At 42.3% G+C, this 138020-nt stretch overlaps 2 protein-coding genes across 4 annotated transcripts; one reads left to right on the top strand and one right to left on the bottom strand.

The window, feature by feature from the left end:
* Positions 1-4853: 4853 nt before the first annotated feature.
* RPL6 (ribosomal protein L6) lies at positions 4854-11110 on the bottom strand. 2 transcript variants are annotated; one of them, XM_060028151.1, is made up of 7 exons: positions 11081-11106; positions 9900-10124; positions 9711-9809; positions 7726-7869; positions 7110-7158; positions 5902-6086; positions 4854-5043 (listed from the first exon to the last, which is right to left on the bottom strand). In XM_060028151.1, the coding sequence occupies exons 2-7, from the start codon at positions 10122-10124 to the stop codon at positions 4891-4893; spliced, it is 855 nt and encodes a 284-aa protein (XP_059884134.1). In that variant the 5' UTR covers positions 11081-11106; the 3' UTR covers positions 4854-4890. The 2 variants fall into 2 exon arrangements, with proteins under 2 accessions (XP_059884134.1, XP_069397412.1); XM_069541311.1 differs by lacking the exon at positions 7726-7869 and having other exon boundaries at positions 11081-11110.
* Positions 11111-23248: 12138 nt separating this feature from the next.
* On the top strand, positions 23249-101569 carry PTPN11 (protein tyrosine phosphatase non-receptor type 11). Of its 2 annotated transcripts, none has more exons than XM_060028150.1 (16): positions 23249-23450; positions 41266-41388; positions 47199-47390; positions 49186-49378; positions 52450-52566; positions 53216-53329; positions 70849-70945; positions 73605-73684; positions 73811-73969; positions 78172-78303; positions 82399-82553; positions 83465-83532; positions 84028-84179; positions 94398-94510; positions 96726-96828; positions 97537-101569. In XM_060028150.1, the coding sequence occupies exons 1-15, from the start codon at positions 23437-23439 to the stop codon at positions 96793-96795; spliced, it is 1779 nt and encodes a 592-aa protein (XP_059884133.1). In that variant the 5' UTR covers positions 23249-23436; the 3' UTR covers positions 96796-96828; positions 97537-101569. The 2 variants fall into 2 exon arrangements, with proteins under 2 accessions (XP_059884133.1, XP_059884131.1); XM_060028148.1 differs by having other exon boundaries at positions 47196-47390.
* Positions 101570-138020: the final 36451 nt, after the last annotated feature.

Genomic DNA, 138020 nt, shown 5'->3' with positions numbered 1-138020 from the left:
TGGCCAAAAAGCAAACAAACAAGCCACTTAGAGCTTCTAAAGGTGAGAATCAGGCCTTGGAATGGAGCAGGAACCCTCCCCAAACCCTTGTAACCAGAGCTTGGCAGGTGGTGTAGGCTAAATAATAGTCCCGAAGTATGTCCCTGTCTTAATCCCGCAAATTTGTGGATATTATCAATAATTTATATGGCAAAAGGTACTTGGCAGGTGTGATTAAGTTAAAGACCTGATAAAAATATATTTGGTCTTTGTCCTGGGTTACTGACACAGAGCTCCTAAAGCCCATGAAATTTTCCTGAGTGATGGGAGCGTCTTTTGTTATTCATAAGGAGCTCTTTTTTAAAATTTATTTAATTTTTTTTGGCTGCATTGGGTCTGTTGCCGCGCGCGGGCTTTCTCTAGTTGCGGCGAGCGGGGGCTTCTCTTCGTTGTGCTGCTTGGGCTTCTCATTGCGGTGGCTTCTCGTGGAGCATGGGTCTAGGCGCGTGGGCTTCAGCAGTTGTGGCACGTGGGCTCAGTAGTTGTGGCTCTCGGGCTCTAGAGCGCAGACTCAGTAGTTGTGACGCACGGGCTTAGTTGCGCCGCAGCATGTGGGATCTTCCCAGACCAGGGCTCGAACCCGTGTCCCCTGCACTGGCAGGTGGATTCTTAACCACTGCACCACCAGGGAAGCCCCAGGAGCTCTTTTTGATCACACCTGAGTTTATGTTAATGAGGTGACTTAGGGTTGGGACCCCTAGCCGGCCACCAGAAAGACCAAGGGATTAGAAGGTTGGAAATATCAGCCCTACCCAGACTTAAGGAAAAGTGGGGAAGGGGTGGTAGTGCTGGTGATTAAGCTCCATAAATACTTGTGAGCTTCTTGGTCGGTGAACACATCAAGAGGAGCTGAGAGGGTGGTGCACCCAGGGAGGGTATGGTGCTCCAGGCACCACCCTTACCTTGCCCTACTTCTCTCTCCCATTTGGCTGTTCCTGAGTTGTATCCTTTATAGCAAACTGGTGAATGAATATGAGGTTCCCAGCCTTGTCCGCAACAAGCAGTCCTGCCCCAAGCATTGCACAGATGCGCCAGAGCTGTAGGAAGCAGGTGGACTGGAAAGGAGGACATCTCAAAGGTAGAGATTTGGATTCCACCTCTGGAACCTTGCTTGCTAAGGGACTAGTGCAGTGGTTCTAAGTATGATCTGGGAATCCTTAGCATCCCTGAGATTCTTAAAATGAACCCATGAAGTGAAATCCATTTATCATGCTGCTACTAAGATATTGTCTTTTCACTTTCATTCTCTCACGAGCGTAGAATAGTTTCCAGAGGCTGCAGGACATAATATGTGATAATGCAACAGACTGAATGTAGCAGCACATATGAGAAGCCAGCTGTCTTCTATTAAGCCAGACATTAAGCAATTTGCAAAAATGTAAAACAATGCCATTCTTCTCATTTTTGTTTTGGAAAATGTTTTTCACAAAAATATTTCATTAACATGGAATGGTTTGTTGTCTTTAAAAACAAATCTTTTAATAATTATTTGGTCTTGATATGGTATCAATAGACATAACCCACATAAATAAAAAATTCTTTCATATCTTTAATAATTTAAGACTGTAAAGGGCTCCTGAGACCAAAAAAAGTTGAGAACCACTGCTTAATGTACAGAAAGATTTCTTGTGGCCATTTTTACAATCTACCATATACATATAATCTTTTTTATCAAAATGAGATACTATGTACTTTACATGACTTTTTTTTTTGTATATTTGTGATTTCTTCAAGATTCCTAGGAGTCTTGATACATATTATAAAGTTGCTGTCTTGAATATTCTGCCCATCTGTATTCCACAAACAGTTCATGAATGTTCATTTCAACAAATCTTCAACAACATGACGTGTTAAAATATATTTTGCTAATCTTAATAGGTAAAATCCGTATCTCATTTTAAATGTACATTTCTTTACTAGGGAAACTAGATCTTTTTCCGTAAATACTAGTAATATATATGTCTTCTTTTGTGAATTGCCTTTTTGTCTATCAAGATTTGTCTTTTTCTTACCAATCTGAATTTTTAACAATTTATATTTTGTGGGTATCAATCTTGTCGTTTTCTTTTTTTGGGGGGGGGGACTGCGCTACACAGCTTGTGGGATCTTAGTTTCTTGACCAGGGACCGAACCTGTTGGGCCCCTTGCAGTGGAAGCTCGGCGTCTTAACAGCTGGACTCCAGAGAAGTCCCTTCACAAGTTCTTATGCAGCTACTTCACTCTTTGTAACACTACATCATACTCCAACATATGGATGTAAACTACTGATCCCCTACTGATGGAACCTTTGGTGCTGCAATGAACATCCTTGCATATACCTAAGAACTGGTGTGAATCTGCACGAACAGAAACCTTATTTTTCAACACCCTGAAGGTAGCTCTAGCCCTAAGCTCACAGACACTGATAAATCACAAATACCTTTTCTTTATCGTAATACATCTGTCAAGTGGACCAGACGCTTGCATTGGCCTGAGCAATGTTTCATTGCTCCTGGGTAACCTACGTGACAAGTCAAATTATCATTACTATTTAGTAAGGGGCCAGTCACATGGTGGGAAAGGCAGTTCAACATACAGGGTGTGCAAAAGCTCTGAAGCAGGCAAAACAGCCCAATTTGAGGAACTAAAAGAAACTTAATATGTTGAGGGGCAGAGTAAAAATGAGTCGACTGGAGAAATGGGCCAATCAGGACTCGTGGCCATAATTTTGGAGCCAAACCTTAGAGTGATAAGGAGCCACTTAAAGGGCTTTAGTCAGAAGTGAAGTTGGAGTTTGTTTCAAAAAATGCATCAGAACTTATCACTATATACCTATCAGTACAAACTTACTGGAACCGTTAGAATTAACAAAGACAATCATGGGAATGTCATGTACAGCACGATCACTACTGTTAATAACACTATATTGTATATTTAAAAGTCATTAAGAATAGATCTTAAAAGTTCTAAAAGTTCTCATCACAAGAAAAAATTTTTATAACTATGTATGGTGATGGGTGTCAACTAGACTTATTGTGATCATTTTGCAATATACACAAATAACAAATTATGCTGTACACCTAAAATTAACTTGTCAATTATATCTCAATTGAAAAAAAAAAACCACCTGAAAATAGCCAGTGCTGAGAAGGAAGTGGAATAATTGGAACTGTTACACATTGCTGGTGGGTTACAAAATAGGTTTGAAACTTTCTTACAAAGTTAAACTACACAACCCAGCCAATCCTACTTGTAAGTATTCTAACCCAAGAGAAATGAAAACGTATGTCCACACAACACCCTGTATGTGAATGTTAATAGTGGCTTTATTCATAATCTCCAATAATTATAAACAACCCAAATATCTTTCAATGGGTATTATTTTAGAATAAACAGTGACACACTGATACAATAGAATGCTGACTGACAAAAGAACTACTGAACCATTAATGTGAACAAATGTCACAGATATTATGCCACAGAATATATTACATGATGTTCTGGAAAAGACAAAACTAGAAAAACAAAAATTTTATCAGTGGTTACTAGGAGTGGAAACTGACTTTTGGAAGGAACTTTGGTGGTGCTTCCCAAGCTGCAGAGGCCACTGCACTGCACACACAAAAAATCAATTCTACCAAATGTAAATTATCAATAAATAACTTAAAAAACCCACGTCTCATGACACATCATTTTAGGGAGCCTGTAGGGTAACGGGCTCTCTTGTACATGAGTATAAATTGGTACAACCTCCATAGAGGGCAGTTTGGCACCACCTACCAAAACTGCCTAAATCCTGACTCAGCAAAAAGCTACTTCCTACCTGATGCTTGCTCATCTGTATGCACACTGCAAGTTACTCACTACATCGCACTGTTACCCAGCACTTTCTGAAAGTTTGCTTTAACCGAAAGAACTTCATTTGTACCTGTCTTTGTTAACTGGAAAAAAATCAAGATTTTCACTTTTATGAAAAAAGGCAAAGGGGGAAAACAGCGGTTTTGTTTTGCAGAGAGCCACTAGAGACGGCAGCATGTCTGGGCAGTGGGAGTGGCACCGGCAAGCTCCTTCCCTGGAACTACACTCTGACATCTCAGCATCCAGAGCCGTCACTTTGAACTGTGAGCATCTGTGTTTTATCCCATTTTATGCCTCTGTTAGCAAGATGTGTCATAAGGTAATTTCTTCACTTTATGCCATTTTGGCTTACAAAAAGTTTCAGAAGCATACCCTACTTCTGGATAGCAGGGGAAACCAGTATAATTACAAATGACGGAAACCCAAATATCCATAGAATGCACTACTACACTATGCAGCAGTAAAGATGGACACTTCCTATGGAATAATCAAATTCATTTGTTACCTATATAACAGCATGTACTGCACATGGGGTTTTTGGTTAAAAACAGGGAAAGGTAAATAATTATACTAATTTGTTGTGTATGCTTTAAGAAACTAGATACACAAGAAACCAATAGTAATGACTATGGAGAGGGGCTGAATTGGGCAGAAATGGATGTTAAGTCATGGAAAGGGAGGAAAGTTTGTGGCCTGAGAGCCCACACTTGTTTCTTATCCATGTACCGTTAGTACTGACCTGTTGTTCAGTGATGGCTGTGGAAATGCCACGACTTTGTATTGGTAGGTGCCGGGTGAAAAAGCTGAGAAGACACTTAGGAAGCTAAGGATGTTGATCCAAAGAGGGGATTCCATTGCAGCTGATAGCACTCCCCTCCAATCCCACTCCTCTTAGTAGAGGCTAACACCCCATCAAGTTGGCTGAGCCATACCACACCTTCAGGCAGATTAAAAAAAGAAAAAAGACACAAAGGAAATGGACCCAATTATTTAATTAGGTTCTTTGTAAGAAGTTTAGAACACTACTTTGTGAGGATAAATTCCGTTTGTAAGAGCGAACACAGAGCGGAGGTAGCCCTGGAGCTGAGGAACAGCTTTGATTCTTCGCAGAATTTGTGAGTCCACAGCTTTCTGATCAACCTTCCGCTGCTCTGTAATCTCGTATTTCTAAAGAAAAAGAAAAATCATTAAAAAAAAATGGGCACAAGTACCAAACTCCACATTAACTAAGAAATCCTACATCACAAGTACTCAATCCCAGGAATATTTAGAAGGCAATTTTTAAAAATTATTTTTATTTTTGGTTGTGTTAGGTCTTCGTTGCTGCACACAGGCCTTCTCTAGTTGTGGCGAGCGGGGGCTACTCTTCGTTGTGGTGCGCGGGCTTCTCATTGTGGTAGCTTCTCTTGTTGCAGAACATGGGCTTAGCTGCTCCGCAGCATGTGGGATCTTCCTGGACCAGGGCTCGAATCCGTGTCCCTTGCATTGGCAGGTGGATTCTTAACCACTGCGCCACCAGGGAAGTCCCTAGAAGTCAACTTTGATAATTCTTTCCTTGGAGGGCTGTGAAATACAACCTATTTTTAATATAATAATAGCAACTCTTGGGCTTCCCTGGTGGCGCAGTGGTTAAGAATCCACCTGCCAATGCAGGGGACACGGATTTGAGCCCTGGTCAGGGAAGATCCCACATGCCGTGGAGCAACTAAGGCCATGTGCCACAACTACTGAGCCTGTGCTCCAGAGCCCATGCTCCGCAACAAGAGAAGCCACCACAATGAGAATCCCACGTACCACAACAAAGAGTAGCCCCCGCTCGGCACAACCAGAGAAAAGCCCATGCACAGCAACGACGACCCAATGCAGCCAAAAATAAAATAATTAGCAGAATCTGGAAAAATATTATTTCCCAGATAGTCTTCATTATTTACAGCTTTTCTTTTTCCAACAATTCTTAACCTTGTTTATTTTCACTCCCAAGTAGAAGAGCCAGAGTTATTAGAAGCAAAGACAGAAATAGCTTACCTCTCTCTCTGTGTCGAAGATCTCACCTTCCTGGTGCCTGGGCTTACGCAGTTTCTTCTTCTTGAAGTAAGCATCAGTGAGATGTTCTGGGATTTTCACACCACTGATATCAATTTTGGTGGAAGTGGCAATGACAAATTTCTGGTGTGTTCTCCGCAGAGGAACTCGATTGAGGGACAGAGGCCCTAAGGGGGGAAAATATAGTGAGGGGAAAGGGGATACAAAGATTCAAGAACTGACTGGATTTGAAGAAACCTGTTGATGTTCTAACTTTTCTCTGGATCCAAAGAAATTCCAAACTGCTTTCTACTGTCAGCATCAAGGCTTTTTTCAAGATCTCAGTTTGTCCAAGGCTCCCCCCATCCTCAAATTTTAAAGTTACCCAGATTAGGAGAGAGCATAGTCACTTATACAGATTGGTCAAAAATCACTGGTCCTTGAGGACAAATTTAAACTGAGCACTGTTTTTTGGAGTAAACAGTTCACTTTTCCCCTATCCAGGAACTCCATCCTGGTGCCAAGGGCAGACCAATTACAAGTCTTATGAAGGATGCATTCCTAGGAGTTAGTAGCCAACCATTCTGCATTTTAGGTGGCAGTTATACCTGGTGATACGTTGCCACACAAACTTTAAATACCTGCTTCCTCAGAACTCCCGTGTACATAAGGCAATGAAATAGGGGAAAGAATCTCATGACACTGAAACTTCTATTTAGGTGGGAGCAAAGTGTATACTTCAAGCATTTAACAACACATGCTTCAGGACTTCCCTGGTGGTCCAGTGGGTAAGACTCTGCGCTTCCAATGCAGGAGGTCTGGGTTCGTTCCCTGGTCGGGGAACTAGATCCCACAAGCATGCCACAACTAATGATCCCGCGTGCCACAATGAAGATCCCACATGCCACAGCTAAGACCAGGCACACCCAAAATAAATATTAAAAAAAATTTTTTTTTAAATAAAAATACAACCTTCAAAAGAGTAAATCCCAAGAGTTTTCATCACAAGGAAAAATGTTTTTTCTTTTATCTAAATGCGAAGATGGATATTGAACCTATTGTGGTAATTATTTCACAATATATGTAAATCAAACCATCATGTTGTACACCTTAAACTCGCAAGAGTGATGCATATAAATTATTTCTCAGTAAAACTGAAGGTGGGGAGACCTGCAAATTTCAGAGTATATTAAATCCAAGGATCTTCTTACCAGTCACAAGTAGCAAGCCACTGCTCAGCTGCTTCAGGAAAATGACCCTCTGTAGATTAAAAAGAAATGCTAGATGGTTCCACAAATTAGAAACTGACTTCTGAATTAATCAAATCACAGGTTCCTGAATTTGGTAAAAAAGGAAATTTCTACATATGCATATGTGCAGCAGTTCTGGAAGTAACTTACCAAACTAATAACAGGGGTGACTCTAGGATACGAGCAGTACTTTTGTGTGCTTGATTTTTAATGAGCAGCCACTACTTTTAACATTAAAAAAAAAACTAGTACCCTTTAACTCAGTAATTCTATCCCTGCAAATCCATCCTAAGAAGTTAACTCAAATACATAAACATTTTTGGGTACAGGGACATCTGAATCACCTGTAACAAGTAGTATTACCAACGACAGGAATTGGTAATAAGTTATTGTCTATTATTGACTAAACACGTTATGATAGTGACTGGGTTGTTGGTTTTGTTATGGATCACTCTCACCTCTCCCACAGAACCTCTTGCTACTAACTGCAGTTCACACAGGTAAACAAATCCTATCCAGAGAACAAACTTATTAGGATCAAGTACTCCAGGTACCTCAAGTGTCATGCTCTGCTCACCTTGCCTCTGTGGCGCCCAGTGAGGATAATCAGAATGGTTCCAGGAGTGATGCTAGCACGCAGTTTTCTCACATGCTTACTGAAGGGTTTTTTGCCGTGACTCAACAGCTTTCGAGGCACATCTTCAGTAGGATAATACCTAGGCTGGAGAGAGCCCATAGGTCCAACTTATTTAAATAATCTAATCAAGTCAGTAGAGCTGGTTGTGAGGTCAGTGAAACCTTCACTACAATCCTGTAGTTACTTGAACCACTTTATTCACACTACTGCATTTTCACTTCTAATATTTTAAAGGTAGAAAAGATCAACACTGCTTCAATAGCTTTACATGCAAAACATAGGGTGGAATCCATTTAACTGAAGGAGCTGTGTCCAAGCAAAGAGGGAAAGCATCAAGCAAGTTACCTTTGTAAATTTGGAATAAACCAAACTTTAGAGATTACATGGCAAGCTATCATTATATACTGCTGTGTAGCAGTGATTCTCAAGTTTTTCTGGGGTCCCTGACCCTCTGGGGTCCCTACTTCTCCAGAAACACACGCCTGACACAATTTTGTATGTTATGAAAAAAGGCATGGCTTGTTTTCCAACTCAAATTAAGTGTGTTCATATGCTTCACATTAACATGCATCACTTCCATCTTATCCATAAAGAATAAATTGTATAAAACCATAGACATTAGTTTAGATCAAGACTGCCAGTTCATTTATTGTAAAAATAAGACCCCACACAGGGCTTCCCTGGTGGCACAGTGGTTAAGAATCCGCCTGCCAATGCAGGAGACACGGGTTCGAGCCCTGGTCTGGGAAGATCCCACATGCCGCGGAGCAACTAAACCCGAGCGCCCCAACTATTGAGTCTGCGCTCTAGGGCCCGCAAGCCGCAACTACTGAGCCTACGAGCCACAACTACTGAAGCCCCCGCGCCTCGAGCCTGTGCTCCACAGAGAAGCCCCTGCACTGCAACGAGGAGTAGCCCCCTCTCTCTGCCACTAGAGAAAGCCCGCGCACAGCAACGAAGACCCAATGCAGCCAAAAATAAATAAATTAATAAATTAATTTTTTAAAAAGACCCCACACAAAGACTCTTTCGCTTATGACAAGTAACTCAAAATAATCTATTTCTAACTGTATCATTTTAGTGGACGGTCTTTCTTTTACCACAAACATTAATACCTAATAGAAAAATCAGCTCACAAAACCTGTGACAAGAAGAAATCAAAGCGCCATTTTCCCTCTGGTGCAGTAATATTCAACTGTGAAGAGTGTAATACATCTGCAATAGTCCCATAATGGAAATCACAGAGCAAACCTTTATTTTTCACAGAGAAAACGCTGGGTCTTGTGCATGGTAAAGAGGGGCCAAGAAACACCCACTCTAGTGGACAAATGTTCTACAGGTCTGGGCGCACCCTAGGCTCCACGTATGGTAAGTCTCACAACAACCCTGTGAGTCAAAACTTTATTCCCATTTTACAAGAAACAAAAGCACAGAAAAGTAACTCTACTTAAGAACAGTAAATAATAAAGCGAAGTTGCAAACCCAGAACTATCCTCCATTAATAATCCTCTGGTAAACATACACTTCTAAAACCTGAGCACACACACAAAAATCCTCACAGGAGGGCTTCCCTGGTGGCACAGGGGTTAACAATCGCCTGCTAATGCAGGGGACACGGGTTTGAGACCTGGCCGGGGAAGATCCCACATGCCACGGAGCAACTAAGCCCGTGCGCCACAACTACTGAGCCTGTGCTCTACAGCTCACGAGCCACAACTACTGAAGCCCGTGCTCCACACCAAGAGAAGCCACCGCAATAAGAAGCCCACGCACCGCAACGAAGAGCACCCCCGCTCACCGCAACTAGAGAAAGCCTGAGCGCAGCAACCAAGACTGAATGCAGCCAAAAAATAAATAAATAAATAACCCTCACAGGATTCAAGCTTCAACTAAACACCCAAATTACAATCTCCTCCAAATCTTACCATTTTGCGAAGTTTAACCACCCGGGTACCACCATTCTTGTCACCACCAACTGGTTTTGTGACAGTAGCAAGAACTTTCACCTTCTTTTTCTTTTCAACCTAGTAGGACACAAATGCGTCAAAAAGTCAGAGGCAGACAAACGTTTTAATGTTAAGACATAATGCTCAGGGCTTCCCCTCATCCCTTACCTTGGATTTAGCTGCTGAATACTTCCTCTTGTACAAGGCCTTTCTGGAATACATAGCCGATCGGGAATATCTGCCAATTCCTCTGACCAGGACAGGGTTTCGGCTGCAGTGGGGCTTCCCCTTCTTAACCTGCTTCACCTTTTTAACCTTGCCACCAGCATCAGTCTTCTTGGCTTCAGGTTTTTTCTCCTTAGTATCTGGCTTCTCAGGCTTTTCACCCGCCATCTACCAATACATATATTTTTTAAAAAGGCATTTCACCAATTATCTCATAGCTATACATCGACAGGCCTCCCAGACTGCAAGTCCTTGTCCTCCTTCTCCATCCTTTACACCCCTCCCACTATTCCCACTATAAGATACAGGCCTTCCTCCAAATCGCCACACATCTGCAACAATATCCATAAATGGTTAACTTTTAGGTTGTCTCCCCAATACCGTATAACCTTCTTGACGATTTGAATATATCTCACAACTATTATTTGTTCGCTACATATATTTAGAGGTCAAAAGTCCCTATTCCATTATTTGTTTTACGAATTAGAAATCCTAGACTTAGCTTTAACAATCTCCACAGCCAGAAAGCAGCGAGGCTGTAACCTGAAACCGTTTGCTTTCAGGCCTTTTGCTCTTATCAGACTGTCTCACTCAAGAAATTCCGTTTAGGAGGCGAAGACACACACACACAAATGGCCCAAACTCAGGCCAAACTGAAAAGAGCGAAGCCCAGCAGGCGACTTCCGGCCGCGGACGTCGGGAGTCGGGAAAAGTTGCACTTGTGCTCAGTCTCAAATCCACAACGTGGCGGAGACGAACTCGGCGTCGTCTTTTGGAACGCAGGTCCCGAATTCAGAGCGCGCGCCGCCGCCCTTGTCCCTGCTGCCCCACTGGCCCGCTACGAATCCCTGGAGGGGCCCTGTTTCCCCAGCCCGGGAGGGTGGCGAGCAACCGGAGCCCCGGAGCCTCTGCAGCATTCCACCTCACACTGTTCGTGCCCCACAGCACCCTCTTCGTGCCCCACCGTAAACCCAAGCGAGAGAAATGAAGGGTCTGGGAGGCCTCCCAAATGGCCCTGAGCGTGTCCGACCCCTGCAGTTGTCGACTTGATACCCTCCTGGTTAAGATGGCGAAGGATTGGGATCCTGAAATAGAGTCTTGCAGAGAGGGGACGCCATTCTTACCTTGCAAGATGGGAAAGAGAACTAAGACACCGGCTTCCGGTCTATAAGCAATCACGGGAGGTGTCGAGTCTCACTTCCTTCCGGGTCAGGGGCATCATGGGAAATGTAGTTTTTCCTCGTTCGTACTGTAAACAGAGCTAATTTTCTCAATAGGAGGCGAAAGTGGAGAAATTTTTTCCCGAAAATGCTTCATTTTATAGACCAATAGAATTCTCAAAGTACTTTTGGGAACCGGCATAAAGTTGAAACTTTTTATATTTGCTTACCTGTGCTATACAATAGGAAAAAAGCTAGAATTTAAAATGAATAAAATATATTCCTGTTCTGAAGAACACACATTCAAGGGAAAAGCAAACAGGTAAATTAATAATTGTAAGTTATTTCTTCTGGGAGATTTAGGAAAGTTTTGCACCAGAGTTTGTTTTTGTGTTGGATTTGGAAGAATAGATACAAATTTGGCAGATGAAAGTGTCAATTGGAACAATAAATGCAAGAGGCATGGAGGCATCAAAGAGCATGGTTGTTTATTCCCTCTACAAGCATTTCTGGCCACTTTGTACTCTATTTCTTCACTTCTAAAATGGAGATAACCATATCTACCTCACAGGGTTTGGGGGAAGATTAAATAAGTTAATGTACATAAAATCACTAAGAATGGGCTTCCCTGGTGGCGCAGTGGTTGAGAGTCCGCCTGCTGATGCAGGGGACACCGGTTCGTGCCCCGGTCCGGGAAGATCCCACATGCCGCGGAGCGGCTGGGCCCGTGAACCATGACCGCTGAGCCTGTGCGTCCGGAGCCTGTGCTCCGCAACGGGAGAGGCCACAACAGTGAGAGGCCCGCGTACCACAAAAAAAAAAAAAAAAAAAAAAATCACTAAGAATGGTATTTGATGCATGGTAACGGCTAAATAAATGTTAGTTCTTGTTGTCACCACCACCAGCATCACCATGTACGTCATGGTTGTGGATGATGTAATGGAGCAGGACCCTGTGGGATCTTACTATGTGCCAAGTATTCTGCTAAAAGTTATACACTAGGGATAAATAAGAGCAATGCTGTATGCTATGTGCCTAGAACTGTTCTATGAGCCTTGCTTTATTTTATTTAATCCTCCCAAAAATTCTATAGAGGTTACTATTATGAGGAAACTGGAACTCAAAGAGGTGCAGTAACTTGCCCACAGCATGGATCTGATCCATAGAGTGCACTCTTTTTTTTTTTTTTTTTTTTTTTTGCGGTGCGCGGGCCTCTCACTGCTGTGGCCTCTCTCGTTGCGGAGCACAGGCTCCGGACGCACAGGCTCAGCGGCCATGGCTCACGGGCCCAGCCGCTCCGCGACACGTGGGATCCTCCCGGACCGGGGCACGAACCCATGTCCCCTGCATCAGCAGGCAGACTCTCAACCACTGTGCCACCAGGGAAGCCCAGAGTGCACTCTTAATCAACAGTCTGTAAAGATTAAAGAGCTGACTAATGAACGTGAATAAGAGAGTTCTTTGCTCATATTAGAATTAAAAATAAGAATAGTTATTGTCTTTTGCAAAACAAACAGCACAGTATATCTTATAGTTTTTGTTTTTTAACTGCATCAAAGCCCTTAAGGTAACATGTACACAATGTGACATCTTTTGGCTTGAATTTTCCATTCTCTTCCATTTGTTGCTGGTGGCTAGAGCTTTTCACCTTGATGTATCCAAACCATCGTTTCCGTGTCCCCTGGAATCATGTAGCCTTTTTCTGGTTCTGGTTGACTGAGGATACATACATAGTGATCAGATGCTTCTGAAAGCCTCAGAGATTCCAGTGGGATCCTTCAGACTATAGTAAAGGCAGAATTGCCACGTTTGCTGAAACATGTGACTTCTAAACATGTCTGCCTCCCATACAGATTAAGGATGAGTGTGATCTTAATAGGCTGCATGTTATACCTGTAACCCAAAGTGGGTCCAGCTGCTCCCCGCTCAAAAGCCATTAAAGAGGCAAGGTTAGTGAAAAGGAAAGCTTGCTTTATTTTGGATGCCGACAACGGGGCAGGGGGAGGGGGAGGGGGGAACTATCCAAAGGGCCGACTTTGCCCCCACCCACCCCTGACAATCAAGGGCAAGAGTTTTTATAGGCTGAGGGAGGGGGCTACATATAGAAACAGCACAATCAGCTCTGACAGTCATCTTGAAATGGGTTTTCGGTGGTCTGAACAGTGTCATCTTGATTGTTTTGAGTACACTGAATCCTCAGTTCCAGGGCTGGTTTGTTCCCATTTTCTTGAGGCCAATTCTTGGAATCATGGCAGCTTATGTCATGGCTACAGTCTGGTCATCATGTAGTTAACTTCTTCCACCTGGTGGGGGTTTTAGTATCTATAAGACACTCACAGGATATGGCTCAGAATATCATCTGTAGTCTTTGAGAAGGAACTAAAGGTCCTTGACTTTGCTTACAGACTAAACTACTATTGTTTTCTCCTGTTTGACCGATTTTCTTTGCTTCTGCGTTTTCTCACTTCTCTGATTAAACTTATTCTTTGTCTAAAGGTTTTCCACAGACAAAAGGCAGGCTGAGGACAAGTGGGGCAAGGACCATAGGGTCCTGCTCCATTTCATACCCATTTAGGATTATTCACTGTCCATGCATGTAATATTTTCAAGGAAAAGCTTAGGCACAGCTCTTTTTTGAGACTGGGAATGTCGGCACCTTTATTTGTCCAGCTTCCTGAACAAAACACCTCTTAGAAACTGCGACTTCAGAAAACGTATCAGAGTGAATAAAGCGCAGAATTGTTTACTTGAGCCCCTCAAAAATTCTGACAATCTCAGAGACTTTCACATAGTCAGTGCCCCAAAATGTTTGTGAAATGACTTGCCATTGAAATCAAAATATAATGAACACCCTCTTGTGTTTTTTTGAGGTATTGCAAAATTTAGCATTCGTTACTTGGGAAAAATATCATCACTCTGTTATAAACGGTATGATTAAGCACCGGGTTTTGCCACTATAAAGTGCTCATAAATTTGTTCAGTGCTTTATTAATTACAAAGTAAACATTTTTGCAGACACTAAATCGTTTTAAGCCTCAACACGACTTTCCTATGAGGTAGGACTTTAAGATGAAAAAACTGAGGCTTGATTACAATAAATGTCTTAGCCGAGGTCACACATACATTTACATTGAATCGTATCTCTTTGTGCTACAGAAAGACAGAAAACCAGTAGGCAGTTGTGCTGCAGAAAGGGTATTATCCTTCTAGCCGGGGATCACTTGCTATCTGATCTTATGATAAATCTCTGCACGTGAGTTTTCTTTTTTATAAAATGGGGATGATATTGACAATATTAATAATAACTCCCTAAAGTTTTTGAAGAAACTACAATTATTTTTATTGAAAAATGTGAAAGTGAAATATTATATTTATTGCATTATTTTTCGAACATCTTTATTGGAGTATAATTGCTTTACAATGTTGTGTTAGTTTCTGCTGTATAACAAAGTGAATCAGTTATATGTATACATATATCCCCATATCCCTTCCCTCTTGCGTCTCCCTCCCACCCTCCCTATCCCACCTCTCTAGGTGGTCACAAAGCACTGAGCTGATCTCCCTGTGCTATGCTGCTGCTTCCCACTAGCTATCTATTTTACATTTGGTAGTGTATACATGTCAATGCTACTCTCACTTCGTCCCAGCTTACCCTTCCCCCTCCCCGTGTCTTCAAGTCCATTCTCTATGTCTGCATCTTTATTCCTGTCCTGCCCCTAGGTTCATCAGAACCATTATTATTTTTTTTTAGATTCCATATATATGTATGAGCATACAGTATTTGTTTTTCTCTTTCTGACTTACTTCACTCTGTATGACAGACTCTAGGTCCATCCACCTCACTACAAATAACTCAGTTTCATCTCTTTTTATGGCTGAGTAATATTCCATTATATATATATGCCACATCTTTATCCATTCATCTGTCGCTGGACACTTAGGTTGCTTCCATGTCCTGGCTACTGTAAATAGTGCTGCAATGAATATTGTGGTACATGACTCATTTTGAATTATGGTTTTCTCAGGGTATATGCCCAGTAGTGGGATTGCTGGGTCATATGGTAGTTCTATTCTTAGCTTTTTAAGGAACCTCGATACTGCTCTCCATAGTGGCTGTATCAGTTTACATTCCCACCAACAGTTCAAGAGGGTTCCCTTTTCTCCACATCCTCTCCAGCATTTATTGTTTGTAGGTTTTTTGATGATGGCCATTCTGACCGTGTGAGGTGATACCTCAGTGTAGTTTTTTTTTGTTTTGTTTTGTTTTGTTTTTTGCGGTACGCGGCCCTCTCACTGTTGTGGCCTCTCCTGTTGCGGAGCACAGGCTCCGGACACGCAGGCTCAGCGGCCATGGCTCACGGGCCCAGCCACTCTGCGGCATGTGGGATCTTCCCGGACCGGGGCACGAACCCGTGTCCCCTGCATCGGCAGGCGGACTCTCAACCACTGCGCCACCAGGGAAGCTCCATCAATTTTGTTTATCATCTCAAAGAACCAGCTTTTAGTTTTATTGATCTTTGCTACTGTTTCCTTCATTTCTTTTTCATTTATTTCTGATCTGAACTTTATGATTTCTTTCCTTCTGCTAGCTTTGGAGTTTTTTTGTTCTTCTTTCTCTAGTCACTTTAGGTGTAAGGTTAGATTGTTTATTTGAGATATTTCTTGTTTCTTGAGGTAGGATTGTATTGCTATAAACTTCCTTCTTAGAACTGCTTTTGCTGCATCCCATAGGTTTTGGGTTGTTGTGTTTTCCTTTTCATTTGTTTCTAGGTATTTTTTGATTTCCTCTTTGATTTCTTCAGTGATCTCTTGGTTATTTAGTAGCATATTGTTTAGTCTCCATGTGTTTGTATTTTTTACAGTTTTTTTTTCCCGTCAATTGATATCTAGTCTCATAGTGTTGTGGTTGGAAAAGATACTTGATACGATTTCAGTTTTCTTAAATTTACCAAGGCTTGATTTGTGACCCAAGATATGATCTATCCTGGAGAATGTTCCAAGAGCACTTGAGAAGATGATGTATTCTGTTGTTTTTGGATGGAATGTCCTATAAATATCAATTAAGTCCATCTTGTTTAATGTATCATTTAAAGCCTGTGTTTCCTTATTTATTTTCATTGTGGATGATCTGTCCATTGGTGAAAGTGGGGTGTTAAAGTCCCCTACTATTATTGTATTACTGTCAGTTTCCCCTTTTATGGCTGTTAGCATTTGCCTTATGTATTGAAGTACTCCTATGTTGGGTGCATAAATATTTACAACTTTTATATCTTCTTCTTGGATTGATCCCTTGATCATTCTGTAGTGTCCTTCTTTGTCTCTTGTAAAAGTCTTTATTTTAAAGTCTATTTTGTCTGATATGAGATTTGCTACTCCAGCTTTCTTTTGATTTCCATTTGCATGGAATATGTTTTTCCATCCGCTCACTTTCAGTCTGTATGTGTCCCTAGGTCTAAAGTGGGCGTCTTGTAGACAGCATATATATGGGTCTTGTTTTTGTATCCATTCAGCCAGTCTATGTCTTCTGACTGGAGCATTTAATCCATTTTCATTTAAGGTAATTATTGATATGTATGTTCCTATTACCATTTTCTTAATTGTTCTGGGTTTGTTTTTGTAGGTCTTTTCCTTCCCTTGTGCTTCCTGAGGAGAGAAGTTCTTTTAGCATTTGTTGTAAAACTGGTTTGGTGGTGCTGAATTCTCTTAACTTTTGTTTGTCTGTAAAGGCTTTAATTTCTCCCTCAAATCTGAATGAGATCCTTGCTGGGTAGAGTAATCTTGGTTGTAGGTTTTTCCCTTTCATCACTTTAAATATGTCCTGCCACTGCCTTCTGGCTTGCAGAGTTTCTGCTGAAAGATCAGCTGCTAACCTTATGTGGATTCTCTTGTATGTTATTTGTTGCTTTTTCCCTTGCTGCTTTTAATATTTTTTCTTGTATTTAATTTTTGATGGTTTGAATAATATGTGTCGTGGTGTGTTTCTCCTTGGATTTATCCTGTATGGGACTCTCTGTGCTTCGTGGAATTGATTGACTATTTCCTTTCCCATATTAGGGAAGTTTTCAAGTCTAATCTCTTCAAATATTTTCTCAGATCCTTTCTTTTTCTCTTCTTCTTCTTGGACCCCTATAATTCGAATGTTGGTGCATTTAATGTTGTCCCAGAGGTCTCTGAGACTGTCCTCAGTTCTTTTCATTCTTTTTTCTTTATTCTGCTCTGTGATAGTTATTTCCACTATTTTATCTTCCAGGTCACTTATCCGTTCTTCTGCCTTAGTTATTCTGCTATTGATTCCATCTAGAGAATTTTTAATTTCATTTAGCATGTTGTTCATCATTGTTTGTTTGCTATTTAGTTTTCTAGGTCCTTGTTGAATATTTTTTGTATTTTCTCCATTCTATTTCCAAAATTTTGGATCATCTTTACTATCTTTACTTTGAATTCTTTTTCAGGTAGACTGCCTATTTCCTTTTCATTTGTTTGGTCTGGTGGGTTTTTACCTTGCTCCTTCATCTAGTGCATATTTCTCTGTCTTCTCATTTTGTTTAGCTTACTGTGTTTGGGTTCTCCTTTTCTCAAGCTGTAGGTTTATAGTTCCCATTGCTTTTGGTGTCTGCTCCCAGTGGGTGAGGTTGGTGTAGGCTTGTGTAGGCTTCCTACACAAGGTGGAGGGGACTGGTGCCTGTGTTCTGGTGGGTGGGGCTGGATCTTGTCTTTCTGGTGGGCAGGGGCGCATCTGGTGGTGTGTTTTGCGGTGTCTGTGAACTTATGATTTTAGGCAGCCTCTCTGCTAATGGGTGGGGTTGTGTTAATGTGCTGCTAGTTGTTTGGCATGGGGCGTCCAGCACTGGAGCTTGCTGGCCATTGGGTGGAGTTGGGTCTTAACGTTGAGATAGAGATCTCTGGGAGAGCTTTCGCCATTTGGTATTACATGGGGCCAGGAGGTCTCTGGTTGTACAGTGTCCTGAACTTACCTCTCCCACCTCAGAGGCTCAGGCCTGACACCCAGCAGGAGCACCAAGGCCCTGTTAGCTGCACGGCTGTGAATGTGGCAGTCTCCATTCTGAAGTCAGATTATGAGGGTCTACAGTAGCTGTTCAGCTATAAGAGGATGACTTGGGAGCCCTTTGTCTACGAGGCTGTCTCCAGCAGCTGGTGGCTAAAAGAGTAGGTCTCCGCATGTGATGCCAGAATCTTAAATGTTTATACAGAGGTCTTCACTGGGTTCAGTCACGGATTTGGTACAGATGGCCTCAAGAACACCTTACTCTCTCAAGGCTGTGTGCTTGAAACAGCTCCTAAGCCTGAGGGTCTACAAGCTGCAGGAAGACGAGACCGCCCAGGGCGGCCTACAAGGCATGATTCTTGCCACGAACCCTCCTCCCTAAATGTTAATATTAAGATCAACATAATGGCTCACTCCCTCACTCAATTTTCTCATAAGGAAGTTCATGCAAACACCATCAAGAAAACCCAAAACAACAACAACAAAAACACCCTGCAAATAACTTGGATATCTACTAGCACAGGAATTGACTAAATAGTGAACATCCATACTATGGAATATTATGCAGATATGGAAAAGACTGGGTTACATCTCAGTGTTCTGTCCAGAATGGGTGCATCGGCCGAATGTGGTTATTAAGAACTGGAAATGTAGCCAGTTCACACTGAGATTTTACACATTGGCTGTAAGTGTAAAATACACACTGGGGCTTCCCTGGTGGCACAGTGGTTGAGAGTCCGCCTGCCGATGTGGCGGACGCGGGTTCGTGCCCCAGTCCGGGAGGATCCCATGTGCCGCGGAGTGGCTGGGCCCGTGGGCCTTGGCCGCTGGGCCTGCACGTCCGGGGCCTGTGCTCCGCAACAGGAGAGGCCACAACAGTGAGAGGCCCGCGTACAGAAAAAAAAAAAACCACACACACTGGACTTCAAAGGTTTAACAAGAAAAAAAGAAGGTAAAATAACTCAATTTTTTATATTTATTAGTTATATGTAGAACGATATTATTTTGATATATTGGGTTAATAAACATATTTTTCAAATTAATTTCACTTGTTTCTTTTTACTTTTTAAAAGTGTGAATACTGGACGTCCCTTGTGGCGCAGTGGTTAAGAATCCGCCTGCCAATGCAGGGGACACAGGTTCGAGTTCTGGTCCGGGAAGATCCCACGTGCCACGGAGCAACTAAGCCCGTGAGCCACAACTACTGAGCCTGCGCTCTAGAGCCCACAAGCCACAACTACTGAGCCCATGTGCCACAACTACTGAAGCCCGTGCGCCTAAAGCCCGTGCTCCACAACAAGAAAAGCCACCACAATGAGAAGCCCACACACCACAATAGTAGTCCCCGCTCGCCATAACTAGAGGAAAGCCCGTGCACAGCAACGAGGACCCCGTGCAGCCAAAAATAAATAAATAAATTTATTTTTAAAAAAGAGTGAATACTAGAATCTTTAGAATTACATGTATGACTCACATTATATTTGTATTGGAAAATCAGTGCTGGTCTAGAGGGATGTTCATTATATTTTAAGAGAAAAAAATAAATCACAGAGTTTTATTTTTATACATATATACACACATATGTACATATATACACATATGTATGTGTAATATATACATATTATGAACCCATAAATATATACACATATTATGACTGCATTAAAAATCTCTCTATATATGTTACGTGTTTGAGTGAGCGTGGGTGTGGGATATGTGTGTGGGTTCATGTAAGTATAGAGAAAAGTGTGCAAGGATACACACCAAACCATTAACCCTGGTGGGGGTTGGAGAAGGGAGGTTATATAGATTGTAGAGCAGGGAAAATTACTGTTTTTATTTGACCTGTTTCAAGGAGCTCGTGTTGTTTTTGTAGCTGAGAGAGAAATTAAAATAAAGTGTATCTAAATAAATATTTCTTAAGCTTGTTATATGCCAAGCCCTGTGCTAGGCTCTGGGCATATAAAGATGAAGACCTCCAGGGAATTCCCAGCGACAGGGTTTCTATTTTATTCTCAGGAAGTAGTCAAATGGTGTGCGCAGTGAATATTTCCTAGAGGAGCTAGTTGTGTTGGAGCTGAATCTTGCATGACACTTAGTTTTCCAGATGGAGACGAGTTTAAAGGGTATTCCAGACAGAAGGAATTAAACTTTGGAAGACAGGTATACAAGAAACAGCCAGAGGCCTTTGGAAACTGCCAGATTATGTGAGGAAGTAGAGGTAAAGGAAACTGAACAGGTAAGCATAGTTCACTTTTAGAAGGGCCTGATGTGTTAACAGAAGGATCTTCATTCAGTGCTAAAGGCTTTGAACTTCCTTCATAGAACAGGACATGACTAGATTTGTATTGTAGAAAGATCATTCTAGCTGCGGAGTGTACAGAACACTGGAGAAACTGGGGAAGCAATGGTTTCTGCATTCAAAAATCTTACAGTTTGGGAATTCCCTGGCAGTCCAGTGGTTAGGACTCAGCGCTTTCACTGCCGTGGCCTGGGTTCAGTCCCTGGTCAGGGAACTAAGATCCTGCAAGCCTCACAGCAAGGGGTGGAGGCTGGGGGAAGCTTACAGTTTACTTTGGAAAAGAGACAAATGATAACCAGCATTTATCACATGCTTACTTTGCCAGGTACTGTTCTAAGTACTTCACAAACATTAACTCTTTTATTCTTCACAACCTACCCTATGGTGGGTAGAATTTTGATCCCTCCATTTTACAGAGAAGTAAATTGAGACACAGAGGACTCAAGTGACTTACCCAAGGACATCCAGGCAGGCAGGCAGGCTGGCTGACCTTTGGAGATTAAGAACTTAATCCTCATATGATATTGTGTCTTAGGTTTATAATGGAGTGTGTTCAGTTCTAAGCTAGGATAGCTGTCTTGGGGACCATCTAAGATGGACTGGGAGAATCAGATTATTCTATTCCAGAGGAGATGACCTCTAGCCTGAGATCAGTGGCATGGACGAGAGTTCATGGGGATGGGGGTCAGAATCCTCCAGGGAAACGGAGTAGATTGTTTAAAGGCCCTGAGCTGGGAGAGAACATGGCTATTGAGAGGAACTGAAAGTTTTTCAGTATGGCTGGGTCATAGAGTGGTGGGGAGAGAAGGGACTAGTAAAGTGAGCTGGGACAAGACCAGGTGGTTGTTAAAAATTTTTTTTGACTGCATCCTAAAAGCAATGAAAAGCCATTGAAGGGCTTCCTTGGTGGTGCAGTGGTTAAGAATCCGCCTGCCAGTGCAGGGGACATGGGTTCGAGCCCTGGTCCGGGAAGATCCCACATGCTGCAGAGCAATTAAGCCTGTGTGCCACAACTCCTGAAGCCTGCACGCCTAGAGTCCATGCTCTGCAACAAGAGAAGCCACTGCAATGAGAAGCCTGCTCACCAAAACAAAGAGTAGCCCCCACTTGCTGCAGCTAGAGAAAGCCACGTGCAGCAACGAAGACCCAACGCAGCCAAAAATAAATAAATAAATAAATTTATATATAAAAAAAGAAAAGCTATTGAAGTGTTCAATTTAAGGAGCAACTTGTTTTGCATTTTAGATTACTGTGGCTATTATGTGGTGAATGGATTGGAGAAGGCAAGCCTGCAGGCCTAAGATCAGTCAGGATGTTGTTTGGCTCATCTGGGGGGCCAGGCTTCAGGGCAATGGAGAGAAACAGGCCGGACAACTGCTTGTTGAATACCTATTACCTAAATTAAACTGGCATATATTAAATACAATTTTTTAAAGGATTTTTGGGTAACATCAATGCTGAAGCAGTTAGCATACTGTATGAGAATTCTTTGTATAGGAATGAGATGTGGAGCACTGGGAGGAAAAAATGAGGATTTTGGAGCTCTATAGATGTGGGTTTGAATTCTGGTTCTGCCATTTACTAGATCTGTGGCCCTTAATGAGTCACAGGAGCATTCATCAGGTAAAAAAGCTCTACCTTCTCACTCTGGTCTGAGCTACCTCATCTCCATCATCTCCAATATTACAGTATTCTACTATTCTGAACTGGTCTCTGTTTCCATCCTTGCCCTCTTGATCCAATAACTCAAAGTACCCAAAGTAATACTTTTAAAGCATAGATTAAATTCATTTTCTGCTGAAAATCTTTCAGTGGCTCTCCATTTTACTGTTCATTTAAATAGCCTCTACAACCCCATACCATCTCTACCCCTTTCTCACCTCCTTTCTACTATTCTCTTTACATCTCCTATACCCCTCCCATCTCCTACTGTGCTCCAGCCAGAGACTTCTTCATTTTTCTTCAAATACAGGAGGCAGCCTCCTGCCTCAGGGCCTTTGCACCGGCCTCTCTCTGACCTTTAAATGTTCTTCCCCTAAATTATTCCCACTGACTGCTCCTTTACTCAAATGTCATCCTTAGTGAAGCCTTCCATAAGTAACCTATTTAAAATAATATAAAGGGCTATGGAAAAAAGAAGGGAAATGAGGACCGGAGTATTATCTTGTGTGTTTTATTTATCTTGATTACTGTAGCTCCTCCCATGAGAACACCAGGATTTTTGTCCTTTCAGTTCACTGTTGTAACCCCATAGTCAAAAATCAGTGCCTAGCAGATAGAAAACACTCAGATGTGTCCTTCTAATGATATTTAATACAGCTAATAATCACAAAGCACTTATTAAATAGGCCAGGCCTAGTTCTAAACATTTTACGTATTTAATCCTCCCCATAATCCTACGAAGAAAATACAATTACTATTTTCATTTTACAGAAATGAAGGAATGGAGGAAGCTGAGGCTCAGAGAAACCAAACAACTTTCCTAAGGTTACACAGCTAGTAAGTGGAGCGACTATTTGTGGAATGAAATGAATGAAATTCGACTTGGCGCAGGGATGGAGATTGACACGGTGGGAGCGGATGCGATCAATTCACGCGAGTGCGTGCAACTTGAGCGCGCAATGCACCGCCTGACGCCAAGATCTAAAAGAGGGTGAGAAGGTGCTTTGGAAACAGCGCGGAGAAAGCTCCAGTGAGCCACCGAACTGCCATCACCAGCCGCCGCTCAGTCCACGGCGGCATGGAAGCAGGAAGTAGCGGCGGGCGTCGCGTGGGGTGACGTCACAGCGGCGCCGGCAGCGAAGGGCGGGGGAGGAGGAGGAGCGAACCGGGCTTGGGGGGCGGCTGCACAGTCTCTGGGATCCCCAGGCCTGGAGGGGGGTCTGCGCGCGGCCGGCTGGCTCTGCCCCCCGTCCGGTCCGGAGCGGGCCTCCCTTGGGCCAGCCCGATGTGACCGGGCCCAGCGGAGCCTGAGCTAGGAGCGGGTCCGTCGCGGAGCCGGAGGGCGGGAGGAACATGACATCGCGGAGGTGAGGAGCCCCGAGGGCCCGGCGCGGGCCTCGGCCCGGCCCCCGCCGCTTTCGTTCAGCCCCGCCCGGGAGGAGGCGGCCCAGCTGGGCTTCGGACTCCCGCCCGGGGTCGCGGAGGCAGGCTCCGTCCCAACCCCCTAGCCCTCCCGGGCCCGGGGGTCCGGCCCCACCGCGCCCCCTCCCCTCGGGTCCCCATTCATTTCCTGCCTCCCCGAGTTCCGGCTCCCGCAGCCCTGGGGATGCCCGTCTGGACGGGGCAGGTAGAACCGCCCGGGGAACCGCGGACGCCAGCGGCCCGGCTCGGCGCCGCATTCCTGACCCATTGCCTCATGAGAATTGCCTCATGGTGATTCCGAAATAACCCCGCTCACTTGGGGAGGCTCCTCGGCCTGGGACGCGGGAGGGGAGAGTAGGGGCCAGTTGCGCGGGGCCAGGCCCCCGACGGTCGAGTCGCTCTGGGTCCCTCTGCCTCTTGCGCGCATTTGGGGGCTTTACTCAGGATCCCTGACCCCTTTATATGCCTCTTTGCATCTCCTTTCCCCCCCACCCCTCACGTGCCAGAAATGGAAAAACTGACTGTATCTGCAGCTATTAGAAGTATTTCCTTCCTCTGCGATCTTCGCTTTGGGAGATGGAAGGGAAGGGAGCTGTATGTCTAGTTATTTAATCCTTCACAACCTTAAAAGTCAGGTAACATTAATTACCCCCGTTTTACGGATGTGGAAACTGAGGCTCAGAAGAAACATGCTAGTAAATGATAGGATTTGAACCTAAGAGTCAGAAGGAAGGTTAGTGAATTAATGAGATCCTTTGAAAGCTCAGGGTAATCATACTACTAATAGCTAACATTTATTTAGCTCTTACTGTATGCCAAACAAGTTTAATCCTTGCTATAACTCTATGAGTTAGGTATTGTTATCCCCGTTCTAAAGATGAGTAAAGTGAGTTTCAGAAGTTAGGCAACCTGGGCTTCCCTGGTGACACAGTGGTTAAGAATCCACCTGCCAATGCAGGTGACACGGATTCGGGGTTCGAGCTCTGGTCGGGGAAGATCCCACATGACCTGGAGCAACTAAGCCCTTGCGCCACAACTACTGAGCTTGTGCTCTAGAGCCCGCGCTGTGCTCTAGAGCCCGCAAGCCACAACTACTGAGCCCATGAGCCACAACTACTGAAGCCCGCACGCCTAGAGCCCATGCTTTGCAACAAGAGAAGCCCACGTACCACAGCAAAGAGTAGTCCCCGGTCCCCGCAACTAGAGAAAGACCATGCGCAGCAACGAAGACCCAATGCAGCCAAAAATAAATAAATAAAATAAATAAATTAAAAAAAAAAGAAGTTAGGCAACTTGCCTAAGGCCACTCAATCAATAAATGATGGAGCCAGAACCCTCTTGTTAATTACCAGGTTACTGTTATTTTATAAGTATTGCCAATAATTTGTAAGCCTTAATTTTGTTGTTAAACAGTAGTGTGATCTACTGTTTTCAGATAATGATCCTGCTATTTTGTATTTCCACTCTTTATATACGATTCATATATAAGACCCATTGTTTAGACTTCATTGTCCTGTTATGGTCACCGTCTTAGACATTTGAGAAACTGTTTCAAGCTGTTGGAGTTATTTGAATGAGAGACTTTTCAAAATATTAGGAATGTCTTCTTAGAAATACCTGCACATTATTCATTCATGGAATGAAAAGAGAGAGAGAAGAAAACTGAAAACTTGGGAAGTGAGTGATTTGGACAGGTCTGTTGGCAAGTGCTTACAGATCTGGGTAATATATAATTGCATTTCAGCAGAACAGTGTATAGCCTCAAATGTTTTAATTCCTTAGGGAGCTTTTAAATAAAACAGTTGTCTATTTAATCTGTCAAATAGTCATTGAGCCTTTTGTTCCTTGTGTCTGCTCTTCCAGACAAGTAAGGATCTGCTTCTTTTAGGAGACAAAGACTGGGGGCTGGGAGTGGGGTAGGGGCTGGGTAGTAATAGACCCTACATTGTCCAGCTTGTTAGTTTAGAAGCCAGGAAGTGTGGGTATAGCCAAAGCAGCAAGTGGTAAAGATGACAGTTTGAAACGGAGTAATTCCTCCTCTCCTCCAGCCCTCCCTTACCTATTATGGAAAAGAAACGTGCGCCACCTAAAAAGCAGATTATGAATGTAACACACATAATTGGGGATTATTTATTATTATTTTTCAGATCGTAGGTCTATTTTATTATTTTAACCCAGCTTTATTGAGGTATAAATGACATGCAACAAATTGCATATATTTAAGTGTACAATTTGATAAGTTTTGACACGTGTATACACTCGTGAAACCATCACCACGATCAAGATAATGAACATATCCATCACCCCTTTTGATGGCTCCTCGTGCCCTTTATAATCCCTTCCTTGTTGCCAGGCAAACACTCTTCTGCTTTCTGTTACTATACATTAGTTTGCATTTCCTAGAATTTTATGTAAATGGACTTTTATGTGTGGCTTCTTATGCTCAGCAAAATTATGTTGAAATTCATCCATGTTGTAGTGTGTGTCATATAGTTCCTTACTTTTTATTGATTAGTAATATTCCATTTTATGGAGGTACCACCGTTTATTTATCTATCCACCTATTGATGGATGTTTGGGTTGTTTCAGAATTTGGCTTCACAAATAAAGCTGCTCTGAATGTTCATGTACAAGTGTTTGTATGGATGTATACTTTCATTCCTCTTTGGTAAATACCTATCAGTGGTATGATTGGATCACATAGCAGATGTATATTTAACTCTTTCAGCAATTGCCAAACTTTTTCAAAGTGGTTACCATTTACATTACCATTTACATTCCCACTGGCAGTGTATTAGAGTTCGGTTCCTCCACATACTGGTCAACACTTGGAATGGTCAGTTTTTAAATTTTAGCCATCTAAAGGGTGTGTCATTGTATCTCATTGTAGCTTTTTCCCCCATATCAGCACTTTTAAATTTTAATTTTACTTATTTAATATTTTAATGGAGGTATAATTGACATAGAACATTATATTAGTTTCAGGTGTACAGTATAATGATTTGATATTTATTCATTGTAGTTTTAATTTGTATCTTCCCTGGTGACTAATAATGTTGATCATCTTTTCATGTGCTTATTTGCCATCTGTATATCTTCTTTGGTGACACGTCTATTTGATTAAATATTTCCACCCCCCCCCCCCTTTTTTTTTTTTTTTTTGTTATACGTGGGCCTCCCACTGTTGTGGCCTCTCCCGTTGCGGAGCATAGGCTCCAGACGCGCAGGCCCAGCGGCCGTGGCTCACGGGCCCAGCCGCTCCGCGGCATGTGGGATCTTCCCGGACCGGGGCACGAACGCGTGTCCCCTGCATCGGCAGGTGGACTCTCAACCACTGTGCCACCAGGGAAGCCCTAAATATTTTCCCTTTTAAAATTTACTTGTGGAAAAAAAATGAAATTTACTTGTTTGTTTTCTTATTGAAATTTGAGAGTTTCTTATTCTGGATACAAGTCTTTGATCAGAATTGCAAATATTTTCTTTTAGTCTGTGGCTTGTCTTTTCATTTTTTAAAATGTCTTAAACGGAGGTTTTTAATTTTGCTGAAGTCCACTTTATCAATTAAAAAAAAAAAGGATCATGCTTGTGGTGTCATTCCTAAGAAATTTTTGCTTGACCCAAAATGTCTCAAATGTTTTCTCTTGTTTTCCACAAGTTTTATAGTTTTAGCTTTATGATCCACTTTGAGTTAACTTTTGTATGTGGTATGAGGTGTGGCTGTATCTTCTCTTTTTTGCATATGGGTATCCAGTTGTTCTAGCACCATTTGTTGAAAAGACTGTCCGTCTTTATTGAACTTGTACCTTTGTTGAAAATCAGTTGTCCATTTATATGTGGGCCTATTTCTAGACTCTCTTCTGTTCTATTGATCTATCTGACTTTCCTTATGCCAATACCACATGATCTTGTAGCTTTATAACAAGTCTTGAAATCAGATAGTGTTAGTCTGCGAACTGTGTTCTTTTTCAAATGATTTTTAACCTCAGAATTAATTCATTCAACAAGTAGTTATTGAACCAGGCAGGATGAAGCAGTAAAATAGGCAAAGATCGTTGTTCTTATGGCTGAAAGAGAAAGTGGACAAACACATGAATAAATGAGACTATTTCAGGTAGTAATAACTGCTGGGAGGGAAAAAAATAAACCAAATGTGGAGAATGTGGTTAGTTTTGATAATGGGTTTAGGAAAAATCTCTGAGGAGGTGATCATATGAGCTGACTCCTGAATGACTAATATTCTGAATTTTGTTTTGTTTAATTATCAAAGTAATTCTTTTTTCATGGGTTTAAGGTTTAGAGTTTGTATGCATTTAATAATTACAATGTCATATATTCAGTATGCTGATACATCTCAACATCACAGGTAAGGAAAGGAAGGTATGAGCAATTATATGATTCTCTCTCCCACCCAGGTAATATAGCAATGCTAGTGCTGAGTTTAGATTTTGAGATTGCTCGGCTGCCCTACTCTGCCTTGTTTAGCTGACAAAACTGGCTGTATTCTTCAGCATCTGGTGCATCTTTTGCATTTGCTTTTGTTCCTCTGGAAGGTAGTGTCTGAGGGCTTAAACTGAGAGGGCCAGGAAATTTAGCTCGTTCTCAGACTCTAGGCTTTTGATTTATCTGATGCAGGTCAGGTACATTTGTCCCAGGCTCTCCTTAGTGGCCCTGTTTGTTTCTATCCTGTAGGAGTAAATAAACTTGCCTTACTGAAAAATAACAGTTCTACGTCTTTCCAGTTGAAACTGGGTTGTCTTTATTAATGTCTTGCCCCGATGTAAGCTCGGGTTTTTGTCCAGAGCTGCTCAAATGCAGGGGCTACTGCTAAGATCACTTACCCTTCTTGAAAGTGTCAGTGTGGCGAATGTTAGAGAGTCACATAAGAGCTGGAAAAGCAGAGCCAACCCTTGTTTGTAATTGTTACTAGCGGGCCTTGGTGTACTTTGTTAGGCAGCTGTGGAACAATAGAAGATACTGTGCTTATTCCTCTTTCCCTTTGGGAAACACAGACAGCACTTGCTCTCCAATGCTTACCTTTTTAAGGAAGGGGAAGGCAAATACTGATGTTTGGCAGGTTCTGTGGCAGTTGTAGCCTGCAACCAACTGTTTGAGACCCTCCCCGAAATGGATTCAAACACCCTAAAATGCAGCCCAGTTCATTACTGAGTTTTGGAGGGTTGTGTGCATTTAGCAAGCTTGTATATGCTGTGGTCCTTGGCAGCACTGAAATATGAAAGATACGATTCATGTTCACAAGGAGCATTGAATTTAGAGAGGGAGACAGACTTGTAGGCCAGCATCAAATGAGTTTGATGAACATAGTACCAAACTGAAACTGAAATTTGTCAGTATAGAGTATACTGTTTAGAATACGTACCTACTTGTATACTGATATACACGTTCATGCACACTGTATATATGTCTGTCTATACGCACATACATATACACACACGCAATATGTTTATTTTAAAAATAGTAAGCTATAGATCCAAGTCTGTGTCATTCCATCGACCCACTCTAATGAAACACTGACCCATTCATTCAAGAACTTGGGATTTAACTTATTTATCGTGGGATTACTAAGTGCGGGGGGCACTGTGCTAGGCATTGGGTGTTCCAGGTTTTAAGGAAACAGCAAGTGCGGGAGTGCTGAGGTAGGGAGTTCTTGGACTGCTTGAAGGACAGAAGGGAGCACGTGGAGGAGCTGAGATAGGGGCTGTAGGTGGAGACTAGACCACACAGGGATTTTTAAGGTCCTCACTGTCACGTGGACCATGGAGAGGAGTTTGGGTTGTATTTTAAGAGCAATGCAAAACTGTAGAAGGATGTGATCAGGGGAGTGGCGTGAGCTGATCTATTTAAAAATATCCCTCTAGCTGCTGTGAAGGGAGGATTGTAGGAGGCTGGAGTGGACCCAGGGAGAGCAGACAAGAGAGAGAGAGGCTTTGAACAGGGTAGAAGCCATTTGTGGAAAGACTTTTGGAGGCAGTTTCCATTTATTGTCTTGTCATCAGAGCAGAGATGCTGACCAGTGAAACTATGAAAAGATAATGATTTATAAAGACATAGCAGCTATCCACTACCATTAGAAAGCTAGCTGCCTTAACTTTTTTTCTTGCCTCTGTTACCTAGAATGCTTGTCCCTATCGACTGCCCCTCCCTTGTGACTCATCCTTTTCCCATAGAAAATTAAAATTTAATTGGAAAAGAGGAATATTCTTGTAATCTGCAGAAAGTACCAAACTCTAAACTTTCTCCCCAAGGACAAAGATAATGATTTTTCTGGAACAGCGGGTAAGAAAGCTATACCCAGTATCACTTTATATTTAGGCAAGAAACTGAAATAAGACTTCAGATCCCTAGTTTAAATTCCCTTCTTAGCATAGCAGCCTTGAGAATAAGTTCCTGAAATTATTGGCCTGCTTGACTGTTTCCCCACATCACTGGGGGAAGGGGACATAGATAAAATATTCAGCATCATTGTATTTTCTTTTTGGTTCATCAGCATTTTTTTTTTTTTTAAACTCACTTGACATAAATAAGGTCCTGGCGTCAGTGAGCTAAGCCTTTGCAGAATCTGTATTCATTAATGAGGGATTTAGATTTCTGGTAGGATTTCTGGGCAAATAGTTTGGGTTTGTAAACTCTCTTGGAGGCAGGGATTCTGTCTTTCCTTTCTTCAGGCCCACTCAGCACAGGGCTGATTTGTTTTAGACATTGATTTGAGGCTCTTTTTCATGAGTGTTGGTGTTGTGTGTGTATGTGTTTTCAAGCTCTTTCTGTGAGATGGGTGGTACCGACCTGGACCATGTTATGACCTGAGAGTCTTAATAAATAATAGACAGTGCCAGAGGATGACCGATTAGAAGGGATTGTCAAGCTCTGGCAGGTTTGCAGGGGTTAGAATGTGCAAGAGGAGAACGTTCTTCCCCCGCTTCCCTGTGTGACGTTTTCGCTATGCCATTCCTCTCTCTTTTCTCCTCCCTGGTTTTTCTTCATTCCCCGAAGTTAATTCAGGCAGCAGTCATTCACCAAGTGCCCACTGTATAAATGAGGAAGACTGGAAATTTATCTGTTTTTTCTCATCCTGTATGGACGCACCTTGTTGACAGACCCAAATGTAGATATACTAATTTGCCCTTTTCCCCTCCTTTTAGATAATACAGATACATTTACATTACCTTTTGGGGAGACTAACCTCTGCTATTTGAATTCACACTAGGTGGGAGATGGAGGCAGGATTTAGAGATGTACAGCCTCAGTACCTAATATTACCAATGTAATAATCCTTGAGACCAGCTCTATAATATCATACTAGTCCTATTAACTCCACTATTCTTCCTTACCATCTCTCACTCAGATCTCAGGGGTTGAATGAACTCTAACTGCTCTGTGTTAGCGATAAGCATGTTGCAAATCACAAAACTGCCAGTAATTGCACTACAAATATTAAACATGTAATTGGGAAAGACTTTTTTGGTAAATACAAAGGCTTTTTGAAAAAAATAGCCAAGGAAGGAGAGTTTACAGTATATCAAAACTCAAGTGGGTGGGTTATGGAATAGAACTTTCAATTTCTAATTATATACTGTTTGAGATAATGTAGGGACAGCTCCTGAGCTGTGAAGTTCAGTTTTTGAAAAGGCAGTGTAACATAAATGATTCATATCTCAAAATGGTCTGTGTGAAACTAACATAATTATGCAAGAGAAGAATCTATCTGCATATCTTCCACCAATAATAATAATGATAACAACAGCGATAACACATGTTTATTAAGCCCATCCTCTGTCTAGCCTTTGTGCTAAATGCTGGTTACTAAGTTTCCCCTGTAAACATCACTCTCCTGTGTTCACTCTTTTGTGTGTGTGTGTGTGTCTGTATGTTCACTCTTAAAAACATGATAGGTATAATTAGAAGTTGGTTGGAAATGAAATAATAATGGTTTATTTAATAAAGGGCTAAAGAGACCACCTGCCTTATCTCCTCTGCCAATCTACCTGATGGGTGGTGGTTGTAGTTACCTAGCGTCACCTTCAGCAGTGGAAGTCACTTTTATAATGTCCCTCAGCATCAGCAGGATACTCTACATAAGTGTTATTTTTGTAAAATATACAAAGGTGAGAACACATGGTTGTGAATGAAGACCATCTACAGTCAGAGTTCTGCTTTAGAAATTTTTAGAAATAAATAGCAGAGTGTAATGGTTAAAAGTTTGACTTCTGGAGTCTACTTTGCATGCTGGCACATGGCAAACAGTAAATGTAGCTACAATTTTAACCAGTCATAATATATAATGGCCAGTAAATTATTTTTTCCCTTGCTATCAGAGCTAGTTGATAATTGAGGGGAAAAAAAGTGCATGTAATAATATAAGCATGGAGAAGTCTTTTCTATTTTATAATTTATAAAGTTTTATTAAATATAAAATATTATTAGTAGTAAATAATAATTCTGTCTTCTCTTTTTCTCCATACTCTTTCTTGATGTAACTTCTCATCTCTGTCTTATTTACTTTCTTCTCCCAGTCATCCCCCCTTTTTAGTACCCATTGCAGGGTCCTGTTAAAATCTGTGCCTTTATTGTGTTTTATTCTGACATAAAACTAAATTCCTAGTTCCACAGGTGAAACTCCTTGGAGTTTTTTTCTGTGCTAAGCACTTTATGTGTATTAATTTATTTCCATTTCACAACAGTGCTGTGGGTTAAGTTTTTCTAAACATAGCAAGAAACCCAGAAGCCATAAAGGAAAAAGCTGATAAATTTAACCATGCCAAGATGAATTTCTTTGGGGAAAAAAAATAACCACAAGCAAGTAAAAAGGGAAAAAAGCTAAGACAAATATTGTCACATGTATAATAAAGGATCATTTTCTGGTTCTATCAAGAAGAGCCCCTTTAAATCAGTAAGAAAAAAAATCCAATAGAAAATGAACAATGACAAGCTGACAACTCACAGAAAATGAAAAAAAAAGTGGTCTGAAAACATGAAAAAGTGCTAGTCTCACATAGAAATGCAAACTAGAATGGTACCATTTTCCATGACTCGGATAAAAAAGTTTGGTAATATACGTAGTAGTGGCAAAACTGGGAGAAAACGGGCTTTCATGCTTAATTCATGGGAGTCAAAACTGGTACCTTCTTTTGAGTGTGGTTTGGCAAATTTGTCAGAGTAAAAAAAAAAAACTCTTGTCAAAGCAGTTTTATTTCTACAATTTTAATTTACAGATATTTATTTACTTGTAAAAGTGTATAAAGATGATTATAAAGGGTGTGATATGCTGCATTATTTGTAATGACAAAAATCTATGAATAATATAAATGTCCTCTAATAGGGATTAAATTATAGACGGTACATTTTTATAATGGAATAGTGTATAGCCATTAAAAAGAATGCTCGGGGACTTCCCTGGTGGCAAAGTGGTTAAGAATCCGCCTGCCAATGCAGGGGACATGGGTTCGAGCCCTGGTCCGGGAAGATCCCACGTGCCACGGAGCAACTAAGCCCGTGTGCCACAACGACTGAGCCTGCGCTCTAGAGCCTGTGAGCCACAACTACTGAGCCCACGTGCTGCAACTACTGAAGCCCACATGCCTGGAGCCCGTGTTCCGCAACAAGAGAAGCCACCACAATGAGAAGCCCGCGCACCGCAACAAAGAGTAGCCCCCGCTGGACGCAACCAGTGAAAACCCGCGCGCAGCAACAAAGACCCAACGCAGCCAAAAATAAATAAATTAAAAAAAAAAAAAAAGAATACTTGCACGGAAAGATCTTTGCGTCGTAGTAAGTGAAAAAATTGGGGTGTAGATCAGGATTGCATTTGTGTATGTGTGTGTTCCACACAGGCTGGCATAGAGAGAGTAGTGTGTTTGCACACATGCACACGTAGGTAAGTATACGTATGTATATGCACGAGACATTTCTCAAAGATTAGGAAACTGCTAACTAGTGACTTCTGATGATGCAAGGGAAGCTTGGGCTTTTTCTCGGAATTTCATACCTATATGTGCTGTTTTAGTAAATGAATTTTAAAAGGTTTTAGAAAGTTTATGTTTGTGTTCTCAACAAGATTCTAAAGGACATTGAGTCTATAAAAAATTAGAGCTGCCTGAAGTAGTTGGCTGAGATAAGGAAAGATGAAATGGGAATGAAAAACAGGAAGATAAACAAATAAAAAGATCTTGCTAGAAGCAGTAAAGAGTGCCCTTGAGGCAGCCCTCCCAGTGGTGAGGTTGAGGACAAACCTGAGACATTCTTCTAGAATCTATTTTAAAAAAGAAAGAGGAGATAACAGTGGTGACAGTAAGGGAACAGATCCCCCATAGGTGGTGGCGGCCCAGGCTGGATGACCGGTATTTAAAAATGAAGCAACCTCTGAGCCCGCAGTATTTCATTTAATGAAGACCAATAATGGAGGAAGATGCTGGGAGAGAGCTGTAGAGGGGAGACAGAATGGTTTTTTCCTTCGTTCACTTCATTAACCTGATAATTGTAGGTTTAAGGACTTTTTTTTTAAAATACTGCAGTATAACCATCATTATAATTTTAAAATAATTAGAATCTTATTAAAATTAGGAGCAAGGTGTCTGCCTTCCGTATCAATGAAGTAGCTGTCTTTATCTGGTATAGGTATCGGTGTTATATTTGCTTCATGAAAGGAAGTGGTACGTTTTCCTTTCCTTTTGACTCTCTGGAATAATTTATAGAGCACTGGGATGGTCTGGTCTTTGAAAGTTTGATAGAATTCCATTTTGAAACCATCTGGGCCTGGTGCTTTTCTGTGGGGTAGTTTTAAAATTGCTTTCTCTATTTTTATATAGAAATTGGTTTGCCTAAGTTTTCTCTCTAATGGACTCAGTTTTGGCAGTCTTTATTTCCCTAGATAATTATTCACTTCATCTAGATTTTATAATTTATTTGCACAGCAGTCTGCAAAATAGTTTCTTTAAAAATTTTTTTTCTTCTGTTTCAATGCTTATTTCCCCCTTGTCATTTCTTGTTTTGTGTATTTGTGATTTTTTTTTGTACTCCTGAATAAGTTAACTAGTGGTTTGTCTATTTTGTTAATTTTAAAAAGCAGGATTTTTATTAATTAGATCTACTACTTTTTTGTTTTCTTTTTCTTTGATTTTTGCTTATTTATTTATTTATTAGCTGCATTGGGTCTTCGTTGCTATGTGCGGGCTTTCTCTAGTTCTGGCGAGCGGGGGCTGCTCTTCGTTGCGGTGTGCGAGCTTCTCATTGTGGTGGCTTGCGGAGCACGGGCCCTAGGCGTGCAGGCTTCAGTAGTTGTGGCTCGCGGGCTCTGGAGTGCAGGCTCAGTAGTTGTGGTGCATGGGCTTAGTTGCTCCCCGGCATGTGGGATCTTCCCGGACCAGGGCTCGAACCCATGTTCCCCGCATTGGCAGGCAGATTCTTAACCACCACACCACCAGGGAAGTCCCCTGCTTTTATCTTTATAAAATAGATTTCCTTCCTTGTGCTATCCTTTGTCCTTTTTCTAGGGTTTTTTTTTTTTTTTTGAACTGGGACTTTATTTTTATTCTCTTATATTTTTTATTAATGTTAGTTGTTTGTGTAGTGAATTTTCCACTGATAACTCCATTAGCTGTATCCCATAGATGCTGATATGTAGTGTTTTCATGGCCATTATTTCTTTTTTTTAATAGAATCCATGATAAACTTTATTTATTTATTTATTTATTTATTTATGCCTGCTTTGGGTCTTCATTGCTGTGTGCAGACTTTCTCTAGTTGTGGTGCACGGGCTTAGTTGCTCTGCGGCATGTGGGATCTTCCTGGACTAGGGATCAAACCCCTGTCCCCTGCATTGGCAGGTGGATTCTTAACCACTGTGCCACCAGGGAAGTCCCACCATTATTTCTTACAAATTGTGTAATTCAGCTTGTATTTCCCCTTTTACCTAATTGTTGTTTAATGGAAGGTTTTAAAATTTCCAGGTAGAAGGGCCTTTCTGTTTTTTGCTTTTGTTAGTGAAGTTCAGGTTTATTGCATTGTGATATTGTTCTGTGTAATACTTCTACTTTATAGGGGTTACTGTTTTCCTTGTGACTGTATATATCTGATCAATTTTTATGGAAATGCTCTAGGCGCTTGAGAAAAATGTGTAATTATTATCAGGGTGTGGAGTACAATATATGCACATAAGATCTACCCTATTGTTTATGTTATTTAGATTTTCTATCTCTTTACCAATTTTTTTAGTCTATTTTATCTTGTATTGAGTGTGGTGTATTAAAGTCTCCTATTATTGGTGTGTTTCCATCTGCATTTCCTTGCATCTCCTGTAGTTTTTGCTTCACAAAGATGATTGCTGTGTTTGGTACATAAATATTCATAGGTTTGTTGATTTCTTTTAATAGCAAACTCATCCACATTTATTGTTATGACTGATAGGTTTGGTATCAACTCTATCATAACATTTTTTAAAATAAATTTATTTATTTATTTATTTTTGGCTGCGCTGGGTCTTTGTTGCTGTGCATGGGCTTTTCTCTAGTTGTGGAGAGTGGAGGCTATTTTTTGTTGTGGTGTGCGGGCTTCTCATTGTGGTGGCTTCTCTTGTCGTGGAGCACGGGCTCTAGGCACGCGGGCTTCAGTAGTTGTGGCTTGCAGGCTTACTTGCTCCACGGCATGTGGAATCTTCCCGGACCAGGGCTTGAACCCATATCCCTTGCGCTGGCAGGCGGATTCTTAACCACTGCACCACCAGGGAAGTCCTCTATCTTAATGTTTTATACTTACAATTGACCCTTGAACAACACAAGTTTGAACTGCACGGGTCCACTTATGCACGGATTTTTTTCAATAAATATGTAGTACAGTATGATACAATCTGCCATTGGTTGAAACCATGCAGTTGGAAGCAGAAATGTGGATATAGAGGGCTGACTATAAAGTTATATATGAATTTTCAATTGCGCAAGGATCGGTGCCTCTAAAGCCCATGTTGTTCGTGGGTCAACTGTAGTGTTTCCTTGCATTGTTTCTCACAAGATGTGTGTGTGTATGTATGTGTGTGTGTGTGTGTGTGTATATATATATTATATATATATAATTTTTTTCTAAGATGTATATTTAAAAATTTTTTGTTTAAAACCGTTTTTTGAGGGGGTATTTAGGAAGGTTTGTATTTTTTTAAATCTAGTACTTACACCTTTTTGAATGTCCTTAGTCCTCTGTTTTGTTATTTGACTTTTATTATCAGGCTTATCAGATTTTTTTCATTATCCTTAAACACCCATCTATTGCCTATTGCCTATACAACAATGAGTTTTTTTCTGTTTTCCTTTTCCCATTTTCTAGTTGTAGTAGTTCTACTTTGTCACAGTATATAACTGTTGTACATTAGTTTTCTACTCTCATTCCCATCTTTGTTTTAGTCTTACATGACATTTATAGATTATTAAATGCTCACCATCGGTTATTTTGTCAATGTTGCTTGTTACAACAAGATAGATAGATAAAGTTTATCCTCTAGGAGATTCATCAGGAAAGACTGATAAGTACAGCATTCCCTTACTTGTTGTATGTTGAAACTTGTTTTGTCTGTAGCGCTGATAGTTGAAGGATAACTTAGCTGGATATAAAATTCTTAGTTTACCCTTTTCTTTCATTGAGTTTTTAAAAAATGCTTGTTCATTTATCAACTTGCTTTATATGTTGGCTTTGAAAAGTCAGATGCTAATCTAATTTGTTACAGTAAGTTATTTGTTTTTCGTGGAGGCTTTGAAGATTTTTTTTCCATTTGTCTTTAAAGTGTAATAGTTTCATTAGAACAAGTGCCAGAGCAATTATTCTGGGCTAATTTTCCCAAGTACCTGGTGGTCCCTTCCAATGTATAGATTCACATCTTATTTTATTTGTTTTCTCAATTTAGGTTTAAATATTAGTTCTGTTCCATTGCGTTTCCCCTCTCCCCTTACCGCAATTATATGTATGTTGTTTCTTCTTTGCTTGTCTTCCATATTAACCATTTTCTTTGTGATCTCTTTTATTTCTTTCTTCATCATATTTTATTCTCTTCATTGTTTTCCTCCCTTTCTTTAATGCCACTTATTAGATTTTCATTTGAACTTATTCTCCTTTGGGCGTCTAGTAATTTAGTTTTCATTTCTGAGATGATTTTCTTTTCCTTTTTCTTTGTGAGTTTGATCAACTCCCTCTTCATTTTTTCCTACTTTTTGTCCACTTCTGTTTTTTTTTTTTTTTTTTGTGGTACGCGGGCCTCTCACTGTTGTGGCTTCTCCCGTTGCGGAGCACAGGCTCCAGATGCGCAGGCCCAGCAGCCATGGCTCACGGGCCCAGCTGCTCCGCGGCATGTGGGATCTTCCCAGACCAGGGCACGAACCCATGTCCCCTGCATTGGCAGGCGGACTCTCAACCACTGTGCCACCAGGGAAGCCCTGTCCATTTCTGTTTTTAACTTTTAAATTTCTTATTCAGAGTGTTTTTTCATATCCCCAAGTCTTGAGTATATTTAATTCAGATTGGAGTGTTGTCTCATAGTTTTCTTCTGCATCATGGGTGTTTGTCTGGGGTAATTTTCAAAAGCTGACTGATGTGTGACTCTTCTTTTTTATAGTAACTTTATATAGACTTATACTTTTTTCCTATTTATTTTGTGGCTCTTAAATATTTTAAAGGTTCCTAATTCAATGGCATTTTCTTCTGTCAGTATAGAAAAGTCCAGGTTTTTTTTTTTTTTTTTAGTGGATTTGTGTATCTATTTGTGTTTGCGGTAGGGGAGAGGTTATTTGTCCTCTGGGTTTTTTGTTTGTTTGTTTGCAGGTAAATAAATTTCCTCCTTCTACTTCCTTTCCTTGTTGTCACCTAATTGCCAAATGGATCCTGTCTCTTTTTTGCCTTTTTCTTCCCCAGAGACCATGCATTTCTAACACTACACCTTAAATCATTCCCCTTTCCTATAAATAGGGCTCTGATCTACAAGAAAACTTTTTCAATATTTTCACACTTAGGGTGGACTTTCTCTTTCTGGAGGTGTTTTTACAGCAATTTTAGGCCTGCCACTAGCTCCCCTGTTCTCTCTGACATGCAGTTTTTCTCAGAATGCCCTTGGCTTGGCACAGAGGGTTGCAGTAAGAAGATGAGAGATCACTACTGAGATTTGGTATGTCTTCTTTTTTTACTTACAGGTAATTTGGAAGTTTGGGCATTCTCTGTCTTCTACTTTTGTTGAGGGCATGGTTAGGTTATTGTGTGGTTTTACTTGTTCTTTTTTAAAAATTCCATATTTAAAAAAAATTCCCGTTAGTTTTTTATTTATTTATTTATTTATTTATTTATTTATTTATTCTGGCCACACTGTGTGGCATGGGGATTGAACCCACGCCCCCTGCATTGGAAGCGTAGAGTCTTAACCACTGGACTGCCAGGGAAGTCCTCTGTATTGTTTTTGAAGGATATGTGGGAAGATGTGAATTTAGGCAGTCATCATTGTCCTTGGCTACCCTGAAGTCCAGGCACTGTTATAGACGCTTTATAAATATTAACTCATTTTATCCTCTCAACACCCTGTGACACAGTGCTGTTGCTATTCCCATTTTATAGATGAGTTAACAGTTTAAATAAGTAGCCTGGGATCACACAGAGCTGGGATCTGAACCAAAGTAGTCTGGTTCCAGAGTCCGTGCTCCTACCCATAAAACTTTGCCACCACATGCCAACGATTCTCAGCTTTTTTACTTCTGGGGTCTCCTCTTTTTTTTTTTTTTTAAACCATAAACCCAATATTCTAAAGAGAATTGTTTCGTAACCTGTATTCATCATATAATAATTAGTTTTCCCTTTTTGTTGTAGAAGAAAACATATATGCCACTCAGCTTCAGACTACCACACCAAGTAACATAATTGTTTTATAGCCAAAAGCAAGAGAGATTTGACATTTTAACTAGCTTATACAGGTAGACAAATTGAAGATTAACATAAGATTTTCACTATACTTTTTGAAAAGTTAAAAGTAACTGGAAGCCTTCTGTTATTGCTTTTTGATTCCCTAGGACTGTGGGGACTCAGGTGGGAACCATAGATTAAAGAAGCTGTGGACAAGATTTAAAAAAAAAAAAGGATAGTTTAGTAATCATACTGTATGCAAAAGTATTGGATGCTGGAATGATAGGTATCTTATAAATTGAGGTTGAGTTTTCCCTGGGTAAAATTCTGCCTCGACCTTCTGACAAGCTCTCAGAGGGAGTAAAGAGCAAACTAATATTTTTTTCCTTTTGATCTGAACCCTGTGATTTTTCTCTAGGATAATCAGAATGATGTTTAGATTTCCCCAAAAATGCTAGTAAACTGCTATAGGAAAAATTAAAAAGAAAATAAATTTCAGTTAATGTAAACAACAGGAATGTTGATAGACTATGTCTAGATTCTTGCCTTTTCTGATTATTTCTTGTCAGAACAATCTTATAGTTATTGTCATGATTGTCAGTAATATCTAACTATTAGTGCTTAATATGTACCAGACACTCAGATGATTAAGCATCTCATATTTAACATGTACCAGGGCTTCCTTCCCTGGTGGCGCAGTAGTTAAGAATCTGCCTGCCAATGCAGGAGACATGGGTTTGAGCCCTGGTGCAGGAAGATGCCACATGCCGCGGAGCTACTAACCCCGTGCGCCACAACTACTGAGCCTGCACACCTAGAGCCCGTGCTCCGCAGCAAGAGAAGCCACTGCAATGAGAAGTCCACGCACCACAACAAAGAGCAGCCCCCACTCGCCGCAGCTAGAGAAAGCCTGCGCGTACCAACGCAGCCAAAAATAAATAAAAAATTAAAAAAAAAAAAGATTTAACACGTACCAAATCTAACACTTGATTTTTCCTCTCCCCACCCTTTTTCCACATCTCGTACGTGGTACCGCCAACCTTCCACTTGCCCTGACATGATACCTAGGAGTTGTTCTTACTCCTTTCTTTCTTTCCCATCTCATATGTAATAGATTAGGAAATCCTGTTGGCTACCCTTAAAATACTCCCAGTTGGACCGTTTATCACTACTCCTTCCACCACTTTGGTCCTTGGTACCACCATCTCTTGCCTGGATTATCACAATAGCTTATTTAACTGATCTATGTGCTTCTACCCTTGCACGATAGCTTGAAGATGTTTTAAAAATATAAGTCAGATCACGTTGCTCCTCTGCCTAAAACCCTCTAGTCCTTTCCCATTTCACAAAAAATAAAAGCTGAAGTTTTTACAGTGTCCTCCGAGGCCCTGCATCATCAGGCTTTTCATTACCTCTCTGGCCTCATCTACTGCTCTGTCCCTTAAGTGTTTTGCTCCAAGCATACTGGCCTCTTGAGTGCTTGAGCATGTCAAATACGGTCTGCCCCCGTGCCCTTGATCTTGTTCCTCCCTCTGCCTGATATGTTCCTTTCCTATATGGCTGCATATTGCTGCCTCATTTCTTCCAGGTCTGATCAAATGTTACCTTATTGCTAAGGCCCTCCCCACCACCCTATATAAATAGCATCCACCTCAGCCCCAATCCCACTGACCATGCCCCCAGCCCCATCTACTGTGCTAGCAGGATCCCAGGCTCCTACCACGGGGAAGACAAGGAGGAGGCGGTGACCAAAGAGAGGAAGGGAAAGGGATTGGGTTGGTGTTTTTATTTGCTACTCTACTAATAAGCATTTTAGCTGTGACGGTGTGGGAAGTAGTGCCGACAGAGTCCTTTGTTTTTCATTGGTCTATTTCTCTCTCTCTCAAGATGGTTTCACCCAAATATCACTGGCGTGGAGGCAGAAAACCTACTGTTGACAAGAGGAGTTGATGGCAGTTTTTTGGCAAGGCCCAGTAAAAGTAACCCTGGAGACTTTACACTTTCTGTTAGGTAAGTTGCAAGAAAAAGAGAGAATCCTGAGAGTGTTTTCCAGGGGGGGAATGTTAGGACCACACTTGGACAACTTGTGACCCTCATTTAGAGCCTGAAGGTCTGCCTGCTGCCCCGTGGGTGAGGCCTTGCCAGTGCCCTGGCCCACAGATCAGGTGTGATTCAGGCCTGCTGTGGGGTTCGGGATGTGGCCTCCTGAGAGTGAGAGGCTCGGGGAGTCAGCAGAAGGGGCCTGAAGGTGGGCTTTTTCTCCCTTGAGAGGCCACTGAGGATGAGCTGGAGCACAGCATAGCAAGTTCTTAAAGCCTGGGTCGATCCTGCTTCAATCCAAAACAAGGCTCCATCCTTGTTCCCTGCATTTTTCCTTTCCCATCTGTTGATTACAGAATGGGACAAATACTCTCTAAGAGTTTCTTCAAACAGCCTCACAGACGTAGAAAACAAGCTTATGGTTACCAAAGGGGAAAGTGGGGTGGGGGAATAAATTAGGAGTTTGGGATGAACAGGTACACACTACTATATATAAAATAGATAAACAACAAAGGCCTACTGTATAGCACAGGGAACTATACTCAATATCCTGTAATAGCCTGTAAGGGAAAAGAATCTGAAAAAGTATATAACTAAATCACTTTGCTGGACACCTGAAACTAACACGACATTGTAAATCAATTATACTTTAATTTAAAAAGAAAAAAGAAAGAAAGAAAGAAGGAGAAGAGTTTCTCCAGATCACTTTTCTTTTTCAAGAAATAAAACATCACTGAGGAAGTTGTGGTCCCGTTTGTTCCCCTGCCCAGTCCCATTCCCCTCCCTCTTTCCTCAGAGGAAACCACCATCAAGAGGTTGGTATATCTCCTTCCTGAACGTGTTTTTATACTTGTACTGCATTTGTGCTATGTGTGAATGATATGAGGTTGGTTTGTGTGTTTTTAGAATTCATATCCATGGCTTTATAATGTACGTATTCTGAGACTACCTTTAAATTTTTTTTGAGTTCTGTACTGATACATATAGATCTAATTAGTAACTTTAATGGCTATATAATATTCGAAGGTGTGCATATACCACAGTTTATCCCACCCCCTATTGTTGGACACTGAGTTGTTTTTAGTTTGTTTAAAATTGTTTTGAACAGTATTGGCAACATCTATTACATGTTTCTTTGGACACATGTGGGAGAGTTTTTCTAGAAATTGACTTTCTCTTATATACTCAATCTCCTTACTCTAGCTCATTCCAGGAGCCAGAACTGAACTGCTCTATGAATTTTCTTTTATTATTATTATTTTTAAATAAAGAAGTAAGGAAAACATGTTCTGAGGATTTATTTAGGACTCCTTCGGGATTTGGGAAGTCCCTTTTTGGTATCGATTAGTTTCTCAAGGAGCTCACGTTGTTGGCTTTTACTTCCGTTTTGCAACAAGGAGAGGGCAGAAGCCTTCATGAATTTTCCCAGGCTTATCCTAGTACAGACTTCTAACCTACAGTTGAGTGACATTTGACCTGTAAGAGTTTGGATGGAGATTATATAATAATAACAACAATGATGTTGAGGAGGAGGATGATAGCAGACGTTATTGAGGGCTTGACATATTCCAGGCCAGCTTGCTAAGCACTCTCCACATATCATTTTATTTAATCTCTCCAACAACCTATGAATAAATGCCACTATTATCTTCATGTTAGGGGTGAGTAAGCTGAAGCACAGAGGTTAATTTACAAAGCTGGTTTCATAGCTAGTAAGTGGCAGAGCCAGGACTACAGAACTGGTGAGGTTTTTTTTTTTTCTTTTTCCTCAACTTTTTATCTTGAGAAATTTCAGCCCTATAGGAAAGTCAAAAGATGAGTACGGTGAATACCCACATTCCCTTTACCTGTTAACATTTTGCCATGTTTGCTCTTTTTCTCTGAGTGTGTGTGTGTATGTGTATACTCTCCCCTCCCCCAACCTTTTGAAAATAAGTTGCAGATGTCAGGATGCTTATTTTTACCTCTGAGTACTTCAGTGTGCATGACCTATGAACAAGGACATCCTGTATAACTACAATATCATGATTATATATAAGAAATTTTAAGTGATTCCATAATGTTATCTAACACACAGTCCATATTCAAATTTCTCTCGTCATTTCAATAGTGGATTTTGAAGTCATCCCTTTATTTCACATCAGGAAGCACAAAATATCTGTTTGCCCCATCTTCTGGAGTGTCATTGCTTTTAGGCCCTTTTAGTAGACAGAGCTGGGAAATAAATACTTATATATTTAAAACCAAATTTTAAATATATCAGTATCAATAAATATATAAATATATATCAGACGAGTCTGATAGCTCTAGTTCAGCCCAGTTTACCTTTTCCCATTCCGTATTTGTGTTTCCCTTCTGTAGAGAGAACCGTGTTTCACAGCAGCATCAATGTATGACCTCATTTGCCCAATCTTCTAATACAAAGATAGTTTCAGAATTACTATACCATTATCATTTCTAATTACAAACCCATTAAGTAAAGTTCATGATTTCTCTGCAGTGTTTCTGTTCACAGCATGTATCCCACTAAGGGTGTATAATCTGTACTGTGTTCAAAAGCTACGGGAATTAATTTTCTGCGTAGTTACAAACTTACTGCAAAGTTGGAGTCATTTCTTTCTTTCTGTATTCAGTTTTTTGGTTTTGTACTCATTTTTTTGATCCTTGTTGATTTTATTTTTTGAATATGTGAAACATTTACAAGATTTAAAAGTCAAACTGTATAAAAAGGTATATTCTGACAAACCTTATTCTTATCCCTACCCTGTGTACCTTATTTCCATCCCTGTAGGTAACCAGTTTTATTAATTTATGGTTTATCCTTCTGTGTTTCTTTTCACACATGAAGTGGAATACTAAGTCTATTTCTTTGTAGTTTACTTTTTTCACTTACAGAAATCTTTTAGTGATCTTTATCATTTTTTAAATTAACTGCATAGCATATAACTTTATACAATTTCCTAAAAATGGGAATTTAGTTATTTCCAATATATTACAATGATAAATAATACTGCATTTAATATGATAACATTTTGCATATGTTTTGTGCTTTTGGAAATGTATCTTCAGAGGTGAATTCCCGGGAGAGAGATGACTGGGGCAGAGAGTCAATATATATTAGTATAGTTTTTCCAAATTCCCCTCCACAGTGATTGTACCATTTTGCATTCTCACCAACAGTGTCTGAGGGTCCCTGTTTTTCCACAGCTTCCAGTTGAGTGTTGTCAAGCTTTTCACTTTCGTCATCCTGATAGGTGAGAAATGGTATCTCAGTGAATTTTAATTTCTCTTATGATTGAAGCTGAACATCTTTTAATAAGGTTAAAGGTCATCTGTATATCTTTTTGGTGAACTGTCTTAGAATCAGTGCTTTTAACAACTCTTAAACTGCCAAGTTTCACTTTATATATGTTTTCTTATGTATATGATGTATATTATAGACACTGAGATGCATGTGTGTGTGTGTGTGTGCATGCATAAATGACAAGTTTATTGTTCTAGTTTTCTACAGTGATCTAATCTTTTTGTTATGTGCCCATGCTAAAAATTTGATGATTAGGTTGCCTTAGTTAGTCAAGGAAGATCCCCTTTTTTTAATTTTGAGGAAAAAAAAATACAGAAAAATACAAAAAATTATGTCCAATTACCCATATTGTATTTATTGCCAGTCATTTTTTCCTTCAAAATAAAATATAAAAAAAAGCAAAATTTCCCTTTTTTCACCACCCTTCCTGCTGTTCTTCTCTTTGCCACAGAGACAGCTACTTTCTGAGTTTGGTGTATTTCTTTCTAGTTCATTAAAAAAAAAGTACAGGGCTTCCCTGGTGGTGCAGTGGTTGGGAGTCCGCCTGCCAATGAAGGGGACTTGGGTTCCAGCCCTCGCCCGGGAGGATCCCGCATGCTGCGGGGCAACTAGGCCCGTGAGCCACAACTACTGACCCATGTGCCGCAACTGCTGAAGCCTGCACGCCTGGAGCCCCTGCTCCGCGGCGGGAGAGGCCACCGCGGTGGGGGGCCCGTGCACTGCAGCAAAGAGTGGCCCCCACTCACCGCAACTGGAGAGGGCCCGCCCACAGCAATGAAGACCCAACACAGACAAAAATAAATAAATAAAATAAATAAATTTTTTTTAAAAGTACATATAATAAGTAATATAACATAAAAGTAATATAATAATAAAATATAATATATATGTATGTCTGTGGTCTGTGTCATGAATAATGTATAATATTACTTGTGTGCATTCTGAAATTTTCACACATGGTACATGCTGAGCATATCATTCTGCATTGTGCTTCTTTCATGCAATATCATGGTTTTTTTTGGCTGCGCTGTGTGGCTTGGGGTATCTTAGTTCCTCAACCAGGGATTGAACTTGGGCCCCTGCAGTGAAAGCGCTGAGTCCTAACCACTGGACTGCCAGGGAATTCCCAGTATCATGTTTTTGAGATCCATCTATGTTGCTTTATAGTCCATACCTGAAATATCTGTTTTTGTGATATGTTAAGTCAAGGTTAGAGACAGAAAGCTGAGGTGTTAAAATAGAATCAGGTGTAGCTGGAGGAGAGAGACCCAGAGTACTTTTTTTACCCACTGGAAAAGATTGTAACCAAAAGTTAGAAGTAGATATTGTTATTAACATTGTAGGACAATTTTTCTTACTTTCCTACGTTTCCATTTTCCTTTATCTTTAGTAGAATTGTGTTTATATTTAACAGAGGCTTCATCAATAACACTATAGGGTCAGACTAAAAAATAAAAAAAGGTCAGTGATTACCATTTTGGGGTTGCCAGACCCCTTGGGTCCACAAAGATGATTACGGGTGTCCTTGAGATGTACTTAATAGTACAGAAAACCAAATGGAAATCATCAAACTGCCTAGGCTAACTAAAATACCAAGTTTTAGAAACTTTTGGTCAGTGTTGTCAATTCATTGGGTTGACATACTAGCTATCTCACATGGGAAACTCTGTTAATTATATGTCTTTAAAATGATTTTTAAAGATACAATTACATATAGTATCTTAAGTGTATATTGAGATGAGTTTTGACAAATGTGTTTATCAATGCAACCAGAGCTCCAATCAAAATCTTAAGTATTTCTATCACCCTAGAAAGTTTCTTGGTGCCGGTTTCTATTCTCCCTCCCCCTAAGAGGCAACCACTCTTCTCTTTTCTATTCCCATTGACTAGCTTATTCTACAACGTCATATAAATGAAGTCATACAGTATATATTCTTTTGTGTCTGGCTTCTTTCTCTTAACGTAATGTTTTTGAGATTCACCTAAGTTGATTGTATATATCAGTGGTCCTCTCTCTTATTTAAATTGCTGTGTGATATTTCATTGTATGAGTATTTGTGTATCCATTTTGGCCATAAATATTTGACCTTCCAATTTTTTTCTACTACAAAAAGGCTGCAATGAATATTCTTGTACAAGTCTTTTGGTAGCCATGCAGTTTCATTCCTTTGGGGCAAAATACTAGGAGTATGTTTGCTGGATTATAAGGTAAATGTATGTTTAATTTTAGCGATATTTGTCTTGATTAATTGATGAGAAAAATGATTGTCACTTAATATACGCAGAGCCCTTTGTGTTGAAATGGTTGACTGGTTATTTCACTCACTGCATTTGTTTAGGAAAAGCGTAAACTTGCACATTCCTTGGGTTTGTTTCAATGTTTAGGTGAAATCTGATAACGAATATGAGATCCGTTTTTACTAGTAGCTCTTTATTTGTCTTTTACCCCCACTTTTCTAATGGACTATTTTAGAAGAAATGGAGCTGTCACCCACATCAAGATTCAGAACACTGGTGATTACTATGACTTGTATGGAGGGGAGAAGTTTGCCACTTTGGCTGAATTGGTCCAGTATTACATGGAACATCATGGGCAGTTAAAAGAGAAGAATGGAGATGTTATTGAGCTCAAATATCCTCTGAACTGTGCAGATCCTACCTCTGAAAGGTCAGTTACATTTTCGTAACTGCAGAGTCTGCATCTCTCCCACGCCATAGGTGTGAGGTGAATGCATTATGGGGGTTTGACTTCTGTTTCTCAAACTGTAATCTTAAAAGTGTTACTAAAGTAAGAGTAATAGGATCAGATTATTCTCAGAGTGGCCTTTTCTGAAGGCCACCTTTCTGAAGCAAAAGCTTCAGTCAGTGTTACTTACACTCGTTCTACAGAAGTCTCAGACTATTCCTGTATATACTTGATACATGCAATAATGTTAAGATTATTGACCTTGAGTGTTATCGAACTTTGAGCGTTAGGAGAGGAAAACAAATGATAATGGGAACACCAAAATAGCAGTTCCCTGTAGTAGCTTCTGACCAGCTATTCAGCAATGCCACCAACAGATGTCAGTTTAAGCTCAGAAGTGGGAAAGCAGAGGACTCGGTCAGATTTTTCATCAGTTCTTTTATGTTATATCCACAAATGTGTGAGAATGACCCTAATTAGAGGGAATCGTATTATTTCAGAGATCTTTCCCCAGTGTTGGAACTAAGCTGATGAAAGCTGGGGCTTGACTTAACTTGCATTAATTTTATTGGTTTTCTGCATTCCCAGTCTCTTCTCTCTGACTCAGTACCAAATCAGGGTCTCTTAATTAGGTTTGAATATTTTCTGTCTTCAAGTAGGTTTCTTCTACTTATACCTTCGTGTCACTGGTATTTTATGCTGATAATTTGTTTTCCAGCCAAATTATTAAGCAAAAGGCTGTCAGCCAATTCTGTGCGGTTTATTTAATTTTACTCTGTTCAGTTGAGGGTAGATGAAAAATACCTCGAAGTATATTCCTTTAGTGTTGAGCCATTAGCAGTATGTGCTGTGATCATGCTTGTTTCCTCACCAAGATCCTGAGGGAAAAAGCCACATTATTAATATGACTATGTTAAGATGTTTTCTGTAGTAACTTAGAGTAGCACTGTTTCACAGTCTGACCTCAGATGGCCTACATTAGGACTCTGGTGTGCTGGTTAAAAATGCAGCTTGCTGGGCCCCATTCAGACTTAGTGTATTGGTATCTCTCATTGTGAGGCATGGGAATTCACATTTTTAGCAAAATCCCTTGCCTCTACTCCAAGTCTTACGTGCATTAAAATTTGAAATGACGACCCAGTGGATAGTACAAGGATGTTGACAGCAAACTTGGAGGCTATTGAAGTATAGATTGGAAATCTGGAAAAGCTTGGAATGCCTGAACTAATTTATAATGAAGATCCTTTTTAATGTAGTGTTTGCATGCCAAAGCAAGGGCAAACATTCAAATGATTCTCTGTCGCTACCATAACTCTCTATTATAACTTCTTTAAATGACTGTAATTAAATAATTGGTCCTTTTAGGGTTTGGCAGTGGAGAAATGACAAACTGCCTTTTTAAAAGATGGGGGATTTAAAAGAAAATAGGAAAGATTGAGGATATTTGCCTCCAAATGATTGTGGGCTCATTTAAGGAGTTTAATGGTCATTCTTTTTTTTTTTTTTTTGGCCGCACCACGTAATCTGTGGGATTTTAGTTCCCTGACCAGGGACTGAACCCGGGCCATGCCAGTGAAAGCCCGGAATCCTAACCATTGTCATTTTTCCTGCCTGCTTGGGATGCAAATTCTGTCTTATGTGGAATGGATCAATCTCTTGGAGGAACGTGCCTGTTTTTAATTGTGTTGAGTAGAGGTGACTATGTACGGTAGTTTTGTGAAAGAATGTTGTGAACGCATGGCAGAACTCAATTGATTTTTCATTTAAAAAAATTTAGGTGGTTTCATGGACATCTGTCTGGGAAAGAAGCAGAGAAATTATTAACCGAGAAAGGAAAACACGGTAGCTTTCTTGTGCGGGAGAGCCAGAGCCACCCTGGAGATTTTGTTCTCTCTGTCCGAACTGGAGATGACAAAGGGGAGAGCAATGACGGCAAGTCTAAAGTGACCCATGTTATGATCCGCTGTCAGGTAAAACCCGGATTGAACTGTGGGTCTGGTGAAACGTCATCTTTGGGTGGTTTTTTGGCTGGGAGAAGACCGACACCATTACTTCCAAAGTCATTTAGTTAAGGGCTTCTACACTTTTAGTACCTTGTTAATTATAACTGTTTCATCATTTCCGAACTTTATTAAATTACTTATTTCCTCTCTATCTCTGGCAGATTAAGTCATGCCTCAGTACGTCACCTTCTGCCCTGCAGTATCTTTTTTTTTTTCCTTTGGCTGCATCACGCAGCTTATAGGATCTTAGTTCCCCGACCAGGGATTGAACCTGAACCCTTGGCAGTGAAAGCACCGAGTCCTAACCACTGGACTGCCAGGGAATTCCCAGCCCTGCAGTATCTCAGTCTGTGCTTGGTTACAGCTGGAGTCTGCCTCTGTCTTAATTTCTAAAGCTATGGCCTCAGCTTCTCCCTTGGGTCAGCACAGTCTAGCCTGTGACTACATGTACTTTCATATTATAGAATTCTGGTTAAGGCTGGGAGAACTGAACTCACCATTTCTTGTTTTTAATGTGATGGCTAGACCAGGGAGGTTGGTTCTCAGTCAACTACATCAAACTTTGTTTTGACATAGTTTCCTAAATAGCAACTGTCTATTCACTTATTGCTTCGGTTTTTCAATAAGATTAAAAAAAAAAAAACCAAAAAAACCCAGCTTTATTGAGATATAATTCACACACCATACAATTCACCCTTTTAAAGTGGACAATTTGGTGGTTTTTAGTATATTCACAAATTAGGCAGCCAACAACGTTAATTCCAGAACATTTTCATCACCCCAACAAGAAACCCTGGGTTCATTACCAGTCCCTCCCCATTTTTCCCCCTCCCCCCAGCTCTTGGCAACCGCTAACCTCTTTGTTTCAATGGATTTGCCTATTTTGTATATTTTATATAGATGGAATCATGTAATATGTGGCCTTTTGTGACTGACTTCTTTTACTTAGCATGTTTTTCAAGGTTTATCCATGTTATAGCATGTGTCAGTAAACTCTTTATTGGCAAACATTTTGTTGTATGGATATATACCACATTTTGTTTATCCATTAAAAAATTAATGGGCATTTTGGGCCATTAATTATTATGAATAATGCTGCTATGAATATTTATATACATTTATGTATTTATCATTTTGTGGTATTCTCTGTTTGATGAGCCATCATGTTCATATTTTCTTTTAATTTATACTTTCCTTTAGTTCTTTGAATATATTTATACTAGCTGGTTTAAAGTCGTTGTCTGGGCTTTCTCAAGGACAGTTTCTGTTGAATGCTTCCCACCCTCCCCCCCACCCCCAAGTATGGACCATATTTTCTTGTTTCTTTGCATGTCTCATAAGTTTTTGTTGGAAACTAGGCATTTTAAATAATATAATATAAATCCTTTGCCCTCCTTTCTCAGGCACTATTATTTGTTGTTGCTACTTTTTCTTGTTCCTGTAGTTGTTGTTGCTGTTTGTGTGTTCAGTGACTTTCCTGTCTTTGTCTTGCGTGGCCACTGAAGTCTTTGCTTGGGTAGCTTAGGGATCAGTTAATGATTGAACAGAGATTTCCTTAAATGCCTTGAAACATTAAATCTCCCAGCCTTTGCCAGGGAGGCTCTGTGTGTGTGTGTGTGTGTGTGTGTGTGTGTGTGTGTTGGGGCACGACTGCCTTCAGTGCTCTGGCACCTTAAAACTCTGCCTTAGTCTTCACTTCCTGCTTGCACAGAACCTCAGGATGAGCTAGACGTAAAGATTAGGGCCTTCCTGGATCTTTCCTGAACTTCACACAGCCATGCACGGGCACATGCACATGTCCTTCTAGATTCTCAAGGATATGTTGGAGGTTTTCAGAGCCCCGTGTGGACAATGTCTGGATTTTCCTTTTAAGTTTTTGATCAATCTCTTATTTGCCCTGACTGGTATTGCTGCCTTAGGCCACTGTGATATTAAACAATTGCTGCTGATTGTTTTTGGGAGATCCCCTGAAGGCCGGCTGAGTAAGCTGTAAGTCAATCAAATAAAGACAAGCTCTGAAAATAAGGCTTTCCCAGGGAGCTGCTAAACAGATCAGACAGTGATAATTGTCTAGGGATAGGTCTGGAAAGGGCTCCAAATCCATCTGTCTACTCCAGTTATGCTAAGCTGCTTTGTTTTCACAGCTACTGTGGTTATGAGACTATTGGTTTTCAAGGCTACCAAGAAGCTGGGGAGAGGTAGGTGGGAATAGGGCAAGTTAAAAGGCCACAATTTGTTGTTCTCATCAAGGTCCAATCTTTTTCTTGAATAAATGCTCCTTGAACTTTATTGGTTAATTTTCAGAGATCTGAAAAAGTTGATGACAATTTTTGCCAGGGTTCTTGTTACTTTTGTGAAAGAGCAGAGTTTCAGAGGTCCTTACTCTGTCATTCTGAAAGTGCTTCTTCCCCCCTCACTCGATTTATTTTTAAATAAAAGGTCATACCCAAATATCTTCATGTATCATTTCTAGGGTTTTGTATTTTCTAAGTTTAACCATTTTCCTGTTGTTTTCCTGAAACAGCCTATTCTGGTCTCCTTGTCAGAAAAAATTTCCTGGTCTCTGTTTATAATTTCCCTTTTAAATTTTCATTAGAAGATGAAAGTAAAGGCTTGTATATTGGACTTCAGTGCTGCCTCACCAGCCTTAGAGCTTGTTGTGTTTCAGAGAGAAGTAGTTATTTATCTTCTGTTCAGCAGCCTTGTGTGTAGTCACTTAGCCTAGAGTATAAGTAAATAGTAAATATGGTTTTTCTTTTTTTTTTTCTAACTATTTAGTTAACCTATGAGGGAGAAACTTTTTTGTGGCCTAGTTAATGTTGGATACTTATTTAGAGCTTCTCACACCTCACAATGAACTCTTTTACATTGGATCTGCTTCTCCATTTTCATCATCTTTGTTGCTTCCCTTTCTTTGTGCTCTTACAGCTCTTCAATCTTTCCATTATTGGGGGAGAGTTAGTCTCTGTACTTGAGTTGGGAAAAACAGTAATTTAACATAAAGGTCATGAACATAATTTTTTTTTTTGTCTTGAAAGGAACTGAAATATGATGTTGGTGGAGGAGAACGGTTTGACTCTTTGACAGATCTCGTGGAGCATTACAAGAAGAATCCTATGGTAGAAACATTGGGCACAGTACTACAACTCAAGCAGGTAAGCATTTTGGAAAGCTAAACTCCCCCTCCTTATAGAGTTTAAGAAGTCCGAACATAGAATATTCCAAACAGACAGAAGTAGAATAGTATCGTGAACCTCCATGTACCCATCACCCAGCTTCAATTATGATCAACTCATCAAATCTTGTTTCATTTATTACTCCACTCACTACCTTCTTCTTGTAGTATTTGGAAACAAATGTAGATAGTACATCATTTTCATGATTATCTCCGTATGTAATTCTAAAAGGCCTTATGGAGTTTTTAAAGCAAAGTTTTTATCAAATTTTCATTGTAGATGCACCTTTGGTTACCTTTAGGTGATCATACCTTTACATTTTGGAGTTATTGCTGTTTCAAAGCTCACACTTATTACTTAGTGGCAAATGATACCATCTCTAACATTGTGGTCTATTTATAAAGAAAAATAGGTTTGAATTTATATCAGCAAAGTGTGCGGAGATTGAAGAAACATATATTTCGTGAAAGAACAGAAAGGAAAGTGAAACTCTATTTGAAAACATTTACTGTGAACTTCCTGTCCTTGCCTCTATGAACACCAACATAGAAGTCTTTTTTTTTTTTTGCATTAACACTTTTTTCTGTAATACTTTCTTCATTTCACACCAACTGCTGAATTTGATTAGCCCCTCAACACAACTCGTATCAATGCTGCTGAAATAGAAAGTCGGGTTCGAGAACTAAGCAAATTAGCTGAGACCACAGATAAAGTCAAACAAGGCTTTTGGGAAGAATTTGAGGTAAGTTTTTAAAAAAAATTTTTTTTACATGATTTATTAAATCCTGTTCTTAATGGAAGAGAAGTTGGTTTTATGTTTGGGATTGGATCTGAAAGACTCGGATCTGCGTCTTTTCTTAATTTGGCCATTGATTGACATGGAACAAGTTGCTGAGGGGGCTTTTTCAAACAGAGCTGCATTATGTTCTGGGAGAAGGGAGTTGGCAGTTAATATTACATGGATGAGCCAATAGCTCCATTTGGGTCTTTTGGTTTGGACTGCTGGCAAAACCCCAGAAAAAGAAAAGAATCTAATTCTTTGGAAGATTTCCAGCATTGGCTGTGGTCTTTAGAAAGAATCTATAGCTTTACTGCAGGGAATAAGTGAAAGACAGTTATCTCGTGGTGGCTTTAATCTGGGAGTTGAAATTTATATCTTTGAGAGGTTAAGGGAACTGATTTCTTTCCTGAAACCAGCTTGGGTAGGAGAATGTCCCCAGTGGGAGTGGGCTGTGTTCCTCTTGCACTGAAGTTTGTCACCTGCCAACTCATTGTAATCTTATTCTCTCCGTTATCATCCCTGTGACAGAAAACTTCGTCAAAAACAATTTTTTTTGTGTGTGTGCCATATTTACCTTCATAGTTATTCTTAGCATGTAGCACACAGTGCCTGGTACACAGCAGAAACTCCATAAATGTTTGTTGAATGAGTATTTGCATTTAGCTAATATTTATGTTATTTTATTAATACTACTCTGTTTATGGGAATGATTATTCCATACTTTTTGTAGGACTTTAGAATTCATAAATATTTGTGGAATGAATGAACAAATGAATGGCCACACGAAGTCCTTTTAACCACAGTATGTCAGATCAACTTGGTGAGATATTATTTCCATTTTACAGATGAGGAGCCTCAGACTCAGGGAGGTTAAGTAAATTGTCCAACTTCTGTACCACGAATATTGATTAAATTGCAGCACTGAGGATGTGTACAGAATAGAACAGTCATGGTCATTGCTGAACATTGCTAACCAGGGACTTGACCTCACATTTATTCTTTTTTCCAGCATTGGGTTAGTCACCAAGGACACCATGGTGAACAAGATGGACAGGGTTTCGTCTTTAAGGAGCTTTGAGTTGAGAGAGGGATAAGTACAGAAATTTTAGAAATCTTACATCAAAATTTGAATGAAAAGCCTATTTTTAAAAACTTTTTATTATGCAAAATTTCAAATATATACAGAAGCAGAGTGAATTGTATAATTATAGCAATATATACCTATCACTCAGCATTAACAATTGATGATATCTGGCCAGTCTTTTTATTTTTTATAAATTAAATTTATTTATTTATTTATTTATTTTTGGCGGCATTGGGTCTTCGTTGCTGCACATGGGCTTTCTCTAGTTGTGGCGAGCAGGGGCTACTCTTTGTTGAGGTGTGCGGGCTTCTCGTTGCGGTGGCATCTCTTGTTGTGGAGCACGGGCTCTAGAGCACAGGTTCAAAAGTTGTGGTACATGGGCTTAGTTGCTCCGTAGCATGTGGGATCTTCCTGGACCAGCAATCACACCTGTGTCCCCTGCATTGGCAGGCAGATTCTTAACCACTGCACCATCAGGGAAGCGCCTGGCCAGTCTTTTTAAACTATACCCCACTTAACTCCCCCAGCCCTGGCTTATCTTGAAGCAAATCCCAGATGTTATTTCATCTGTAACTATTTCATTAAAAAAAATTATAACCAGAATATCATTATCACTCCTAAAACTATTAACAATAATTTCTTAATATTAACACATTATCAGTCACTGTTCACATTTTCTTGATAACACACACACACACACACACACACACACACACTTGCAGATTGTTTGAATTGGGAAGTGTTTTTTCCCCACTTGATTATGAAAAAAATTTTGAATATAAAATAGATTTGTATAAAGAACCCCCATGTACTATTACCAGTTTCACCAGTTACCCCTGATATCACATGAAATATCATAAATATTTCAGTATTCCTGGAATTCTTAAAAAATTAACCAAAACACTACTACCACATCTAAAAAAAGATAATAAAAATTCATCAAATAGCTAGTCATTGTTCCAATTAGGATAGCTATCTTTTTTTTTTTTTAATTTGTTTGTTGTTGGATCATTTTTCAAATAAGTTCCCCGTGGATCTCTTTTTTTAAACTCTGTTTTTTTTTGTCTTGTTTTGTTTTGTTTTGTTTTGCCGTGAGGTTTGTGGGATCTTAGTTCCCCAATCAGGGATCGAACCTGGGCCCTTGACAGTGAAAGTGCAGAGTCCTAACCACAAGACCACCAGGGAATTCCCACTGTTTTTAAAATCTTAAGCCTCTTTATATTCTTACTCTCCTTTCAGCCTCTCTATTCCATCCTTTCCCCTCCCTTCCTTTCTCTTCCACTCCCTTTTCTTCTCGCTCTGTATTAGTCCATTCAGCTGATATAACAAAATACCATAGACTGGGTGGCTATACACAACTGAAATATATTTCTCAGAGTTCTCTAAATTCTGGAGTTCTGGAGGCTGGATCTGAGATCATGGTGCCAGTATGGTCCGGTGAGGGTCCTCTTCCAGATTGGCAACTTCTCATTGTATTCCCTCCTGACAGAAGGGGTGAGGGAGCTCTGTGGACCTTGTGTATGAGGGCACTAATCCCATTCATGAGGGCTCCACCCTCCTGACCTAATCACTTCCCAAAGGCCTCACCTTCTAATACCATCACCTTGGGCATCAGGATTTCAACATAGGAATTTTGGGGAGACACAAACATTCAGACCATAGGACCCTGCTTTTTGTTACTGTTTTTGTTATTGGAGAAAGCAGGTCCTTTCCAGAGAGTTACTTACGATCTGGATTTTTCTGAGTGTGTCTCTGTGGTGGATTTTAACACCTTTCTCCCCTGTATTTCTTGTAAGTTGATCTATCTAGACACTTTGTTAGATCCGGTTTTTCTTTGGCAAGACTACATATGAGATGGTGTGTCAGGAGGTGCTTATGTCCTGTTGCGTCTCTTTATTTTCTAAGCAGCAACTGATAATTATTGCCTAGATCCATTCACTTATAAGGTGTGTAATAACTTTATCATTCGTCATTAATATCTGGAATATTTCTATAAAGATAAGCTTTTTGTCACCAAGGCAGGATATACACTTGATTCTTTCCTGTTTACTAAGTAGTTTTAAAAATAGCGTTCTCCAAAAAAAGTTTTTTTTATCAATATGTACTCATGGATTTTTTAAACATATTTAGTGTGCTTCTATCTATGGCATTTATTATCACTTCTTTTGCTCAAATTATTTTAGCTTTGACCAGTGGGAGCTTCTGCAAGCTGGCTTCTACTCCTTCCTATACAACTCTGGTAGTTTTTGCTAGATTCCTTACTTTCTGGTGTAATAAGTTGTTACAGTGCAATACATTTCCCATGTCAGAACTGGAATCAGTCATTTCTCCAAGGAGTGAGTTAGCTTTTATCTCATTTTCCTCCCTTTCTTCCTTCCTTCTCTTTCTTCCTTTCCTGGGAAGTGGTATTTAGAGACTACAGTCTGGGAGCCAGAAGTGTTTATTGTTGTCAGGTTGGTTATTTCCATCTCAATGGGTGGAGCTAGAAAAAATTGTTTTCTTGAAATAAATTATGAGTCCAAATGATACTTCCAATTCAAATTTAGGACTCAAGACTAGTAAGACTTCCGTTACCCCCAATAATATCATTACTGAAAACAGTTTAATTTTTTTTTTTTTTTTTTTTTCGGTATGCGGGCCTCTCACTGTTGTGGCCTCTCCCGTTGCGGAGCACAGGCTCCGGACGCGCAGGCTCAGCGGCCATGGCGCATGGGCCCAGCCGCTCCGTGGCGTGTGGGATCTTCCCGGACCTGGGCACGAACCCGTGTCCCCTGCATCGGCAGGTGGACTCTCAACCACTGCGCCACCAGGGAAGCCCAACAGTTTAATTTTTTTTCCGGCTTTTATTTTTAAATCCTTAGGGTAGATCCTTCAGAGATGTATAGTCAAATTACTGTGCTTTCAACTCATTTGTAATAGTTCTTCTCTATGTGGTTATATACTAACTGGATATACAGCTAGGTTATTTGTTTCATTTTATGTTTGGATTTCAGAAATTTCTTTCTATAAAATTTTATTTACAATTATATAAAATATTGCCTTTGATTCTAAAGTCAAATATAAAAAGTACATTCAAAGAAGTTTATCTTCTATCCCTGGCTTTTCCTCCTTATATTTATAGCCATTTAAAAAAAAGTTGAAGTTCATTATTACCTTTCAAAAAGTATAAGCAAATATATATCCGTAATTTCATAACCCATCCTTTCATGGATAAATAGTAGCATAATTTTACATACTTCTTTCCAACTTCTTTTTTTTATTACATTGGAGATCACTCCACAGTAGTATCTACAGATAGTCTTCATTCATTTTTACTGCACAGTACTCCACTGTGTGGATGTACCATAGTTTATTCAACCTATTGATGAGCATTTGGATAGTTTCCAAATATATTACAAAGAAGATACAATGCATAGCCTTGTGCATGCATATTTTTCTCTTTTTGCTGATTATTGTTAATATTAACATTTTTTTGATATTCTGTGTTAAAAAAAAAGTGCTGATTGTTACTCATCTTTAATTTTTTTTGTTTGTTTGTTTGTTTTTTTTTTGCCGGCCGTGTGGCTCGCGGGATCTCAGTTCCTGATCAGGGATTGAACCCAGGCCACAGCAGTGAAAGTGCCAAACCTAACCAACTACACCACCAGGGAACCCCCTACTCATCTTTAATTTTTATTATATATCCTACATGATTTTGGTTAGCATATTTAAAGTCTGAAAAGTATTTTTAATTAAAATTAAAAGATATCAAACCTTTTTGGTAAATATAAGAAGTGAGCTAGGGGCTTCCCTGGTGGTGCAGTGGTTAAGAATACGCCTGCCAATGCAGGGGACACGGGTTCGAGCCCTGGTCCGGGAAGATCCCACATGCCGCGGAGTAGCTGGGCCCATGTGCCACAATTACTGAGGCCCAGGCACCTAGAGCCCATGCTCCGCAACAAGAGAAGCCACCACCATGAGCAGCTCACGCACCGCAACAAAGAGTAGCCCCTGCTTGCTGCAGCTAGAGAAAGCCCGACGCAGCAACGAAGACCCAAAGCAGCCAAAAATAAATAAATTAATTAAATTTAAAAAAAAAGTGAGCTATTTTTAAAAAATTATTATTTATTTATTTATTTTTGGCTGCATTGGGTCTTTGTTGCTGAGCGCAGGCTTTCTCTAGTTGTGACGAGTGGGGGCTACTCTTCATTGCGGTGTGCGGGCTTCTCATTGCAGTGGCTTATCTTGTTGCAGAGCACAGGCTCTAGGTGCGCGGGCTTCAGTAGTTGTGGCTCGCGGGCTCTAGAGCACAGGCTCAGTAGTTGTGGCGCACGGGCTTAGTTGCTCTGCGGCATGTGGCATCTTCCTGGACCAGGGCTCGAACCTGTGTCCCCTGCAGTGGCAGGCAGATTCTTAACCACTGTGCCACCAGGGAAGTCCCAGTGAGCTATTTTGTAATCTAGTCCCATTTTTATGTTACACTTCATAATAGCTGAGGCCATCATTTGCACAGACCACTTTTCCTATAAAGTGACTATGAACTTTAAAAAAATTACAGCAGCAAATTTGGTATCTGGTGCAGTGGTGGATTGTTTAAGTTCACTTAGGCAATGCTTAGAGAAACAAAGTCAGACCTTCTTACAGCTTGTGGCAGTAGGGAGTTTTTTATGATCCCTTTGGCGGGGTCAGGATAGAACTTAGAAGGAAATCCTAGCCTGACTTTTCTGGCCATGGAAAAAGGTTGATTCTAAACGCTGACCTGATGGTTTCAGTCCGTGACATCTGAAATTCAGTTCATCTTTTATACATTATTAACAACAAAATGGGGGAAAACTGAGTTGGCTTTCGGGGGAAATGGAAAAAAACAAGATCACATCTGTACTCTACTAAGTCCTCTGTAGATGTCAGGCTGGGGTGATAAATTGTCAGGCACTAAGTCAGGGCATTAACGTTTCACTTAAACTGAAGCTAGATCCAAATAGCTGATGGCCTGCTTTCTAGATCTCTTATGTACCTGCTTCTTAAATCCAGTCAGTTTTCAAAAAATTGCCCTTTAAGGTTGTGGCCAGGGGAATAAGGCTGAGAACAGAATGAACCATTATAGAAGAACTTAGGTATGTGGAAGCAGAGACTCATTAAAATCTAAATCCTCTGAAGCTGAAGTTTGATCCAACAGCAAGGCATTAATTATTTTAGTGATTGTACCTTAGTTGTTTCCCAGAAGGTGATAAATTTGGGATCAGTTCCTTCTTACTGTGTGTTCTGATGGTCTTTAAAGTGAACCAAAGCTCTAAATTGCAATGCCACTGATAATTAAACTCTGATAGCTATGTTTTGTTTGTCTGTATGCCCGGCTTCTCGTTTTCTGTGAAACTCTTTGTGTTCTTTTGGGTAATTTTCCCCTAGAAGACACTTACAAATTACTTCCGATTTTGATGCATCTTAAAATACGAAGTCTCTTGTGAAGCTCTTTGGTTCTTTTCTCCTTTGCTCCTGAAATAAATTCAGGTTGGTGGTTTTCTTCAAGGATATGTGGTATGGTCAAAACATTGCAAACCCAAGTTTTTAATTTTTCCTATAGAGTCCCCATTTTTTTTCCTTTCTTTCCCCAATTTTTTTTACTGTGGTAAAATGAGATTGTCCTTTTCTGTAAACATCTTTTGTCTCCTGCATATCTCTGCCATGACTGTAAAGAAGTGGAAAGTATTTCTAGATTTGTTGAAATGAAGTAAAGTTCTGTCAAAATGAGATGGACACTAAATAACTGATCAGGCAGGTTTTGATCCTGCAATTTTGTCCCTTCGTTGTGCAAGTTACCCGAAACCTGAATTCAGCCCTTGTGTGTCTCTGTGAGAGGCATATCGCATGGCTGCATTTGTAGGGTATCTGCCCTCTCTGTGCCTGTTCTTCCCTTTTGAGTCTCTAGACCTGAGTTGCCAAGGGGCACTGTGAGCTGAGCCTGGACGTCATCTAACTGCAGGACCCAAGCTGAGGATGGAAATCTTGCTGTTGATAGTCCTTCGGCTGCCAGACTTTGCCTTCACCCTCCTCTTCCATCTCACTGCCCCCTCTGTATCCAGAACCTCGGCTCTCCACACACCTGCTTCGTTCTTCTTTCCCTGCGGAAGGTTTCTTTGCTTCTTGACTTACGAACTTTACTTCTTACCCCTTTCAGATATTGAAACTGGCAACTTTCAGTCATTGTATCAAAGTCTCAGCGATTTTCACTGGCTCAGACGCCATCCATCTCTGGTCCAAGGACAGCATCACATAGAACAAAGACATCTTCATGGACCACTGTGTTTGGGGAAAAATAGTTCTCAGATGAAGGTTATAGGGAGTTGGGCAGACATCCCCAAAATATCTCCCCCAAACAGTAGCCATTGGTGGTGGCAGTGATTAATTTGTTCATTCATTTAACAAATATTTATTAAGCACAGACTCTATGCTGGAGTCTCTGTTCTAGGTTCTGGGGATGTAGTAGAGAACAAGTCATAGTCTTTATCCTTGTGGAGTCAATTGGGAGAGACAGACAGTAAACAAAGAAGCAGGTAAGTATTCATTATGTGAGATGGTGATAAGTGTTGTGAAGAAAAGAAAGTAGGGGAAGATAAAAAGGGTGTGCTGATGGGGGCATCACCATTTTACATAGAGCTCTCTGACAGAGTGGCATTTGAGTGGAGACCTGATGGAAATAACGGAGCAAGGCATGCAGATAACCTCAGGAAGAACATTCCAGGCAAAGGGAACAGCAAGTGCAAAGGCCCTGAAGTGGGAATGTGCTTAATGCACGTGGTGCACAATCAGCGGACAGGCCAGTACTATCAGAGAAGGGTGAGCAAGAGGGAAACGTAGGTGGAGCCATAACGGAGGGGTCAGATCCCATGGGGCACTGTGGTCAGGGTGAAGCTGTTGGCTTTTACTTGGAGTAAGATGGAAAATCTAAGGAGAGTTTTGAGCACAGGCGTGAGGTGATCACTCAGGTTGCCACATGGAGGACAGTCTGTAAGGGGAAGGACAGAAGCAGCGAGATGGGCAGGGAGGCAAATTGCAATAATTTGAACAGAGAAATAATGTTGGCTTTGACCAGGGCAGCAGCAGCGGAGGTGCTTGAGAACTTGAGACTTTTTTGAAGGTAGAATTGTCAGTATTTGAAGGTAGAGTTGACAGATTGTATGGTTAAGACAGAGGTGAGGCAGGATAAGGTGAAAGTTTTTGGCTTGAGCGATTAATTAGTAGGATGGAGTTACGGTTTGCTTAGAGGGGGAAGAATGGAAGGAATGGGTTTGGGGGAGACTCGGAGGGATGAGTTTTGGGGGAAACTGGGAGGGATGGGTTTTGGGGCAAGTGATCAACTTACGTTTTAGACATGTTAAAGTTTGAACTGCCTATTACATACCTAATGGGAATATGATTCTTCAGCTAATTCAATTGTGTTACAGGTGGGATTGTACTAGAATGTTCTTCCTTCCTCACGTCACCTTGCTAACGTCTCTTCACTCTTCAGTTCCCAGCATCAGGGTCATTTGTCATTTTCTCAGGGAAACCTCCTTGATCCCTGTCCCTATGCCTGGATTGATTCTTCCTGTTATATGTGCACATAGCAGCAGATCCTTTCCTTTGTAGAGTTTACCATCCTTGGAATTCATGAATAATTTGTGTAGTTATTGGTTTAATGTTTGTTTCTTGTCACTGTGAATCCACAGAAGCAGATGGCGTTACGAGGTCTGTTGGAATAAAAAGAGGTCTTGTTCAAATGAAACTGTTGGTGAAAAAATAAAGAGACAAACTTTGATCCTGCTGTTTTATGTCTGCTGTGTGCATATTATCTAAAAAAATAGTCCGGGTCAGTCTGTGGGCCTCACAAGGACAGATAGTCCTGTTTTGTTCACTGTAGCCCCAGAATCCAGCAGAGAGCCTGGCACACAGGAGGCACAAAATAAGTATTTGTGTTGTGTTGAATCTGAGCTGTTTTCCATAGCAAGAGAGACTTGTATTGGCTTCAGACCCTTTGCTTATATTCAATAGGGAACAGCTTTCTGATGCTTAAAAAGTGTGGAGGAATGTTCTAGGCTTTGCTTTGAGATGTTCGTCTTTATTCCCATGCAGTTTTCATTTGGAGCCCCTGTTTGAGGCTTGGTGAATGCACGTTTTAGTCTCTGAGACCCCTCTACACACTTGCTTAAAAGGATGTCATTCAGGGTCGCAGTAATGAATTTCAGGCAGATTTTAGTTTTGAACCCTCTGTTTCTGATTAAAAAAAAAAACACAGTACACACAGACAAACCTTCCACAACACCTTTTTAACTGGGGTTCTATTTTCTCAGCTCTTTAAAGCTTATTTTCCTTAGTAATTGGATTTTTTTTTTTAAAGCCCAGCCTCCTTCTGTTATACAAGCCTCTCTTCCCTGTCGTGGTCTGAAGCTGTGCTCCGTTTGCACGGGCATCGCAGGCATTTCTCTGAAAGCCACACAGATGTCCTGGATTCCACCAGCAGCTCTGCCAACCGACAGAGGAGCTAGTGCCTTTCTTCAAACCCACAAATTCTACTTGGAGATAGTTAGGTTTTATGGAGACAAGGCTTTAACTGCACCCCAAAGCTGTGTCTCAAAAAATAATTCTTGCTGGTGATCTCTAGTGGAAATCTTCTGCTTGGTGACTAAGCAAAGCCATATTGAACAGCTACCCCAACCAGGGCTCCAGCCTCATGATTAAAAATGCTCCGGGAGGGCAGCCTTGAACTGTCACCAGGCTTTTCCATCCAGGCCTGAGCTCCCGGCTGCTTGATAGAAGGGCTGCTCCCTTCTGGTGGGCAGAGCATCACAGTGGCTAAAGGGTTTTATTCCGCAAGCCCCATTCTGGAGAAATTCCTTTGTTTCCTTTGAACTATTTCTCTTTCAGCCCACTCCATCCACCCCCCCGCCCGCCCTTGCTTTTGTTCTGTGCCCCTCCAGTGTCAGGTTTTTCTCTTTAGAGTTGTTTTCATTTGCTGGAGATGCTTGACATCTTTACAGAGAACTGAAGAACCGAAGGTGCTTCCAGGTGCTTTCACATCTCTGCTGTACCTTCCCCTTTGCCTTTGAACAACCTTGCTGCTTTCCACACTGTGGGCCTGTGCTGCAGCCTCCATTTCTTCTTAGCCCCTTTCTTTTTTAACCTTGGAATGTGACAGCCCACAGTATGCTGAAGTAACACTTTGAGAAGACACCAGTGGCTTTCTTATTAAGATTAAAAAATAGTCTTTTCTCTGGCCTCTTTCTTCCGTGAGCCGCTCTTGAGACAGCTGTCCAGTTCCTCATTCTCACCATTTTCTTGTTTCTCTGATCCGCAGCGGCATGTGCCTGGTTTATTCCTTCCTCCCCTCCCTTGTGCTCTTCTTGCTGTTTGTTGCTTTTTCTTCTCCCAACCAGTTAACTCTGGTGGTCCTCCAAGACGTGGTCTGGGCCCTCTGCTTATCTTGCTTTAAACTTGCTCTTCACTGAGGAGCACATCCATTTTCACCCTCCTCTGATGACCGCTAAGTTTGTGTTGCTTCCGGGCTCTGGCTCTACCTTTTTTTTTTTTTTTTGTGGTACGCGGGCCTCTCACTATTGTGGCCTCTCCCGTTGCGGAGCAACAGGCTCCGGATGCGCAGGCTCAGCGGCCATGGCTCACGGGCCCAGCCGCTCTGCGGCATGTGGGATCTTCCCAGACCGGGGCACGAACCCATGTCCCCTGCATCGGCAGGCGGACTCTCAACCACTGCGCCACCAGGGAAGCCCTGGTTCTACCTTTTGAATTGTGCCTTCCACACTTCTTCTTGGCTGTAATAGCTCTTCAAACTCAAGCATTCACAACCAGACCTGTTATTTTGTTATTTTCCCCTTCAGACCAAATATACCCTTTTACTTCTCATCTCTGGTGGTTGTCCTGTGTATTCTCTGACCCTGTAGGCTGGAATCCTCAGAGCATCCCTTAACTCATCTTTCTCCCATACCTTGCCATTCACCAGGTCTGGTTGATTTTTCTTTCCTAGTTGTCTTTGTGGTCTTAGAGGAAGGAAAGAAATTAGCATTTATTGTCTGCTTGGTGCTGCATTTTGGGCTAGGGAAATCATCTCATTGCATCCCCAGATCTTATGCGGTAGGTAGATCTTGTGTCCCTGGGTGCTCTGAGAGATCAAGGCACCTGCCCAGGACTGCCCAGGTGGGCAGCAGCAGAGACAGGAGTCTCGCCTGATGCCAGGGGTGCAGGCTCTCATCGCCTCACAAGACACCAGCTGCCCTTTTACTCTCGGCCTCTGCCCTTCCATTCGCCCTTCATGCTAATCTACTCTCAGCATTTCTCCTGTCACTCTTCTGCTCAAAAACCTTCAGTGGCTCCCGATTTCCCACCAGAGGCATAGCATTTTCATTTTGAATATGAAGACACTGAAGCCCAGAAGAAGGGAGAAAGTTGTCCCCAAGGATGTGGCTAGCAAGTAGTTGGCTGTGGTTTGAACTTCCAGAACTTCTGACTCTAAGTCTACCGTGCTGTGCTTCTCAGCTGTTGAAGATCTCCCGCCCAGTTCTCAAGGCCCCCCATCTCCCCACCTAACCTCATTTCCCACACTGACAGAACTCAGCTTCCAGGCCCTTTGACCAGTTTCCTTCACCCTAACTCTGAGGCCACTAACTCTGGCCTCTTAGCCACCTTTGCTTATGTCCCTAACTTGCTGGGATGTTTTCCTCCCTTCCTTGTACCCATCTTAGCCCCTCACTTGCCTCAGGCCTCACCTCCTCCCAGAAACCTGCTTCACTTAGTTTTCATGGATCTCACTCCCTAAATTCCACACCACATAATTAATTACACACTTAATCATAGATTATTAATGATAGATTTGTCTTGTACTGTTTGCTGCTGTTTCCTATGTCAGAACCTCTTCTCCTCTGGGGACCGTGTCTTCTAGATTTGTTTTTCTACTTCACCTTGTTGGAGGAAGGAGGTGACTTAACTTCAAACAAGCACCTGGAAAGGAACCAAATCTTGGATTGGTTTTGTCCCTCACGGTGCTTTGTAAGTGCTTGTCCATCAGTTGGGACCTTCTCTGGTGATGAGAATCTCCAGCTGCCCTTTCACTCCTGGATGATGCCGCAGACTCATTGGGGACGAGCCTCCCCAACTCCACCGTGGGGAAGTGGTGACAGGCCGTGCAGCATGGCATCTGGAAGTGGGGGCTTTCACCTGCTGGTGGTGCCTGGTAACACCACAGAGTTTGCAGTAAAGAGGACGGAGTGAGAATTCTAGTGTTCCTCTGTGCGGAGGGCAGATGCCAAAGGGAAACAGAAGTTCATTCAGACCGGGAAGAAGGCCCAGTCTGGCGCCTGTCTACGTGGTTACTGCTGTCTTATTATTTGTGGCCCCCACCAGAGAGGCCATCTGCCTGACAGCCGTCCTCAGCCCTCTTTCTCTCCTTCAGGTGACCAGCCGTGAGTGGGGTAGGGGGAGAGTTAATAGGAGCTTTTACATTTTTATCTTTTTATAATTTATAAAAACGTTCTTTTATTATTGAAGTTTTCACACACGCCAAAGTTGAGAAAACAGGACGATGGACCTTCTTTTTCCCAACACTCAGCTGTAACACTTATCAGTATTTTGTTGATCTTGTCTCCTCCCCTTGTAGCTTTGTTTTTTTGTTTTGTTGTTGTTTGTGGCCACCTAGCGCAGCATGTGGGATCTTAGCTCCCCGACCAGGGATCAAACCAGTGCCGCCTGCAGTGGAAGCGTGGAGTCTTAACCACTGGACCGCCAGGGAAGTCCCTGTAGCTTTGTTTGTAAAAATACTGTACAGTTTGGTCTGGCCTTAATGATTAGTGGCGTTATTTTTTTTTCCCTTAGCAATTTGTCCCTGTTGCTCAGAGCAGTGCAGGCAAATGGTTCTCAGGCCACTGTCCTGGCACATGGGGCTGCCTGGCTCTGCCCATTCATTTGTTGTTTGTCTGTCTTTCTTTGATCCTGTTTCTCCACTTGCATTCGTGACATTCTGGTCAAGAGCCGGTTCCAGTGGTCTTTAATCAGAGGACTTTGGAAGCCTGTGAGGGTCTCTTTTGGTCATCACGGTGACTGGGGGTGCTGCTACTGGCATTTAGGCTGGAGGCTGGCAGGGGTCCAGGTGTGGGGAGCACAGATGTTCAACAGCCATAGCTGTGAGGGACCGTTCTGCATTGTGAACACCTGTTCCATCCACACTCGGTCATGCTGCTGGGCACGCCTAATGTACGATGTGGATTGGGGATTGCCTTTCTCTTCATACCTTTTATAAACGCTTAAAAGTTTGATATAATCCATTTGTTGATCACCGTTGATTCATGTAATCAGGTGACTGTAACTAGCCTCTGGTCCTTTCTGAGGGTTCATCCTTGGTTGCAAACCCTTTGGTTGTTTTACGTGGGAAAATGGGGTATCTTGCAGCCTGTGCCCCAGCTTTCTCGTTGCCTGTCCCACGCCTTATCACTGGCATCCTGCCAGGCCCAGTGGAGAATGGGGATGGAGACAGTGACATTCAGCCGCAGGTCATTCACAGCTTTTGGTGCCCTGGGGGCAGCTGAGAGGGAGGTTGTAGAAGATCATCCTTGAAGGGATTGTAAACTCCTGGGGGCAGGGCTTGGTGGCTATTCTCCTGCCTCTTCCGGCCATCAGCCTGCTGCTGCTGGGGAGGAAGCGCCCCTTAGCAGGCGGTAGCTGATTATCTCGGGTGCAGTCGGGGAGCCTCTGCAGGCAGAACATGGAAAGTGACAACTTCTGAGTTCTTTTTATTTTCAGTCTCACTCGAGATGGATGGCAGCCTTCCACTGTGGGAAATGAAATGTGTTCAGGCAACTTGGGCCCCAGGCGCAGATGAGAATGGGCTAATGGGCACGGAGGAAGGAGCGGGGCTGGAGGGGGAGAGGCACACTGTTAGTCATTACTAATCCGTGACAGCTGCCAGCCAGCCGCTGACAGTTAGCACCCTACTGCGCCTGGGACACAGGGCCTCTGGGCCTGTCCTTTCTGGAACACTCCAGGGCCCAAACTGTCTCAACTTGTGTGCTGTTCAAACCTCAAATCCGCATGGAAGATGCAATTGGTAACTTAATGCAGGATGAGGGAAGCCAGAGGCTGAGCTGAGTAGATGGTCTAGCCAACATGCTATGGGTATTGGTGAGGATTTCCCTGGCCTGGAACTCTGGATTATTCTAGCAAAGTGTTCTTGGTGTGTGAGATGATTTTCCGGGGCACCCCATTACAGTAAGATCAAATTAGCGAATGAGGAAGGTTTTTCTCTTTTTTAACCCATACCCATTCCTTTTGACGTGGCTTAGGAGAAGGTCTGAGTACAGTTTTAGTATGCTTCTAACACCTACCTCTAACACCTGCCAGTGTCCCTTTTCCTTTACAGAGTCTCAGGCATGCTACAGTATCCAGGTAGAATTTGACAATATTTTGTTTTTATTATATTCCTTTTTCTGGTTACCTTCCATATATGGCAAGTGATACTGGTTTTCATGTGTGCTAGTAATATGCAGTTTCCTTTTGAAATACATTTTCTGAAGGGAAAAAAAGAGGCTGTTAATTTAAGAAAACAATTGATATAACAGGTGATGTGCTGAGATGGCACAGCATCTTGAAGATGCTTTTCAAATGACTAAAGATCGGGAAATGCTGTTTTAATATTTTGCCTACGTGGTTTTTCTTTATGTTGAAGGCCAGGCCGGCAGTGTCAGCATGGGATGCTGAGTGTGGGCCCTGCAGTGCCGAGGCCATCGCCATGATGGTCTGTGGTTTGTATGTCTCCCTCCACCCGCTTCTGTATTTATTTGTTCATTCAGCGGATACATTTTGAGTGCCTACTTTGTGCTGGATGCTGTGCTGTTTGCAGGCAAACAAGGGTGGTCCATGCTCTCTAATAGAAGAGACAAGATTGCAAAAACATAGCTGGGATTCAGTGTGACGAGCGTACTCACGGAGGGAGGTGCTGCAGCCCTTGAACTGGTATTGTGAGCCACAGGGAGGTCGTGCTGAGTGGGTCAGGAGAGCTTCCCAGAGGAGGAGGTATTTGGGGTGGGTCCTAATGAGTAAGTAAAATGTAACCATTCATAGGTACTCAAGGCAGAAAAAGGGAATTCTAGGCAGAGGGGATGCCATGGATAAAAACATGAAGGCCTGAAGAAACATGGTGAGTTCAAGACCCTTGTGTATATTTGGTGTGGCTAGAGTGTAGACAGTGCGCCTTAACTCTTTTTTTTTTTTTTTTTTTGCGCCTTAACTCTTAACACCAACCCTATGGGGTAGGTAATTAGAATTAGCCCCACTTTACACTTGAGGACACTGAGGCACAGACAGGATAGTAACTTGGCGAAGCAGCAGCTGAGGTTAGAGGCAGGCCTCCATTAGCTCAGAGAAGGTTTCCTGAGTTGTTCTGAAAAGCGTGCATTTGATCTTGAAGGCAGAGGGAGGAACTGAAGGTGATTAAACAGGGCGGGCCTGGGTGAAATCTGCCTTTTCTAGAGATTGCTCTGGCAGTGTGCCCTCCACAAGTGAAGCATCACTTGAGGTTTGTTTCATAAGTGAACACTTGAATGCTTTGCTGTCAAGTTTGTTTTGAATCAAGCACCTAGTTATTTCCTAGTATGTGTCCCGCCCTCCCCCCACCCCATTGTAGCTTTTGTTGATGTTGTTTCTCTTCACTTGGTTGATGTTTAAGTGATTGATTCAGTTCATAGTGTTTGAACCTCACCTTAATGTCTAATAATCAAGATCAAACTTTCTTCCTAACACAGCAATATTGCACGGTAAGGCTGGCTCACAGTTGAGAGGAAATGCCAGCTCCAAGAAGGCAAAGGGCTGTAATTACTTAAAGTGACCTCATTTAAGAATTTTGAGTGACCGTTTGATTGTCAGAGTTCTGCATACATTGTATTTTATTTCTGTCCAGGTTTCCACTGGCTGAACACTTTGGTTATGAGCTGAGTGTCAAGGCCAAATATTGCATTTTGAAACTGAGAGTCAAACTAGCAATTTAAACTCCTGACTTTCGTACCTGTCTGTGAAATTCAGATAAATGAAATGGAAATCTAACAGGGCTGCTGTGTTACGAAATACTGACTCTGCCTCTCCTTGTAGAGAAATCTCTAAGGGAAAATCATTTTAGCGTATATAAATATATTAAAAATATATATAACACACTTTTCCCCCCCTTTTTTTAGTCTTCCTTTCACTTTCTTGATTTGCCCCATTTGTGATTTCCCATTCAAATTAGGCTTGTTTGAAACCAAGGGTCCCTTGAAGAGGCACTTGTGGTAATTTTGAAAATGAAACCTACTCCTTGAAAATACTTCAGCCTAGCTTGTCCACCTTCCTGTCTGTTTCTGCAGCTGGTGCTTCTCACCACTTCCCCACATCCTCTCTTCCCCTGGGGCCAGCTCCACGGTGGCTGCCTAGCTTAGGCTCTTGCCCTGATCGCGTTCCCCACCTCCTTTACCTGCAGAGGTGTCCTTCCTGACCCCTCGCTTTGGGTGCCCGAGAGTTCTCCTCCTCCGTCTCTGGCTGCGGTAGAGGATAGGGGCCCCCTCCCCTCAGAGCATAGGAGAGCGGGTGTCTGTGCAGACGCAGGCTGGCTGCCCAGGGCACTGACATGGGTTTGAGGCATAGGAGGACTCCAAAGCCTTGCTGACAAAGCTTGCATGCCCATGATCTAGTGGCACCAGAACTACTTCTACTGTCCCCCAGGATCCAAATTTGAGAACTGACTTTCAGCTTGCTCTGAATCAATCAATGGTAAAAGGCAGATCATAAAATCCTCAAGAACATGGATCATATGTATTATTTGGATGCTGTCTACCAATGCTCACTGGCTTTCATTCTTAATAATTGTTATTTTAAAAGGTTTCTCTTCTTATAAATATTTATTTATTGTAGCAAATTTAGGCAAAAAACAGTTAAAAAAGAAAAAGAAAGAAAAGAAAAAGAATAATCCCACTGCTCTCAAAAAAATAATCCCCGTTACTTTTTTGGTGTACATCCTTCTGCCATTTCTTATATACACAGGTGCATGCAGACATATGGGCTTATGTAAGACACTGTTTTGGAAGTTTGAGCTGCTTTTCAGTTAATACTTACTCTGATCATCATTCCAAGGCATTAAATATTCTCCTAGGATATCTTTTAAACGTCTGTAGAACATCTTTTGTATGAATGAACGAAAGTGTTTATTTAGGCAGTCCTTTCTGGTTGGACATTTATGTTGTTTCCAGTGTTCCTGCCACTCTTGATATAGCATTAAGGTGAGCTTTCTTGTAGCTGTTGCCCACGACTCTGGAACATTTCCTAGGAAAAATTCCCTAAAGTGGAAGTGCTGGGTCAAGCTTTTTTTTTTTGAAGCTTTTGGTGCATAATAATATTTACTTTTGTTTCTCTCTAGACACTACAGCAACAGGAATGCAAACTTCTCTACAGCAGAAAAGAGGGTCAGAGGCAAGAGAATAAAAACAAAAATAGATATAAAAACATCCTGCCCTGTAAGTATCAATGTATTTCTCCATAATAGTCATTCTTGGAGGTTTTGATTCCCAGTGTCTCAGTAACTTTTCTGGGGGCCATGTGCTTTCTCAGCAGATCCAAGGCCTTAGCTTCTTTTAATTGTAAGTAGTTTCCAAAATAATCAGCTGTTTTGGGGATGGATGGCCTCATTCACTGAGTTCCTGTGATGTTGATTACGGAGTAAAATTGCCACTGGGAGGCTTAGTGTGTGGTTGTTTCCTTCTATTAATTAATTTTGTCTGCGTAGGAGAGGTCATCTCAAGGCTTGCCATCTCCCAGGGTCTCACCATCAGGCTCAAGGGTCCCAGGCTTGTGTCCTTGCTTTGCAGCGTCCAGCCCTTGGGTCTTGGGGACAGCACGCCTCCTTTCTGGGGCTCTGTTCCCTCATCTGCGGAACAGACGAGCTCCTCCTGGGGGTTCTTCCAACTGTTCCCTTCATCTTTTCCGACATCCCTCATCCCTTGAGCTCGAATTACTGGAGATTCAGGTGCATACCTATGCTTTGCTCAGAAGCAGACCTTGTGATATTCATAAAGCAGTACCTCCTTTAACACCCAGGTGCTGCCAGGTAGAGCCTGAGTTGAACTGTAGTGAAAAAGAGGCCCAGAAGGATGTAGGCCTTGGGTGAGGATCCCAGAAATGGCACCACACAGTTGTGATAGCTCACCTCCCCTGAGTGCTGTCTCTGTGCCAGACTCTGAGTCCATATCTCACTTAATCCGTATCCCATGCACACAAAGCAGGAGTTCTTATTATCCCCATTTTAGGGACCATTTTAGCAAGGTCACAAGTGGGAGTGAGTGCGAGAACTGGTACTGGAGCCCCCAAAGTCACTGCTCTTAGCCCTGAGCTCTAATGCAGGGTCTCCAGAGTGGGCTGGGTAAGGCAGTCTGCCATGGGACAGGGAAGGAACATTTAGAACGTCTCTTGATTTACATCTTTTATCTAAAAAAAAAAAAAAAAGAAAGAAAGTAAATTTTAAATCTGATGTGCAGCTTGATGGCAGAGCGTGCATAATGTTTTTACCCAATTTAAAAATAAGGCTTGTGTGGGGCTTCCCTGGTGGCGCAGTGGTTGAGAGTCCGCCTGACGATGCAGGGGACACGGGTTTGTGCCCCGGTCCGGGAAGACCCCACATGCCGCGGAGTGGCTGGGCCCGTGAGCCATGGCTGCTGAGCCTGCGCGTCCAGAGCCTGTGCTCCGCAACGGGAGAGGCCACAACAGTGAGAAGCCTGCGTACCGCAAAAAAAAAAAAAAAAAAAAAAGGCTTGTGTGTATCTATAATTGTATATATATTTCAGTGTTCAAAAACTTTATTATTGAAGTTTATTGACAGCATGATCAGATTGGAGAGCACTGCTGTAATGTCTCCTCAGGCCAGAGCTATTTTGTCAGATACTGTAAACCCATCCGGGGTGTGTGTGTGTGTGTGTGTGTGTGTGTGTGTGTGTGTGTGTGTGTGTGTGTGTGTGTGTGTGTGTGTGTGTGATAGTCTTTCTGTATACATAGGTGCGCACACACAGTGTATATGTATATCACATCCATATAGATATTTTTAATGTGTGCAGGTGAGGATGGGAGAAAGTGGAGGCATTTCTAATACTGAGGAGAGACAATGAGGAATTTGTAGAGAATCATTTTGAGCCACAGCATGGTCCTAATGACGTTGGGGAAGCATTGCCCTCTTTATGTCTTAAGTTTTCATTTCTGCTCAAGAGGTCTAAATGGTACTCATTAGTAAGATGTGGGGATGTAGGAAAAGATGAAGGGAACAGTGGTATGCAGTATCTATTGATAAATAGAATATTATTGCCCTTTCCTCCCTTAAAGATCCCAATCAGATGTTTCTTCTGATTAACATCATATTCTTTAAAGATGGGGAGTCTGAAGCAAAAGAACATTATTCTAGTAAGACATACAACTTTATTACTATTTCTCAGTGTAAAATGCGTTGCTTCGGTAGAACACTCAGATTTTTTAAACATCAGTAATGTACTTCTGTATAAAATTTGGTCAGTAGATACTATCATCAGAATCCTGTTGTCTAGATACTGTATTTAATTCTACTTCATTAAAAAAAACACCCTTTTTCTTATGGAAAGTTTAAAATATATTCAAAAGTAGACAGAATAGTATAAAGAACCCACACGTACCCATCACCCAGCTCCAACAATTGTCAACTCCTGCCCAATCTTGATTCATCTATATTCTGATACACTTCTCTTCTCTCCCTGAATTGTTTTGAAGCAAATCTCAGACATCATGTCATTTACCTGTAGTTTACTCTTCCTCTAAAAAAAACCCCCAAAACAAAAATAACTTTTGTTTTGAAATAATTTTAGACTCACAAGAAGTTACAAAAATATATAGAGGGCTCCCATGTACCCTTTATCCAGCTTCTCCCAATGATAATATTCTATATATCCATAGTACATTATCAAAACCAGGGAATTGACATTGCTACTTTATTCTCTTAAAGAAAGCATTATGAGGCATCATATTCAGATTATAGTTTAGGATTTAGTTTTTAATGTTGTTTTATCATGAAATGAGCAAAACTTGGACTCGTTGAGGATGAACTGATTTGTCCTGAAGAGGTCTCAGTACCTTTGTGACCATGTTCTCTTTTTCTTCCAGTTGATCACACCAGGGTTGTCCTACACGATGGTGATCCCAATGAGCCTGTTTCAGATTACATCAATGCAAACATTATCATGGTAAACTTTGTTTCTCGTGGTGTTTTCTGACTGTATATTGCTAGCCAGTTTTTGTATTTTAAATCCTTCCTCATGGCCTGAGAGCAGTTTTCAAATGTTTGAAGTATTTTCTTCCTAAATTTCTAGCCTGAATTTGAAACCAAGTGCAACAACTCAAAGCCCAAAAAGAGTTACATTGCCACACAAGGCTGCCTGCAAAACACCGTGAATGACTTTTGGCGGATGGTATTTCAAGAGAACTCCCGAGTGATTGTCATGACAACAAAAGAAGTGGAGAGAGGAAAGGTATGCTATATACTCTACTTTTTTGAAGTATTGGACATGTCAGGTTGAACATGTTAAGAACTGAATAGGGACTTCCCTGGTGGCGCAGTGGTTAAGAATCCGCCTGCCAGTGCAGGGGACACGGGTTCGAGCCCCGATCCAGGAAGATCCCACGTGCCGCAGAGCAGCTAAGCCTGTGCGCCACAACTACTGAGCCTGCGTTGTGGAGCCCATGTGCTGCAACTACTGAAGCCTGCGCGCCTAGAGCCCGTGCTCCACAACAAGAGAAGCAATCACAATGAGAAGCCTGCGCACCGCAACGAAGAGTAGTCCCTGCTCACCGCAACTAGAGAAAGCCCGTGGGTAGCAACGAAGACCCGACACAACCAAAAATAAAATATAAATAAATTTATTTTAAAAAAAAAAGCTGAGTAAACACAGTAAGCTTACTCTGACCCTCTGGAAAAAAGAGAGTAGGAGAAATTTGATATGACGTACTTTGGTGTAGTTTTCTTTTTTTCTTCTTCTTAGGGTTCATGGAGCTTCTTGGGTCTGTGGGTTTATAGTTTTCTTCAAATTTGAATAACGTTTACTATTTCTTCACACATGAACTGCCAACCCACCCTGTCCTGGGTTACCAATTACACATATATTAGGCTGTTTGAAGTTGTCCTATAGCTCACTGAGACTTTCTTCATTTATTTTCAGTTCACTTTTTTCCCTCTGTTTGGGATAAGTTAGATAAGTTTCTTTTGCTATACGTGTTTCAGTTCATCTTTTCTTCTGCAGTGTAGAGTCTGCTGTTCATCCTATCCAGTGTAATTTTCACAGTAGACATTGTCCTTTTCATTTAAGTTTTATTTGAGTCTTTTTAATATATCCTATGTCTCTCTTCTTAACATGTCCATCATTTGCTGTACCTTTTGAACATATGGAATATATTTATAATAATTTTTTAAATGTCCTTGTTACTAATCCTATTATATATATCATTTCATTTTTCCATTTTAGTGGTTTAAGGTAGGAGAGTAAATCCAGTTTCTGTTACCCCATTGTGTCCAGAAGCAGAGGTCATAAAGGGAGTGTAAGAAGGCCTGTCTGGTACCTTCAGGGGATTAGAGGACTAATCAGTAAACATTGATTTCACTTGTCATGTGAACTATACTTAGGACTTCTAAGCATTTAAAAAATTAATTTGAACTATCCAGACAATATATTCAGATAAACATTCAAACTCCTTACAATTAAAATGACCTTTGTCACCATCCCTTGTCCACCCAGTTGTTCCCTCCTCCAGCATAAACCCTCTTATCAGTTTGATGCGTATTCTTCTACACTGTCTTCTTGGCATTTGCATATGCATGTGTATAATAGGCATTATATACCTACATTTGCACATGTATATGTATTCACATACATACATGCTCCTATAGAAGTATATAGTGCTATTTTCGGACAAGTACTGTATGAAAAAGTGCTGTCATACAGTAACTTTATTGTGTATCTTGGTTTCTTTTCTCCCCACCTAATATATGTTCTAACTTCTTCTGTTAGTACATATTGGCCTATCTCATTCTTTTTAGTAATTGCATGGTATTCCATGGTATGGATGTACTACCATTTGTTTAACTGTCATATATTAGGCATTTAAATGTTTCAGTTATTTCTCTTATAAACAGTGCTGAAGTGAACAATCTTGTTCTTGCTTTTGTATGTGGTAAGTGTTTTTCTAGGTCACATGTCAAGAAGAATTGCTAGGTCATAGGGGGTGTGCATGTTGTAAATTTTTTAAAAATTTTTTTAATTTTTCTTTTTTTCTCTTGTTTTTTTTTCCATTTTTGAATTTTTTTTATTTTTTCTTGTTTATTTATTGTTTTTGCTTTTGCATGTTGTAAATTTTAATAAATTCTGCCAACTACCCTCTAGAGTGGTTGTCCCAGTGTACACTCCCCCCAAGCAACATATGCCTAGTACCCATCTCCCTGCACTCTTCATGACACTTCAGGTTTTTAAAAATTATAACATCCCACACCTATGGAGAAGCAGACAAATCCCACTGAGTGACAGCTCTGTGTGTTATCCCAAAGTGAACCCATCCATTGTGGATTTTTTAATATGGAAAAGTTCTCTGTTTTTGTTTGTGTTCTAGTCAAAGTTCTTTTTATTTAGATATACTTTAACTGGTTTATGTAAAAGTTGCATGGAACGTAGCAGTCATACCCTATAAAAAGACAGATGGGTGATTTTGGATTTTAGCCCTTCTAATGTAATTTTCATATCAGTTGTGAAAGGCAATGTGATTTTGTAAGATTTTTGTTATTGTACTGCTAGTTGTTACACTTTTGAATACCTTTGAGGCCAGGTCTGGTCATTGTGAAACAAAGGCTTCCTCTAGCAGCTGCCTGCAGTAACAGTAGATGTTCTTGAATTAATGGACAAGTTAAAATGTCTTCATAGTTTTTGCTTCAGGTGAGTGTCACCTGTTCTAAGTATGGAAAGGAAAACTGAGCCCTCCGTCCTGCCTGTTGCCTGATTGCAGTTGTAGGAGGCCACCTGTTCTCAGAGGACTTGAGGGCTGTGAAGAGAGGGTTCTCAGGTCACTTCAGAGGGATCAGGATTGGTCCCTCTCAGAAGAGCTGCCAGAAACGCCTAGAATAGACAGACGTTGGGCCAAGTCACTCTGCCCCCAGCTCCTTACCTCCTTCTCCCGGCCTTTGTCTGTTTTCTCATTCTCCCTCTGTACTCTGCTGCCGGAGAGGAGGACATGATGGGCTTTCAGTCTCCCCGCGAGCGTTTCTGGTAATTTGTTCGCCTGTTATCCCCTCCAGTGCACAGAAGAAAAACCAGACTCTGAATTCCCTTTGATTCCTGGGCTTTAATTTAAAAGCTAAAGTATTAGCACTCACATTTTAGAATTTGTTTGCCAAGGTTTACATCAGAGTTTCGGAAACTGGGAGGAGGGCACAGTAGATTGCAGACATGCAGAGTCAGCTACAATGTTAGGAGTTGTGATTTAATTTGTCTTCTTTTGAGCGGCCAGCAGTCCTCAGAATTGTTTGGAGAGTGGCAGCATTGCATACATTTAATAGTCAAAGTGTTTATTTGGGGATAATAAAAATTGTGTCAAATCTGTCAAAGAGGTTTTTGGATCTACAGGATCGTGGAGGGAAAGCTGAATTCAGAATAATACATAAAAGACCACATAAGCCATGCTAAGCAGAAAAGTAAACGCTGTCCATTAATTCTTCTGTTGACCTTTTCTCCTGCCATGTTTTTCTTCTTTCCCTCAGTCATTGACTGTGGGGATGTCTGCAGCTGCTCTCTGATTTCTCGTTTTATAACAGTGAATTTCTCTGTCTCCCTAATGCACAAGGTAGATTTCTCTTGCTGATATTTGTGTCTTGGTTGTTGTTGAAAGTGAGTGGTGTGGGTGACTGCTCCCAGGAGAAAACAAGACGCAAAGGCATTCTCTGCCCAGGACATATCACCAAAGATACGCAGACTCATCTCTCATTGAGCAAAATATCTTCCTCTTTGGCAGCCAGAATGATTCCCTTGGTGCCATATTCTCCAATCTGCCTGCTCTGAAGCCAGCAGCTATTGCAGGCTTGGCGTTCCCAGGCACCCAGTTAAGCGAAGGTGACGTGTGTAGCAGGTATCAGATGGATCTGGATATAGAAAAAGCAGCTGGTTCAAAACCCCATCAGCTGCCTTTCTGTGCTGGAGTTATTCACACTTGGGTTAGATAAGGCGGGGAGACCTCCTACACTGGCACGGAAATGGACCAGACAGTCTGGCTCGTTGGGCAGCCCATCCACCTCCAGAGCCCCTGCTTGCCTTCCCTGCATAGTGACTGGTAGATCTCTGGAATTCAGAACTGAGTGCATGCTAGGCAGCACACTCATACTGGGTAGTCCCCTTCTTTCTGCCTCTTTGGTTCTTTAGAGAGAAATAAGCAAACACTGACTCTCCTTGGACCTGGCTTAAATTAGGCAATTTTGCAACAGCAGCTTTCTCTTCCCACTTCTCCCTGGTTCTCCACACACGTGCTTTTCTTTTTGAATTCTTCTTTCCTTCTTTCAAAACCCAACAGTTAGATACCAGACAGGCCGTTTTCCATGTTAGTGGTCATCAAGGAAGACTTGAACGTTGGTTTTCTTTTGGTTTCGGCTTTCATGTCAGAGTTCACAGAGATTAACTGTCTTTTCTCTGATCCCTTCCAGAGTAAATGTGTCAAATACTGGCCTGATGAGTATGCGCTAAAAGAATACGGGGTCATGCGCGTTAGGAACGTCAAAGAAAGTGCTGCTCATGACTATACGTTAAGAGAACTTAAACTTTCGAAGGTTGGACAAGTAAGTATATTGTCGTACTTTAGAGACTTTGGTAACTGCGCATGGTGTGCGCTAATCCAGGGTCGTGCGGTTACTCCTGTCTGCATACCTTCAGGCATTTGTTCACTCACTGAGTAACATCCATCTATCAGGAGCCTTCTATGTGCCAGGCACCGTCAAGGTACTACTGATACATCGCAAACCAGACCGGCACAGTCCCTGCCCCCACAGAGCCTAGGGAGGTGGAAGGTTAAGGAGTAAATAACCAACTAAGCTTTCCGATTGTGCTCCAGCTGTGAAAGCCACAGGATGGTATGTTAGAGAGTGACTGGGTACCCGAGATGGAGTAAACAGGGAGGGCTTCTCTGAGGGGGTGCCACGCAAGCTGAGACCTGAAGGTGGAGCAGCATCCAGAGGGTCAGGAGAGGAGTGTTCTAAGCGGAGGGAGCAGTGAGTGCAAAGGCCCTGAGGCCTGTTCAGTGACCAGATTCCATGGCATCAGCTTTTAATTGCTTGTAGTTCAGGTTTGTCCTGGGGTGACTAACTTTGAATCCAACAAGATTTGGATTCATTATAATTGCATGGTGAGAGGGGCTTACTTTTTCAAAGTCCTTTGGGGACATAAAGGTAAGCGAAATCGCCTTTGTCCCCAGGGAATTGCAGTCATGTAGCCGAGAGAAGCCACGTATGCAAAGTCCTGTGCTGTCGAGCAGGCACCGGCTGTCACACCCGTCTAAGGTGCTGGAGTTCTGCCGAGGCTGGGCTTCCAGCCGGGGCATCAGGGAGACCGTCTCAGAAGAGGGTGGGCCTTTAGGTCAGGGTCTCTGTGGGAGAAGATGGCAGAGAGAGGGCCTCCCAGATGAAGTGTCATTGTCAGCCAGGGTTCTGAAGTGCCAGCGTCAAGGAAATGGGGTTTACAGGGAATGAAGGCAAGTGGGGAATTGAGGGAGTAAACGGGTTGAGAGAGGTTGGGACCAAGTTGGGAAGAGCCTTAACTCTCACGTGAAGAAATGTAAATTTTAGGGACTTCCCTTTTGGTCCAGGGGTTAGGACTCTGTGCTTCCATTGTAGAGGGCCCAGGTTCGATCCCTGGTTGGGGAACTAAGATCCCACATGCCGCAGGCATGGCCAAAAAAAAAAAAAAAAAGAAATGTAAATTTTATTCATTGGCTGGTGTTGGACCCGTGACAGTTCTTGTGCCAAGTGGACACATGTGGAGACAGGTGCCAGGAAGGTGTCCTACAGCCCCCCCGAGGGAAGAGTGGGATGGAGTGACTCCAGTGGCCAGGACGCCTGTAACCAGGAGGGCTCCGCAGAGGTCTAGGTCTGATGGCCTCTCTCCACGTTTTGCTTCTTTTCCCTTCCTTTGGAAATGAATATGATATAAAATGCCAGAATAAACTCTAGAAGAGAAGCGAGGGATGTGAGAGACCCCTTGGGGGGGTGAAGTCTGTAGGGTGTGTAGGGATAGTTTGGCTATTGGAGGAGGAGGCGGAATCAGACGTCGTAGGGTTTTGAGTCTGAGTGGACGGTGGCACTGTGGCAGAGGTCTGAAAAGCTGGAAGATGTACAGGATGGTAGGGCTTGAATCGTTTGGGTAAAAGATGGTAGGGGCAATGGAAAGAAGGGACTGACTGGAGATAATTGTGGATGTAAATGTGAAGGGGTTTGATGATGGTGTGAATGAGGGGCGAGGGCTGCAGCAGATTTGAGGAGGGAGGGAGGATGAAGCACAACCTGCTGGACACGTAAAGTTTGAGATGCCTTTGAGACGTCAAGGCGAGGATGCCAGGGAGGCAAGGGTGGAGGCTGGATGAGGAGGGGCGTGGGATCTAGAGCATCGTGGATGGGTTGGTTTTGATCGATGGGGGTAGCACTTCTTGGCCACAGGAGGGAAAGAGGAGAAGGTGGCCACAGATATAGGGAGGGGAGCTGACAGGGATTTGCTCTAAATTCTCTATCAGGCCTGAGGCAAGGCCATCCATTGACATTCAAAGGGAATAAGAAGAGGCGAAATGTTTGAGGAAAGTAGGGAAAGGATGAAATAGTCATTGTGTAGCAAAGCAAGAAATCCAGTAAATTTCTGGGCAGTGCTGAGTGCCCATTGAGGTGGTGAAGATGAACATTCAGTGATACCAGTCACCTGGTGTGAGTTTTCTCCAAGGACACTCTGTTCCTTGGGTACAAAACAGAGAAAGTGGGTGGTTAGGTTCGTCCAGGCTTGGGGCTTTGCTGGGGCGGGGCGGGGTGTGTGTGTTTGTGTGTGCAGTGGATGGAGAGAGGGTGGAGGGAGTGGAGGTCTGTGTTGGAGAGTGGCTGTGAGGAGAGTGCGTGGAATCTGAGCTGGGCAAGCCAGCAGCAAGGGCAGGAGGAGGCAGGCAGAGGGTGGATGGAGGGGCTCAGTGGTCTGGTGAGTTCCCTGAGGTGGTCGGGGGACTGAAGTGAGCTGGAAGCCTTGGCAGTTGTGGTCCAGGGTGGGATGTCAAACTTCTGATGTCAGCGGGGGTGCAGTTGTGGGGAGAGGGTGGAGGTTCAATTGCAGAGACTGAGAGAGGGGTTGTCCAGCAGAAATGAGACAGAGATTTAGAGGACATCGGACAAAGATTCCGGATAGGTTTTTCTTCAGGTTTAGTGATAAACTACCCATCTTCTCATCATCAGGTGTTTCTCAGTAGCAGGTGGATTTTTCTTCAGTTTTAGTGATAAACCATCCATCTTCTTGTTATCGGAGATTTGGGAGGAGCAGGTACGGGAAATGTTGGCGTTTGGGTTTGTGTTTTGCACCCTCGGATGCAGGTGCTGACATGGGACCAATCATTTCTCCAGAATTGCTGGTCACAGATTATCTGCTGTTTTGTAGAGCTCATTCCATGTTTTCTAAAGTGCTATCACATGATCTCATTTAAGCCTCCTGATTGCTTGGGAAGGAGGGGTGGGAGCAGAGACCTCAGTGGCCATTTACGAAGGACGAGGAGCAAGGATGCTCCGGGCGCTGGATCTCTCTCATTCCCTGTCCTTTCTGTGACCCTGGTAGCCCCCTGATCTTTAGCTCACTGGTAACATCCAGAAAAATCTTTTTCTGGCTCAGCAAATTAAATGCACATAATTCAAGAAAGGATCTTGATTGTGGTTCAGATTCCCTGGATGTTCTGAAGGTTACTGGTGGACACTGGTCTAGTTATACTCTCTCTCTCTTTTTTTAAATCGCCTTTAAAAATGTTACTTAGCTTGGATTGTCTCCAAATATGTCGGAAGAAGATGTAGTAACGAATAGTGCCGTTACAGTGATCTAATCTGGGTAGACCCAGAACACAATGCTTTTTGGTTTTTTGTGGTCTTGGTACCCTTGTTGACCTTTATTAATGTCAGTCCTCAGAAGAGCACCAGTGTGCTGAGTCTCTTAACTGTCTCTTGCGCAGTGGCTGTGTGTTTAATTGATGTTGTTTAGTCCTCACAATGGTATTGTGACTGAGAGATTCTTATCTCCATCGGTAAATGAAGAAGTTGAGGCTTAGAGATGTCCAGGGGCTGCAGTGAGTGTGAATCCTGAAGTTTGGGCCTAAATCCACCCATCTGATTGCAAAGCCTGTCTTCTTATCTGCTTTGCAGCAAACAGAGGTTTAAATATCATATTATAATAAAAGTGTGTGTTGGGGGAGGGGAGGAGGGCCAGGTACAAAAAGACAAAGAGGAACAAGTGCTTGAGGGAATACCCGTTTTCTCATCTGGTGGGAGGAGAGCCCTGAGTCCCAGAGGGCTCAGTTGCCTCCCAGGTAGAGCTGCACTTGGATGAGGAGGGTCAGGGACCTCATCTGCCCCTGGCTGAGGATTCAGAGACCGATTCAGGCAGTAGTTTCCTGAAGAACAAATAGCCGTACAAGACATCTTGGTTCTTATGGCAGAGGCCAAGGGTTGCCTCCAGGATTGCTCAGCCAGACCCAAAAGGAGGAGAGATCTGGGAAACTCGTGCAGGGGACCTGTAAACAGTGTGTGAGGAGGCTCTGTGCAGGCCTGGTCCCCTGGCTCACGTAGGATCTGGGAAAGATGGGGACAAGACGAGTCCTCAACCCCTTGATTTATTTAATTCTTTTCTGGTTTTTCTTGGCTTTACTCCAGGGGAATACGGAGAGAACGGTCTGGCAATACCACTTTCGGACCTGGCCGGACCACGGAGTGCCCAGTGACCCCGGGGGCGTGCTGGACTTCCTGGAGGAGGTCCACCATAAGCAGGAGAGCATCACGGACGCGGGGCCTGTGGTGGTTCACTGCAGGTGACGAACCCTCCCACTTCTAGGGCGCTGCCTGTCCCGTGTCCTGATGCCCAGGGGGCTTGTTTTTACCTGCCCATCCCCAGCTCTTTAACTGAGGGAAAAATTTAATCTTTGTTTGAGGCATTAAGGGACCACTTTGACCCAAAGTACATTTCTTCTAGATCCTACGAGACCACCGTGTACCTGGGGGTGGTGGGGCACAGGGTGGTAAACAGTCCTTATTCTCAAGGAGCCCTTAGTCTGGTAATGTTTGCTTGGTTTTCTTTGTTAATATAATAATTTAGGATTCATCTCTTTGATTGTGCTTCTGTTCTCTTTTTCCATGGAAATGAGGTATGTTTTTTCCCCTGACAATATACTTGTTTGCTTCAGAAGATTTGGACTGCTCCCCATCCAGGCTTCTAGAAGCCAGGCCCATGGCCTCTGCACCAGAGTTTGCAGGCTGCTGGTGCCCAAGCTTAGGTTTCATGATTATACTGGGGAAAGTTTGGTTTCCTAAATCTCTTTCATATGCAAGTAGATGTGTGTGAAACGTTGTTTATTCAGTTCTTTAAAAGCTCCCTTTTATTGAGCACTTGCTCTATACCAGCATCTGAGCTCAGTGCTTTTTCATCCGTTACTCATATTTGATCCTCACAACAACCTATTTCACAGATGAGGAAACTGAGGGTCAGAGAGGTTAAGGGAGTGGCCTCAGGCACATTGTGCTGGAGAAGCTGGACTCCAAGTGTAGGATGGACTGAGTCCAAAGCCCCGTGCTCTTTGCTAATATATTTGCAAATATAAATGGACAATCTAATAAACACTCCCAAGAGCAGACATTGTTTCTGTTAATATTAATAGCTTGGTTTTGCATATAAAACCCTCATGAATGACTCCGTTGTCCTCGCTCTTCATCCTTCTGCCCACAGTGCTGGAATTGGCCGAACAGGGACGTTCATTGTGATTGATATTCTTATTGACATCATCAGAGAGAAAGGTAGGTCATCTGGAGGACAAGAAGCTACAGTTCCTGTTTTCAGTTTATGGAAGGAAAGTGCTAGTGAAACTAGCCTGTAGAAGAGAATTGAATGTTAAAATATTTTCACAAAAATCTAGGCCGGAGACTTCAGCTTTCAGTATGTTTGCCAGAGAACAGAAGTGATGCTGTTTGAGCTTTTGGCATAAAACAAAGCCTAGGAGCTGTGGGTGCCACTGCTCTGGTCTTTTGTTGAACATGCAACTGCCTTGCTGATGGTATGGGACGGTGCTGTTGGAACGTGAGGGACCCCTCACTGCTGACCCTTTACGCTGTAATCTTCTAGGATCCTTGGTATTGGTCAGAAGGCCAGTGCTGTAGCCCTTGGAACATGTTCGGTTAGAACATTAAAGACTTAAGTTTGCTTTATCTCTGAGTCTGCTAACAGTTGTGCATTAAACCACTTCACATTGTCTCTGCAGTTTATCCTGATACTCCATGGTGCTTGCTTTGTAGGTGTCGACTGTGACATTGACGTTCCCAAAACCATTCAGATGGTGCGGTCTCAGAGGTCAGGGATGGTCCAGACAGAAGCACAGTACCGATTCATCTATATGGCCGTCCAGCATTATATTGAAACACTACAGCGCAGAATTGAAGAAGAGCAGGTACCAAGCCTAGAAGGCTGGCGTGTGGATTTTCAGTGGTTTTCTCTGGGCAGCTTGGATATGCTCTCCTTCCATGCAAAAGGACAGGCTCTGATAGATAACTGTCTTTCTTTGAAAAGGTGAAACAAGTTCCCAACCAGGAAGGGCCTCTCTGGAAACGAATTATTCCCTACTTCACAGCTCTGATTTTTCAGTATGGAGTAGCTCAGGAAGGAGCACCAGGCCTGACAGATTGGGGAAACAGCCACAGAAAAATTGGGATTTTCCCAGGCTCACACGGCAAGCTTAGAACGCAAAGCCTCAAAGTTTCCAGCCTGTTCCACTTTTGGTCCAGGCGATATTCATCCTGATTCCATCTCTTAAATGAACGCCTCACTCTTAATAGCACATGGGGGTTTGAACCACCAATTTGGTCGAGTTGGAAACAGTAAAATTTCAATTTTAATAAGCCATGCATAATGAAGAACAATGTGGCATTGGTGCCTTTCCATTGGAAGCTATTCATAACAGACACAAAGCTGAGTTAAAGAGGATTGAGGAGACTGCTCTTTCCGGAGCTTAGGCTTATCTCCCTCCCCAGCCCCAGCCCCAGCCCCATTGCTGTGCTGCAGACTGGATGGTGTCTAAACATCAACAGGGTTTGCCTGCTTTACCCTGTTTATTGCCTTCCAGAAAACTCAGCTTCTCAAAATAGGACCTGCCACCTAATTGAAAGATTTCTAGCCCAGCAGCATAGCAGCCACGTTATCAAAGTGTGGTTAGCCAAAGTTAGTTAGTTTAGTAGGTTCTCAGTCCACACAGAAATACTCACTAGATTGTTTCCTTGTACAAAAACATCTTCAGAAGCAGTGTGTGTATAGAAAGCTACCGCCAAATAGTTAACAAGCTACTGGTTTTGAACTTTACAGCTTTAAGTCTGACTTTGTGTTATTGTAAGTGCTATGAACTGTTTAGATGGTTACTGTAGGCTATTTTATATTTGTCTTCCAGTTATATTAATTTGGGCCAGGAATACTTAAAGCATAAAGCTGCCCAAAGAGAAGGACTCCTAATAAATACAAGAGAGGATAGTACAGTTGGTACAAATGGGAAGTTATTCGGGAATATCTTGAAGAACATAATGTAGTCTTGTTCAGAAAAGCTGGGGGGAAAGCTCTCTATTTCACTCAGAAGCTTTGGTCTTTCTTCTTGTTCTGGAGAATTTAGGGACTTTCCCTCCCAGCTTTTCTGGCACTTCAGATCTTCCCATTACCATATATGGTCCCTCTGACCCTGAATTTGAAGTTGTAATTTGGATTTAGGAACTACTTAAAAAAAAACCAAAACACCTTTATCGCTGCTCTTTTATTGGAGGTGAGGGGTAGGAGAGGTAGAATGTAGACAGAATGTAGTCTACAGAATGTAGACGATAGAAACTGAATGTCCCTGGTAATCCCACCCCAAGAGTACTAGAATGCATGCATGCATTCATCCACTCAGCCAATACTTTTTTGGTGCCAATATGTGTCAGCACATGAACTACTATTTGGTACATGAGCCTTTGGATTTATGTAGCCTAAATATATGTAGGCTTAGATTATATTTATTTTTAAAAATTAGATCCTGTACTATGTTGTTTTCTGCATTGTATTGTTTGATTCAGTGTAGGAACTTGCTACTTGATTTAGTGGTAAAGTAAGAAGTACTTTATTTTAGCAGAAGGTTTAAGTGGCAGACTTAAGAACATGAAAACCGGGCTTCCCTGGTGGCACAGTGGTTGAGAGTCCGCCTGCCGATGCAGGGGACACGGGTTCGTGCCCCGGTCCGCGAAGATCCCACATGCCACGGAGCAGCTGGGCCCGTGAGCCATGGCCGCTGAGCCTGCGCGTCCAGAGCCTGTGCTCCGCAACAGGAGAGGCCACAACAGTGAGAGGCCCGTGTACCGCAAAAAAAAAAAAAGAACATTAAAACCACCTGATTTTTAAATTAAGCAAAAGAACAAAACTCATTTAGGATAATTAATTATTTTGAAATACAGTCATTTCCAAAATTATGAAGCATTAAGGACCTTTGGGAGTGGAAGAATGTGCTACAGAGGGATAAATGAAAAAAAGAAAAGGCAGTAGAGAAACAGACAGCATTGGAAGGAGGAAATGCAGAAACAGGTGGGAATCTAGAGGAAATGCAAATGAGCAAGACTGAGAAAATTCTCAGCTCTTTATAAATGGATCTTCTCACACTCTGCTGTTTACTTGGAAGTAGATTTCTTTTGTTAACTTCCATTTCAGAATTAAAACAATTTTTTTTTTACTTGCAGAAACAGTATAATGGAATTCCCTTCACCCACCTTTCCTGACTGTTAACATTTTAACACATTTACTTTATCACTGATTCATATTCTCTCTCTCTCTCCATATGTATATACACACACACACATATATAAATAGCTTTATATATACCTATATAATTTTTTAAATGAAATATTTGTAGGTTGCAAACATTAATGTCCCTTTGCCTCCAAATACTCTGATGTGTATTTCCTAGAAATAAGGACATTCTCTTATATAACCATAGTAAAATTATCAAAATCAGGAAATTAGCACTGATACAGTAACTATTTTCGAATCTATAGACCGTGTTCAGATTTTGCCAATTTGTCCTACTAATATCCTTCGTGTGGTTCAGGGTCACGTGGTGCATTTAGCTGTCATGTATTTTTAGTCTCCTTTAATCTGGAGCAGTATTCAATCTTTATCTTTCATGACCTTGACATTTTTGAAGAGTTCAGACCAGTTGCTTGGTAGAATGCTCCTCAGTTTGGATTTGTATGATGTGTTCTCTTGATGAGATTCAGGTCATGCATTTTTGACAGGACGGTCGCAGAAGTGATGCTGTGTCCTTCCTGGTACATCACATCATGAGCTCCCTCTTGGTTTGTTTCACTCCTGACGGTGTTAACTTTGATCACTTGATTAAGGTGTTGTCTGTCTGATTTCCCCACTGTTACGTTGCTGTCTTTCCCTTTTTAATTAATATCTTGTAGGTAGATACAAGAAACTGTATAAATGAACAATTTTTCATCATACTTTTTGCCTACCAGTTTTATATTCATTCACGATTCTTGCCAGGAAAAATTACCACTGTGACATTTGCCCAATGGTGATTTTCTCTTTTCACCATTCCCTTTTCATTTACTAGATGGAAGCCTACTATAAGAAATAGCTTTCCCATCTTCCTTATTTATTTATTCATTCATTTATTTATGTCAGAATGGGTTATAGTCCATTACTGTTACTTATTCTGTTGCTTAAACTGTCCCAAATTTGCCTAGTGGGAACCTTTTCGAGTTGGTTCCTGTGTTTTTTTGATATGTTCCCATTTTTGATTACTTCCTTACCCTTTTTGACACCACAAGATGATCTAGGTTCATCTTGTACTTTCCCAGCCAGTTTTCTAAGGAGCCCTGATGCTTCTTACTGAAGAGTGGTATTTCAAAGCCAAGATCTGGATACTGGGTATGTTTGTTTGTACTGGTATAATATTCTTTGAATTGCTAATTAGCAAATTAATTACTCCTCTTGTCTAGCTCTCTCTATATAATCCCTCTCTCTCTCTCTCTCTCTCTCTCTCTCATATATATGCGTGTGTGCGTGTGTGTGCGCGTGCGCACGCGCACGTGTGTGTGTATATACACACACACACACACATATATGCATGAGGCCATGCCTCCATTTGTCCTGTTTTATTTGTTTCCCTAGCCTTGTGCTTCTTCACATATCTTCCATAATCTCCTTGGTTCAATAAAAAGGTGTTCTCACATTTGTTCATTTGTTTATTCATTCCTGCATTAATTAAAGTCAGTTGTATTATGTGCCAGGCACTGTGCCAGATCCTGGAAATATAAGTAGTCATGTTCCTGAAATGGAAATAAATCCGTACGATGGAGCAGAAGGAGTTAGAGGGAGAGCATGGGGCGTGTTGGGTGAGATTAGAAAAGTCAGCAGAGGCCAGATTTCGAGGGGGTGGGTCTTGCAGGCCATATTGAGGATTTAAAACTTTATCCTAAGGAAAATGGGAAATCACTGAGGATTTTGAAGCAGGGGAATGACATAAAAAGATCCTCAGGTCTTCCCTGGTGGCACAGTGGTTAAGAATCCCCCTGCCAATGCAGGGGGCATAGGTTTGATTCCTGCTCCGGGAAGATCCCCACATGCCATGGAGCAGCTAAGCCCATGCGCCACAACTACTGACGCTGCACTCTAGAGACCTCGAGCCACAACTACTGAGCCCGTGTGCCGCAGTTACTGAAACCCACGCGCCTGGAGTCCGTGCTCCGCAACAAGAGAAGCCACCGCAGTGAGAAGCCTGTGCAGTGCAACGAAGAGTAGGCCCCGCTCACCACAACTAGAGAAAGCCCACGCACAGCAACGAAGACCCAACGCAGCCAAAGATAAATAAATAAAAAATAAATAAATTTATGAAAAAAAAGAGATTGTCATTTTAAAAAGAGGGCCCTGGCTTGAGAGGGAAGGCTGGGTGGGCACGAGGCTTGAGCAGCTGCAGGGGGACCAGCGTCAGTGAGAACTGATGGTGGTTTGGACAGGATAGCAGGGGCTGATAGTGAGCCCAGGGAGAGTAGAACCAGTAAGATTCTGTGACTAGATGTGGAAGGAGTCAGGGTGTTTGTAATCCTGACATTTGAGCCCAGAGCACCCTGGATGCATCATCTTGTTGTTCTGTAACTTAGACAAGAGCATTTTCATTTTACTCTCTCCCTGCTCTGGGCTTTTGGGCTTTTTTGTAATTTAAGGTTTAAGAATGTAACTGGGTTTACTCACATGGAAAGATAGTTAATACCAGATGATTTTAGAGCCTCATGGTTGGTTCCTCCTTTCAACCTTGGCTGTGTGTCAGTTGACAAGACCGTAAGATTTTTTATAAACATTGCAAGCGACTTGGTAACCATGCTATGTCATTGAATTCCAGTGGAGGATAGATAAATTTCAGATCATTTTTTTAGACCTCCTCTGAAATAAATTTCCCTCCACTCCTCAAAGCAAAATAAAACAAAATGGAACAAAACAGCCCCTACCCCCTGAGAATTTTTCTTGATCTATAAGACAGCCTGGGCTGTCATGGTTCCGAGAAACAAACCCATCTGACTTGTGAATCAGTTTTATTTCTTGTTTTTCCAAAATAAGCTAAAAAGCTCCAGCATTTTTATGTTATTCCTCGAGCTGCTATGATTTTTAAAAATAATTCCTGTTCCATTTGCATTAATTATTCCTCATTGGAAAATTCTTTTGTCATCACTTCATGTAGAAATATTGATTTTGATTTTCAAGAAAGTGTGTAGTAGGGAGAAAGAAATGGGGGGATGGAGTTTCAGTCATGCAAGATGATGAGGTTCTAGAGATCTGCTGTACACCAATAGCAAGTGGTTAACAATATTATACTGTACACATAATGTTTTGTAAAGAGGATATATCTCATGTGTTTTATTTTAAACCACAATTTTTAAAAAAGTGTTGAGTAGAAAGCATCTTTATGCTTCAGTTTATTTATTGTATATTTAAATTTTTTATTTAAAAAAATGAGTTAGGGGCTTCGCTGGTGGCGCAGTGGTTGAGGGTCCGCCTGCCGATGAGGGGGACGCGGGTTCGTGCCCTGGTCTGGGAGGATCCCATGTGCCGCGGAGCGGCTGGGCCCGTGAGCCATGGCTGCTGGGCCTGCGTGTCCGGAGCCTGTGCTTCGCGACGGGAGGGGCCGCAGCGGTGGGAGGCCCGCGTACCGCAAAAAAAAAAAAAAGAGTTAGGATTTTAAAACTTTTAAGTAAGTGATGCTCTCTGTCAATTCTTCCAGCTAATATTTGATTTTAAATTATATTGTATCTTTAAAAAAATTACTTCTTATGTAAGTCAGCATTTCAGTGCTAAAAAGTGTATGGCTGCTGTTCAGAGGTGATTATTCACAAGGACTTTAATTTTTTTTTTTTTTTTTTTTTTGCGGTACACGAGCCTCTCACTGCTGTGGCCTCTCCCGAACGCATAGCCCAAGCGGCCATGGCTCACGGGCCCAGCCGCTCTGTGGCATGTGGGATCTTCCCGGACCGGGGCACGAACCCGTGTCCCCTGCATCGGTAGGCGGACTCTTAACCACTGCACCACCAGGGAAGCCCAGGACTTTAAATTTTTAAAACCAGTTCAAAAAATTCAAATACTATATAGACTCAATGAAACATTTTCTCCTCGGATTTCTTTTTTGCAACTTCTTCCCTAGACTATAAGTTCTGTAATGACTGCAATTTATAATAAATTGGTTTGGCTGCTTTAACAGAGGCTAAATAATAGTGCCTTAAACAAGATAGAAGCTTATTTCTCTATAGAGAAGTCCAAGCTGGCAGGCAATTTGGGGATCAGAAGGTATAGGGCGGGGACCTAGGTTCATCCAGGGACCCAGGTACATTTGGTCTTGTCCCTCTACTGTCCTTTAGGATGTTTCCTTTTTCACATGGTTGCAGAGAGTAGGAGGAAGTGGAGGGCAAGCAGTTGCCTGTTAATGTAGGAGTCAGACTTTCTCTGTCGAGGGTCAGACGGTGAGTCTCTTAGGATTCCCAGTTACATATGGTCTCTGTTGCATACTCTCTCTTTTTTTACAACCCTTTAAAAACTATTAAACTTGTGATGAAGTAACTATTCTTACAAGCCTTGCAAAAGGTCTGGGCTAGATTTGTCCCTAGGCCATTAGTTTGCCAACCCCTGTTTTAAGGTTATGACTAGAAATTGCACACCACTTCCTCATCTGTTAAATATGGCTGGGACTTCCCTGGTGGTCCAGTGGTCAAACTCCACGCTTCCACTGCTGGGATCGCGGGTTCGATCCCTGGTGGGGGAACCAAGATCCCCCGTGCCGTGTGGCGTGGCCAAAATAAATAATAAATAACATAATAAATAGGGCTAATAATAGTATCTATTTCAAAAGGTTGTTATGAGGATTAAAATGAGATAATATATTCAAATAGTGCCTGACACAAAGCCAGTGCTTAGAAAATTTTAACTGTTTTTACTGTAATAATAATTGATATTTAACTCTGTGAAAGAGAATTAGCACATTTTTCTTTTATCTCCTGATTTTTGTCATGGTTTATGACATTTATATCTGTAATTATGACAGTTGTTCAGTGTTAGTGCTGTATTTAGATCAAAACTCTAGTCCTTTTATCACGGTATCTGTTTCTCTGAATTCTTTGTTTTGATTTTGATTTATCTCTGTTGGCTAGATTTCATTACTAGCTGTTTTTTTTTTTAAATAATTACATTCTAAGTTTTTGCATGCTTAAAAATGTCCGAACATTAGTTTTATATCTGAAGGGTAACTTAGTAGGGTATAAGATTCTTGGGGTTTTTTTTCCCCACAGGATTTTTTGGAATTATGTGGCTGTGTTGGAGTCTAAAGTCAATTTGATTATCCCCCCTTATATGTGACTGACTTTTTCTGCCTGGAGATCCAATCCAGGCATATTCTTTATCGTTGATGTTTGGGAGATTGATTGTGAAGTTTTTCCTTTTAAAATGCAGATTCAAAAAAATAAATAAATAAAATAAAATGCAGGTTCAGATTTTTTTTTTCCTTTGAGATTTCTGGAACATTTTCTTGCATTATGTCCTAGAATATTTTTTTATGTTTTATTTGTTCCCATCTTCAGGAATTCCATAATATATATCAAATCTCTTAATAGCTTTCTCCATCACTTTTATGTATTTTATTAATAGTTTAAAAAATATGTTTTCCTCTAGACTGTTTACAATGTCCCTTTCTATGTTCTTAGTTATTTAATTTTTTGCTACCTCTAATTAGACTTGAACTTACTATACTTCGTGTCTTTCTTTTATTTCCTTTTGTTGCTTCGCCAGCTTGCTTTTCATCTCCTCTGTTGTCATATAATCTCTTATTTACGCTCTTTTTTAAGAAAGCGCATGTCTGTAAAGTCTATGATATTAAGGCAGAACTATTTGTGTTCATCTTTTCTTCTTTCTTTGTTTAGGTTCTTTTTTGATGTGTTTTCTCCATCTGCCTTTTGCTCTTTGCTCCCTTTTTCCTTTTTGTACCTTCCCCCCCTTCTTTATATAGGCTCTGTGCTGACCTCTTTATTACCGGATAGTCCATAGCGAGGGGAGGCAGGGTGGCTGAGGAGGTCCACAACTTTGCTTGGGTTTGTTGTCTCAGTGCCCTGTTACCTTCGCCCTGGGAGCACATCCGTGTGTTCGTGTTCAGGGGGTCATTCTGACACTTTGCAATGCCTGTAGAGTCAGAGGGGTTAATAATGCTCCCTCATACCCTGCCTCTCCTCTAGGCCACCTCAGCTGGGAGGGTGGCAGTGGACGGCAGAAAAGGCTCTTCAGACTGTGGGCCTTTCTACTGTGTTGAACTGGCTCTTGACAAGCCTTCCCCCACTTCTCCTATGGCCTGCCATGGCTCAGCTCCAGGCCTTTCACTCCTGGGACAGCGACATTCAGGGGTTTCTTTTTCCTGCTACCATCTGAGGGGTATGTGTTACTTCTCAGCTTCCTTCTTATTTTGGTCCAGTTTTCACAGTACTATATCAGAGACACTTTATAGTTTGTAGATTGGAGTTGTAGCATTCCCTTGTTTTATGTATAGTAAGATTTTCCATTTTTTATTTAGCTGTTTTTGGTGAGTTTTGAGAAAGGAGAGGAAAAAAAAATTCCACTGGTGGATTTAAATTTCTTTTATGCTTTACATTTTATCTTGAAAAATTTAAAACATTCAGTACCACACCCATAATAGACCATTTCCTTTTGTCACATTTCTTTCAAATCTTTTTTCTTTTTAAAAGAAATCAAGTGTAACCACTATATGGCTGAGATTCCATTTGACACCCACCCCCAGGGCCACCCCTCATCTTCACCCTCGGAACCCCAAGGCAGTAACTAGCCTTGCAGTCTCTTTTTGTATTTAAAAATTTTTAAATACAAATATCTGTATACAATATATGACATTGTTTTTATGTTTAGAATGTTTAGCAAGATGATATACTGTTTCATTGTTTTGCAGTTTGTGTTTTTCCACCTAACATTGTGTATGTAATCTGTTTTGATACACACACACACACACACACACACACACACACACACACGCACTTTTCCTCTTCACTGTTGCATATTATTTCGTGATATGAATGTGAGGTATTCATTGTGAGGTATTCAGTGTTCTCTTGGTGAACATTGTTAGGAATAGCACGTCACTGGACATCCTTGTCAGCTCTTTCTAGGCTTGGGTGCGTGAGTTTCTCAAGAAGTAAATGTTCAACGTTGTAAAATATATGTGCCTTTTCATCATTACCGGATACTAACTAGTTGGTACTATCAGTTGTGTACCAGAGTGATGGCACCAGTTCACCCTCTCAACAACAGTGAATGAGAGTCACTGCTCTACGTCAGTATTTGATACGGATACTCTTTCTAACATTTACTGTGTCTTGAATAATCCTGTAATGAAGGCAGCATTATATAATGAAGATAACTTGATGGATTAGATTTTCGGAATTCGTTGTTTCTGGGTGAATTTAGGAGGAAAGAATGATAAATCATCTAACTAGAGTCCTACCTAATGCAGTTCATTCTGTATCTGAAATGAGATTACATTTTACTGGTTTTCTCTGCCTTTTTCCCCCCAGAGTATCATTGGGCTGAAAGCAAAGTTTTAAATGTGCTAGAGTTTTTTCTGGAGTGGGGGTGGGGTGGGGACGATACGAGAAAGTGTATTATTCTGCTAAGAGTGCTGCCATCTTTTGTACCTGTGTGCAGTTTTTACTTGGAGTGCGTTTATTTCTGAAACTCTTTTCCCACCTGTTTACTTGAAAATCATTAAATGTGTTGCAAGTGAACTATGAAATGATTAGATGCTAATGTGTCAAAGAACGTGTGAATTCTCTCTTAGTCCAGAAACAGGTACATTTCATTTAATACAGTAAGTTGTTAATGCATGACTCTCTGCTTTTGAATTGTATGGTTCAAAGGTCCTTTTCACCCATATGATGTATTTACATGAAGGAGGTGAATTCCCTGACATTTGGTCAACATACCAGTATTCAGGGTCCAACTTGTCTGTCTGTCAAACTCTCTCTCTCTTTTTTTCTTTTTAATGAAATGCCTTTTTGACTTCTTCATTCCCTCAAAAAAGTCACAGTTCTTCATATATGCAATCTTCACTTTACAGAAAAGCAAGAGGAAAGGGCACGAATACACAAATATTAAGTATTCCCTGACGGACCAGGCAACTGGAGATCAGAGTCCCCTCCCACCTTGTACCCCAACGCCATCCTGTGCAGAGTAAGTAGAAATGAAGGAAAATCTTTTTACCTGAACATAATCCTATAGAAAAGCTTTAAAAAATGATACGTCTTTGCAGCACATGCCTTTCCTTGGTGCACATTATTGTTGCCTAACTGGTTCTTGAGTGTGCCAGTGGCTAGCTAAACTAAATTTTAGTTGAACTAAACTGAAGGCTGCTTGCTACACTGGCTAGGAGTCTACGGGACTGTACAGATATCAAGTGCTGGTTCTCCAAGGAGAATCTAATTTTTAAAAAGTATTTTATTTATTTGGTTGTGCTGGGTCTTAGTGGCGGCAGGCAGGCTCCTTAGTTGCAGCTCGCCAGCTCCTCGGTTGTGGCATGCAAACCTTAGTTGTGGTGTGTGGGATCTAGTTCCCTGACCAGGGATCGAACCCGGGACCCCTGCATTGGGAGCGCGGAGTCTTAACCACTGCGCCACCGGGGAAGTCCCAAGAATCTAATTTTTCTTTTGATGGGGTGTGGATTGTTGCAGAGGTAGGTAACACCCTTTTTGATGAGTCAAGACTCTTGGCTATGTAAAAGTAAGTAAATTGACCATCAATGTGTCAACACAATCATGGTCTAATTTTCCACAGTCAGGAGAAATCTACTGTGGGTATTTAAACCAGGTTAGCAAACTACAGCCCCCAGGCCAAATCCGGCCACGGCCTGCTTTTGTACAGCTCATGGACGGTTCTTAAAGGGTTATTAAAAACACACACACACAAAGAATAATACATGACAGAGACCGTGTATGGCCCACAGAGACTACATTATTTTTAGTCTGGTCCTGTACAGAAAAACTTTGCCAACTCCATGTTTAAACTAAAACATGTGATAAGAAAATATTCGTTAAATCGATTATGTGAATAACAATTGTAAGTTATTTTTTTTCTGTATATCCTAAAGTCACTCTCTGGTATAACATTTACTTTTTATTTTCCCCTAGGAGTCTTATCCCTGTTTGCTTCTGATGTGGATTTTTAAACCCCTGTTGGCTTTAATACTCTATATAAACGTTTTTGATAACATATATGAGGCTCGTATTTACATTTGCTTTCTATTTAACATTGAAATGAAATTATATAGCAAAAGTATGCTCTCCACCAAGCTGCCTCTTCCTTCTGCCTGCTTTTTTCTTTCCCAGCGGACTGATGGGGAAAGTTGATTTTAAATTGCTATCTGCAGTGATTTGCAGTGGAACCAGCACGTCAGGGCTCCGAGTCCTTGCCAGAAAGCTTTCCCTACATGTTGGCTCAACAGAATTAGCTCTGACGACTCCCTTTTTACCAGTGGCCTGCCTGTGACTAATAGGTTCTCTGCCTCTCCGTTCCCGTTGTCCCCCTTGTAGGGTGCAGACCCAGGAGACCCCGGCCCCTGCTGCTTGTTTCAGCTTGTTCCTCTCTGACCAGCCCAGAGCTGCTGGGTTCCTCGTCCCCCTGGACTGTTCTGGTCTCCACTCTGCTCAGCAAAACAGAGTCTGGGGGCTTCCCTGGTGGCGCAGTGGTTGAGAGTCTGCCTGCCGATGCAGGGGACACGGGTTCATGCCCCGGTCCGGGAAGATCCCACGTGCCGCGGAGCGGCTAGGCCCGTGAGCCATGGCTGCTGAGCCTGCACGTCCGGAGCCTGTGCTCCATAACGGGAGAGGCCACAGCAGTGAGAAGCCCGCGTACCGCAAAAAAAAAAAACCAAAAAACAGAGTCTGGGCTCTGATGCATTGCCCCTCCACCCTGGGGCCCTAAACTGCCGGTCAGCTTCATGTTCACCTTCATGTCGCTGGATTGGGGGCTGAATGGATCTGTAGTCCCTGCCTAACCGTTCCTACACTTTGCCTTTACATTGCTCTGGCCCATTCAGATCCTTCTGCCCACAATGAACACCATTCTTTTTTCTATGCACATGTCCCAGCTTCCTTCAAGGTCTAACCCAATGCCTCATCGTACAGGCCTGCCTCCCTCCACCCTCCTGGAAAACAACTCTCCTTCCGCCAAACCCCGGGAGCACAGGGACTCGAGCCTCTTACTTCAGAATTATTTTGCTGTGTGTTTCTGTCCGATATCCTCTCCTATAATGTCAGCTCCTGGGGGCAGGAGCTATGTCTGCGCCGCATACGGTCCCCAGAGAATAGAGTATGTGCATTATAACTATCATGTAAGGTTAAACAGTATGTCTGCGTTTTTATTAGTGTCGTCTTCCTTTTCTTCTTTTCAGAATGAGAGAAGATAATGCTAGAGTCTATGAAAATGTGGGTCTGATGCAGCAGCAGAAAAGTTTCAGATGAGAAGACCCGCCAAGACTTCAAGCACAGAAATAGGTATTTCAACAGAAGTGCTCTACTGGTTAATTGTTTATATCATTTGTGGCATTTTGAAGCAGGCAAATAATTTGTGACTGTTTTAACAAAGTGAACCACAATTGAATTTTAAAACCCAGCCTCTTTTTTCTTCTGCCTGTATTTCTTTCTCCAAGCTGGATTCATTAAATATTGAAATCAAATACAGAATTAATTCTGTGAAGGGCAGGGTTAGCACTTACAGAAAAATGGTTGATACTGGTGATGAAGGGCAGATATCATCATTCCTGCAATTTTTATTAAAGTAGGTTAACCCACGCTGTGCTGGGAGATGATCTGTAGGGATCTAGGGACTGTGGGGACATGGCACTGGATGGTCAGAGTCAGGATGCCTGAGTTTTCACCCCAGTGGGCCTCTGACTGGCTGGCTGTATGACACAGGGCACTGGACTTCCTGGGCCTCTGACTGGCTCAACTCCACATCCCTTCCAGCTCTGATGCTGGGAATTCGTCTCCCTTGTACGTCTCCTTCCTTCCATTCACCTTTTTAGACAGGGACCCAATTGTGTGATGTATGTTTAAAAGGTAAGTTTTTAGCATTTCACGTCGAAATTCCCATTTCAATGAATAGTATATTTAAAAGCTCTAAATCTACTTTAAAATGGTTTACTGCCTTGCCAAACTTTTAGATGTATGCTCCTTAAAAATTCTAACTTATTTCTTTGCCAGATGTGGACTTTCCCCCTCTCCCTGAAAAGATCAAGAACAGATGCAAGAAAGTTTACGTGAAGAATGAATTTGAATTTGGAAGGCTTGCATTGTGGTTGACTACCTTTTGATAAGCAAAATTTGAAACCATTTAAAGACCACTGTATTCTAACTCAACAATACCTGATTTCCAATTACTCATGTCCTCAGATAAGAAGAAATCATCTCTATGATGTAGACAGTGTTATATTTTATGGAATTTTATTTTAAATTGAGGAAGCAGTTAAATTGTGCTCTATATTTTCCAGATGATGGTGATTCAAATTCTAGTTATTGGCATTTTTTCTTTTGATAACCTCAACAAACTTAGTTTCCCCCCTGCTTTGTGGGGAATGATAGGGCACTTGTAAGAGGAGAAATGATTGGGGATAATTAAGTAACAACACCCTATAGAAGTGAGAACAATTTCATTTATCATCACTTATCCAGTAGTGGATAATGCATTTTGATGGCCTCTTATTTTGGCTAAATAATAATTAAGCCAGTGCCCCAGACTGTCTCCCCTTGCATTGCCATTGAAAAATCATGGGGGCGGAAATCATGGGAACTTAGGATAAAAGGCATGGTTTCTTCTTAGCAGTTGACCAATTACCATTCAGCCTGTTGACTGAGAAACTCGTGGTGGGAAAACGTTTGTCATCTTTTCTTTTCATTTGAGTAATTGTATTTAGGAAAAAATGCATCTATGGATAACCAGTTTTGGGTTATCACTTGTTGCTGACAAACCACCTTAAAACTGAGTGGCTTAAAACAACAACTGGCTTTTCCCCATCTCTTCAAACTGGGCTGGGCTCAGCTGAGCGGTTCCTCTCCTTGTCTTGCTGGTGTCACTCGTGGTTGGCAGGATGGCTGGGCCTCTCCATCTGCATGCGGTCCTCAGGTCTCACCTTCTCCACGTGGCCTCGCCCACAGGGTAGCTGGACCACATTTATGGCAGCTCAGAGGTCCCAAGGGTATAAAGCAGTAGTGGCCAGGTTTAAGACTTAAACCCAGAACTGTCACAGCATCACTTCTACTGCCTTCTATTGATTAAAACCAGTCCCAGGCCCAGCTCCGATTTGGGAAGAGGAGACTGCACGAGGGCATGAAATGGAGGTGAGGTTCCTTGGAGGCCCCCAGTGTAACAGACCGTCAGAACCAGTGCCATGGAAAAACAGCTAAAAAAAGAGGTTAGCAAAAGTAGAAGCTGCTAGTGACCTTGGGAAGCTGAAGCTGGTTATGATAGCTGCTGTAAGCTGGAAGTCGGGCAGAAACAGAGGGCCTTCAGCGAGCTTCCTGAACCAGTTCTGCTGGCTCTTAGCATATGTTCTAAACCATTGCTTTGGGAAACTGGTCTCTTAAGGTTGGGTGTGTTCGGGAGGGCAGAGCATTTGAAAGCAGAGCCACCTCATTGCCCTGGCCACTGCAGAGGGAGGTGAATGGGGTGCTTTCTTCACGCCCCTGGCTTCAGTCGGGCCCCACACCCATGCACGCAGTCAAGGCTGCAGTGCGGAGGGGCAGTTCTCGTGAGGCCACTAGTCAGATTGAATTAGCAGTAGCTCATTTTTGTTTTAACCAAGCAGTAGGATTTGCTAATGTTCTACCTGAAGTGCCTTCTCCAAAGACATCCCTCTTTGCCCTGTGTGTTGAATCATCATTCAATGAGTGTATTTCAATTGAAGTATCTTCGGTGGACTTTGTAAAGATAATAAAATGCCACGGCAGCTTTGCCGTTAAGTCATGATCTCCTTAATCGAATTCTTCTTGCTTTGTCTCCAGAAAAGGAAGGACTAGATCCAACCCTGTTAGTAGCTCCTTTCTGAGGTCTTTACCTCCTTTGAAACCCTGAGGTTGTTTGGGGAGAGCCTGGCTGCCGTTTTCACAGACAAAATTACATTGACTTCTCCCCCCACCTCCCCTCCCCCCCATCCATTGAACTTAGAATTGTTGAAGGTAATTACCTTCTAAGAGGAATGTAAATGACTGCTGTCTTCTTGTCAAGCCTGTAAAGAAAGAGATTCCAGTTCAGTACTTGCAACAAGGATCTTGAATCCTGTTATTTGTATTGCATTGTCACATTGAATGGTCCTCGTTTTTGCGATAACGTTTTGACCCTGGACTTTGGGGGCAAGGTCTTTCACCAGCATACAAGGATTTGATTGTACAACATATCTGCTGCATTAACGTCTCTGCCTGTAGCTTAAGATCAGTTGTTTTTGCACTTGGAAACACCTGATCCTGGCCAGCTTCGTTTGTAATAGGACATTGATTTCATTTAGATTTCCCTCCACGAAGTCAGCACCTATTATGTGGTGTAAACTGATGCCAAGACAAGATTAATAGTCCCTAGGTTGCCTAGGTTTGTCGTGTGTTTGGTAAAGGTGATTGCAGGTTCTCCGGTAAGACTACATGGGATGGATTCACGTGGAGGGGCTGTGAAGATGGGGGAGGGAGAGGTGAGCTTGAGGTGCGGGTGTAAAAAAAACAGTGGAAATGGAAGTTCCAAAGAGGTGGTTTCTGAGGAAGTCAGAGGGCCTGGGACCACAGCAGTCAGTAATAGTTGAATCAGGTTACCTGGAAAATAGGTGTGATAGCTACACGTCTGTAGTCTGCTTTCTGCGTTGCTGGTAGACATTAAATTTGCACAATATTCCCATAGCTGGCTAAGTATTTTAAAATTACAAGCATAGGATTTTATATTTGGGGTGAAGAAATTATCTGGCATGTGGTATTGGGGTTTTTTAAAAAAGCCAAATTTCAGAGTCTTAATAGCCTGTTTTTTTTTTAAAAAAACAAAACAAAACAAAAAGACACCTTGTATCCAGTGTGTGGCCCTCCTGAAAATTCTGGTCATCTCGCCCTTTGAAATTGGTGACTTTACAAATGTGGCTAAATGGGGATGAGAAAATACATGTACTACTTTCTTGGTGTTCGTGCATTCTTTACGGAGCCCAGTTGCTTTGGAACAGTCAAGAAAATCATCAAGATTATTTTTAGGGGTTATTAAGGGGTTACTAGGGTTTTTAAGAACTAATATAATGTCCTGGGTTATTTCTAGTTCAGAGGAATGTGGAAAAAGGTATGCAATTGTGAAGTGTTCTGTTGTAGCTTGTTAATCCGTAAGGGAAACTTAGACTGTAGACGTAAGTACAAACCCAGTGCAGTTTTTGTTTTCTGTATGTTGTTGGCGGAATAAAGTTTTACATCGTAAGCACATGGCCTCCCTGATTTCAATATGCCTTTATTAGGATCTGTATTAGCCCTTAATTTCGTTAAAATCTTTTTTCCTCTTCCTCTTGAAAAATAAGTTCCAAAATATAGTTTATTATACCTTCCATCCTTAAAAAGTTTGTTCCTTTTTTACTATGGGCAGTTCACATAAGGCAAAAATATTAAACAGTTGGTTTTAGTGTGTTGTATAACTTTGCTGTATATCAAACTAATTTTTACAAGTTTTCATCCTAAACCTCAAATCATGTAATTAATAATTTGCCTGTTTATTTATGACCTAGTTGTGATTCTTTTATTAATAAAAGCTAATGGAAAAGGATCCTTTATTAAGTCGATGACTAGATCTACAGTTAATTTTCCTGCAGTATATGAAGTATTGTACCAGAGTATTAAAAGATATGTAATATTTTATTGATAAATCTCTCCTTTAAAAGGAATACGTTTTAGGATGTCATCATTTTGATGTGAATCATGTAAATGTTGATAATATGCACTGTTTATTATACATTAGTGTTTCAAGAGATTCACTTAATTGCCTTTTTGCCCACGTATATTATGTAGTCTATTTGCAATTGTTTTTTAAAAAATGACATTAAAAGAATAGTTTATGTAGAGAAACATTAGTGGATGTTAATTGTCTCCTCACCTGTATTTATGGGTGTTAGTTCAACTGCTTTGCTAGTTGCAAAGCCGTATTATCAGAGTAAAAGTGTATTTGTAAACTGTATGGGAACTAAAAATTAGGAATAAAACCATTTTCGTATATTATGGTATTTGTCATTTACTTCATCTGAAATGTCCAGGAAAAACTGGGATTACAGGTCCCTTAACCTCTTATACTAGCCAAATGCTGACGTTTTGCAGCTCTTATCTAGAAGGGAACCTGGAATTCAGAATGAATGAATCAGTTCCTCAAGCATTTGAGTGCCTATTTTATGAGTAGCTTTGGGAGACAGGGAATTTTATTTGGAAGAGTAAATAGTGAGTAAAAAGTATGTCTGTATAATGTATACAGGACATGATTAGACTTCCCTGGTGGTCCAGTGGTTAAGACTCCACGCTCCCAATGCAGGGGGCCCACGTTAGATCCCTGATCAGGGAACTAGATCCCGCATGCCACAACTAAGAGCCAACATGCCGCAACTAAAGATCCCACGTGCCACAACCAAGACCCGTAGCTAAATAAATAAATAAATAAATAAATATTATATATTAAAAAAGAATCTGTGGGTGGTTTATGGACAAAGAAATTCATGTGTTGCTCAGACTTGTTGTCATGTCTCTACCTGGTAAGGCCATAGACCGTTTTGGGTACAAATTCTCTTCCATTCAGCAAAGATTAAATCCCCACTAGAAGCTAGGGACTGGGAAATGGATGAATAAAACAGTTATACAGGTAGTTATTCGATTAGAGTAAACAATAAGGGTATTAACTGAAATTGATGGTTACATAGAGGAATGAATTACAGGGAGTTAGGATTCAATGGTGAGGATCACTTAAGCTTATTCTTGACCAGTGGGGAACCTTGTGTGTGTGTGTGTGTGTGTGTGTGTGTGTGTGTGTGTGTGTGTGTGTGTGTGTGTGTAGAGAAAGAGGGAAACTGTCCTTTCATTTTCTTATGGGTTCAGTCAAGGCCAGTTTCTTTGGATCTCTTTTTAGAAATGAACATGCAAGGCAAATAGCTATTTCTCTATTCAGCTCTTGCTTCTCCATTCATCTCTGAACAAAGAATAACTCTCTCTGTCATGATCTATACCAGTGGCAGTTCTAGCACTCTTTTGGACACATTTTGCAACAAAATATAGTACATATTTATGAGTGTCTTTATTCTCTATCCATGCATCTACTTACTGCATTTTTAACCATTCAGTTCTTGATGAAATATAAATTCACTGTGTTGGATAATCTAGGCCAGTTTTGCTAGGACTTCCTAGTATAGAGTATAAATTATGGTTTGGAATGAGCTGTTTCATTCCGAATGTAATCATTATTGAGATAACATTTTTCAAGGGAAATATCAAGTTCATGTCATAAGGCAAAGGATTTTTTTTCCTGCATTGTAAATGTTTTCATATAAATTTACAAAGTCAATAAAGTTACATTGTAATTTAGTTTTACAATTCATGAATCATCCTTTATTAAGAAAGATAACATCTGTTCATTCAGGATTACCCTAGATAACTCAGGTGATCTAGGTCTTCCAAGTGATGGTATTTTTTTTTTTTTTTTTTTTTGGCCACACCACGTGGCTTGAGGGATCTTAGTTCCCGGACCAGGGATCGAACCTGGGCCCTCGGCAGTGAAAGCACAAAGTCCTAACCACTGGACCGCCAGGGAATTCCTGGTGATGGTATTTGAATGTGGCCTCATGATTCATGAGGTCTTGTGTGCTTGTCTTTTACTTTGTTTAAAAAATTGTTTTAATTGTAAAATATGGGTAAAACAAAATTGGCCATTTAAACCACTTTTAAGTATACAGTGCAGGGAATTCACATTATTGTGCAACATTAAACCATGATCCGTTGCTAGAATTGTTTTCATCATCACAACGGAAATTCTGTACCCATTAACCAATATGTCTGCTTAAAAAAATTTCCCCCCCTTAGGCTTAAAGCTCTTCTGAACTTAAAATTGTGTGTATTTTTTTTGAGTAGATAATACGTTCACTTAGAACAAAGTGTAAAAGGTTCAGAAGAGCATACAGTGGGAAATCTCGTCCACACCTGTCTCCCGTGAACAGTCTTTCTCATTATCCCCAAGGACCGAGAGCAACTTTGAACATAAGTGCTGGTTCCCAGGGTTTACATTTGTTACTTGGATGTAGAATGTTGAATTGTGCCCCAGTGAGGCTGACCCTAGTTATAGCCCTACCAGCTTCTTTCCTCACACCTTTATCAAACTACCTTTCAGACTTGAGCCCTCATCTGTCTGATAGGTGAACAAAGATAGTTCAGTGTAACTAAATTTGCATCTCTCTTAAGAAGGAGGACAAGCATCTTTTCAAATGCTTTGTTTACGCTTTTCTGTGAACTCTTTAGGTCACTTGCCTTCTTTTTTCTTTCAAGTTCTGGGTCTGTCTTGTTTTGAGTTTAGGAATAAAGATACTTAATTCTCTATGACTGACTGACGACTGAAATTACTGAGTCACCAGGATCAATTTCTATAAACCGCCCTTTAGGTGCATATGGGATGCACCTGTCTGTGCATTTTGGTTTGGGCCTTGCTGTGATTGTCATTCTCAGTGGGGATGAGGGAAAGCATTCTTGCCATCACCAGGATGCTAAAGCTCTATACCAGCTACCATGTGAGACTTAATTATCTGGTCTTAATTATCTGGGCCGGTGAGTTGAGAATTACTTCAGATTTTCTTTCAGATTCAGAAGTGCCAAACAATAATGCATGCATGCATCCATTCAACCACTTTTTTTTTTTTTTTTTTTTGGCTGCGTTGGGTCTTTGTTGCTTCACGCGGGCTTTCTCTAGTTGCAGCAAGAGGGGGCTACTCTTCATTGCAGTGCGCGGGCGTCTCATTGCAGTGGCTTCTGTTGTTGTGGAGCATGGGCTCTAGGCGCACGGGCTTCAGTAGTCATGGCACACGAGCTCAGTAGTTGTGGTGCATGGGCTTAGTTGCTCCACGGCATGTGAGATCTTCCCGGACCAGGGCTTGAACCCGTGACCCCTGCATTGGCAGGCAGATTCTTTTTTTTTTTTTTTTTTTTTTGGCGATATGTGGGCCTCTCACTGTTGTGGCCTCTCCCATTGCAGAGCACAGGCTCCGGAGGCGCAGGCCCAGCAGCCATGGCTCACGGGCCCAGCCGCTCCGTGGTGTGTGGGATCTTCCCGGACTGGGGCACAAACCCGTGTCCCCTGCATTAGCAGGTGGACTCTCAACCACTGGGCCACCAGGGAAGCCCGGCAGGTGGATTCTTAACCACTGCACCACCGGGGAAGGCCCCTCAACCACTTTTTAATGAGTACAGTGAGCCGTTGACTAGGTGCTGTGAGGAATACAAAACAAGTATCTGTCTTGATCCCTGTCTTAAAGAACTTGATGGCCCATTTAGGGAGAGGAGACACACACAGGCTGAATACAAGATGGAAAATAAAACAGCTATGGATGAGACCTGGATCAAGACTAAAAGAGTAAAAGGAAATGATGATAATACCCTTCATTTACTAAATGACAGTTAAATGTGCCAAACACTACCAGAGATGATTTCAAAACCTGCAAGGCAGGTATCCTCCCCCATCTGTTTTGCTCACAGCCATGTTCCCAGTGCCTAGCATGATGCCTGGGTAGCTCAGTATTTGTAGGATGAATGGCTGATCCCTATTTTACAGATGAGTAAACTGAGGTTCAGGGACACGAACTGACTTATCTGAGGTCCCATGCAGTAAGTGGGGAGCTAGGATTTGTTGAGCCCAGGTGGGTCTGACTCCAAAGTCCATGCCCCCTCCTTTTCACCACACTGGCCCCTGAGGAATCCCGGGAGAGACCGGGGGCTTCACACTTAGCTGGAGGTGGGACCCAGTGGAGCATTCCTGGAGGTATGGCGGCCAGGCAAAGCCCCAGAACAGCAGAGCACATGGTTGGGGGCGGGGGAGGGGGAGGGCTCAACTTGGTTGGAGCCCATACCTGGAGGCCAGAATGGGAGGTAAGGTTGGGAAGGCAACCTGGGGCCTCGACCAAGAAGGGTCACCTTTTCTGTTTTTTGTTTTGGGCAGAGATGGATAACTATTTTTTTTTAAACTGCTTTTTAAAAATTGAGATGTAATTCACATTCCATACAATTCACCCGTGTAAACTGTACCATTCAACAGTTTTTAGTATATTCACAGGTGTATACAACCAGCCCCACAGTCAATTTTAGAACATTTACATCACCCCGAAAAGAAACGCTGTTCCCTTCAGGCGCCACTCCCCAGCACCCCCAGCCCTCTTATACCTAGGCAAAAACCCCCCAAAGCCTTTTTAATCAAAAATTTTGGGTTAAATCATAAGATTTCAGGGAGACCTTCCCCATCTGCCTTAGGTCAGGTTCTTGAGAAGTGGAGCCTGCGATAGGAACTCCTGGGCAAGTGATTTGCAGAAGAAACGCCCTCCGGAGAAGGGGAGAGAGGGAGGCAGGGGAGGGTGGGGAAAGCAGGACTTGGTCGCAGGTGGAGGTAGCTTCACTCTGATTCCCTGGGGGCAGCTGTGAGCTCTGAGCAGTCACGCCCAGTGCCAGGGGAAGGCTGCACCTGCCCCTTTAAGATCTGGGCTGGCAGTCTCAGCATCTACTCCACTGGTGCAGGACCTGGCATGACCACCACCCTGTTATTTTGGTCAGAAACCTAGGGATCGTCCCTGACCCCTCCCCCATTGCGTGTCCAACCCAGCAGACAGTTCTGGCCACTCTACTAAAGTATATCTATCCCTGGCCTGTTGCATCTCCCTACATTTACTACTGCCATCCTAGTCAAGCCACTGCTGTTTCTGAAGGTCAAGGAGACAGGGCAACAGTATTCCTGGAACTGCTGGAAATGCAGAGTCTCAGGTTCCCCTTCAGCCCTACTGAATCAGAACCTGTATTTTTTTACAAGACCAGCAGGGGACGCGTGGGCACGTTTGAGATGAGCTGCGCTGGAGGATTTCCACGTGGAGAGAAAGGTCGTTGGAAATTATACCCGTGCTTGGGTCAGTTCACGTCTGCAGACAGAGATTTGGGAATCACTTGATATCACAAGAGTAGCCATGAAGAGTAAGAAAAATCCAAAGACTGGCTCTCAAAGAACAAGACAAACGTCATCCCATAAGGTCTTGAAAACAGCTTCAGATATTCTTAGACATTGCACCTACCAAAACCGAGTCTGTGAAATCCCAAGCATATGTTAAATCCATCTAACTATGGGAAGAGAAGGGGAAAAAAATGTAAAGGAAGCAAACTCTAAAATTAAAGTCTGTTTGGGAGGTGACAGATGTCTGGGTCCAGATAGATTTCTCGACTTGTAAAAAGTAGTTTTTTTCATCTTCATTCATACATGTTTGATGGTTACTTCCCCTATTACTGTTTTTTTTTTTTTTTCTCATACAGAAATCAATTTCCTTCTTTCTAAAGGTGGATTCTCTCAAGTGTTAGTTTGTATGAAGGTTTTAGAAAATATCTAACAAAGGTTTGAGTTGTGGACAGAAAAGACTCCTGAGCTTTGGCCATACAAATGAGCCTCTAGCAGTGGCCTATTGTGAATTGATTTACTGCGTTTAATACCTTCTCCACTTTTGAAAATGGACTAAGATCCTTGTTTGGAACCAACATAATTCCTCTCTATTTTTTATTTATTTATTTTTTTGGCCGCACTGCATGGCACATGGGATCTTAGTTCCCCTACCAGGGATCAAACCCATGCCCTCTGCAGTGGAGGCACGGATTCTTAACCACTGGACCGTCAGGGAAGTCCTAATTCCTCTCTTTAGATATAAGAATAAACCATCAAGTTTCTGCTAAGGGTAAGTTAAAATATATGTTTTGATACAAGGTGTTAATTACATTTGAGTTTTAGACTCCAGGAGGAGATGGAACATTCTGTTCTAGGCATGTTGATTTAGTGGGAAAAATCAGGGCTTTGGAATCCCACAGTCTTGAGTTTGTTTCTTGGTTTTGTCACCTTCTGGCTATAGGACAAGTCAGTTCAAGCCTTTGATCCATAGATTCCTCTTTAGGAAATCTACCTTGTTGTGAAGGGCTGTTGAGAAGTTTAATGGCAGTGGGTGACCTGGCACATAGTAGATGCTCAACCAATAAACATGTATGTTCTCTCTATAGGGCTTGGGAATGTCTTGCAGGCCCTTGACATAGCCTGTTCCTGGGTTATATGAATTTACCAGCTGATGGCACGTAGCAGGGATGATGTGAACGAAATTCATGGGTTGCATTAGAGTTTACACAGCCCTTCCAAGAGGTAATGGTCGAGCAAAAACCTTTTACTTTTATTATAGTCAATAAGTGGGAAATTGCTTCAATCTGGGAAGGAGGTTGATCTGAAAGAGCTGAGAATGGGGACGGGCTGACAGTAAAGACCAGGTCATGCGATTTGCCCACGTGACTTTGGCAAGTAACTTAAGCTTTCAGAACCTCACTGAGAATGGGGTGACAATCATAATATACTGCCTGTGCAGATAAAATGAGCTAACAGACATAAAAGAACGGTTGTTTGTAGGAGCAAAACAATGGAAGACCCTCAAATGCCCCTCTACAGAAGAATGGATGGGATCAATTGTGGTGTTTTCCATACACTGATTGATGTGTAGGGAAAGAATAGGAAAGGAGTGGATCATGTCAACATGGACAAATTGTAACAAAGGGACAAGCAAATTGTGGGAGAAGATGAACGGGATGAGATCCTTTATTTTGCGTGCGCAGCCACATGCAAAAACAAGTAATACAATGTTTGGAGAAGAAAATCATTTGTAGTCAAACTCTGAAGGAAAATATGGGGACGATAACCCCCACTCTCTGGATAGTTGTTGCTTTGGCGTTGGAAAGGGATGAGGCTGGATGAGAACAGAGAGGGGCAAGTGGGGTTCCAATGGCTTCCAAGATGCTTATTTGAGCCGTTTTTTCATGTTATTAATTTGTGTGTCTTATTATATAACCTGTTTACATGATAGGAGCATATGTTCCATATACTTCTGGATTTTATGACATTTTATAATGTATTTACACTATAAGATTATATGTTCCACATTTTTTAATGGATTTTAGAACATTTTATAGTATGTTTATATTATATGTCCTATATATTGTTTTGAACATTTGAAATATTTCAGGATGAAGCATTAAAAAGATTACGCTAATAAATGTGACAAGCACCTTGTGAATAGCGAGCGCATTGCTCAAGTCAGCGTGTGTAACAGCCAGTAGCTGCTGTTCGTTGAGTGATTGCCAGATGCAGGCACCGTGCCAACGGCTTGACCTGCATTCTCTGACTACATCCACACACCACCACACCCCTTAGGTGCAGTTATTATCTTCATTTGACAGATGAGTAAATCGAGGCAGTTAGCCAACACACATCGACTGAGAGCTTAAGTGCCAGGTCCTGTACTGTTACACTTGCATGTTATCTTACTTCATCTTTTGGCAACCCTGGGAACTCCACTGAAAACACAACTTTGACCAGGGGTCGGCAAACTTCTTTTGCAAAGAGCCAGAGAGTAAATATTTTATGCTTTGTGGGCCATGCCATCACTGTCACGACTCTGCAGCTGGCGTACGACAGCAGCCAGAGATAATGTGTAAATGAATGACCGGGGCTATGTGTCAATAAAATTTTATTGGTGGACACTGAAGTTTGAATTTCATTTAATTTCCATGTGTCATAAAATTTCCTTTTCCTTTTGATTTTTTCCAACCATTTTAGAATGTAAAATTTTTCTTCACTCACGAGTTATTAAAAAACAGGCAGCAGGCTGGATGTGGCTCGTGGGCTGTAATTTGCCAAACTCGGCTGTAGACCATCAGTTTCATGAGGGCAGGAAACTTCCTGACCTTATTCAGCATTGTACTCAGCACACCATCAAGTGCTCAGTACACATTTGGTGGATGAAGGAGTGATACACGCTGATATCTCAAAAGTCAGATGATGGCAATGTTTTCTCTCCACTTTGGGCAACCATCTTGGACATAACTAGGGTGAGCATTTTTTCAGGGGGTGCTGTTAATAATGATGTCTGTCCTGGTCAAACCAGGGTGCATGGTGATCCCAGCGTTCCCCATCAGGGAGATGACTTATCACAGTGACAGCAGGATACCGGCTATGTCCTATATGCGTGAGTGTTACTGATTTTTCCCACAATTTCTAATTTGAAGATTTCAATGTGCAAAAGAAATGCAAGAATAATAGATTAGTACAATGAACACTCACATAACTGTCACCCTGATAGAGCCATTTTTGACATGGTGCCACATTTATGCCATCTATCTATCTGTTACCTACCTACCTACCTATCTTATCTACCTACCCACTTATCTTTTCTATCTACCCACTTACCTACCTATCTTTATCTATCTATCTATCTACCTGTCTGTCTCTATCATTATTTTCCCTAAGAATCAGGTACAGACATCATGACACTTCATCCTTCAGTGCTGCAGTGCCCAAGTCCTAAAAGCATCCTCATCTTTCTTCGTAATTACAATACAGTGTTCACCCTCAGGAAGTTAAACATTGACATAACACCATTGTCTAACATACAGTCAGTATTTTAATTTCCCCAGTTGTCCCCCAAATGTCTTGCTTTTCTGGGAAGCAGGATCCAATCAAAGATCACGCATGACATTTAGCAGTCCTTTTGATTCAGTCTCCCGGAATTTAGAACAGTTCCCGTCCCTCTTTCTGTCTTTCACAACATTGGTATTTGAAAAGCACAAGCCATTTGTCTGTACTAAGTCTGTCGATTTGGATTTGTTTGATTGTTTCTTGTGATTAGATTGGGGTTAAACATTTTTGGCAAAAACAATGTGGGCAACGTTGTGTCCTTCTCGGTGTGTCCCATTAAGAGGCACAATGGTGTCATTTGTCCTGTTATTGATGATGTTAACCTTGATCACTTGGCCAAGGTGATATTGTCTAATTTCTCCCCTGAAAAGGAATCTTTCCCCTTCATAATGAACATCTGCCATTTTTTTTAACTCAAGGGAAATATCATTCAGTAGAAGAAACCACTGAAGAGTGTAAACAGGAAAAGACAAACAGGTACAAGGGGTCCTGTCTGGCAGACAGTTTGCCCAACTTCCAAGTTCTTGCAAGCTCAGTCGTAACTGAATGTAACTGGTGCATATCTCCCGGCTCCTTGCTTCGTGGCTATATGTATGCACAGCAGCACTCTTCGCCCAGCAGCTGTGGATTTATTGATTGTGTTAGCTTTCCACGATTCGGTGGTTCGGGAGGGCTGCTGGGGGCGGCAAATCTTGCCTTGGCCGTTGCATTAGTTTTCACTTCATGTAGCTAGAGAGATAGAGCACGTGGCCGGCCTCCCTTCCTCTCTATGGCCTTTCCAAGGGCAGCTGTTTGGACACGTGCCACCGTGTTCCAGGCCACCCTTTATCTCCCCTGATGATTACAGTGGTCCCCATATGGTCCCTCCAATATCTGCCCTGCTCTCTTCCTTACCCCAGTCCATTCTCCTCCAAGCAGCCCCAGTGAACTTCTCAAAATTCAAATCAGATTATTAACCCTCTCCTTTAAACTTTGCCTATTGTCTTTAGAATAAATATCTAAATACTTACTCTGGCCTACGCTGGATGGTCTGGTCCTTACCTTTCTCTCAGAACTTATTTTCTTCCACTCTTGCCTGTCCCTGGTCTCTGCACCCCAGCCACAATGGTTTTCTTTCTGTTTCACAAAAATGCTTCTGCCTCAGGGCTGTTGCATATGCTTCACTGTTCTACTTGAGATCTTCTGCTTTCATTCTCCCACTAAGGTAACTACTTGTGTTGTATGCTCACTAGAGACTGGCTTAATTTCTGGTATGGCTGGATCCAGAGGCTCTAGTAAAGTCACTGGAGATTTATCTGTTGACTCATTGTTGGCTCTATTCAGGCTGTTTCTTTCCTCATGGTGGCAAGATAGCTGCCAATATCTCCAAGCCTACATCATACTCCCTCAGCAAATCCTATGAAAAGAGAGTACCTCTTTCCTAATGGTTCTTATAAAAATTATGAGGTTGGCTTTAATTGGATCACCACAGCTCACATACCCATTCCTGAGTGAATCCTTATGGCCAGGGGGATGGAATACACACACTCACTGGTCAGACCTGGGTCATTGGAAGGGGGTGTGTATTGGCCTTTCCTAAACCTCATGGACTGAGAGTGGGGGTGATCCTCAAAAGAAAACGGGGTGCCATTACCAGAAGAAAGGGTGTGGGTGCTGGGCAGCAATATAAAAGGTGCTCATTACTGACTGTTGTAAGGATTTAAAGAGATCATATTTGAAGCACCCCTAGCCCATTTTTCTGGAAGATAATAAGCATTGTATAAATAAAAGCAAAAAGAAATAACAAAATGAGAGTCAGCAAGATTTGGTGTGCTCTGTGGATGGGTGGGATGGAGATAAGGTACTTGGAGGCCTCAAGTCTGGAGTCTGGGTTCCTGGGAGGTTGGACAACCTTTAACTAAGAACAATGTGGGGAAGGGCTGGGTGGGTGGGAGGAGCAGCTAGTTTGCCCTGTTAGAGCTCGTGCACGCACACCCGTGTGTGTATGTGTGCGTGTGCGTGTGAGGTGTAAGTGGCAGTCATTAGAGGCCATTAGTTTTCTTTTTTAATTGAAGTATAGTTGATTTACAAGGTTGTGCTAATTTCTGCTGGACAGCAAAGTGATTCAGTTATATACATACAGACATTCTTTTTAAAAATTATTTTCCATTACTGTTTATCGCAGAAGATTGGATATAGTTCCCTGCAGTGTACGGTAGGCCCTTGCTGTTTATCCATTCTAAATGTGATAGTTTGCATCTATTAACCCCAAACTCTCAGTCTATCCCTCTCCCTCCACCCCACCCCCCGCCCTTGGCAACCACAAGTCTGTTCTCTACGTAGAGACCATTAGTTTCAGTTCCCTGTTTTTTCAGGTGAGGGGCACAGACCCTGTAAGACGGAAAATAATTGGTTCATCTCCCACAGCAACAAACTCCATCTCCTGGTTTCACTCCCCCAAGCCTGATGTTTTTATTTTTATTTTATTTGTTACTTTCCCTTTGTCTTGAGGGATGCTCATTTGAATTTATTTTGAAAACCAAAGGAGAATATCGCAGGCATTTTCAGTGGCGAAAAGAATTGCATTTCCTGAGGCTAACTGCTACAATGATTGCAACCTACCAGTGTTCACAAGCCCTAAGAGGGTTGCTAAAATCTTCACGTTTATAGCTGTCTTTTTCATAGGGGCAGTTTGGAGAAGGTGAAAATAGTTGAAACTTCTGCAAATCATTTTGTGTAACGGCCATTGACTGCTTCTCAAGTTTTTATGAAATTTTATAAAAGCCTTCTTTTACATTTCAGGGCTTTCCATGTCCAGCGCCTGAAGATATGAACCCACTTAACAGAGCTGAACTGGGGCTCTTGGTTGTGCACGTCTAGGAGAGATTCCAGGCATCCTTATGTCCAAAGAACCTCCAGCTTGGCTGGGAATGACATCTGTATTAATTTTCCTGTGCCCTTGGGCAGGCCATCTTCATGACCTCTGTTCTCCCCTGTCATTGGAATAGTGGGTATGATGCAAAATATAATTTTAGATGATACAAGTTTGGAGCTTTAAATATCACCGGATCACCTGGTTAAAGTGTTGTACCTTGTTCAATTTTTTTTTTTTTTTCTTTTGGGCCGTGCCCCAGGGCTTACAGGATCTTAGTTCCCTGACCAGGGATCGAACCCGTGTCCCCTGCAGTGGAAGCTGGAGTCCTAACCACTGGATCGCCAGGGAATTCCCTTCCTTGTTCAATTCTATTTCAGTCTTTTCCATGAAGAAACATCCAGCTTGGTGCTAATATAGTTTTAATGCCAGGCATTGGCTAGTCTCTCTTTCTAACAAAGAAAATTTAATAACATTGCTTTTTTTTTCTTTTAAAAAATTTTATCTTTTTAAATTGAGGTATAGTTGATTTACAATATTATATAAGTTTCAGGTGTACAAAATACACCCCTGCCAATGCGGGAGACACAAGTTCAATCCCTCGTCCAGGAAGATCCCACATGCCTCGGAGCAACTAAGCCCGTGCGCCACAACTACTAAGCCTGCGCTCTAGACCCCGTGAGCCACAACTACTGAGCCCATGTGCTACAACTACTGAAGCCCATGAGCCACAACTACTGAGGCCTGCATGCCTAGAGCCTGTGCTCCGCAACAAAGAGAAGCCACCTCAATGAGAAGCCCACGCACTGCAACAAAGAGTAGCCCCCGCTCGCCGCAACTAGAGAAAGCCCGTGTACAGCAAGGAAGACGCAATGCAGCCAAAAATAAATTAATTAATTAAATGAATTTATAAAACAAAAATAGTGATTCACAATTTTAATTAATTAAGTAATTTATTTTTTTGCGGTACGCGGGCCTGTCACTGTTGTGGCCTCTCCCGTTGCAGAGCACAGGCTCCGGACGCACAGGCTCAGTGGCCATGGCTCACGGGCCTAGCCGCTCTGCGTCATGTGGGATCTTCCCGGACCGGGGCATGAACCAGTCAGTGTCCGCTGCTTCAGCAGGCGGACTCTCAACCACTGTGCCAGCAGGGAAGCCCTGATTCACAATTTTTAAAGGCTATACTCCATTTATAGTTATTATAAAACATTGGCTATATTCCCCTGTGCTTTATAACATACCCCTGTAGCTTATTTATTTTATACATATTTTATACATAGTAGTTTGTACCTCTTAATCCCCTACCCCTATATTGCCCTTCCCCCCTTCCCTCTCCCCACTGGTGACCACTAGTTTGTTCTCTATATCTCTGAGTCTGTTTCTTTTTTGTCATATTCACTAGTTTGTTGTACTTTTTAGATTCCACATATAAGTGATATCATACAATATTTGTTTTTTTCTGTCTGACTTATTTTACTGAGCGCAATACCCTTCGAGTCTATCCCTGTTGTTGCAAATGGCAAAATTTCATTCTTTTTTATGGCTGAGTAGTATTCCATTGTATGAATATATATATATATAATATATTATATATTATATATATATATATAATATTTGTGTTTTCCCTTTCCCTCTGTCTGTGTAGCCAGTGAGAACTAGTTTTCCATTTATTTATAACACTAGCAACCACCACCACTAACATAGTGCTTACTAATTCCAGGAACTTTTCTAAAGATTTTACATGCATAACTCATTCAATTCTCTTAAGAGATAAGTTATTATTAGTATTCTCCACTTTAGAAAAGAGGAAATCAAATCACAGAGAGGTTGAAGCACTTGCCCAAGGTCACACAGCTAGTACGTATCAGAGGGGGGATTTGAACCCAGGAACTCCGCCTCCAGAGCCTGTGCCCTTAACCATTCTACTTTGCTGATGCATGACATAATGTTTCCTTTTAAAACGTATGTACCAAAAAAATAAAGGGGGGGGGAAGTGAGAGTCAATTATATAAAATAGATAATAAAGCATGCATGACAAGGACACAGTAAAATTGTGACCATGGCTTTGAATAACTGAAACACTGAACACTCTAGAAACCTAGAATTCTGTAAACGAGGAAAATGCCTGCATTAGGGAAGTAAGCCAGATGGGGCCTCCTGAGTATATTCTAAGCCACAGCACAGGTAGCTCACAAAAATTGCTTGTAGAAAATGAGAAATGTCTTCCTTTCATAGCCACGGAGCCTGGTGGTGTCCACTAAGGGTGTCAGGCATGCCGGACCCCTTCAATGTGACCTTGCTCAAGGCTGAGGTCTAGCGTCCTTTCGTGGAGGTGCCAGCCGCCTCTGGAAGGACCTTCATGTGGCAGCTGGTTCAATGTACTGTCTGTGGAATGAGTGTGAGGTGTGCCGGCTGACCTTCGGAAAAGTAATTAATGGGCCTTAATTATTCACGTCCTCTTGGGTGGCAGAGATGGGATGGAGGGGTCTGCACACAGCACCCGAGACAGCTGTGGGCAGAGCTCCTCACCTTCTACGTCATCCCATCTTCCTCTGTTTTGTTTGTTTGTTTTTAAAGACATTTATTTATTTGGCTACATTGGGTCTTTCGTTGCTGCACGGGCTTTCTCTAGCTGCAGCGAGCAGGGGCTGCTCTTTGTGCGCGGGCTTCTCATTGCGGTGGCTTCTCTTATTGTGGAGCACTGCCTCTAGGCGCGCTGACTTCAGTAGTTGCAGCATGTAGGCTCAGTAGTTGTGGTGCCCGAGCCTTAGCTGCTCTGCGGCATGCAAGATCTTCCCGGACCAGGGCTCGAACCCGTGTCCCCTGTGTTTGCAGGTGGATTTTTACCCCTGTCTCCGTCTGTTTTGCAAACAAACCCTAACACTGACCTTACTCTAACTAACCTCAACCCGAATCCTCCGCTTCTCCCCTGTATCTGCTCGTTTATCGGCTCATTCCCTTTCCAGATTTACTCAGGTATAATTGACAAATAGAAATTGCATATATTTAAGGTCTACACCGTGATGACTTGATATACATATACATTATGAAATGATGACCAAAGTCAAGTTAATTAATGCATTCGTCACCTCACACAGTTACCATTTTCATCCACTCATTTATTCACTTACTCGTTCATTTATTTTTTTCTCCTGTATTTATTGAGCACCTACTATATCAGCTAGGGTTTCAGCAGGAAAGAGAAGGCACACTTTAACTGGGTAATTGAGCAGAGTTTGGTAAAAAAGACTATGTACAATGATGTGGGTGTGGTCAAGGGAATTAAAGGGCATATTGAGGCACTGAAGGGCTAGCAGAGAAAGGAGCGTTACCACCTCTCGGGCAAAGAGAGGGAGTGCAGTTGGGAGGACCCAGCGACAGGTGGCGCTGTGGAGGAGGGGTCGCTGATAGAAGCAGGAGGTAGGGGTCGTTGTCAGAGCAGGGAGGGGCCAGAAGGAAGCACCCAGATCTCTTCCTCCTCCTGCCTTCCTGGCACATCCTAGATCACTTCCTATTGCCTCTCAAACTTGCAGATGGAGTGTCAAATTTTCATGTATCAGCACATATATGCTGTTACAGTAAAGAGGAAACTAAAATATTTCTTTTACCTAATGCCCCTTTGAGAGGGAAAGAACAAAAGGCAGATCGAGAGGTCCTTGTCTTAGAAGCAGATGAAGAATGAACATTTTTCTTTGTGGAAATAATGCTCTTCCTAAAGCTTTAATGTGCAAACGATGTGTGACTGTGACAAAAGAATACTATCTAAGACATTGTTAGGAAACAAACCTATCTGATTTTGCTCTATATTATGCCTGTAAGACAGAACTCACTCACTGTACTCACTGTAACTCACATTGAGGCTCAGAGAGGGCAAGCAGCTTGCTCAAGGACACACAGTATGTTTGTCAACGCAATTCTGGAGCTGAACCTCAGGTCTCCTGCTTCCTCATGGTGTGCTTGTTCCATTTTGTCATCATCTGTGAAACTGTCTTCATTTGCTGCCTCTCTCTGGGGACAAGCCCAAGTCCTCACAGTCCCTGGAAGAAAGTGCAGTGTTGTTATTTAATCTCCTCAGCTGCATTTCATCTTTTCCAAGTGTTAACGGCATTTCCCATGATGCAACGCTCCAAACAAATGCTGGGTTTTCTTCTTGGCCCTTTGCCAACTCAGAGAGTTCACAACATGGTGATTTTGTCATCTATCCCTGAATGAAAAATTTCATTCTAGCTGCCTCTGCCACAGGCAGCTTGGTCAGATCAGAACCTGTCACCTCGCCTCCCTCCTTTGGTGCCACACCCCAACTTTCCCATTTGTGAGGGATGCCATCATATACTCAGGCTCCCAGGCTGTCAAACCTCAGACTGGTCTTTTAATCTTTTCTCTTTTATTCCCTTTAACCAAGTCATTATGAACTCCTTTGCTTTTTGCTAAGCAGTATAGACTAGCAGTTTAAAAAAAAAGTGCATGGCGGTGGGGAAATGTTGGCATCAGACAGATCTGGGTTCAAATCTTGGCTCTACTATTTGTCTATGTTTTACCTATGAGACGTTGGGCAGGTTCCATAACCTCATCGAGCCTCAGTTCCATGTGCCACCCAGATCCCCATTCAATGGAGGGCTTGTTGCCCTCACTGCTGGGGGGTGCTGACAGCCAATGGCCCTCAGCTGTTAATCCCTTCAAGGATCTCTCAGCTGCAGAGCCACCTTGCTCTTTTCCCTTCCCGGACCAGCCCACAGATCAAGGTGGAGTATGAAGGCCTGGCCATCTAGACCCAACTCTGAACATCACCAAGAAAGGAAGGAAGGAAGAGAGGGAGGGAGGGAGGGAAAGAAATAGAGAAAGAAAGAAAGAAAGAAAGAAAGAAAGAAAGAAAGAAAGAAAGAAAGAAAGAAAGAAAGAAAGAAAGAAAGAAAGAAAGAAAGAAAGAAAGAAAGAAAGAAAGAAAGAAAGAAAGAAAGAAAGGAAGAAAGAGGAAGGAAGGAAGGAAGGAAGAAAGAAAGAAAGAAAGAAAGAAAAGAAAGAAAGGAAGAAAGGAAGGAGGAAAGAAAGAAAGGAAGGAAGAAAGGAGGAAAGAAAGAAAAAAAGGAGACCCTTTGCCTCTCAGGCAAAGGAATGGGGTTCTTATTTAGGGTACTGGCATCCACAGTAATAATAATGGAGCTTGGTCTCTGTTTTATCAAACATTTTGTCCTTTCCCCATTTATCCTGAAAGCTAACTTTTTTTCAGGTTGTCTCATTTTTACAAGACACCCTGCTGGGAGGGAATTCCAACATCTGAGGCGTGCATTTCCTGTGATTTGCAGGGTAATGACTCAGATTTTTGCATATTTTTAGGAGAGAGTAATGCACAAGTAAACCTAATGTACAAAGACCCATCCCACTGTGGACCATTCCAGGCTTTAGTTCCCTCTAGCTGCTCTTCTAGGGTCCTGATTATCGTGCTTCCTCCCTCCTGCTGCTCCACAGAGTGGCCTGCCCCTGCCCCCCAACAAGTTCATCCAGTTGAGAGGATGATATTTACATGATTTGAATAATAATTTTGCATAATAGAGGCTCTCATTTAAATGATGTAAATTTCCTCCTGTCCTCTGTCTAGATTATTATTCATCCATTCAGTGAGATCACTTTTAAGGGATGTGATAGAAATATTTACAAAAGACAGAGAATCGAGTGTGGAGGCTTTGATGATTTCTAGCAAAAAATGAAAAAAAAAATGTTTTTGCTTTGTTTTGTTTGATACATTTGAGGGCGGAGGCTGCAGCTGAAGGCATAACCTTTTTATGAGACTCAGTGGATCTTAACACACTATTTGCCCTGAGTCAGTTGGTGGGGAGCGGGGAAATTGGGGATGGAGGATCCATCTCGGTCTCTGGATACCTCTTGTGAGATGTACCTAAGGATTCCCTCCTATCCTCCCCTTCTTTCCTCTCTGTACCTTCTATGTCTTCTGTGGATGCAGACCTGGTGAGTATTTACCTCCTATTCAAATGGAAGGAACAATGAATTTGGGGTTGGGCATACCTGGTGTATATCTGTCCAGGTTCTTTGGTTGTAAACAACAGAAACCAACTTGGGCTCAGTTAAGTCAAAGGCATTAATCAGAAAGCTCAGGATGTAGACTGGGGGAGAGGGGACATCCAGTCAGCCCAGCATGGGTTCCATGCTCACTTCTTGGCTTGGGGTGATGAAGGCGCCCCTAACATTTGCAGGCCCCAAGGCAAGAGTGCAAAGGGAGGCCCATATATCATTTATTTGTGTATTTGAAAATTATACATCAGGCAAATAAACTTAAATAAAATGTGAGCTATCTTTATACCTTGGCACAAATATGGGTTTGAATTTAGAATCTTGGATTCCTGAGAGTCATGGGCCCGAATGTGATGACTCAGGAAGAGCTCATGGCCCACTCTCCCTTCTCTCCTAAACTTTGGCTCTGTCCCCATACCCCAAGGGGCCTCAGGTAGATCCTCAGTCCATGCATCCAATCTCTGTTTTCTACCCCCAACAAACAGCTTTCCCTTGGCCCAGGCAGGTGATGTCAGTGGAAGCAATGGCCTTCTCGGTCCACCTTTCGTGTCCTCACTCTTGACCAGTCAGGGTCCCATCAGGAAACAGCTGGCAGACCCTCATCAGGATAAGGGTTTAATAAAGGGACTATTTATAAAGGTTCGGGCAGGCTGTAGGAAGCCAGGATGGATAGCGCAGAACGTCAGGGCTAGTATAGTAGAGCTGTAACCACTCCTGCATCCAAAAGACTGGGGAGGGAGTGGTTCTGGAATCTGGGATGGAAAGGACCACATCAGCAAGAGTTGTGGCCTTCAGAGGAGGGTTACAGTCAGTCTTAGTGACCCCACAGGGAGAAAGCCAGTAAAATAAATAATACAATCACATGTTCTTTCTGCCTTCTGATCTCCTGTTGGCACCTCCCATTGGCCACACCCAACTGAAATCCAGAGGGCACAGGATCCCATTGGTGCCACCCACAGGCTCAGCCTCTGGAGTGTGACACACGTGAGTACAAACAATAACCTAGGCATGATGGTGGATGTTGATGGCTTCCTGCTCTTAGTGCTGGGAAGCAATGGGGGGTGGTGGGATGTGGGGCAAAGAGGAGTGTGCAGACCCCTTTTGAAGACGGGAGCTGCAACCCAGCTCTGGCCAATTATCACCCTCAGGGGTGTGGGCTAGTATTGCCAGGTGCTCTGAGTTTTGACAGCAGCAGGTAATCCAGATTTTGAAAATACGACATTTAAAGATTTAAATGCATTGGCGACTAATTTAAAAAAGATTTTAAAGCACAGTGCAGGAGATATGGGCATACATGTATATGCATAGCTGATTCACTTTGTTATAAAGCAGAAACTAACACACCATTGTAAAGCAATTATACTCTAATAAAGATGTTTTTTTTTTAAAAAAATAAAGCACAGTGCAGGCCCAATAAATCCCATTCACAAACCAGATTTGGCCTGAAGCTGCTCTAAACAGAAACTAATTTGAGGCTTTTGTCGCCAGTCCAAATCCCCAGGAGAGAGAGACTCTGACCTATTTTGGTTCAGTTGTCCCTTGCTTGGTCCAATCAACCACGGCTGGGGAGGGGTCATGTCCCCACTGCCCACTCAGCTAGGGACAGAAGAGTCTGTCTGAGAGCTGGGCAAGTTCCCTTGAGGGCAGTAATGATTTGTGGATCTACTGCAAGGATTTACTCCTGAATGATCAGGAGGTATGTATTTGTTTCTTTTTGTAGCTGTAACAAATGATCAGAAACTTAGTGGCTTAAAAATCACAGATTTATTATTTCACAGTGCTGGAGGCCAAAAGTCCAAAATGGGCTACAATCGAAGTGTCAGCAAGGCTGTGTTCCTTTCTGGAGCTGTAGGGGAGAATCCATTTCCTTGCCTTTTCCAGCTTTTTGGAGGACAGCTGCATTCCCTGGCTCATGGCTCCTTCCTCTGCCTTCAAAGCCAGTGGTGGCTGGTTGAGTCTTTCTCATGTCACATCACTGACACTGACTCTCCTGCCCTCTTCTTCCACATGTAAAGGACCCTTGTGATTACATTGGGTGCCCCCAGATAATCGAGGAGAATCTCTTTATTTTAAGGTCACCTGGTTTGCAAACTTAATTCCATCTGTAACTTTAATTCCTTTGTCATGTGAAGTAACACATTCACAGGTTCCAGGGATTAGGATGTGGACATTTTAGGGGGTCTATTTTTCTGCATATCACAAGGTGGTATCTGCACTTTGCTGGTCATCTGTAAAGTGGGGATAATTTTGCCTCCTTCATGGGTTGTGAAAGGGTTCAGATGAGAGAACACCTAGCTCATTCCTTGGAAGATAGTAGGCACCCATGTTGGTCCCTTTCCCTTCCCCTTCTTGAGCTATTAGCTTTAATCTGGATAAGCCTCAGTTTCTTCATCTGTTAAATGGCAAAGATATACAAGTCCCACCTACCTCGAAGGGTTGTTCCCTCATTCATTCATTCACCCACTCATTCAGTATTTATTGAGGGCCTACTATGTGCCAGTCACTGTGATAGGTGCTGGGACAGAGCAACAAGTAAGGCAGACATGAGGTTTATTTGCAGGTGGAGGAGAAAATATTAAATAAGGAAATAGATAATCATAATTTCATATAGTAATAGGAGAAAGAAGACAAATAAAATATGATAAAGGAACAAAGAATAAAGGAGACAGTGAGGCACGGGATGCTATTTTAAATACAGAGATCAGAAAATAACATGTCTGAGCGACATGTGAAATGACAGAATGTTTGTTGATTGACTTCATGACATTATGCTGATTTCCAGCTTGATTATGGCAGAAGTGGATAAGCTGTTTTTTTTCTTTTTAAATTAATTTATTTATTTTTGGCTGCGTTGGGTCTTCGTTGTTGCATGCAGGCTTTCTCTAGTTGCGGAGAGCGGGGGCTTCTCTTTGTTGCGGTGTGTGGGCTTCTCATTGTGGTGGCTTCTCTTGTTGCAGAGCATGGACTCTAGGCACGTGGGCTTCAGTAGTAGTGGCTCGTGGTCTCTAGAGCGCAGGCTCAGTAGTTGCGGCGCACGGGCTTAGTTGCTCCGCGGCATGTGGGATCTTCCCCGACCAGGGCTCAAACCCGTGTCTCCTGCATTGGCAGGCAGATTCTTAACCACTGAGCCACCAGGGAAGCCAGATAAACTGATTGTTGGTAATCTGTGCGAATTACATAGATTTCTTCCATAAACATTTTAAGGTTTTCTGGCTTCCTTTTTCTGTGCTGAATTTTACCATTTTTTAAAGAAGTGACCCAAAGGGCAGATTCATCCATCCTCTTAGAATGGCATGGACATTTCTCTGAATTAGCTCATGTTCCTTCTGGAGGGTTCTTAAAGCAGCAGAAAGAGAGACCCTGACAGCCCGGTCCATGCTCTGTCTGTGACCTGCCCTCCATGCTCAGCTGCTGGGAGCCTCGACAGTCTCATTAATGTTGGAAAAGCACTTTGGGTTCCCAGCTGAAAGATACCAAGAAAGGCAGGGCTTAATTATTTTGTTTTTCCCACATCTTCAGTGTGCAGAAAGGCCATCAGAGGCAGCCAGAAACTTCTCCATCGAGAATAAGAGGCTGCAGTTAATGGAGGGAGGAGAGGAGACTGGCAGAGGCAGAGAGAGAGAGGTGGAGCCCAGAAAAAGTATTTCCCAGCCTCTCGCTGAGGATGGATGGGTCATGTGCTGGTCAGTCCCCTCCCTCCTATGCCTGTGACCCATCACGTTTCTAGGCTGCCAGTGACATCAGCTTCTTAGGGTCTATTCTGGTCAGACCCATTTCCCTTTTCCATATCAGAACATGGCTCTGTGACCCCACCGCCCGACCCCAGGGGTCTCTAAGTCTTTCTGGGGCGGTCAGTGTAGCCACGATAAGATGGACACTGGCTGGAGTAGATGATAATAATAGCTTTGAGTTACTGTGCACCATCTCCCTCACTGACTTCCCACCACAGCCCCCCATGGGAATGATTATCCCCATTTTACAGATGCGGAAACTGAGGCTCAGAGAGGATAAGTGATATGCCTAAGAGAGTGGATGAACTGGGATTTGAACTCAGCTCTATCTGGATTCAGCATAATCTGTTGGCTCTACTTGCAAAATAAATACCTGCCCACTTTTTCCCAACCCCACTGCTATCACCTGGTCCAGCCACTATCACATCTCAGTAGCCTCTGCCCTGGTCTCCCTGATTATGTCCTCCCCACCACCTTCTACCCTCCAGTCTGTTCTCATCCCAGCAGCCCCAGGGACACTAAGTCCTCCTCTGCTCAAAACTCTTCTATGGCTCCCATCTTACCACAGTAAAAGCCCAAAGCCTCACCCTAGCTGACAAGCCCCCTACGTTCCTTCTTTGTCCTCATCTCCTGCTCTTTAACCCTTTGTTCACTGTATTTCTTTCTTTTTTTTTTTTTTTGCTGTACACGGGCCTCTCACTGTTGTGGCCTCTCCCATTGCGGAGCACAGGCTCTGGATGCGCAGGCTCAGCGGCCATGGCTCATGGGCCCAGCTGCTCCATGCATGTGGGATCTTCCTGGACCGGGGCATGAACCCGTGTCCCCTGCATCGGCAGGCGGATTCTCAACCACTGTGCAACCAGGGAAGCCCAGTTCATTGTATTTCAATCACACAGGCCCTCTTGCTCTTCCTTAATTATACCAGGCACACTCCTACCTCAGGGCCTTTGCACAGGCTGTTCCCTCTGCCTAGAATACTCTTCCTCAAATAGCCACCTAGGTTTATTTCAAGTCTGTGCTCAAAAGTCACCTCACTGACCTTTTTCTGACAACCCTTTTAAAAATTGCAAGTTTTTCCCCACTACCCCTGATTTCTCCCTCTTTCCTTATTTTTCTTCCTGGTAGTTCTCATTATCTAACACACTCTATCTCTTATTTATTTTTGTCTGTTGTTCACCCTTCCCCTCTAAAACGTCAGCTCCATGAAAGCAAGGTGTTTTTTCTGTTATGCTCTCTGCTCCCTCCCCAGCATCAAGAACAGTGTCTGTCACACAGTAGGTGCTCAATAAATATTTGTTGAATGAACGACTCCAAAGCTATCATTCTGTCCACCACACATACTGCTTCCCTAGACTGGCTTCCTGTCTGTAAGAATTCCACATCCTTCCAATACTTGCTATAGTCAGACATTTCAGTTTTCTCCAATGCTTGGGTATAAAATAGTATCTCACTGTGGTTTTCCCGTGCATTTCTTGATATGCCTGGGAACTCAGGTGTCAACATGTCTGAGGAGCAGTGGAGCTGTGTCCCCCACCTCGGTCAAGTCCAGACCTCCAGAGTAGACCATCTCTCAGGATTTCTTTCTTTTTTTTTTTTAAGAAAGAAATGGAAAATTTTATTTAAGCCAAATTAGAGGATCATAACCTGGGAAGAGCATCTCAGAAAGCTCTAAGAACTGTTCCCGGGATTTCTTGACAAAATGGGAAATGGGTCTTTGTTTTGGATTATAAAAAGACAAGTGACTTATGTAAAACAAAAGTCAGCATCTGCTCTGCACACCGGCTTTAATATTTAGGGATAATTTAAACCCAAGGAAAAGGCAGAGTTATTAATAACAGTTGAGGGGAAGTGTGAAGAGAGAGTATGTAAATCTTCAATTGAAAAAGCTACTGTAGTTAGCGTCCAAAATAAGACCCTGCTTAGCATGCCGTTCTGCTCATTTGCAAATTAAGAGATGTATTGTTTTAAAAATAATTAAGTCTAATTTTGCATGTTTGGGAGGTGGCTCTCCACTGGCTTAAAAATCTTTATTTATTTTCAATGTTCTGAATATAGTTTAATCTCCAGCGCTAAGCTAAGCATTTGCTGCTTTATGTACTCTCAAATGCTCACCGAGGCAAAGCGGGTATCTATCGCTAGAGGAATGATGTCTGGGGGCCCCGGAAGTTATATTTTGGGGCAGAGCACGGATCTTAGCAACAACTGAGTCCAGTTTTCCTCATTTTACATGTAAGGAAATGGAGGCTCAGAGAGGTTAAGGGACTTGTCAAAGGCCACACAGCAAATCAGTGGCAGAAATGGGATTAGAATGCAAGCCCCTTCCAGCCTCAGCCGTTGTATTTTCCACTAAGATTGTGTGTTCCACACTTCAGTCACATTTTTAACATACCCATGTACCCTCTGTACTATTTACACTTAATGATTTTCCCTTTAAATCAATTCACTTTTAAAAATGTAAAGGTGTTTATTTAAAAGGAAATCACTGAACAAGTGTAAATGGAAAATCTTATTACCCCCAAAAATAGAAAATAAATGACAATTAAAACAAGACAAGCAAAATCATGTTATAAAGCTCTAGTAAGGCAACTGTGATTGATAGGACAGCAACTCATGTAAAACAAAAGTCAGCATCTACTCTGCCCATCAGGTTTAGTATTTAGGGATATTAGGGGCTACTCAGAACTCTAGGCTGAGACCCCACTCTCTCTTTGTTAAAAAGAGGCAATAGCAAGTGTGAGAGTGGCGTACAGAACCTGTGGTACCAACCCGAGACTTTCTCCTTGTCATGCTCAGGATTGGAACGGAATGGAAAAGGGATGAATTTCTGCCAAGGTGATTATGTACCATGTAAAATCATCTCAGGCACCACCACAGTTCTCACTTTAGATAAATGTGGGCTGTGAGAGCTTCTCTCTCTTCACTTCTTTCTCTCCCCACTTTGCAGCGAGATGAGGCCCAGTAGCAGACGTTGCGATAGGGACAGGGTGGGCACTCAGCCGTTAGCTTGCCACGGTTACCGCGAGACCATGACCATTACCGCGAGACCATGATCATTACCGCGAGACCTCTGGCACGAGAGCTGCAGAGCAGCGGTTGGAGGTGTCCCTCAGCCGACGGTCGGCCTAGCCGGTGGTGGTCCTCGCGGCGGGTAGAGTGCAGTAAGAGGTAGATGGCGGCCTCCTCCCCGTGGCTCTCCAGGCTCTCCGGCCTCAGGGCTGGCGGGTGAGCTGGGGGCCCTGGGAAAGGCTAAGGGCTGTGTCCAGCAGAGCTCCAGAGCCCTCGCCACAGCCGCCCTTTGGTTGGGCTCAGGCCTTGAGGCAGCAGTGGACCTCTCCCCCATCCCCGCCTCTGCAGCCTAATGGCGGCGGCAGCGGTCTCCGTGGGGTGCAGTCTGTGGAGTCCTCAGGAACCGGAGTATACGGACACTGCCGTTAAGGTAACAGCTTCAACCAACTTCGGTCTTTCTGTTCAAATTTCAAAAACTGGTCCAGCTTAGATCAGTTGTCTACCCCTAGGAGGTGGTCAGAGGTCAGGGTTAAGTTGCAAGGACTTGCACATCATTACTTCAGGTCCACCTCTGTGGTTGTGTTGCAGGAAGGGGGACCCCTTGCAGGGCCGGAGAGTGGGCTCTTGTCTAACACTCGGAAATGAATTGTCTGAGGAGACACGTGTGCTGACAAAGCAAGAGACTTTATTGGGAAGAGGCGCCCAGGCACAGAGCGGCAGGGTGAGGGAACCCAGGAGAACTGTTCTGCCACGTGGCTTGCAGTCTCGGGTTTAATGGTGATGGGGTTAGTTTCCGGGTCGTCTCTGGCCAGTCATTCTGACTCAGGGTCCTTCCTGGTGGTGTGCACATCGCTCAGCCAGGATGGATTCCAGCGAGAAGGATTCTGGGGGGTTGGTAGGACATATGGACTGGCGTCTCCTCCCTCCTTTTGACCTTTCCCGAATTCTTCCACTTGGTGGTAGCTTGTTGGTTCCATGTTCCTCACCGGGACCTCCTGTTGTAAGATAACTTATGCAAGTGGTTACTATCAGGCCTGGCCAGGGTGGGCAGTTTTGGTCAGTGGTTCCTCTAACAGTTGGGGCTGTTCTCAGAGAAGGGCAATTGGGGTGAGCTGGGAAATAACCCAGCTGGTATTTGCTACAACATGTATTCATATTGATCCTATACAAATGACTCTATTCAGTTTAAATGAAAAGCCTGAGGGCCAGCTGGGTCCTGGGCGCCTGGCTCCCTCAGTGATAACAGCTGGGCAGGATCTGGGGACCTGCCCCTGGGGGTGCCACCCGCTGAGATCTGTCTCTTCAGCTGGGCCTGGGCACTGGCAGGAAGACTGAGACTGGGTGCTGGACTAATGCTCCCGGGCAGGGTAACCAGCTGGTGCAGGGACCCCCTCCTCTTAGCCAGGCCCTGGACCTCAGAGGGCGAAAGTTGAGCCTCGGGCCTTGCCTTCTCTAGTCAGAACAGAGAATAACTTTTGTTTTGGTGGAGGTTTACAGGAATTTCATGACCTGACTGTGCCCTGACCTCAAGAACAAAGGGTCTGACACCAAGAAGTTGTCAGACAATTCACATACCCACCAGCAGTGCAAGAGTGTTCCCTTTTCTCCACATCCTCTCCAGCGTTTATTGTTTCTAGATTTTTGGTAGTGTATATATGTCCATGCCACTCTCTCGCTTTGTCACAGCTTACCCTTCCGCCTCCCCATATCCTCAAGTCCATTCTCTAGTAGGTCTGTGTCTTTATTCCTGTCTTACCCCTAGGTTCTTCATGACAGTTTTTTCCCTTAAATTCCATATATATGTGTTAGCATATGGTATTTGTCTTTCTCTTTCTGACTTACTTCACTCTGTGTGACAGACTCTAGGTCCATCCACCTCATTACAAATAGCTCAATTTCATTTCTTTTTATGGCTGAGTAATATTCTATTGTATATATGTGCCACATCTTCTTTATCCATTCATCCGATGATGGACACTTAGGTTGTTTCCATCTCCGGGCTATTGTAAATAGAGCTGCAATGAACATTTTGGTACATGACTCTTTTTGAATTATGGTTTTCTCAGGGTATATGCCCAGTAGTGGGATTGCTGGGTCATATGGTAGTTCTGTTTGTAGTTTTTTAAGGAACCTCCACAAAGCGAGAGAGTGGCATGGACATATATACACTACCAAACGTAAAATAGATAGCTAGTAGGAAGTAGCCGCATGGCACAGGGAGATCAGCTCGGTGCTTTGTGACCACCTAGAGGGGTGGGATAGGGAGGGTGGGAGGGAGGGAGACGCAAGAGGGAAGAGATATGGGAACATATGTATATGTATAACTGATTCACTTTGTTATAAAGCAGAAACTAACACACCATTGTAAAGCAATTATACTCCAATAAAGACCTAAAAAAAAAAAAAAGAAGTTTGTAACAACTAACCACGCCCCTCCCTCACCTTTCCTATAAAAGGGCTTTGCTGAAAGCTTTCAGGGCGTTCGGGGTTTTTAAGGCATGAGCCACCCATCTCCTTGCATGGCTCTGAAATAAACGTTCTCTGCTCCAAACTCCAACGTTTTGGTATTGTTTGGCCTCACTGTTTGTTGGCCACACAAACTTGTGTTCGGTAACAGTAGATGAGGTATAAGGGGAAGCGTCAGGTAGAAGCTTTCAGGAACCTTCTTAAAAAGACAACCATTTGGACCCTTTGCTTTTATTTCTTCATCTTTTCCTTTTCCCGTTGGTTGAAATTTGGTTGTGATCACTGGAATTAGGGAGCCATAATGGACGATGAAGTGACCATGAGAGTGGAGTCTAGTGGAGCAACAAGATGAGCCTGGCCTCTTGAGCCTCTGGATTTAGTGCTTGATTAATTGATTGATTTGTAAAAGAGAAATGAGCTCCCATCTTGTTAAAGTTCCTGTTATGTTGGGTCTTTGCTGTTCATAGTCAAAGTTCATTCTAATACAAAAGGAGAATGAGCGAACTCTGGATTACTAACTAGACGACCTGGATTCTAGTCCCATTTCTTCAATTCGTATTCCATGCAAATTTGGGAGTGAAAAACTAGGCTCTACTTTACAATCCTCAGCATTCATTTTAAGCTTCCAATGGGCTTCACCCCTTGGGAACTCTCAGTTCTGCTCAGAAGTGCTGGGTATTTCTATTCTGAGGCAGTGATGTGGGCAGGGTACCCAGGGAAGGAGCAGGGTGGAGACTGGTTCCTTCCTGAGTCTATCTTAGATGTCACCCTGTTGAGTAGGCGATTGAGGTAAAATTGGGACCTGGGGGTGTGAGAGCATTCTGTGGTAGAGGGATAGCAGTCCTTGATAACTGCTAAAAGGCATCACACAGGGAGCATGTCTGTCCTTGAACTGCCTTATCTTTTTCCTTCTGAACCACACCAAGCATGTATCCATAAATGCACAAACAGCCCATTCCTCTCTTCCCCTCATAACATCCTCAGCAGCTGCACAGTTGTTATGTATTTTAAAAAAAGCATTTAAAACCTCCCAGAATTTAGCAACAATCACCATGGATACTCATCACTGAAATCCTTTGTTACCATGGCAACATTCCACCCTTTAACCCCACCCCCCACCTCACCCCCATCTTGCCTTTTTACCCTGAAACTGACACATTGGTTATGGTGAATGATGGGAAAAAAATTTGAGAGGAACTTCACTTCCAAGGTCATAGAAGCATGAAATATCTTGCCAGAAAGTAGGTATTTTTCCATTATTGTAATAAGTATGTTTCATTCTGTTTCATCACGGATAAATGACTACTGTTGTGCAGGGGAGAGGAAGATCAGTGATGAATTAAAGCTGAAACGATCCCTTTGTCATATCCTGTAGGTGATTTTTAATAGCTGTTCTTGCTATATTGAAAACGTGGTCAATAGCCATCCTGGAGTATTAAACCATTGATACCATTTGACCCATTTCTTGCAGTTTTCAAAAATACTCCAAGACAACCCTTTAGAAGGAGCAAACAATCTTTCCAAAGCTCTCACAGCAGCCTTTATGGAATGGTAAGAAAGGAGAAACAACCCCATGCCTGATGTTCGGGGAGTGGTTCCGCTAAGCAATCAGAGTGTGAAGCAGCGTGATCTTTTGTACCATTTATGAATGACACATAGGCTGTGGCTGTATATACATTTGCTGGTTCAGAGAAGTAATGTTGAGCAAATGGAGCAAAATACAGTTGATCCCATGATTATAGGCAAGTGCTCTGAGAATGTTCGTATGCTCCCTAAACAACACTGGGGAGAATTTGGAGATTCTGAACTCCCTTTGTGTCAGCGACCTTTTTAAGAAACTGAGTATGCCTTGGGCCATCTCCCCAGAAAAGTCCCCAGACACACAACATTTTACATATAATTCTAGGAGACTCGTTGGTCCCTTGATGTCCATCAAGGGTCACCCCCCCGCCCCACAAAGGTCCATCACCTCCCGGTTTAGAGCATCATGTTCATTTAGTTCAATCCTGGCCATTAAGTTATTTAATTCCATTAAAAAGCCAAAACCCAAACTAAAACATGTTCGGAGATTTTGGATATACTACTTACTTCTCTCTGGTCCCCCCACTAGAATGTAAGATCCATGAAGGCAAGGGTTTTTCAAGGTCCTGTTTACTGTCTGTATCTCCAGTACCTAGGACAGTGTCTGTTCTGGGAATACTACTCAGTAGTTCTTGAAATTATTTAACAGTATGTTCAAATGCAAAGTGTTATTATTAGAATCATGACTTTGTATGGGAAGCATCCATGTTATTGCATGTTGTTGTAAACTATTCATTTACATTGCTGTACAGTGTACGATATTCCATTGTGTAAATATACCACAGTTTGTTCAGTCATACTACTATTGGTGGGCATTTGGGTTGTTTCCAGTTTCTTTGTTTTGATTTTTTGTTATTATGAATAGCACAACCTTGAACACTCTAGCGCATGTCTTTTAGTGAACAAATGAATGCATTTCTCTTTGGAATATGCCTAGAAATGGAATTGCTAGATTACAGTGTATATGTACATTTAGTCCTAATAGATATTGCCAGACAGTTTTCCAAACTGGTTGTACCAGTTTGCACTCCTGTTCAGGTAACTCTGCATGTCTCTCCATCTCTAAGTCTATTGCATCATTGCATGGCCCTGTATTCCCTGTAAAGCTGCTTGTGGACATAATCACCGCTTTTTCTGATCCCCTCAGCGCAGTTTCTTTCTTTGTTTTGAACAGTTTCATCTCCGCCCATATGATTTAGCTCTTGAGAAAGCTCTTCTTTCTCTCCCAGTTCCCTTGAAATCGATGCTAATGTTTGTTGAATACGTGAGTGACTGATTCAAATCTTCTGGAACAAATCCCAAATGTTTGCTCTCCCATGTTTATTTTTGGACCATGTGTTAAGAAGAAAACTCTGAGCCATTTGAAAATACTGAATTAAAAGCACATTGCCAGCTGAAAATGACCGCATCGCTCTAACACTCAGATTATGCCATAATTGCTGCCAATCAGGAAAAAGATCTGCCCCTGGTATAGTAGGACCAAAGGTAATTTCTGGAATCTGCTTCCAGAATTGGGTTGGGATGTCACATGGAATTCCAGTAACCTGCCAAGGTGAGCTGTGAGGTTTGTTTCTATTATCTGTTATTTCCCAGAGGTTAAATGTTTCACTCATTGTGGGCCCCAGCAGGCTTTGATCTTGTCTTCAGAGAACATGGGAGTGGGAGGAAAAACACAGAACCATACCGAGTGCCTAGCATAGGAGAGGCCCCAGGTTAGGTGCAGTCTCCTTAATTTAATCCAATTCCACAATAATACCAACATCCTCTTCTCCAGTCCCCTCTCAGAGAATAGCATCTTCATTCACCTAGTTGACAAAGCCAGAAACTTAGGAGCTATCCTTGATGGCCCTCTCTCTCTCATCCCCATATCCAGTCCATCACCAAACCCTGTAGTTCCTACTTCTGAATATATCTCAAACCTTCCCACTCACTCCACCCCCACTGCCACCATCCTGGTCCAAACTACGGCCATCTCCTGCTGGAACCACTGCCAGCAGGATCCGAGCTGCACTTGTGCTTCCACTCCTGTCGCCTACAGCCTATTCTCATCCCAAAGACCAGAGTGAGCCTTGAAACTCACTCTGCTTAAATCCTTCAGTAGGGCTTCCCTGGTGGCGCAGTGGTTGGGAGTCCGCCTGCCGATGCAGGGGACATGGGTTCGTGCCCTGGTCTGGGAAGATCCCACATGCCGCGGAGCGGCTGGGCCCATGACCCATGGCTGCTGAGCGTGCGCGTCCGGAGCCTGTGCTCCGCAACGGGAGAGGCCACAACAGTGAGAGGCCCGCGTACTGCAAAAAAAAAAAAAAAAAAAAAATCCTTCAGTGAGTCCCTGTAGCAGATGTCGTGGGTGCCCTGCTCATATCTGCTTGGCACACTCCATTTTTGGGCATGCAGACCTGAGAGCTTCCAGCAGCCGCACCTAAGATTTGTAGGTGAGGGCTTTATCTGGCTATATACAGGGCAGGCTAGAAGTGCCAGGAGTTAGCACTCCTCCTTTCTCCTGGAGCATGTTATCAACCCACGACTGGTGATAGCTGGGGGATAACAATAAGATCCCAGATCCCTTGCTCCTTAGTTGAGGATACATTGAGTGGGGATTTGAGCTCTGTTGCCCCAATGGCAGTCTCCTCAGTGATGCACTTTTATTTGCTTCCTTCCATTGCCTTCCCCTCTCCTCTACCAGTGCTTCCTGAGGCCACCTCCCCAAATAATGTATTTGCACTCACATTTTTGTGTCAGGGTCAGCTGTTGCAGGAAGTCATTGAGAGGACGTGACCACTGGTTGGTGGCCCCAGGCAGTCAGGCTCCTCACCCCCTTCCCCGACCTTGCAGTGTACATTCTGCCCACTGTTCCTGCAGTGAGAGCCATTCTCAAGGACAGCCCAGCCTTGAGAGAGTAGGTGTGGTTGAGACCGTCTGGACAGTATATATAACTGAGCCCAGTTGTGGCCTCTATATAAACGTTTCAGGCGGGTGTGGAGATCTCCCCCAAGATAAGCCTCGGGAGTAAGTTCCCTTGCTTGTCAAAACTGCCACCTACCAGCCTGAATGCTGTGTCCTCCCAAAATTCGTATGTTGAAATCCTAATCCAAGATGTGACAGTATTTGGAGGTGGGGCCTTTGGGAGGTGATTAGGTTAGTGGGGCCCTCGTGACAGGATTAGTGTCCTTATAAGGAGAGGGAGAGATAAGAGGTCTCTCTCTCTGCACACACCCAGGAAAGGCCACGGGAGGACAAAAGCAGGGAGAGGGTCCTCATCAAAAACTCCACCATGCTGGCACCCTGAACTCAGACTTCCAGCCTCCAGCACTGTGAGAAATAAGCGTTTGTTGTTTAAGCAGCCTAGTCTATGGTATTCTGTTAGAGCAGGAATTCAAAAGGCATGGATTTGTCCTCCAAGGAACTCACAGTCCTGTTCACCTCCAAGGACTAAAATAAGGGCTGTAAAAAGACCTGCAAACACCCAGTTGTTCACTAACTTACGACTGGATCAAGAGAAAGTGTTATCTATCCATACAATGGAATATTATTCAGCCATAACAAGGAATGAAATATTGATTTGTGCTACAACATGGATGCATCTTGAAAACATGATGCTAAGTGAAAGAAGTCAGTCATGAAAGACCACATATTATATGATCCCATTTATATGAGATGTCCAGGATAGGCAAATCCATCAAGACAGAAATTAGATGAGTGGTTGCCAGGGGCTAGGAGGAGAAAAAGGAATGGAGAGTGACTGCTTACTGGGTAGAGGTTTCCTTCTGGGGTGATGAAAGGGTTTTGGAACTAGATAGTGGAGATGGTTGCACAACATTGTGAACGTCATTGACTTGAATCCTTTAAAATGGTTAATTTTATGCTAGATGAATTTTATTAAAAAAAAAAGGGCCTGTGAAGAGAAGAATGATCCCTCATGGGGATTATTCCAGCCAATGCCAGAGACCTTTGCTGCTGGTGCCTGGTTCCATGTCTCATGAGGGGCCGCTATGTTGCTCAGTTCCAGGGACGCCATTTACATGGTATTTATTCTACATGAGTGGCACCCCTTAGAGTTGTGAGATGTGGCAGCTCTGCTTTTGTGGTCAGAAATGGATCTGATGTGCTGGAGTCCCCAAGCCTGTGGCTTTCTTCTCTCGCCAAAAGGCTCAGGAACACAGATCTGATGATCCTGTCTCCAATTAGAAAAGCAGCGTTAGACTGGAGCACAGGTGCCTGTATGTGGCTGGTGAGAGTCCCCAGGCAACCCTGGAAGGATGGCTTCTTCGCTCCTTACAGAATCTCTATCCCAGGGTTGTCGGGCTGATTCAAAGGGCAGAGTGAGGAGTGCTTGGTAATTGCATTGAGCCGGGAGCTTGCTTTGCAGTTACTGGGCATTTGAATTTATTTGATGTGGGAAAAGTGTCTGCACTGTTGAACTGCCTCTAAGCTGCAGTGGGAACAGAGAGAGCACAGGCTCCGCACTAAGATGGACTGGAAGCCAACCAGAGACACCTCTGTTTCTTTTGGTGTTAGCCATTCCCTCCTGGGCACAGCTGGGCCAGACGGGCACTTAAAATTAATCACCCTTGGGACTTCACTGGTGGTGCAGTGGTAAAGAATCCTCCTGCCAATGCAGGGGACACGGATTCGAGCCCTGGGCCGGGAAGAAGCCTGTGTGTCACAACTACTGAGCCTGTGCTCTGAAGCCCGTGAGCCACAACTGCCGAGCCCGCGTGCCACAACTACTGAAGCCTGCGCACCTAGAGCCCATGCTCTGCAACAAGAGAAGCCACCACAATGAGAAGCCCACGCACCGCAACAAAGAGTAGCCCCTGCTGGCCACAGCTAGAGAAAGCCCACGTGCAGCAATGGAGACCCAGTGCAGCCAAATATAAATAACTAAAATAAATTTATTAAAAAAATCACTCTTGGGCTTCCCTGGTGGCACAGTGGTTGAGAGTCCGCCTGCTGATGCAGGGGACGTGGGTTCGTGCCCCGGTGTGGGAAGATCCCACATGCCACGGAGTGGCTAGGCCTGTGAGCCATGGCCGTGAAGCCTGCGTGTCCAGAGCCTGTGCTCCGCAGCGGTAGAGGCCACGACAGTGAGGGGCCCATGTACTGCAAAAAAAAAAAAAAAAAAAAAAAAAAAATCACTCTTATCAAACTGTCATTGATGTGCAATAATGCTAAAAAGAATCAGCTTTATGGAGGTGATTTCCATGTAACAATGCACCCATTTTAAGTGGACAGTTTGATATGTTTTGACAGATATCTACATCTGTATAACTACCACTACAGTAAAGATAACAGAACCTTTCCATCACCCCAGAAACTTTCCTTATATCCTTTTGCCCTTAATCACCACACCAGCAATCCCTGACAACCATTGACTGATCTGCTATCTGTCATGACAGATCCCTAGAATTTGATATAAATGAAATCATACAATATGTAACATTTTCTATCTGGCTTCTTTTGTTCAGCATGATGTTTTTGATATTCATCCACATTGTTGAGTATATCAGTGGCTCATTCCCTTTTCATCACTAAAGAGTATTCCATTATATGGAAATGCCAGAATTTGTTTATCTATGCATATATTAATGGGCATTTGGGTCACTTCTAGTTTGGGGCTACTATGAATTGCACTGATATGTGGAAATCTTTGTATAAGCATATGCTTTCATTTCTTTTGGATAAATGCCCAGGAGTGGAACTACTGGGTCGTTTGATAAGTGTATGCTGAGCTTTATAAGAAATTGCCAAACTCTTTTCCAAAGTTATTGTACCATTTTGCATTCCCATCAGCAGTTCATGAATGTTCCAGTTGCTCCATATCCTCACAAACACTTAGTATTGTCAGTCTTATTAGTTTTAGCCCATCTGGCAGGTGTATAATGGTTATCTCATTGAGATTTTAATTTGCATTTCCCTAATGATTAATGCTGTTGAACACCTTTTCATGCACTTATTGGCCATTTATATACCTTCTTTTTTGAACTGTCAAATATTTTGTTCACGTTTTAATTGGGTTATTTGCATAATATTGAATTATAAGGTGATATATTCCAAAGGCAAGGGATAAATTTATTCAAGATTCTCAGTGTGGTGGGAGGGGTTCCTAGCCTCCCTTTCTCTCTGGAGTCTGGCCAGGATAACTGAGAAGGGAGCCTTTGGTAATGTAACTTAAGGTGGAGAAAGAGATTAAAAGCATAAATCTCTGTAGCATAAAGCACTCAGGACGAGGTTAACCTCAAACTTTAGTATTCATGAGAATCACCTGGAGGGCATGTTAACCATAGATTCTCTGGGAGGCTCACGCCGAGTGTTTGACTCAATAGCTCTAGGGAAGAGCCCAGGAATCTGCATTTCTAACAAGCTCCCATGTGATGCTGATGCTGCTGGTCTGGAGATCACACTTTCAGTTACCTTAAAGATGCTTGAGGCTGAAGGTAGACCACAGTGAGGACCTCTTACTCCTCCCTTGTTTCCAATTTGTAGTCTCTGGAGCCCTTCCCACCTCCTCTGTCCAACCACCCATCCCACACTGCAGAGTAATTGGACAGAATGGAATGATTGACAGCCCACATTGTCAACCTATAGAGGATCAAAGTGGTCCAAGGCCTAAGGAGAAGAGCTTTCCCACTGACCTCATAGGGGTAGACACACCTTAAGGAGTGCCCTAAAAGTCAAGAACAGAAGGCATAAACTGGCTGAATCTGGCCTGGATATGTGTCTCTTTTTTGGGGGGAAGGGGGTTGCCTCCACTGTGTTTAAGATTCTTCTGAATTAGTTATCAGCATGCACAAATTGACAATAAATGTAGGATCGTTTTTTTAGGGCCAGTGGTTGCAACCAAACTCCCTAAAACTTTCATGTGAAAGATAAAATTATGCTTATTAAAAAAACTCTTAGTGACTTTGGTGTTTAATTTTAAGATCTATAAATACATTTGGGGGCAGTGATACCTGGAGAGACACCAAGAGCCTGCTAGGAGGAGTGGGAGTGTGTATAGATAGGCGGGTATGTGCACAGCACACATTTTTTCTTGTATGTGTGTTTATTGAGCCAAAAGACCAGACAACCCTAATTGAAAATTTAACAGGAAAGACACTTTGATTTTGAAAATTTATAAACTACAAAGAGTAAAATATAAATAAAGAAACAAAAAAAAAAAGGAAAGAACACTTATGCCAGTAATTAGGGATGGATGAAATAAGAAATATTTTCGTTCTTAGTTAAACCTTTAGAAATTTTCCAAAGTGCTTAAATGAGAAAGAAAAAGGAGGTGGAGTGAGTGTGGGAGAGGGCACTGCCAATTCAGATGAAGCTAAAAATTTAAATTCTTATTAAACAATCCCCCAAAATTGGCATTCCAACAGGCTGTTAATAAAAATGCGTCTTTCAAAAAGATGGTTTGGCGTAAAGCACTTTTCCCCCTTTATGCTTCCCCTTACCCCTCAGGCATCTGGGATATAAAAACTGGGTTCTAATTTCAGTTTTTATGTTTATTAGCTGTGTGACCTTGGACGATTCACTAGACCTTTCTGATCGTCAGGGGTAGTGAAAATTACTTCTTGGGGAAACTGGAGAAAACTCAGCATTAGACCTTAGGCCGAACTCAAAAGGTCCACAGGCTCCAAGAAGACCTTGTAGATGAGCGAAGTGGGCCTAGTGGAAACTGACCAGTCAGAAGAAACACCTGTTTAAAGGACTCGCTGCTCCTGAGCTTCCTGCCTCCAGGAAAGTGGGCTTAGTATGACCTAAACTTTCTATTTATCAAAGAGGTACTGAAAATCCCCATATTTATGTGCTCTCTCAGTTTTTAAGTGTTGGCAATTAATTCACTTAAACAAAACACTGACTAAACCAAACAGAACATATTCTGCAGGCCACCCTTGGCCACGGTCTTTTGGTTTACATCACTTGCCTTAAACAGGAAGAGAATGAGATGATTTCCACACTGGCAAGATGTTCTTTTCCATTCCACCTTTGGGGATGGGTGTCTTGCTGAATGCAAGCGGGCAATAATAATAGCTGCCATGATTGAGTGCCTGCTGTGTGCCAGACACCTTTTTAAGCCTGTTACGTAAATGCATTTAATACTTCCAACATTAACTCTATTTCATTTGGTCAAAGGGGTTAAATAAACTGGCTGAAAGTCCACTTCAGGCACTGTATAAGTCACTGATTAAAAATCTTGCTCATTCCAGGCAGCAGTTCCTTTTTAGACTAGAGATGACAGGTGACCCCCCACCACCCCCACCCCCGCGCCACCTCTGTCCAACCCCACCTTTCCTGATTTTCCCTTTGAGGACCCTTAGGAGGGGAG

Source organism: Delphinus delphis, chromosome 13, assembly GCF_949987515.2.
Source record: "Delphinus delphis chromosome 13, mDelDel1.2, whole genome shotgun sequence".
Taxonomy (NCBI): domain Eukaryota; kingdom Metazoa; phylum Chordata; class Mammalia; order Artiodactyla; family Delphinidae; genus Delphinus; species Delphinus delphis.
The sequence above is the reverse complement of the archived record's forward strand: the minus strand, read 5'-3'. Positions and strand labels throughout refer to the sequence as shown.

Excerpts from the sequence above, each read along its gene's own strand:
- RPL6 (XM_060028151.1), bottom strand. The coding sequence starts at position 10,124 with ATGGCGGGTGAAAAGCCTGAGAAGCCAGATACTAAGGAGAAAAAACCT. Across the intron at positions 9,810-9,899 it reads ATTCAGCAGCTAAATCCAAG|GTTGAAAAGAAAAAGAAGGT; the intron begins GTAAGGGATGAG and ends GTGTCCTACTAG. Across the intron at positions 5,044-5,901 it reads TCTTCGACACAGAGAGAGAG|AAATACGAGATTACAGAGCA; the intron begins GTAAGCTATTTC and ends CTTTTTCTTTAG.
- PTPN11 (XM_060028148.1), top strand. Across the intron at positions 47,391-49,185 it reads GCAGATCCTACCTCTGAAAG|GTGGTTTCATGGACATCTGT; the intron begins GTCAGTTACATT and ends AAAAAAATTTAG. Across the intron at positions 73,970-78,171 it reads AAGAAGTGGAGAGAGGAAAG|AGTAAATGTGTCAAATACTG; the intron begins GTATGCTATATA and ends GATCCCTTCCAG.